General features: G+C 38.8%; 2 protein-coding genes and 1 non-coding gene across 11 annotated transcripts in view; 2 read left to right on the forward strand and 1 right to left on the reverse strand.

The window, feature by feature from the left end:
• Positions 1 to 392: 392 nt before the first annotated feature.
• Positions 393 to 71,642, reverse strand: ECT2 (epithelial cell transforming 2). 8 transcript variants are annotated; one of them, XM_066347509.1, is made up of 27 exons: positions 71,498 to 71,642; positions 70,681 to 70,801; positions 67,873 to 68,024; positions 66,935 to 67,014; positions 66,737 to 66,829; positions 65,201 to 65,383; positions 64,116 to 64,205; positions 62,891 to 62,998; positions 59,514 to 59,587; positions 58,694 to 58,824; positions 58,437 to 58,552; positions 58,275 to 58,337; positions 56,305 to 56,527; positions 52,335 to 52,471; positions 45,682 to 45,801; positions 40,591 to 40,659; positions 37,672 to 37,782; positions 36,690 to 36,786; positions 35,108 to 35,189; positions 21,843 to 21,921; positions 21,564 to 21,683; positions 18,188 to 18,326; positions 15,866 to 16,020; positions 6,905 to 7,012; positions 5,221 to 5,367; positions 2,972 to 3,239; positions 393 to 1,674 (listed from the first exon to the last, which is right to left on the reverse strand). In XM_066347509.1, the coding sequence occupies exons 3-26, from the start codon at positions 68,000 to 68,002 to the stop codon at positions 2,973 to 2,975; spliced, it is 2,922 nt and encodes a 973-aa protein (XP_066203606.1). In that variant the 5' UTR covers positions 68,003 to 68,024; positions 70,681 to 70,801; positions 71,498 to 71,642; the 3' UTR covers positions 393 to 1,674; position 2,972. The 8 variants fall into 8 exon arrangements, with proteins under 8 accessions (XP_066203606.1, XP_066203607.1, XP_066203609.1 ...); XM_066347510.1 differs by having other exon boundaries at positions 71,559 to 71,607; XM_066347512.1 differs by lacking the exon at positions 66,737 to 66,829.
• Positions 22,754 to 22,888, forward strand: LOC136380251 (small nucleolar RNA SNORA52). Its single transcript, XR_010746923.1, has one exon. It is a non-coding gene; the product is annotated as a small nucleolar RNA SNORA52 (small nucleolar RNA).
• A 25,065-nt stretch (positions 71,643 to 96,707) lies between the features above and the next one.
• The window catches only part of NCEH1 (neutral cholesterol ester hydrolase 1), a 71,959-nt gene continuing 24,487 nt past the window's right edge, over positions 96,708 to 144,179 (forward strand). Inside the window, exon 1 of one of the 2 annotated variants that reach the window (XM_066347033.1) lies at positions 96,708 to 96,941. In XM_066347033.1, coding sequence (XP_066203130.1) covers positions 96,804 to 96,941 — 138 coding nt within the window. In that variant the 5' untranslated portion in view covers positions 96,708 to 96,803. The remainder of the gene's footprint in view (positions 96,942 to 144,179) is intronic. The other variant, XM_066347034.1, reaches the window with a different exon arrangement.

Raw genomic sequence — 144,179 nt, forward strand, 5'->3', positions numbered from 1 at the left:
CGTGTATGTCCAATACATTTCTAACGTCATGCCTATGTCATTCCCTCTCCCTTAAAACCCCACACTTTGGGAGAGAATCACAGCTCCATTCTTACTAAATTGATAAAAACACTGTAATTTCTCCCAGAAAAAATGCATATGTGTACATAATCACAATTTTATATAACTATCATAATATCCACTATCTCCATTCAGCAAAGTAGATTTCAGATTAAAAAATCCTATCTTACACATAGCTCAGTATAATAATGCTCAATTAATGGAGTACAGAAGAAGCAAATTTGCAAACAAATATGCAACAGAGCAGAGCCTGATGCAGGCATTCATACTGGCCTACAATAATTTGTAAAGGAACTGTTTAAAATAAAACCATAAAACACACTTGGGTTTTAGGTATTTATTTACAAAGTTCTTACTAATACAACTGCTTTTAAAATATAGCAACAAAGGGTCATTTACTATTTAAAAGCGGCACATAGGTGGTATAAAAAAATCTATATAGTCAGTTAAAGATAACGGAGAATTGTTAAATGACAATTAAATGTTTGTAGTACTCCCTAAACAGGTAGGAAATAAAATGATTATTCTGTATTACTATTAAAAAAAATTATTGTGAGAAATAGCTTCAAGGTTTTAAAAATATTGTACAACAGCAAATAAATGTATTTCAATTTTACATTTAATTATGGGATCACAAAAAGTTGACCATACAAATATCTATGCATTTTACAGCAGATTAGTAAAACTGATGCCAACTTTAGAGTTATTTCATAAAGAGTATAAACAGTCTTTACCACAATTTCCCCATGGTCATCCTTCAGAATAAAATTCCACACACTATCAAACTAAATCAACATTAGCTACTGCCTAAAAATCACCATAAATACACATTTCTGAAACAGCTACAATTATACACCAATACCATGTTTGTGCAAAATATACATTATTCTGTAATCTTTCTGTCCTTATCTCAATTTGCAAAAGTATTTGAAACAATCGCCTTTAACTGTTATTCTTTTTAATAAGGGCTCTTTTTAAATTGACACACTAGATCTTGAAAACTACTTGAGAATAAAACAAACTGCAAAAGGAGCAGGTAAATAACCAAACAGCACATGTGAAACAAGACTCCACTGTTTAATCAGGTATCTTTGCAGGTTTTTATCTAGTTAAGTACTGTGATTTACTTAATTTCAGCACAAATTGAGATACACAAATATGTATTTCCAAGATTCATTCATGGACACTATACAAAAAAATCCGCAGCAGTACCTGGCATTCACCAATAAAATTTATTTAATATATGTATAGGTTGCAAAGCTACCAATTTCATGAATAACATATTGGTCTTCAAATGAAGACTCTGAGCAGAGAAAAATTACACAAAAATCAATATAAATTCTTAATAAATTAATTTGAAAAATGTAAGAGGTTAATTTTGCTCTTTCAAGAAGAAAGTCAAATGCCACCGTTGAGTGTTACCCATCTTCTTTCCAGCTTCCCCCAAGGGCCAATGACAAGTACCATGATGTCAGAGTCTTATGTCTGAGGTGCGAGTTTCCATAAATTAAGATTTTTTAAGCCTCATATCAAATGAGTTGTAGATCTACTTAAAGTATGACTTCTCCTTTCAAAGAAGGAAGGAAGGCTGACAAGGGAGGGAGATGGGACACCCTGTAAAAACAAGACAAATATTTTATATTAAAATTTTTCTTTTAAAAAATTGTAACACAGTTTAGCATCATGTATATTATTTTTACATTCTACAAAAGACAATAACAATTCATTAAACAGCATCTGAAAATCCTAAACTCTTTAAATAAACAGAAGAATTTAAAAGTGGAAGGGGAAAGAAAGCATACTCAAAGTCACTAAAAGACACTGGCTTACTGCTAATGGTGATTCTATGAGATATTAATGATTCAATATTTCATGTCATAAAATTTTTTTTAATTAGTAAATACGTTTTGAGGTAAGAAGACAAACCCTAGTGGTTTCTTCTTAACTTAATCACATAGCAGAATTAAATTACTTCATCAGAAATAATTTTCTAAAATTAAAGGTCACACACTCCTAAAGAGGTTTTGTATTCTCTATGCAACCTATATGTATGTATTTGTGCACAATTTTGCTCCATATAAAAACTGGATAAAACAGCAGCACTTCTGATAAGAGATTATTACATCACTGAGCTGTCTAAACTTGCTGTTTCAGATGTCCTAGTTAAATATCAGAATTTTTAACAATAATAAAGTAGTATACATAATACCAAAATTCCAAAAGGTGTAAATCAAAATGAATTATAAAGAAAATTAGTTTTAGGCTCTGGCCGGTTGGCCCAATGTGTAGAAGTCCCAGGTTCAATTCCCAGCCAGGGCACACAGGAGAAGTGCCCATCTGCCTCTCCACCCTTCCCCCTCTCCTTCCTCTCTATCTCTCTCTTCTCTGGAAGCCAAGGCTCCATTGGAGCAAAGCTGGCCCAGGCGCTGAGGATGGCTCCATGGCCTCTGCCTCAGGCTCTAGGATGGCTCTGGTTGCGACAGAGCAACGCCCCAGATGGGCAGAGCATCACCCCCTGGTGGGCATGTCGGGTGGATCCTGATCGGGAGCATGTGGGAGTCTGTCTGACTGCCTCCCCCCCCCACTTCTCACTTCAGAAAAATACAATTAAAAAAATTAGTTTTACTTCCACTTTACATGTCAATTATTGTTATTCTTTAAAATAATCACTTTTATAAATAAGAAAATTTCTAATAGCATTCATTTTTTTCTGGACTTAAGCATAAATTACATTGCAAAAATATTTTTATGTGCCAGTATGCAAAGAAACTCTATTAATCCTAGTTGTTGTGAAGGCAAAGCAGTTATAAAGTGGTAGATTCAAGTCCCCACCCACCTAATAAGTAATTCAGTGGTGAAAGTATACTTTCTTTTTTCACAGATACAAATTTCAAACATCTAATACGCTCACATTAAACTTCTTGAGGCTTGTTTCCATTACTAGTTGGCATATCTCCTAATTCTTCACAAATATCAAAGATGACTTGGATAGAACTTTTTTTGAAATTTGAAAAACCAGTATTTCCTTTAAGTGTCTCGGAAAACCTAGCTTGTGAGGCAGAGTGACGTATAGATGGAAACCAGGAGCTCTGAGAGCGCCCACCGGTAGAGTTTGAGCGCTGAGCATAAACATGCTCAGTAAATCCAATTATACTGCGTGTGGAAACGGAATGGATAATCTGTTAGAACAGAAATAAGCAATGAAGAGGACATGAATGTCTAAAGGATATTTTAGGTACTTCTTATATAATAGTTTACATAAAAGTGGCAAAACCATTAATAATACAAATTAATTTTCTAAGAAAACTTCTATAAAATCCAATTACCTTCATTTGAAAAGCAATCTTTATAACAGTTACTATAGATGCAGGAAATACACAAGGGATAGTTCTTTGGCCTTCAGAAAGTATATAATCTGATTTTAATAAAGAAATGCTTACTGTATTTTATCAATTTTAAAACATTCTTCATTAATCAAATTTCTTTGCATAATATTTATATTATCAGCTAAGTACAACTTTTCTCCCACTGAAAGGTTAACCTTGATCAAACACCTGTATAAGCATGTTTAGATTAAGCTATAAGTCTTTGATGTGTTAAAGACTTAACTAGCTTAAAAAAATGTTATTAAACCTGATGTGCCTTGTGTGTATAAATGTTACATAATAAAAGGTAACCAATTATAAAACACTAGAGCAGCCTGGAAGGGTAGCTACGTACCATGGCCTGCCCAGTCAGAAATTTATAAATTATAGCACCCCTTTCGTCCACAAGATTCAATATGAAGAGTTCAAGAAGGGCATTACTGGTGCAGGGAAGAGCACGTGCGAAAGCCTCTAGGTGGGGTGTGCTTTTAGTGTTTTTAAGAAGAGCAAGAACGCGCGAGGGGCTGGAAGAGGATGCGGAGGGGACGTGAGGGAAAGGAAATGGGAGAGGTGGGGCTGGGGACCCAGAGCACTGCTATGGAGGCCCGAATAAGGGTTCAGCTGGTAACAACAGGGGTTCTCTCTGGCAGTCTTGGGGAGTGTGAACAGGAGGCTGAAAGAGGATGGGGGAGTGGACGGGGAAAAACCCACTAGAGCCCACTGTGTGCTGGGGACTGCTCAAAGCATTTCATGTAAATTAACTTATTTAATCCTGACAACTACTACTTTAGCTTCATTTTATAGATGGTGAAATCCAAACATCTTTAATAACTTGCCAAAAGCCATACAGCTAGTAAAATGAAGAGCTAGGATTTGAACACGTATGTTCTAGAGTTCATACTGCCTCTCACATATAATTGCATCATATAAGTGTGTGTGTGTGTGTGTGTGTGTGTGTGTGTGTGTACTTAATCCTTACAATAACACCACAAGGTAAGTCCTATTAATCTCTTTTCCTCATCTGCAAAAATGGGGATAAGAGAACAAGAAACTTGCTAAAGGACACATAGCTAAGTGATAATCAATTGCTTTTCTTAACCTTAGTAGGTTAGGTTAATAATTTTATAAAGATACACCACTCATATACTTGGTGGCAGTAGTAAGTGTAAGAAATGTCCTTAATATTAACTGTTAAATAATTCTGACACCACTGGGAAACTGGGTTTTTCAGAAAACATTTAAAAACATACATATAAATCTAGAATCCATATCACCCTTTAAAGTCCACAGTTTCAGATAGTCTACTCACCACAGAAATAGTAAAAGAAATAAAACTAACTCTGTTATACAGGGTGGGCAAAATTAGGTTTCCAGTTGTTTGTATGGAAAATAATATAATAATTAATAAAAAACACAAGAATAAACTTTGTGCTTCATGTACTCTCAACTGTAAACATATTTTTGTCCACCTCTGTATTACTGGAACCAATTTGTATTAACAGAGACATCGCTATTTGTGTTAGTAAAGTAATAAACCAGATTAAAATGTTCTTTTTCTTTAGAGATATTAGAACACATCTCAATGCAAATAAGATATATCAAATAAAGTATGTCTCTATCTCTAGGTTCATTAAGTGTGGTTTTCTCAGTTATCTTTACCTAATAAAAAATGTCAGAAAAGATATATAAAAAATGATGCAGATTATTAAGTTTCTATCTTTAAAAGTAAGAAAATTCTATAACAACTCCATAAATGTGAATAAGTCATTTAGCCCGTTAAATCAAAGTCGCTTACTGCTAATGAGGATGTGCTAGACAGACGACTCACTGCATGCTTGTCACCGCTGAGGGGACTCCTTCCCTCCACTGAACTTTGAGACGTCGTCAGAGCCCTGCGTAAAGCTCTTTTTGGAGTTTTGGAGAAAGAGAATGCTCTTGTAACCTAGAGTTAAAGAAAGTTATAAGGTATATAAATTTAATTTAACTGATAAGAACAATTATACATAAACAAAGCCAAATACACATCAAACAGTTTTGTACAAATTGTATATAACTCAATTAGATTCTCTTTTGACAACACACTGAGAAAATGTGGTACAGTAATTCCTCATTCAGAGTTGTGGTCATCAATAGATTTTGTGACTTCAAGTGAAACTACACATAATAAAACCAATTTTACTGCAAGCTAATTGACATAAACAAGAGTTAAGTTCCTATAGCATCTCATCAGCATTATAATGAAATGACATTGAACATTACTCAAAAACCTGCTGTACACTTGCGTTCATGGAGCACTACAGTCAAATGAGAGAAAATGCAAGGATAAACCTGGCATGGGAGAGAAAAAATGTGGATTTTTTTGTCTGATTACACTAAAATTTAGGTGTGAGGTCGTTTAAAGCCATTTGAACCCTGACTTCATTATTGAAAAGTGAATGAGTCCATTTGACTCACCATTTAACATGTTTATCTACTATATATCATACATGTTAATTGCTCAGAAATGCAAAGATAATTAAATAAGTGCAAGGCCTTCCCTCAAAAGCGAAACAACAACTAAAGCCTGTAAATCTAAATCTAGCAGTAGACTATGGCAAGAAATTTTACCTGGACTATTAAATTTCTAGTCCTACTCTTTATTTTATTTTATTTTTTTGGTATTTTTCCAAAGTGAGAAGCGGGGAGGCAGTCAGACAGACTCTCCAGCATGTGCCCGACCGGGATCCACCCGGCACGCCCACCAGGGGGCGATGCTCTGCCCATCTGGGGCGTTGCTTCGTTGCAACTGGAACCATTCCAGCATCTGAGATGGAAGCTATGGAGCCATCCTCAGCGCTCGGGCCACCTTTGCTCCAGTGGAGCCTTGGCTGCGGGAGGGGAAGAGAGAGATAGAGAAAAAGGAGGGAAGAAGGGCAGAGAAGCAGATGAGCACTTCTGGGTGCCCTGACTGGGAATTGAACCTGGGACTTCTACACCCTGGGCCGATGCTCTACCGCTGAGCCTATCTGCCAGGGCTCATACTCCTACTTTTAAAAAGCCCTATTACCAACACTCTTATACAGCCCTCAACTTCCCTGAAGGAAAGTTATCTTCATCAACATAAGACTGAAACATACTATAGTCAGGAACAGATCCTAAGCCTTTGGCCTGTCATGTACCCTTTGCTGACCAACAGCTGAGGCAATAGTTCCGATGAATTCATACATATCTATATCTAAAACACTGTCAGTACATTTTACTGAAGTAGAGTTCCTAGAAGTATCACTATAACAAGAATTGGAAGGATACAGGTTGTTGTATTTACTGTGCGAAGAATTCACTAAACTAAACCTACTATCTCTGTGGGCTAGTTCCTAGCCCCAAAACCATCTGTGTTTTATAAACTATCTTTACAGTGGTGTTTAGGGCATTATTATTTAATAAACTCTGAAATATACGTTTTTGGAGCTATGTTAAATAATAATGTCACTAAGACTCACCTTTTTTGAAGTCTTTTTTATTGCTCTAGATGCTCTACTCAATGTACTGTCCATATCTTTTGTATTTACTTCTAAGGTATCTGGATCAGCAGTGTAAATAAGATTTTCCTGTTGAAAAGTAAACATTTTTATTATTTTAAAATGAAAATGAAAAAAGAAAAACAACATTTTCCAAATATTAAACTTTTACTTTTTTTCCTTTTAAAAAATTTTTATTTATTCATTTTAGAGAGGAGACAGACAGACAGAGCTGGAAGCATCAACTCTCATATGTGCCTTGACCAGGCAAGCCCAGGGTTTTGAACCGGTGACCTCAGCATTTCCAGGTCGACGCTTTATCCACTACGCCACCACAGGTCAGGCCCAAATATTAAACTTTTAAAAAGCACTTATGTACATATGGGAGCATATATAGCTGAAGCTACTTAAGATTTCTGATATGTTTGACATAATTTCTAATCTAAAATGTACTACTTTAAGGGTAGTGGTACACACTCAGTAAAAAAAAAAAAAAAAAAAAAAAAAAAAAAAAATCACTACAAGTACAATGGACACCAAAGCAATTGGAAAAAGAATTTGATATAAAATCTTACTAACAACCCTAAAACAAGTTAGAAATTTAGCATAATTTATATACTTAAAAAACATTACTACAGAACCAGTATCACAAACACTTTACTTGAGAAAACCTCAAATTTAAACTTACACTTTCTCTTAACTTTCCTTTTCATCCTCAACTAACATGTAGAAAAATTCTAAATCAGAGGTTCTGAACCTGTGATCAAGAGGTCCTGGAAGTGGCAATGCAGGGAATTATTTACCTCCATTACAGCTTATTTTAAACTACAAGGTAATTTATTAAATCTCACTCTGAATTGGTCAACTTATGACATTTCTTAAAAACTAAGAACTGAAAAATCCAATAGAATTGTTGGAAGGCAATTAGAAGTAGTAAGAGAATTTAACAAAAATAATAGGTTACAAAATTAACATCCATATATCAAAGATTCACCTACATAGAAAACTAAATAGCTAAATGATCTCATTTATGATAGCATCTAATGTCACTGAGTCCCTACCTTTAGCCTGTGCTACCGTGATTTGCTCCAACTCTGTAATCATGATTATAGCTTAGAATTTCTGATTTGCTCAAATTAACCAAGAATAAGGGTACCCAGAATCTAATGTTAGCTTTATGCTTCTGGCCTTCATTTCACATGTAAGATAATGATATTAGATTTAGTGTTCTTTTAGCCTGAAAATTTTAATTCTTAACTCATTTACAAATGGGCATAACAAGTAAAATTTGTCTAGAATAAAACAGTTGTACTTATTTTACTCTTAATTACTTAAGCTCTAATTATTTAGGGCACCAAAATATATATATAATAGGAAAACAAAAACTACTGATTTAAAGAATCAGAGATTTTCATCTTTTATATATTTTGTGTATATATAGTTTAAAATACTTTCTCTTCAACATGGAAATGTTCTCAAATGTTAAGACTCAGGGCTTTTGAAAAATTTACTATGTGCAGTATTTTAAATTGAGAAAGAGCTCAACTGAAGTCAAGGAATATGTGAATTTACACACACATTTCTTAGTAACAAAATTTCACTACTTGAAAAAATTCTGTTTGAGACAGTATAAATCAGAACATAGTTAAACGTTTGCTGCCATCTTGTGGCTAATTTTACTTAATGAAATTTGTTTCATTATTTATATTTGAGTTCTAGATCCACTGACAGTTTACGCTTCAGTTTTACAGTTATAAATACGGAAAGGACTGCATAAGCATCCAGTCCAACATCATGATAGATGCAGAGTGATTTCTGAAATAGGCAAACATTATACTGCAAGGATCCATTTTATATATGGATACCTAGAACTAGGAAAAATAATTCTTTCTTATAATGAATAGTTTTGTGAGCTCTATAACAAAAATTTGTCTCCATCATCTTTCTAGTCAGCATTCTGTTTTATGCACTAACACTGTATTCCTTCTATAAACTTTTTGTGCAACAAACAATCCTTTATTATAACAACATATTTTGGGTTCCTAGACATTTTTAAAAACAAAGTCTATTAATTGTCCTAAACATTTTAGGTAGGGGGTTTTAATCAAGTATTTTATCTACTTTATAAATCACAATAATTATATCTCAATGTCTTTCAAAAGAAGACTTAATGATGATAAAATAAACATTTTACTGTCACCAGAACACCCAAGGCAACCTCAGCTATAGCACTACTGCACTACTAGAGAGGGCCACCAGCAGTATGTCCTCCTCTTATCATGTGCATCTGTCTTATCATTTGAGAACTGCCATGCTGAAGAAAATATTTTTAAATATATATGTATAAAAGATTGAAAAAAATAAAATCTCTGACTCTGAATTAGTTTTTATCTTCCTCTTATGAATTGTTTTGTGCCCTAAATAATTGAAGCCTAAATAATTAAGAGTAAACTAAGTATAACTATTTTATTCTAGACTAATTTCATTTGTCATGCCCATTTGTAAATGAGTTAAAAATTAACATTTTCAGGCTGAAAGAACACTTAATCTAATATCATTATCTTACATGTATAATTAAGGCCAAAAACATAAAGCTAACATTAGATTCTGGGTACCCTTATTCTTGGTTTAAATTCTCTTGAGTTTTTTTCCTCATGGATATAATGCCCCATATTCTGTTATTTCAAATTTAAAGGTTAAAGTTATAGTCTGTTGAAACTGTTTTTCTAAGACTGCCCAGGTATGCATTTTCTGTCTCTTGTCAACAGGGAGCTTTTCATTTCGTTGTCCATACTCTTAGGATCATTTATCACCTGAGGTTAAATGGTAGCTTTGCTGAAGTCATTACAGATTTCTAACCACTAATATAATAAGTATATTTTATTAACAAATAAATTTTGTTTAAATTTATGTCATTTGTGCAAAGATGATGTTTCTATATCTATCATGTTTCCCCATATATGATGAAGAAATTAAACTATCTTTTAAGGGACCTATATTTTATCTGAGAGCTACTATAGACTACCTAATTTCTAGTAAATCATTTAACTTTGGCAACTTGAATTTCTCATATATCTTCACTTTAATCTGTATAGGATAAAGATAATTATATATCCTATATGTATATATTCATAATGACATTTGATTTTAAGAGATGGGACTGAGAAAAATGGATTGGCCACTTGCCAGGAAAAGCAACTTACTTCAACTCATCTATTGCCTGCAGTTAGATAAAAGAACAGCAGAACAAAATACCCTCTATTTTACAAACAGCCAGGTCGAAGAGCATCAGTAAAAATCACAGGGTACATTACAAGTCCCCAAAGCCTCACTAAATCAGAGGCAAAGGAGCTATAAGGTTATGAGGGCTTCTGAAACTAGTGACTCAAAGAAATGTTTCATGCGCCTCTACCTTTAAAAAATCTTTTCCAAAACAACTTATTAAACCAGATTTTCTCAATACACACAAAACCAAAACTCTCCTGTGTTCATAATGAACAAGTCCTTAGAAATGTACAGATTTAGGAGAGACCTGAAGGTGGCAGCGGAGTAGGCAGACACACGGACTCCCAGCTCACACCACCGAACTGGATTATAAACTAATTTATGAACAATCAGCATGAAAAACCAAATCTGGACTACAAGAACAGCTTTCAAAAACCAAGGAGCAAAGAAGAAACCACAACAAACCTGGTAGAGAGTGCCTGAATCTCCCCTGCTTACAGGAACAGAGGCGGGGGGTTGGGGGGGGAGGAGGAGGCTGGGCTCTCACTCCAAGGAAAAGAGCAGTAAATACTGCTCACAGCCACTTGCCTGGCGACCAGGGAACGAGGTGTGTTGAAAGGGCCTGCTTGTCTTCCAAAAAGAAAGGAGAGAAAGAGAGACGGATGGTGAGGGGGAGAGGAATATAGGTGATGACATAAAAAGCTGACTCATTCAGGGCTGGAGGCGGTCATAACTGGGGGAGGGGCTGATTCTTCCACAAAGCAAAATACAAAAGTACTTCCAGGTCACAGAGATACAGACATCTCTCCAGCTCCAATCAGCACAACAAGACACAGCTGAAAACAAGAAGTAGGGAGGAGGGGCAGAAACTCAGGTCTCCATGGACATTTGAGATACACCTCCCCCTACTGAAGCTGAGAAAACACCCTGCCATAAAGAGAGTAACTAGCAGAAGGGGATTTCAGAGTCTCAGGTCATACCCACCGCATTCCTGGATACAGTTTGAAATAAGCCCCCTGCTGAGATCAGCAAACAAGACTATCACCTGTTAAGAAAACAAACAAATCAAGACTTCAAAGTGGCCCAAATCCTAAAGTGGATTACAAATAATAGCTGATGCCAACCCAAGAAGACCTAGAATCAACACAAGTAAAAACTGGAGGCAGACAACACCAAGCCTAGACTCAACCAGTTCTACAAAGAAAACACCCAGACACCCAGACACAATGAGAAGACAAAGAGGTGCAATCCAAATGAAACCACAAGAGAGACATTCAGGATATGAACTGAGTGATATGGAAATAAACTTCCGGATGCGGAGTTTAAAATAATGATTGTAAGGATGCTTAGGGATCTTAGAACAACAATGGATGGTCATCACGAACACCTAAATAAAGAAATAGCAAGTATAAAAAAGGATATCGAAATATTAAAAAAGAATCAGTCGGAAATGACAAATACAATATCAGAAATGAAGACCAAAATGGAAGGAATTAAAAACAGGATGGATACAGCTGAGGATCGAATCAGCGAGTTGAAGGACAACTGGAAGGAAGGCATGAAAGCAGAGAAGAAAAAAGAGACTCAAAAAGTCTGAGGAAACTCTTAGAGATCTCTGTGACAACATAAAGAGAAATAACATCTGCATCATAGGGGTTCCTGAAGAAGAAGAAAAAGAACAAGGGATAGAGACTTTATTCAATCATATCATAGCTGAAAACTTCCCTAAATTAATGCAAGAGAAACTCTCACAAATTCAAGAAGCACAGAGAACTCCACTAAAAAGAAACCCAAAGAAACCTACACCAAGACACATCATAATTAAAACACCAAAGCTAAGTGAAAGAGAAAATATTAAAAGCTGCTAGAGAGGCCCTGGCCGGTTGGCTCAGTGGTAGAGCGTCAGCCTGGCGTGCAAGGGGTCCCGGGTTCGATTCCCGGCAAGGGGACAAAGGAGAAGCGCCCATCTGCTTCTCCACCCCTCCCCCTCTCCTTCCTCTCTGTCTCTTCGCCTCCCGCAGCGAGGCTCCACTGGAGCAAAGATGGCCCAGGCACTGTGGATGGCTCCTTGGCCTCTGCCCCAGGCGCGAGAGTGGCTCTGGTCGCAATAGAGTGATGCCCCGGAGGGGCAGAGCATCGCCCCCTGGTGGGCAGAGCTTCACTCCCTGGTGGGCGTGCCGGGTGGATCCCGGTCGGGTGCATGCAGGAGTCTGTCTGACTGTCTCCCCATTTCCAGCTTCGGAAATAAAAAAAGCTGCTAGAGAAAAAAAGGCTATCACCTACAAAGGAGCCCCCATAAGGATGACATCAGACTTCTCAACAGAAACACTTGAAACCAGAAGGGAATGGCAAGAAATATTCAAAGTAATGCAGAACAAGAACCTACAACCAAGACTACTTTATCCAGCAAGGCTATCATTTAAAATTGGAGAAATAAATAAGTTTCCCAGACAAAAAAAACCTCAAGGAATTCATTACAACCAAACCAATGCTGCAGGAAATGTTAAGGGGCATGGTATAAACAGATCAAAGTGGGAAAAGAATATAGCAAAGAGGATTACAGCTTTAAAGAATAAAATGGCAATAAACTACATATCAATAATAACCTTAAATGTAAATGGATTAAATGATCCAATCAAAAGACATAGGGTAGCTGCATGGATAACAGGACCCGTACATATGCTGTCTACAAAAGACACACCTTAAAACAAAAGATGCACACAGGTTGAAGGTAAAAGGATGGAAAAAACATTTCATGCAAATGGAAATGAAAAAAAGCTGGGGTAGCATTACTTATATCAGACAAAATAGACTTTAAAACAAAGAATATAGTAAGAGATAAAGAAGGCCACTACATAATAATAAAGGGAGCAATCCAACAGGAAGATATAACTATTACAAATATCTATGCACCTAACATAGGAGAACCTAAATATATAAAGCAGACTTTGATGGATTTAAAGGGCGAGATCAACAGCAATACTATAATAGTAGGGGATTTCAATACCCCACTAACATCACTAGATAGATCCTCAAGAAAGAAAATTAACAAAGAAACAGCAGACTTAAAAAACACACTAGATCAACTCAATTTAATAGATATCTACAGAACCTTTCACCCTAAAGCAGCAGAATATACATTCTTTTCAAGTGCTCATGGTACATTCTCTAGGATAGACCACATGTTAGGGCACAAAAGTGGTCTCAACAAATTTAAGAAGACTGAAATCATATCAAACACTTTCTCTGATCACAATGGCATGAAACTAGAAATTAACCACAACAGAAAAGCTCAAAAATTCTCAAACACATGGAAACTAAATAGCAGGTTGTTAAATAACGAATGGATTAAGAATGAGATCAAAGAAGAAATAAAAAAATTCCTAAAAACAAATGATAATGAGCATACAACTCAAAATTTATGGGACACAGCGAAAGCAGTGCTGAGAGGGAAGTTCATAGCACTACAGGCACACTTTAAGAAGCTAGAAAAAGCTCAAATAAACAACTTAACCCTGCATCTAAAACAGGGGTCTCAAACTCAACTCAGCGTGTGGGCCGCAGAACAAGATCACAGCCGTTCGGCGGGCCGCACTAGGTCTACAAAAGGCAACTGTTACGCAACACTTTTCTCACTGCAGTTGAAAACAAAAAAAAATCAGTACAACAAGCACAATCGTACATGCAGTTTACTCAGTGTCACAAAACGACCAGAAACTGTAGTTCGCATCACAACTGCTGTTAACTAAGCTAATATCTAGCTAGGATGCTAGAGAAATGAAAAATACAAGTAGGCCCCTAGGCTTACTTAATTTTATCCAAAATATTTTGAACTTCGTGGATTAGTCTGCGGGCTGCACAAAATTGTTCGGCGGGCCGCATGCGGCCCACGAGTTTGAGACCCCTGATCTAAAAGAACTAGAAAAAGTACAGCAAGTAAAGCCTAAATGTAGTAGAAGGAAGGAAATAATAAAGATCAGAGCAGAAATAAATGACATAGACTAAAGAAACAATAAAGAGGATCAATGAAATTAGGAGCTGGTTTTTTGAAAAGGTAAACAAGATTGATGAACCTTTAACTAGACTTACCAAGAAAAAGAGAGAGAGGACTCAAATAAATAAAATTAGAAATGAGAGGGAAGAAATAACCACTGACACAACAGAAATACAAAGGATTGTAAGAAAATAGTATGAAGAACTGTATGCCAGAAAACTAGACAACCTATGGACAAATTCCTTAAAACATACAATCTTCCACAAATCAATCTGGAAGAATAAGAAAACCTAAACAGACTGATTACACCAAATGAGGAAATACAATGGAGTAAAGACAGCCTCTTCAACAAATGGTGTTGGGAAAATTGGACAGCAACCTGCAAAAAAAAGAAACTAGACCACCAACTTATACCATTCACAAAAATAAACTCAAAATGGATAAAAGACTTAAATGTAAGGCGTGAAACCATAAGCATCTTAGAAGAAAACATAGGCAGTAAGCTCTCCAACATCTCTCGCAGCGATATATTTGCTGATTTATCCCCATGGGCAAGGGAAATAAAAGACAGGATAAACAAATGGGACTATATCAAACTAAAAAGCTTTTGCACAGCCAAAGACAATAAGAACAGAATAAAAAGACAAACGACACAATGGGAGAACATATTTGATAGTACGTCTGATAAAGGGTTAATAACCAAAATTTATAAAGAACTTGTAAATCTCAACACCAGAAAGATAAACAATCCAATCAAAAAATGGGCAAAAGAAATGAATAGACACTTCTCCAAAGAGGATATACAGATGGCCAATAGGCATATGAAAAAATGTTCAACATCACTAATCATTAGAGAAATGCAAATTAAAACCACAATGAGGTATCACCTCACACTGGTCTGAATGGCGCTCATCAACAAAACAACACAGAATAAGTTCTAGTGAGGATGTGGAGAAAAGGGAACCCTCCTGCACTGCTGGTGGGAATGCAGACTGGTGCAGCCTCTTGGAAAACAGTATGGAGATTCCTCAAAAAATTGAAAATCAAACTGCCTTTTGACCCAGCCATCCCACTTTTAGGAATATACCCCAAGGACACCATAGAATGGTTCCAGAAGGAGAAATACACCCCCATGTTTATGGCAGCATTGTTCACAATAGCGAAGATCTGGAAACAGCCCAAATGTCTGTCAGAGGATGAGTGGATTAAAAAGCTTTGGTACATATATACTATGGAATACTACTCAGCCATAAGAAATGATGACATCGGATCATTTACAATAACATGGACGGACCTTGATAACATTATATGGAGTTAAATAAGTAAGTAAATCAGAAAAAACTAAGAACTATATGAACCCATGTATAGATGGGACATATAAATGAGACTCAGAGACATGAACAAGAATGTGATGGTAACAGGGAGTGGGGTGGAGGGGTGGGGAGGGGGCGAGGAAGTAGAGGGAGGGGGTGGGGGGGAGGGTAGGGGCACAAAGAAAACCAGAAAGAAGGCGATGGAGGACGATTTGACTTTGAGTGAGGGGTATGCAGCATAATCAAAGGTCAAAATAATCTGGAGATGTTTTCTCGGAACATATGTACCCTGATTTATCAATGTCACTGCATTAAAATTAATATAAATAAGATTAAAAAAAAAAAGAAATGTACAGGTTTAGCTTGAATGCACTGCCATGAGTTTTATATAATAGTAGATTAAGAACTTACAGCATCTGCTTTACAAATGGTGTTGGCCACGTGTCGACATAGCATCTTTAGCCACTTTTCTTTTGGAAGTTCCTCTGATGTCATCTGGAAACTGAGCAGCACATTTGCCTGCTCTGTTGGTGGCCTCACAAGCAAGGCAAAAGCATTATGGCAATCTAGGGTTCCAGAACCATTAAGTGTTAGAAAGTGATAGGTTTATACAAATTTAGTTGTTTATACCAACAGTGTTCCAATGAAATGATCTCTTCTCTACCCTTTCCATCCCGTCTATGGACAAAAGGTATCACCATACTACATTGTAACATTAGAAAAAATTGTAACAGTAAGTAGTGTATGAGGAACATAATTTGACATTACAAAATCAGTATTCCTCCATGACATTTAGTACACTGCTCACAAAAATTAGGGGATCAAGGGACGTGCAAATACTCCAGTACTTTCAGCCTTTTGTATAGTGTATTTTCACCAATGAAATAAAAGTTGGTTTTGCATCTCATTTGCATAATCGAACAACTTTCTTTGACTTTTCGTTTAATTTCTGATTTTCTTGTTTAATAAAAAAAATCAGCCTGACCAGGCGATGGCACAGTGGATAGAGCACTGAACTGGGATGCGGAGGACCCAGGTTCAAGACCCCGAGGTCACCAGTTTGAGCGCGCGCTCATCTCGTCTGGTTTGAGCACCAGCTCAACCAGCTCACCAGCTTGGACCCAAAGTCGCTGGCTCGAGCAAGGAGTCACTCGGTCGGCTGAAGGCCCAGGGTCAAGGCACATATGAGAAAGCAATAAATGAACTAAGGTGTTTTTGCAACGAAAAACTGATGATTGATGCTTCTCATTCTCTCCATTCCTGTCTGTCTGTCCCTATCTGTCCCTCTCTGACTCTCTCTCTGTAAAAAAAAAAAAAAAAAAATCAAATGTTTCTTATTTTATCACTTCATATTCATTTTGAAATGATCAGTATATTTTGCATGATAGAGTTTTTAAACAATTAGAATGTATTATTACTTAAAATTCTAGAATTTGAGCCCTGGCCAGTTGGCTCAGAGCTAGAGCATTGGCCCAGCATGTGGAAGTTGCAGGTTCGATTCCCGGCCAGGGCACACAGGAGAAACGCCCATCTGCTTCTCCACCCCTCCCCTTCGCCTTCCTTTCTTTCTCTCTCTTCCCCTCCAGCAGCCAAGGCTCCATTAGAGCAAAGTTGGCCCAGGCGCTGAGGACAGCTCCATGGCCTCCACCTCAGGTGCTAGAATGGCTCCAGCGGCAACAAAGCAGCACCCCAGATGGGCAGAGCAGCGCCCCCTGGTGGGCATGCTGGGTGGATACCGGTCGGGCGCATGCGGGAGTCTGTCTGACTGCCTCGCCATTTCTAACTTTGGAAAAACACACACACACAATTTAAGTTTAAAACTCTAGAATTTGAATTTTAAAATAAAATGGTACTATAAGAACAATTTAAAAACTCAACCTACTTAAGTTCAAAGAAATAAAATGCCCAAATATTAAAATTGTTACAAAATGTTTTGTGACCAAGTTATAGAATCTATTTTAAATAATGAAGTCTTTTCATTATTATAATCCAAAAATATGAAATTTAAAATAACTATACTACATAACACTTATTAATTCAGAATCTGACAACTGAATAAAGACAGCAATATAAGTTACTGTTTATATTTTCTTTGATTCTACTAACTCAAAGCCTTCCATCATTAGAGGCTATGTTTTACTCTGTAAAAGCATGTCTAACATCCAAAATATGGCCATGCAGACATATCATAGGTACCAGTTAAACAGCTACTGTTTTGGTTAGGTATAAACTTTTGGCAATTTTAGGCCTTCAGAGAACCCTCCCTAACAATACCAAGGTTGGGAGTAAAAGCTTCCCTTCATATACATTTAATTCCATGTCAAGACTACTATACTTACTTCGGGTATATTTACTCAAGCACATCTATTCCTGGTCATATCCTAACTGCATCCTTAACAATGTAGTCACTGACAAGAGGGAAGGTATAAGATGCAGGCTACAGCCTATAGACTGGTGATTTCTTTTAGATTCTAAAGAAATGAAGTTTTGGTGTGGGAATATTTAAGAGATGAAGATATTCCTTAAATGGTTACATGTCAAAGTGAGATAGGACTTTCTTTGAAAAAAATCAAATCAATTCCTAGAGATGGAGCTTGGGTAGAAATATAAGAACAATTACTTTATCAGAACTAATCAACTATACATAAAGATAACTTAGCAATTTTAAGTAAAACATAAAAGAATGAATATGAACTATTTTTATTTAGCCAATAGTTTATCTTATTAGCATACCTTCTGTCTCTCTTATGTCCAGCACCTTCTTAATCTGAGAAAGAGGCATTAGATGAATATGCTTCAGAGAAGCTGGGGGTCTGGTATGGCCGTGAGGACTCCTAAAAGTGCCAATAACTTTGTGGCGTTTCCTTGCTATCTGATTATAGGGGGGAAAAGGTCATTTTAACTAATATGAATAAAAACAAAGGCCAAATACTTAAAAACCAAATGTCATTAATCACATAAATCTATATGCAGCTCATGTGACTATCAGTCATTCTAGAATTACTATGTGATAAGAAGCTACATAAAAAATTCATACATTTAATTGTGTAACAGAAATGCATGTGTTTATATGACAAGAATTCAAAAGTCAGGAAACCACAGAGGTATGAAAAAATTTAGAAGCATTGTGAGAACTATTAAGATAAAAAAACTGAGGAATCTTCTTGAGTTGAGAAAGAATAGTTGCCTTGGGATCTCTGTGTTGGGTTTTAAAGATAATTGGTTATCAGTTTAACAGAATGCACAATTATCTCAGATTCTGCGAATAAAGGAGTAAAATAACAAAGAGTTCTGCTTCTCATATTTTCATACTATTGAGAAAGAGGACAATTAAACAGCAACTAAACAATACATTAAACAAATGATACAAATTATATACTCAAGGTGCTGTGTTAAGATACAACTTTATCTAAACTGGGATTCACTCAAGAGGAAGAGATAGGTAAAGTAATGCTGGAAAAACCAAGAGCAAATCAGAAAGGACCCTGTGATTCACGATGTACTTCAGTTCTGTAAATTTTATAAGGTCTAAATGAAAATATTTTTGGTTTCATCACCATGAAAGCCTGCTTTGTTACTTAGCCTTTTTAAAAGCCTTTTTGAGGCTATAATCATCAACTGAAAGACATTCAAACAAAATTATTTTGATTAGTTACTTAATGACTTGAGATTAACTGGTCACCCTATGAGAATGTATGGCTGAGAAGTGTATCTACCTTCACTGGCTCATTAGAAAAGATCAAAAGGCAGTCAATATCATATACTACAGCAGAAATATGATACAAATCTGTTACATACTAAATATTAAAAGTTCATTTACATTAATATATTAAAAATAAGCAATAAAGACTTTCAATATTTTCACCAATATTTTAATTAAGCCAAATAATCTTAAGGTTCTTTGTTAAAAAGAAAAAACAATAAAAAGTGTTAATATTAATGAAAGATGCTAGTACATCAAGGTAAAAAAACTTAAAACACAAAATATAAAAAACATATTCTTAAATACTAAATGAGTTTAGTTTCAGTAAAATATCACCTGTCATATTTAAGAGAAAACAATATATATTTTATCTATTTTAAATGTTTGATTTGTTTGTTTAGACAAACAAGCAAATTTTAAGTCCAAATTTAATGTTAGAAATAGAGCTGTTTCAGTTATTAAGATTCTGAGACAAAAAAGATAAGAGATTAGAACAAAAAGTTACTGGTAAATGAAATGAGAGGCCAGGGTATCACATTATCAACTATAAGCTACAGGGAATGACAAATGGCAGGAGTTACAGTGGAAGGTAAGTCAATGAGCCAATTATAGAATACTTCACTGAATTTGAAAGAGATGTAAGATCAGAAACTTAAAGTTAGTCACAACAGTCTCAGGATTAAGAGGATAAAAACCAGAATGGGTTAGCAGGGAAGTACAGATAACCTAACCAATTAGACCAGGGGTAGTCAACCTTTTTATACCTACCGCCCACTTTTGTATCTCTGTTAGCAATAAACAGTAATGGTGATTTATAAAGTAGGGAAGTAAATTTACTTTATAAAATTTATAAAGCAGAGCTACAGCAAGTTAAAGCATATAATAATAATTACTTACCAAGTACTTTATGTTAGATTTTCGCTAAGTTTGGCAGAATATATCTTTATAAAAAAACTTACTATAGTTAAATCTATCTTTTTATTTATACTTTGGTTGCTCCACTACCGCCCACCATGAAAGCTGGAACGCCCACTAGTGGGCGCTAGGGACTAGGTTGACTACCACTGGATTAGATAAATAGAGCCAGTTGACCTAGGGACTTCAACAGGAAAAAAAAACTATAAAAGCTTTAATAGAAGCTAACAGATATACTGAGCAACTATGGACAGAGCATAAAACTCCATGATAATGCAAACTGAGGTAAAATATGATTGATACATGACTCCACCTAGTTCCTATCTCAAAAGCAAGTCAGCGTAAATTTCTTATTTTGGGATACACAAGTACGTAGTTCCGAAGTATCTGACTCTTGACTAAAACTTTTTCAGTTCTGAGTATCCGTGTACACTATTTTTACTGTCTTTACTTTTGTGTTCCTGAACAAATGGAATATCATTTTTCACTAACCTCAAAACAACATAACTATGCATTTGACACAAGTGAACTTCTGGTAACTGGGCATGACTTACGAAGATTCCCCTGTGTTTTATAATAATATACATGATAAAAGAGCACAACACTAGAAGATAAGTAGAAAAAGAAAACAGGTATTGACTTTTTTTTAAAAAAAAAAAAAAAAAAAAAAAAAAAGGAAACCCATCAAATTACTTTAGTGAAAGCAAAAGAAAGTTACCAGTAACAGATATTAGTCAAATTAGTCTTCTGGTTAATATCCGTTTTATCAAAATGAAAAGTTTGATCTTCTGAAATGAAGAAAAATATACTCCTTTATATTCCCCATTAGGCAATTTAACTGTTTAAAATGCACTACTAACAAAATGAAAGAAAAAAGTTGAAAAAGCACACAAAAAATGCAGTTTGTCTGTGAAAATAATATGGGGGGAAAATTTAACTTAGATAAAAATTTTTGAATTAGAAACATTGCACGCCATCTGATATGTGGACCACTTACCCTAAACCCTGCTGACTTAAGGAATCAGGGAATCATAATTCATGATATTAAATAATCAAGTTATCTATCTTTTAAAAAAAAGCTGACTTCTTCTTTGTTGAAAAAATCTATGTAAATTTCAAAATGAACTCATAATTATTTTTTACTTTTTAATGAATACTTTTTATAAATTTTTTTTATAAATACTTTTTTATACACAGAAATAAATTCTTAATATTCTTTTCTTAAGCATTTATTTGCTTAAAAATAAATTAAAATTTCATTCTCACTTAAATTTGAAGTCATGAAAATTCATCATACTTCTTAATATTAGGTGTTCTTTTAAAAGAATTTTATTAATAAATACTATTTAATCAACAATTGGTATCAATCAAATGTGACTTTAAATTCACTCACTTTAAACTTATGTACAATACTTAATCAAAACTTGCTTTTAAATGGTCACAGAAGTCACACGAATCAGCAGTGTTACACTATATTAAGCACGACTTTACCTCCAGGCAGTCATTGAAGAGAAAGAGGGTTACTTGTTCTCCTCTGTCACAGGGTTGCTCACCTAGAGAAACTGTTTCAACTCGTTGGACTAAGCTTCGGTGAGAAGATAAAAGATTAGCCTGTAGAGATTGAAAATATTAATAGATCATGTAGGAGCAAGGAATGTTTTTTAAAGTTTTAATTTCAAAGAAATTGGTACCAAGATTCTGTTTTAAAACTGTAGAATCTAAATAACAAGAAAGAAAATAAACTGAAAATCATCAAAAATGAATACTTACTGGGCATCCATCTACTTCATAAACTACATCAAAAATTTGCTTTTGAGCTTCGGTTTTTCTCTTATCCTCATTAATATGCCTGAAAAATTAATAAGGTTATTTGTAAAACTTTAACTTCTAAAACAACAGATTATTAGGACTGCATACAAATACATCTCATGTCATAATAAAAGTCTTTCTAGTGAGTTTATCTTAATTCTGATAACTGAATTAGTTAAAAATATTCCCTAAAAGTATCCCACTAAATTAAAAAAAAATTCCATAGATCTTTCAGAAAAGTATGGTTAACTATACTCCCTACTATATTCTTAATTTTAACTTCACACAGTATACACTTTCTAAAATACATTAAATCTGTGTAATCTTCAGATCAACAGTTCAGTAAAGGTTTTATTAAAATCATTCCCAAGCTATATGTTAATCATTTCATTGAAACAAAAACTAAGACTATAGCTTCCAAATGAAATAAGGATAGAAACTGCCTGAAACAACAAAAAAATAAATAAATAAATAAAGGTTCTCTTAGACACTGGAAGTCAATTCCTATGACACAAGGAAACAAACATGGCAAGCCACCCAACTACATATTGTCTAAAAGAGACACATTTAAATTAAAAGACAAATAAAATGATGGCTATACAATACCCAACAATAGCAAATATACTTTCTTCTCAAGTATGCATGGCACAATCTCCAGGTTAGGTCATAAAATAAGCCTCAAAAAATTTGAAAGAACTGAAATAAAACAAACTGTGTTCTCTGACAAAAATGGAATGAAATTAAAGATTAATAACAAAAGGACACTTTGGAAATTCACAAATATGTGGAAAGTAAACAACAGATTCCTAAATAATCGATGTGTCAAATCTCAAATCAATAACCTAACCTTTTACTTTAAGAAACTAAGGGGGTGGTCCATCCTAATCCCTACTGGTCAGCCTGTGGCCTGCAAGATTTCGCTTGTGGACCAGAGCACCTTAGAAGATTCACCCGGAGGAGTGAGCACAGCTTCAGTGGGCTCATGCCATGGGCACTTCTAGACACTCTGAAGGATGGGCATGGGGGGGGGGGGGGGAGAAACTAAGGGGGAAAAAGAACAAACTAAATCTAAAGCAAGCGGAAAAAAGGAAACCATAAAAATTAGAGTGAAAAGTAATCAAACAGAGACTACAATAATAATAGAGAAAAATTAAGAAAACTGCAAATTGGTCTTTGAAAAGATCAACAAAATTGACAAATCTTTAGCTAATTTTACCAAGAAAAAAGTAAAGACAACTCAAATTAATAAAACCAGAGATAAAATGCTGGGCATCACTACCAACTTTATACCAATTAAAAGGATTATAAGAAAATACTAGAAACAACTAATGGTATATCAACAAATTAGATAGTTAAAATATAACGAACAAATTTCTAGAAAGATAGAAACTATAGAAACTGACTCAAGAAGAAACAGAAACTCTCAATAGACCTATAAAAATAAACTCAATAAGTAATTTTAAAAGTTCTTACAATAAAATGTCTACATCCAGATGACTTCATTTATAAATTCTACCAAAGACCTAAAGAATTTATACTAATTCCTCCAAAAATTAGAAGAAATGCCAAGTTCTTTTATAAAAAGAATTAGCCTGATACCAAAGCCAGACAAAAACATTACAAGAAAACTATATACCAATATCCTTTATAAATATAGACACCAAAATTCTCAACAGAATACTAGCAAACCAAATCTAGCAACATATAAAAATGATTAAATACCATGATTAAGTGAGATTTTGTCACAGAAATACTTGCTTATCAATCAAAAATCAAAAAATTATTATAATATGCCATACCAATAAAATATAAGACAAAATCCACATGACCATTTCAATTCATGCAGAAAAAGCATTTGACAAAATACAACGCCCTTTCATTGTAAAAAAAAATAAATAAAAAATTAATAAACTAGAAATGACAACTTTCCTTAACCTAACAAAGGGAATCTACAAAAATCTGAGCTAGTATCATACTTAGTAGTGAAAGACTGAATGCTACCCCTCCCACCCCAAAACCAGTAATTGTTGGTGGTTTCTCTCACAACTTCTGTTTAACATTATACTGGACCCTTAAGCCAGGAGAATTAGGCAAGAAAATGAAATTAAAAAAACATTCAGATTGGAAAGAAAGAAGTAAAACTATCTCTATTTGCACATGACATAATCATGTTTACACAAATTCCTAAGTACTCCCCCCCAAAAAAAAATAGAAACTAAAACAAGTTCAGTGAGGTTACAGAGTACAAGAACAATATATAAAATTCTATTGTCTTTCTATACAATAGCAATAAGTACTACAAAAAATGAAATTAAGAAAATACTTCCACTTACTATAGTATCAAAAAGAATAAACTACTATGAATAAGTTTAACAAAAGAAGTACAAAAACTTATACTCTGAAAACTGTAAAACATAGTTAAAAAAATGAAGAACTAAACATAGAAAAATAAATGTTCATAGATCAGAAAATTTACTATCGATGATAATACTCCTCAAATTGAAATACAAATTTAACAAAAATCCTTATCAAATTCCCCACTCTTCTTCCCAGCCCCAGAAACTGACAGGCTGATTCTAAAAGCAACATGCAAACTCAGGGAATCCAGAATAGTCAAAACAATCTCGAAAGAGGAACAAATTTGGAGGATTCACAGTTCTAAATTTTAAAACAATTTAAAAAGTACAGTAATAAAAACTGTGTAGTACTAGCAGAATCACAGACAAATAAAAACATGAACTAGAATTAAGAGTCTAGAAATAAACCCTCATATTTATGGTTAGCTGATTTTCAATAAAGGTGTTAAAAGTAATTCAATTGAGGAAAGTTGGTCTCTTCGACAAACAGTGATAAAAAAGATTTCCATTAAAAAAATAAATAATGATCTAGGCCTTAGCCTTATATCAAAAAGCAAAACAGCCTGATCTGTGGTGGCGCAGTAGATAAAGTATCCACCTGGAGTGCTGAGGTCATTAGTTTAAAACCCTGGGCTTCTGTGGTCAGAGTACATGCAAGAAGCCACCACAAGTTGTGCTTCCTTCTCTTCCTCCCCCACCTCCCACCTTTTTCCCTCCACTCTCTAAAATCAATAAAATCAATACATAAAATCTTTTTTAAAAAAACCCTAAAATTGGAGGGGCGGCAAGATGGTGATGGAGTAGGCGGACGTTACAATTTCCAACTCCCAGAACCAAAGTGGATTACAACTTAATTTTAAAAACAATCATCTGGAAAAACCACTTCAGGCTAAACCAAGAGGAATCTATAACCAAAGATCACCAAAGAAGCCACACTGAGACTGGTAGGAAAAGCGGAAACGCAGAGAGGGCTGTCCAGCTCCCAGGAGCAAGAAGCAGCCCAGAAGGACTTGCGTGACGGGAGGGGAGTTTCCCAGAGAGGAGAGGGCTCTAGGGCAAAAGCCCCAGCCTGCAGCCCCAGAGCCTAGAAGAGGCATATGGACAGTATTTAGCTGCGAAACAAGACAGGATACTGTTTGCGAGAAAGAGACAGACTTCTCAGACCCAGGATTCGTCTTAAACAGACTACGCAGAAAACCTCTTTCACAACCACTCACCTGGGCCTCCAGGTAACAGGGTGAGCAGAGAGGACTGGAGTAGCAGGAAGAGTAGAGTGCCTCTAGGAGACACAGGGAGAAACGCTTTGAGAGACAGCCACCCAAACCCCTGGGCTGAGTCACTCCCCAAATCTAAAGTGAATATTTTTCCTGGAACCAGCTATACCAGCAAAGGGAAGCAAGTCATCAGCCAAACAAAAGCTCTTGTGCTGCAGTCAGAGCAAAGAATTGCTTAGAAGCAGGGAGCCATCAGGGATACAGTAGTGAGTGCTGAAGTCTGAACTAAATCGCCACCCGACACTGCTGAGTGCTCACCAGACAATAGGCAGCGTCAGGATGTGGGAGCGCAATCCCAAGGGCAGGGGCGAAAGCCAAAGGCTGGCCATGGGCCCGGGCACAGGGACAGTCCCGCCCAGTGGGGCAGAAGCTAGGGGCCAGCCATGGCTGCAGCCCAGGTGCCAGTGCAGTTCCACCTGTGGGAGCAGAAGCTGGAGGCTGGCCCCGGCTGTGAAAGGGTCATGACAGCACAGCCCCGCCCATGGGGCCAAAGCTTACAGCCCCGCCCGGTGCACTGAGCACAGTCCTGTCCATTGGGGTGGGGCAGAGGCCGGGAGCCGGCCAAGGCTTGCAGCCCAAATGCACGAACACAGTCCCGCCTGCAAAAGAGAGGCAAAAGCCGCAGCGACCACAGTGGAGAGCTGGCGCTGGTAACACCAGAGCCTGAAAGCCCAAAGAGGCGGCAGAGGGGGTGACTGGCCTGCAGAGAGACCACACCTAGGGAACACAGAGGCCAAACCCATTGGTCTCCTGTGGCCACACCCTTCTTATATACAGACAAAATGGGAAGGCAGAGAAATGCAACCCAATAAATCAACAAGAGAAATGTCCAGAAAAAGATCTGAATGAGATGGAAATAACCAAATTATCGAAAGCAGAGTTTAAAATAATGATTGTTAGGATGCTCAAAGATCTTAGAGCAACAATGGATGGATATAACAAGCACCTAAATAAAAAGATAGCAAGTATCAAAAAGGACATTGAAATAATAAAAAAGAACCAGTCAGAAATGGCAAATACAATATCAGAAATGCAGACCACACTAGAAGGAATTAAAAGCAGGCTGGATGAAGCTAAGTATCAAATCAGTGATTTAGAGCACAAGATAAACATAAGCACGGAAGCAGAGCAGCAAAGAAAAGAAACTCAAAATGTCTGAGGAAACTCTAAGAGAGCTCTGTGACAACATGAACAGAAATAACATCCGCATCATAGAGGTTCCTAAAGGAGAAGAGAAAGATTAAGGAATAAACAATCTGGTTGGGTAGAAATCATAGATGAAAACTTCCCTAAACTGATGAAGGAAAAAGTCACACAAGTTCAAGAAACACAGAGAGTCCCATTAAGGCCAAACCCAAAGAAGCCCACAACAAGACACATCATAATTAAAATACAAAAATTAAGAGATAAAGAAAAAATACTAAAAGTTGTAAGAGAAAAGTAGTCAATTACCTACAGAGGAGCTCCCATGAAGATGATATCTGACTTCTCAACAGAAACACTTGAGGCCAGAAGGAAATGGCAAGAAATATTCAAAGTAATGCAAAACAAGAGCCTACAACCAAGACTTCTTTATCCAGCAAGGCTATCATTTAAAATTGAAGGAAAAATAAAAAGCTTCCCAGACAAAAAAACTCAAGGAATTCATTACAACCAAACCAATGCTACAAGAAATGTTAAGGAGCCTGCTGTAAACAGGCAAAGGGGAAAAATATCTAGTAAAAGAGGAATGTAGATTAAAAGAATAAAATGGCAATAAACAACTACATATCAATAATAACCTTAAATGTAAATAGATTAAATGCTCCATTCAAAAGACATACAGTAGTTGCAGGGATAAGAAAACAGGACCTGTATATATGCTGTCTAAAAGAGACCCACTTCAAAACAAAAGATACACATAAACTGAAAGCAAAGAGATGGAAAAAAATATTTCATGCAAATGGAAATAAAAAAAAGCTGGGATAGCAATACTTATATCTGAAAAAATAGACTTTAAAACAAAGGCTATATAGTAAGGGATAAAGGTCAACATGTAATGATAAAGGGAACAATCCAACAGGAAGATATAACCATTATAAATATCTATGCACCTAATATAGGAGCACCTAATATATAAAGCAGATTTTGGTGGACATAAAGGGCGAGATCAATAGCAATACTATAATAATAGAAGATTTTAATATCCCACTAACATCAGTGGATAGATCTTCAAGGAAAAAAAATTAAAAAACAAAACAAAACGGCAGACTTGAAGGACACGCTAGATTGACTGGATTTTATAGATATCTTCAGAACCTTTCACCCTAAAGCAGCAGAATATACATTCTTTTCAAGTATTCCCAGTACATTCTTTAAGACCACATGTTAGGACAGAAAACGAGTCTCAATAAATTTAAGAAAACTGAAATCATATCAAGCATCTTCTAGGATCACAAAGGCATAAAACTAGAAATCAACTACAATAGAAAAACTGAAAAACACTCAAATACTTGGAAACTAAATAGCATGTTATTAAATAACAACTAGGTTAACAATGAGATCAAGGAAGAAATCAAAAATTTCCTTGAAACAAAAGAAAATGAGCATACAACTCATAATTTATGGGACACAGCAAAAGCAGACCTGAGTGGGAAGTTCATAGCACTACAGGCATATCTTAAGAAGCTAGAAAAAGCTCAAATAAACTATTTAACCATGTATCTAAAAGAACTAGAAAAAGAACAGCAAGTAAAACCCAGAGGAAGTAGAAGGAAGAAAATAATAAAGATCAGAACAGAAATAAATGACAGAGGCTAAAAAAACAATACAGAGGATCAATGAAACCAAGAGCTGGTTCTTTGAAAAGGTAAACAAGATAGATAAACCTTTAACCAAACTCACCAAGAAAAAAAGAGGGGACTCAAATAAATAAAATTAGAAATGAGAGGGAAGTAACAACTGACGCAGCAGAAATACAAAGGATTGTATGAAAATGCTATGAAGAACTGTATGTCATAAAATTAAACAACCTAGGAGAAATGAACAAAATCTTCAAAACATATATATAATATATATCCTTTCAAAAATCAATCTGGAAGAATCAGAAAACATAAACTGACCGATTTCATCAAATTAGATTGAAACAGTTATCAAAAAACTCCCAACAAACAAAAGGCCTGGGCCAGATGGCTTCAAAGGTGAATTTTACCAAATGTTCAAAGAACAACTATTTCAAAAAATTCAAGAGAAGGGAAGACTTCCAAACTCCTTTTATGAGGCAAGCATAATACTGTTCCAAAACCAGGTAAAGACACTACAAAGAAAGAAAACTATAGATCAATATAACTGATGAATGTATTGATAGATGCTAAAATTCTCAACAAAATATTAGCAAACCAGATCCAACAATACATTAAAAAAATCATACATCGTGATCAGATGGGATTAATTCTGGGGAGACAAGGCTGGTATAATATTTGCAAATCAATCAATGTGATTCAACACACAAACAAAAGAAAGGATAAAAATCACATGATAATATATATTAATAGATGCAGAAAAAGCATTTGATAAAATCCGGTACCCATTTGTGATCAAAACTCTCAGCAAAGTGGGGATACAGGGATCATACCTCAACATGATAAAAGCCATCTATGACAAACCGAAAGCCAACATCATAATCAATGGGCAAAAATGAAAAGAAATCCCCTTAAGATCAAGAACAAGACAAGGGTGCCCCCTTTCACCACTCTTACTCAACATAGTTCTAGAAGTCATAGCCAGAGCAATCAGACAAGAAGAGATAAAAGATACCCAAATTGGAAAAAAAGAAGTAAAACTATCATTATTTGCTGATGATATGATACTGTACCATAGAAAACCCTAAAGTCTCAGTCAAAAAACTACTGGACCTGATAAAATGAATTAAGCAAGGTGGCAGGATATAAAATCAATATTCAGAAATCAGTGGCATTTTTATACACCAACAGTAAACTGTAAGAAATAGAAATTAAGAACACAATCCCCTTCACTATTGCGTAAAAAAAAAAAAAAAAATTACCTAGGAGTAAATTTAACCAAAGAGGTTAAAGACTTGCACTTGGAAAATTATAAAACATTGATAAATCAAGGATGAAATAAACAAGTGGAAGCATATACTGTGTTCATGGATAGGAAGAATAAACCTCATTAAAATGTCTATATTACCCAAAGCAATCTATGAATTTAATGCAATACCTATTAAAATACCTATGACATACTTAAAAGATATAGGACAAATATTCCAAAAATTAATATGGAACCAAAAAAGAACACGAATAGCCTAAACAATCCTGAAAAAGAATAAAGTGGGGGGGTATCACACTTCCTGATATCAAGTTATCCTACAAGGCCATCATACTCAAATCAGCCTGGTACTGGCATAAGAACAGGCATACAGATCAATGGAACAGAACAGAGAACCCAGAAATAAACCCACACCTTTATGGTCAATTGATATTTGACAAAGGAGGTAAGGGCATACAATGGAGTAAAGACAGTCTCTTTAACAAATGGTTTTGGGAAAATTGGACAGGTACTTGCAAAAACATGAAACTGAACACCAACTTACACCATTCACAAAAATAAACTCAAAATGGATAAGAGAATTAAATGTAAGTCGTGAAACCATAAATATCTTGGAAGAAAACATAGGCAGTAAACTCTCCGATATCTCTCATAGCAATATTTTTGCTGATTTATCTCTAGCAGCAAGTGAAATAAAGGGCAGGATGAACAAATGGAAATATATGAAACTAAAAAGCTTTTGCACAGCAAAAGATACCATTAACGCCTGACCAGGAGGTGGTGCAGTGGATAGAGCATCGGACTGGAACGTGGAGGACCCAGGTTCGAGATCCCGAGGTCACCAACTTGAGCGCGAGTTCATCTGGTTTGAGCAAAGCTCAACAGCTTGGACCCAAGGTCTCTGGCTTGAGCAAGGGGTTACTCGGTCTGCTGTAGCCCCACGGTCAAGGCACATATGAGAAAGCAATCAATGAACAACTGAAGTCCTAAATGAAAAACTGATGACTGATGCTTCTCATCTCTCTCCGTTCCTGTCTCTCCCTATCTATCCTTCTCTCTGACTCTGTCTCTGTAAAAAGAAAAAAAAAAAAAGACACCTTTAACAAAATAAAAAGACAACCCACAAAATGGGAGAGTATATTCACCAATACATCTGATAAGGTGTTAATAACCAAAATTTATAAAGAATCTGTAAACCTCAACACCAGGAAGGTAAACAACCCAATCAAAAAATGGGCAAAAGAAATGAATAGACACTTCTCCAAAGAGGACACACAGATGGCCAATAGGCATATGAAAAAATGCTCAACATCACTAATCATTAGAGAAATGTAAATTAAAACCACAATGAGATACCACCTCACACCTGTCAGAATGTCGCTCATTAACAAAACAACACACAGTAAGTGTTGGTGAGGATGTGGAGAAAGGAGAACCCTCCTGCACTGCTGGTGGGAATGCAGACTGGTGCAGCCGCTGTGGAGAACTGTATGGAGATTCCTCAAAAAATTAAAAATAGACCTGACCAGGCGGTGGCACAGTGGATAGAGCGTCGAACTGGGATGCGGAGGACCCAGGTTCGAAACCCCACGGTCGCCAGCTTGAGCGCGGGCTCATCTGGTTTAAGCAAAAGCTCACCAGTATCCAGGGTTGCTGGCTTGAGCAAGGTGTTACTCGGTCTGCTGAAGGCCCATGGTCAAGGCACATATGAGAAAGCAATCAATGAACAACTAAGGTGTCGCAACAAAAAACTAATGATTGATGCTTCTCATCTCTCTCCATTCCTGTATGTCCCTATCTATCCCTCTCTCTGACTCTGTAAAAAAAAAGAAAAAAAAGAAAAAATTAAAAACGGAACTTTTTGACCCAGATATCCCACTTTTAGGAATATATCGTAAGAGTACCAAATCACAGCCCTGGCCGGTTGGCTCAGTGGTAGAGGGTCAGCCTGGTGTTCAGAGGTCCCGGATTCGATTCCCTGCCAGGACACACAGGAGAAGCGCCCATCTGCTTCTCCACCCCTCCCCCTCTCCTTCCTCTCTGTCTCTCTCTTCCCCTCCCGCAGCCGAGGTTCCACAGGAGCAAAGATGGCCCGGGCGCTGGGGATGGCTCCTCGGCCTCTGCCCCAGGCGCTGGAGTGGCTCTGGTCACAGCGGAGCGACGCCCCGGAGGGGCAGAGCATCGCCCCCTGGTGGGCAGAGCTCGCCCCTGGTGGGCGTGCCGGGTGGATCCCGGTCGGGCGCATGCAGGAGTCTGTCTGACTGTCTCTCCCCGTTTCCGGCTTCAGAGAAATACAGAAAAAAAAAAAAGAGTACCAAATCACTGATTCAAAAGAAGTGCACCCCTATGTTTATTGCAGCACTGTTTACAATAGCCAAGATCTGTAAACAGCCCAAGTGTCTGTCAGTGGACGAGTGGATTAGAAAGCAGTGATGTATATACACAATGGAGTACTATGCAGCCATGAGGAAGAAGGAAATCTTACTCTTTGTGACAACATGGATGGACATGGAAACTATTATGCTAAGTGAAATAAGCCAGGCAGAGAAAGAAAAATACCATATGACCTTACTCATTTGAGGAATCCAATGAACAATGTGAACTGAGCAAAGGATCACAGGCAGAGGAGGAATCAAAGAGACCAGAAAGAAAGCAGTCAGAGGGAAACTGGACGAGAAGATGGGATCAGAGAAGGGAAAGAGATTAATGAAATTATATATACATAACACAGCATTATAGAGAATAGGACAGCAAATCCTGGAGGGAAGGGGGAAGGCATTGGGAGGAGGAGGTAAAGTGGGGGGCCGAGGGGAACACGGGAGTGGGGGAGATATATTCAGTGGGACACTTGAATTGATGTAAACACAATAAATTGCAACACTTGTAGTTGTTCATTGCTTGCTTCTCATACATGCTTTGACAAGGCAGGGATGGGAAGCTTGAGCCAAGCTAGTGACCCCTTTCTAAGCCAGCGACCTTGGGCTTCAAGCCAGCAACTATGGGGTCATGTCTGTGATACTACGCTCAAGTCAGCAACCCTGCGTTTTAGCTGGTGAGCCTGTGCTCAAGCCTGTGACCTGATTTCAAACCTGGGTCTTCAGTATCCCAGGGTGATGCTCTATCTACTGTGCCACCATCATCTGGTCAGACTCAGCACCTCCAATGTTTATTCATAGACTTTGGTAATCCTTTTTCCTGCCTCTTCCTCTCCACCCCATCCCAAGGCAACAACTGCACTTCCTTTTATCGATGTAATTTGCATTTTCTGGGATTTTATCTATATAGATTTAAGCAGTAATTATCTTTTGTCAGGCTTGTTTTACTCAGCATAATTATTTCGAGATTAGTCCTTATTGTTGCTTATATCAATTGTTCATTACCTTTTATTGTTTTCCAATGTATTTAATATACCATTTTATCATTCATCTGTTGGTGAACATGTTGATGGTTTTTAGTATTTGGCTTTTACAAATAAAGCTGCTATGAACATTTGTGAATAAGACTTTGTATGAACTTATACTTTCATTTCTCCTGGATACACATGTAGGAGTAGGAATGGCTAGATCATATAAGTTTTTAAAATTCCAACTTTTGATGTTTCCCATCTCTCTCACTTTCTGTCTATCTTTCTCGCTAAAAAAAACAAAACAAAACAAAACAAACTTCTGGAGATGACGAAAATGTTCCTTATCTTGATAGTGGTGATGGTTCTGTGGGAGCATATGTATGCCAAAATTAATCAAACTATTTTAAACATGTATATTTTGTTAAAAAAATAATATTGAAACTACTAAAACAGATCTGTAACAAATTAATGTTTATCAATTAAGTATATGTAATTAATGATGTTAGAATCCATTTTTAGGTTTTTGTTCTGCTTAAATGGCAAGGACTGTTAATCCCTATGCTAAATGTTCAAGAATCTCAAGAATTCAGATGTGGTCAAATTCTGTAAGGTTTATACATAAATCAGTATCACAATTCAACATTAAAATAGCAACTTCTATAACTAAACATCTATTGAAGATCTAGTATGAGCAAGAAATTTAGGGTAGGAATATATTAAAAAGATTTGTAAGTTCCAGGAAGCTTAAATAATTTTGAAAAGGAAAGAAATCTTTAATCACCAATCTTATCAATTGGGCTCATTATTCCTAGAGCAACACTACTCTAAAGGAGGCAACACGTTAAATGACTAGCTTATTCCCTAAATTAGGGTACCTTATAATCTTTATCAAAATACATTACATATAATTAACAAGCAGCATACGCTATCATCAAAAAAATAGTGGTAGAATATGCTACACACTGAACAGGTACACTGGGCAAGTAACACCCTCTCAGCTTTGCTCTGTAAAATTAACACTACCACCTACTTTAAAGAGTTTGTTGAAAGAGTTAAGATAGTGTCTGAGTTTGTTAAACCATGAAGTGTTGAAAAAACTACTATCTTGGCCTCAAAATTAATCAAAAGCAAGAAGGCTGGCTGATGAACATATAAAATGTAAATGTAGGCAAAAAACAAAACATGCATATAACTGTCAGTAGCAACAGAAACTGGTATTCACTAACGAGCATTGTTTTACTGCCAGACCCTCAGTCTTAAAGTGGTAAAGTTCCTGGCTAAAAGCTCCTTTGCAAGTATTTCAAAAAACTCTTCCATATTAAAGCACTTCATGGAATCTCAGAACTCAATATTTAATTAATCTATTAAATAAGTTGATAGGTAAAATCCAGAGCTGAAGTGCCCTCTCCTTCCATGAGATTCATTACCAACATAGTTTTCAATTCTGCTCATAATAGTCAGAAAAAAATTATTACTGACCAAAACTATGTCTACAATCTCAATAATCAAGGCCCTAAGTCAATGTCATTGAGTTTATGCTTTTCATACATCTCCAACCAACTCCAACAGTTTAATTCCTTAAAATTCAAGGTAAGAAACAAAAAGCCAAAAGTAAACTGAAAAAAGTATTATAAACCTATTATCTTTATTTCACCATGGTGACATTCCCAAGTTACATTTGGGCAGTTTATATAAATATGAAGGCAAAAACAAGCTATCAATAAGTGAAGTCTAACATTTTCAAAATTGTAAACCATTAATAGTTTAACACCTTAAGAAATAAATGCTTTTGAGTGATCAATGTATACTTACAAAACTCTTTATTTTGATGTGTAACTACACTATTAGAAAAATAATAAATATTTTGTAAATATTTTTGATAATTTTCTCTCCATTTATGATTCTAATTGTTCTATCAATTCCATTCTAACTCCAAAGGACAACAAAATATCGAAATAATGTGCCCTGTCCAGGTGGCTCAGTGATTAAAAGCATCATCCTGCATGCCAAGGTCACAGGTTTGATCCCTGATCAGGGCATGTATGAGAAGCAAGCAGTGAGTACACAAATAAATGGAAGAACAAAGTGGAAGGACAAGTTGACGCCTCTCTCTCTACCTTCCCCTCTCTGCCACCCTCTCTCTCAAATCAATGGAAAAAAGTTTTTTAATTTTTTTAAAGAAAATTTAAATAATGCACTTACGTCATTACTTCCTTTAGTGATTCAATAGCTTTTTCTAGAGTGCTTTTGTCAGGATTTTCTTCAGCTGTATGCTTCTTAAGATCTGTAATGACAAAACATTTTTCCACGATCAACAAAAATTCAGTGGTTTTCTTATCTAAAACTTAAAAATACTATCCATCTTAATAGAAAATTTTCAGACAGTATCCAACCTTTACTTTAAAAAAAAGTTTTTACATAGTGTTCCCTTCAGAGCTCTCTTCCTACACATTTGTATGTTTCCATTTACTTATTTATTTATTTTGTGAGAGAAACAGAGAGACAGAGACAGTGAAAGACAGAGAGAGAAATGAGAAGCATCAAATCTTCGTTGCGGCACCTTCGTTGTTCATTGATTGCTTTTTTATCTGTGCCTTGACCAGGGGGTTCTAGCTGAGTCAGGACCATGTCTCTGACCCCACGCTCAAGCTGGTAAGCCAAGCTCAAGCCGGCGACCTCATGGTTTTGAACCTGGGCCCTCTGCATCCCAGGCTGATGCTCTATCCACTGTACCACTGACTGGTGAGGTGTTTCCCACAATTTTTATTGACTAAACTTGCAGAATAATGTAACACATATTTCATTACCATTTCAATTTCTTTCTAGTAAAGCTTGGGGACTTCTGCGTTCCTTAAACTCTCTATGAATGAAAACACATGGTCTTCAATTAGCTAAGCAATCATTACACACGAGTGGGCAAAAGTAGCTTTACAACTGTGAGTATATGAAACACAGCTTATTCTTGCATTATTGTTTATTAACTATCATATTATTTATTGCATTACAACTGTAACCCTACTTTTGCCCACCCCTGTATATGTTATTTTTTATATAGGAGTCTAAAGACTCCATCACTGAAAGCAGGTTTTGTTTTAGTTTATGGGTTCATGGGATGCTTACACTTGATTTTTTTTTTTTAAGTGAGAGAGACGGAGAGAGGGACAGACAGGAACAGAAAGGCAGGAAGGGAAAGAGATGAGAAGCATCAATTCTTTGTTGTAGCATCTTAAGTATTCATTGATTGCTTTCTCATATGTGCCTTGCTGGGAGGCAGGCGGTGGCTACAGCAGAGCGAGTAACCCCTTGCTCAAGTAATGACCTTGGGCTTCAAGCCAGCGACCATGGGTCACGTCTGTGATCCCACGCTCAAATCAGTAACCTCTGCACTCAAGCTGTTGAGCCCATGTTCAAGCCAGATGAGCCCTTGCTCAAGCCAGCAACCTCAGGGTTTTGAACCATGGTGCAGTGGATAGAGTGTCAGCCTCTACGTCCCAGGCTGACACTCTATCCACTGCACCATGCCTGGTCAGGCTGATTTCAGATGGATTTCTACAAGTACTTAATGAAACATAATGAACATACGTAAGAAAGAAAATTAAATACACTGTTGTAAAGTTAAAAGTTTGCTTACTCATGTTCTCTTTATTATCTGTAAAATACGATGGCTTTCAATGACTAGGAAATCATTTTAAAGCTAGTAATTCTAAAGTACATTAGATAAGCTTAAAGAGAACAATTCCATAAAAGTATCCAAAAGTGGTCTGAAAGAGGATCAGACAAGTACCATTCAAAAGTAATGCAACACTGGGTAACCTCTGTACTGGTCGGATGAGAAGTTCAACAAGGCTTTGCCGTCCACATTCTGGTTTAGCTTGGTTTATCTGAAAGAAATTAATTTATTCAACAATTTGAAGAAGAAAAAAAGGTTTTCTGCAAACATCAGACACCCAACATTGATCAGATTCCAGCTGATGATTAGTGTCCTGACGACTGACAGGCGAGAAGTGGCAGTTGTTCTGCAGCAGACTGCTGGGGTCGAACAGTCCAAGGCCTGGAATACCCTCCTGGCCAGCTAAGGGTTAATATCCTAACCAGACAGAAGTTCCTCTCCACACTACTGTATATTACATCTTAAGCTGCTCTTAAATCTACATCATTCACAAGAAAAAAACTTTTAAAATAGTATAATGATACCACTGGAAAGGGGAAAAAAAATAATTAAAGGCAAACAAAATCACCCTGGAAATTTCTAAGGTATTTAAGAACTAAAACATGCATGACTGAAAAAAAAAAAGAAAAATATAAGAATAACCATATACAGCATTTTCTTTCATTTAGCTGCCTCTTGGACTCTGTTATGTCAAATTTTCAGAAGCTATATATCACTGCCACTCTCAAGCACAGCTCAAGTTACCAGGTAACATTAAGGTGGTCGTACATGAATACATGTCTTACTAAAAGCATTATTTTAATGAATTCTTTTAGAAATTAATCTCAGATTTAAAAATACTTTTTCCATCGATTTGAGAGAGAAAAAGAGAGAGGAAGAACGAGAGAGAGAGAGAAAGGGAGGGAAGAAGCATCAATTCGTTTCACTTAGTTGTTCCTTTAGTTGGTCACTTAGTTGTGCACTCCTTGATTGCCTCTCATACATGCCCTGACTGAAGATCAACCCCGTGACTCTGGTACGCCAGGCCCACACTTGATCCGCTAAGCTATCCAGGCAGGGCTATTCTCTGACTTTCATTTGAAAGAATGTATATTACCTTCAGAAAAGCATGAAATCTTGGTTTCTGTTTTTCACACTTAATAATTGTTTCCTTGCTCATTTCAAAAAAGTTTACAAAGGGAGGGTAGGTTTTCAACAAATCTTTTGACTAAAAAGAAGAAAAAAAACAATCTGTAATGCATTTCACCCTTAGACAATGAAAATTATAGTTGAAAAATCAATAGTCACAATCTGACACATTGAATGCAAAAGTTTGTTTCTTTACATGTTAAATACAAAATTTTATTTTATAAACTTCTCACTAATGAGTGACTAAACTGCTAAACAATATTCATCAATTAGCACACACAGCCTAGAACCTGAAATTTAAATAAAGACTAGAAAGAAAAAAAGTGTATTAAAGTTTATTGTACTGATATAAACATTACAAGTTTAAAAAACTTCTATAAATTTAATTTACAATAAAGAAACCAAGAACATACAATGAAGAAAGAAGTCTCTACAATAAATGGTGTTGGAAAAAATTTGACAGCCACATGCAAAAGAATGAAACCAGAGCACTATTTTACACAATACACCAAAATTAACTCAAAATGGATTAAAGACTTGAATGAAAGACCTACAACTATAGAATTCCTAGAAGAAAACACAGGAGGTCGAGCTCCTTGACATGGGTCTTAGTGATGTTTTTAAGGATCTAATTCCAAAAGCAAGGTAAACAAAAGCAAATATAAACAAATGGGACTATCCCAAACTAAAAACCTTCTGCCGTGACCCTGGCCGGTTGGCTCAGTGGCTCAGGCGTTCAGGGGTCCCAGGTTCGATTCCCAGCCAGGGCACACAGGAGAAGCGCCCATCTGCTTCTCTACCCCTCCCCCTCTCCTTCCTCTCTGTCTCTCTCTTCCATTCCCGCAACGAGGCTCCATTGGAGCAAGGATGGCCTGGGCGCTGGGGATGGCTCCTTGGCCTCTGCCCCAGGCGCTAGAGTGGCTCTGGTCGTGACAGAGCGACGCCCCGGAGGGGCAGAGCATCGCCCCCTGGTGGGCAGAGCTCGCCCCTGGTAGGCGTGCCGGGTGGATCCTGGTCGGGCGCATGCGGGAGTCTGTCTGACTGTCTCTCCCCGTTTCCAGCTTCAGAAAAATGCAAAAAAAACCCCAAAACAAACAAACAACAACAAAAAAAACCTTCTGCCGTGAAGAAAACTATCATCAAAATGAAAAGGCAACTACTGAATGAAAAAATATATTTGCCAATCACACATCTGATAAGAGGTTAATATACAAAATATATGAAGAAATTATATAACCCAATAACAGAAAAACAACCTGATTAAAAAAGGGCAGGAGGATTTGAATACACATTTTCCCAAAGAAGACATACAGATGGCCAATAGGCACATGAAAAGATGCTAACATCACTAAATATTAAGAAAATGCAAACCAAAGCCACAATAAGGTAATACCTCACCCTGTTAGAATAACTACTACCAAAATAGCAAGAAATAACAGATGTTCGAGACAAGCGGGGTAAAGGGGAACCTGTACACTCCTGGTGAGATTAAGTGATATAACTACTACAGAAAACAATACTGAGATGCCTCAAAAAATTAAGATTAGAACTACCATATGATCCAGCAATTCTACTTCTGGGCACTTAGACAAAATATGAATTCTAAAGGATATGTGCACCCCTATGTTCACTGCAGTTTTATTTACAATAGTTAAGATACAGAAACATCCTAAGTGTCCATCATTGGATGAATGGATAAAGATGTGGTTATATAATATAATATAATACACACACACACACACACACACACACACACACACACACACACACACAATGGACTATTACTCAGCCATAAAAAATTAAACATTACCATTTGTAACAACATGGATGAAACTTAAGGATATAATGTTAAGTGAAATAAGTCAGAAAATACCGTATGATTTCACTCACATGTAGAATCTTTAAAAAAAATATAAAAAAACAACAAAATCATAGATACAGAGAACAAATCAGCAGTTATCAAGATGGAAGGGAGTTGGAAGGGTGAGTGAAAGAGGGGGAGGGGTCAATTGCAAGGTAATGGATAATAACTAGACTTTTGGTCATCACTTTGTAAAAGTATACAGATGCTGAATTATAATGCTATACACCTGAAACATAATTTTAAAAAGTCCATAAATTCATAATATAATATTTAGAACTGATTTAGAACTAATCTATGTAGAATCTAAGAATATGCTGTTATTTATTGAAGAGTCTAAACCACCACTGAAAGATTAATTATACTACCCAAAAATGCAAACAAGAAAATGAAAAACATCTTGGCTAATTTAGGAGACTAACAGGTATCAAAAAGATTATGTGAGAATAATTTGCATAGTTGCAATTCTCAACCAACAAAAAAATATCTAAGAGACTAGGTATGTGGTAAAGATGGAAGTTAGAAGGCCTCAGAAAACAAGTTAGCCACAACCCAAGGCACCGAAAGGTATAAATCATATTAAAAAAAAAAAACAAAGAAATTTTTGAATCCTATTCACAGCACCCCGTTCAAAATGAATTTTCTTTATTTGAGAAACTTAAGCTATGCTGTTCTTATCCTAAAGAGAAGCAAATCATTAGAAGTTTTTATGCAGAGTAGAAACAATAACAGTAAAAAGTAACCTCAACTAAAAAAAAAATTCTTTAAAAACTATAGAAAATTTTTAAAAAATTAACCTATAGCCATTTGTGAAAGACAAATAACTTCACATATAGTAAAACGATGATGGCACAGAACAATTAGTGTTCCTAACGATGGCCTGGAGCTATCAGAAGTGTTCAATTTTATATTTTACAAATACAATGATGTAAAAATTTTAAAAAGCTCTCACATTTAAACAAGTAACTTTCATTTCCTGCCAGTCCTTTTTGATAGAATACTTTTCTGAAAACTTAAAATACTTACATATTTAAGAAAGATGTCACCAATGCTTTTGCTCTCATCCCAATTAACAATAAGATCTTCAAGATCATCCTAAAAGAGCAGGTTAAAATTTAAGATTAAACTTGACAATTCCTAAATATCTTTTAACATTGTCAAAATATTCATTTTTAAGGTACTTTTACAAAGTGTTTTAATTTAATGTGTAAAACAGACAGCTCCATTGGTTAGAGCAGTGCTGGTCAACCTGGTCCCTAGCGTCCACTAGTGGGCGTTCCAGCTTTCACGGTGGGCGGTAGCAGAGCAACCCAAGTATAAATAAAAAGATAAATTTAACTATAGTAAGTTGTTTTATAAAGATTTATTCTGCCAAATTTAGCAAAAATCTGACATAAAGTACTTGGTAAGTAATTATTATTATATGCTTTAATTTGCTGTAACTCTGCTTTATAAATTTTATAAAGTTACCTCCCTACTTTATAAATCACCATTACTGTGGAACCAGTGGGTGGTTAAAAAATTTTACTACTAACAGAGATACAGAACTGGGTGGTAGGTATAAAAAGACTGACTATCTCTGGGTTAGAGCATCAACCCAAAGTGCAGAGGTTGCCCGTTTGATCCCCCGTCAGGTCATGTACAGGAACAGATCAATGTTCCTCTCTCTCTCTCTCCTTTCCTCTAAAATCAATAAATAAAACATATTTTTTAAAAAAAACAATTAGTAACACATTCTTAATAAAGAATAACTTTTTTAACTTGAGAAAAACATCCTTTGAAAAATCATTAATAATATAAAGATCAAGTCAATAAAACTAAGCCTAATTTTTCATTATGACAGTTCAATATACTTTCTTATTAACTATATAAAGCTGATTGGCATTATTCAGTATAGAATCTACTTTCAGCACAGTTGTTAAGCATCTTATTTAACACCAGCCATTAGAAACGGATCTATTATAGGGTCAAACCAACCTGACATAAAGGGCTAGCGGGTGAATATTTAAGGTTTGAGGCCGTATGATTCTGTCACAACACTGAACTCCACCCTCTTAGAGCAGGAGCAGCTATAGGCAATATATAAGCAATCAAATATGGCTGTGTTTCAATAAAACTTTGTTTACCAAAAGCAAAACTTGCCCAAAATCCACAAATGGCTGGATTTGTTCCATCAACCATAGTTTGCTAAACCTTGGTCTAAAAAACTTTTCAGTGGTAATATTAAAATGGTACATATTTGGGAAAATGTAGAAGACCTTTAAGAGCTTTATAAGATAATAAAATACAAATGAGATGATAAAATGAGATGCCAAGAAATGACATGCCATAACTACAACTCTAAAAGTGACTTTAAATTATAGTAATACCAGAGATTCTCAAAGTATTATCTGCAAACCCACAGCACACCTTTTTTGTTGGGATCCATGAGATTAAAACTATTTCCAATTACAATACTAAGGCATTTTAATTTGCTCACAAGTATACAAGGTTTTCTAGAGGCTACATAGTGTGTGATACTGCAACTGAATTAGGAAATAGATTTGAGAAACAATCTCCTATTAAGCTGGAAAAAAAAATATAACACCACTCTTTCACTATTTCTATTTTGGAAATGAGTTTATTTCTCATAAAGAATATATTGATTATGCTACCATGTAAGGACTTACTACTTAAATATATGAATGTATTTTAAATTGGATTTCCATGCATAAAAACAAAAACCCTCACCTCACCCAAAACTTAGCTCAAAATGGGTTATAAACCTAACTATAAAAGCTAAAACAAAACATTTAAAAAGAAACATAGGAGAAAAAATAAGCAAAAATTTCTCATATATGATCCCAAAGGACAGCACATGAAAGAAAAATATGAATAAACTAGACCTCATCAAAATGAAAAAAAAAATTTATATTTCACAGTCACTATTTAAAAGTGAAAAGACAAGCAACAAATAATTGGGAGAAAAGATTTGCAAAACATATGGCTAATAAAGGATTTGGATCTAGAATTTATAGAGACCCCTTACAAATCAGTAAGACGATAAATAACCCAATCAAAAACCAGACAACAGGCCCTGGCCGGTTGGCTCAGCGGTAGAGCGTCGGCCTAGCGTGCGGAGGACCCGGGTTCGATTCCCGGCCAGGGCACACAGGAGAAGCGCCCATTTGCTTCTCCACCCCTCCCCCTCTCCTTCCTCTCTGTCTCTCTCTTCCCCTCCCGCAGCCAAGGCTCCATTGGAGCAAAGATGGCCCGGGCGCTGGGGATGGCTCTGTGGCCTCTGCCCCAGGCGCTAGAGTGGCTCTGGTCGCAACATGGCGACGCCCAGGATGGGCAGAGCATCGCCCCCTGGTGGGCAGAGCGTCGCCCCTGGTGGGCGTGCCGGGTGGATCCCGGTCGGGCGCATGCGGGAGTCTGACTATCTCTCCCTGTTTCCAGCTTCAGAAAAATGCAAAAAAAAAAAGAAAAAAAAAAAAAGAAAAAAACCAGACAACAGATCTAAGCACACATTTCACAAGGGCTTGCTTACAAAGCACATAAAAAGATGCTCAACTCATTAAATATTAGGGAAAAGCACATCAAACTATAATGAGATAACTCACATCCTAGAATGACTATTAAAAAACAGATAGGTATAGCCTGACCAGGTGTGTCACAGTGGATAGAACATCAAACTGGGACTCAGAAGACCGAGGTTCAAAACCCCGAGGTCACCAGCTTGAGCACGGAGTCGCAGGCTTGAAGCCCAAGGTCGCTAGCTTGAGCAAGGGGTCATTCACTCTGCTGTAGCCCCCTGGTCAAGGCACATATGAGAAAGCAATCACTGAACTGAGGAGACTAAGGAGCCGCAACAAAGAATTGATGCTTATCTCTCTCCCTTCCTCCCTGTCTGTCCCTATCTGTCCCTCTCTCTGTCTCTTTCTCTGGCTCTGTCAAAAAAGCAAACAAACAGGTAAGTATTAGCAAGAATGTGGATAAATTTGAACCTCATACATTACTGGTGAGAATGTAACATGATATAAAATAAGCCTGTGGTTTCTCACCAATGACTTAAATATTCTACTCCTAAGTATCTACTGTACAGATGTAAAAGCATGTGTACATAAAATTTGCATAGTGTTCACAGCAGTGTTATCCATAATAGCCAAACACCGGAAGCAACCTAAATTTTCATCAGCTGGTGAATGAGTGAAGAAATGTAGCATAGCCATATAATGAAATATTATCTGGCCAAAGGAACAGACTACTAACATGCTAACATAGATGAAATTCAAAAATATGCTATGTAAAAGAAGCCAGACATAAGGTATCACATACCGTAGTTTTACATTTATTTATATGAAAATTCATAGAAAGTAGATTAGAGGTTGCATGGAGCTAGGCCTATCAATGAAAGTTAACTATAAATTGAAAATGGAGGATCTTACTGGGGAAGGTAAAACTGTGTAAAAATAGAATTATGGTGATGACTGCATCACTTGGCAAAATTATTAAAATCACTGAATCATATTTGAAATATGTGAATTAAAAGACATAAAATGTATCTCAGTTAAGCTGTTTAAGATATGATGCAGTCCCTGACCAGCTGCCTCAGTGGTAGAGCACTGGTCCGGATGTGGAAGTCCCGGGTTCGATTCCCAACCAGGGCACACAGGAGAAGCACCCATCTGCTTCTCCACCCTCCCCCTCTCCTTCCTCTCTGTCTCTTCCCCTCCTGCAGCCAAGGTTCCATTGGAGTAATGTTGGCCTGGGCAATGAGGATGGCTCCATGGCCTCCGCCTCAGGTGCTAGAATGGCTCCAGTGGCAGCAGAGCAATGCCCAAGATGAGCAGAGATTCGCCGCCTAGTGGGCATTGCCTGGTGGATCCCAGTCTGGTGCATGTTGGAGTCTGTCTCTCTGTCTCCCCGCTTCTCCATAAAAATACAACAACAACAAAAAGACATGATGCATCTTAAAAAATATTTTTAATGTTACATTTTCATTTCAAACACAGTTAAGCACAAATAATTTAAGAATCATCCTCGCCCTGGCCAGTTAGCTCAGCGGTAGAGCATCGGCCTAGCGTGCGGAGGACCCGGGTTCGATTCCCGGCCAGGGCACACAGGAGAAGCGCCCATTTGCTTCTCCACCCCTCCGCCGCGCTTTCCTCTCTGTCTCTCTCTTCCCCTCCCGCAGCCAAGGCTCCATTGGAGCAAAGATAGCCCGGGCACTGGGGATGGCTCTATGGCCTCTGCCTCAGGCGCTAGAGTGGCTCTGGTCGCAACATGGCGACGCCCAGGATGGGCAGAGCATCGCCCCCTGGTGCGCGTGCCGGGTGGATCCCACTCGCCACATGCGGGAGTCTGTCTGTCTCTCCCTGTTTCCAGCTTCAGAAAAATGAAAAAAAAAAAAAAAGAATCATTCTTCTAACTAGGAGACTCAGAAAAGTTCAAAAAGAAAAAAATTCCTTCAAAACAAGAATACTTCTCTCCGTTCCTGTCTATCTGTCCCTGTCTATCCCTCTCTCTGACTCACTCTCTGTCTCTGTAAAAAATAAATAAATAAAATTAAAAAAAAAAAAAAAAAAAAAAAACAAGAATACTTAACAACCCACAAGTCAAAATCTAATACTTAACTATTTAAAATTATACTTAAAAGAAGCAAACAACAATATTAGCAATGCACTGGAGCAAGGAAAATAATCATTTAAAGTAATAAATGAGAAGTTTTATTTAGCTCATCATAAGTACCTGAAAAATCATAATAAATAAACGTAATCAAAAAAGAATCACTATGACCCTAACACAGGGGTCGGGAACCTTTTGGGCTGAGAGAGTCATGAACGCCACATATTTTAAAATGTAATTTCATGAGAGCCATACAACAACCCGTGTACGTTATGCATTATCCAATAAAAATTTGGTGTTGTCCCAGAGGACAGCTGTGATTGGCTCCAGCCACTCGCAACCATGAACATGAGCAGTAGGAAATGAATGGATTGTAATACATCAGAATGTTTTATATTTTTAACATCATTATTTTTGATGGCTGCGAGCCAGGTGCAGCCATCAAAAGAGCCACATATGGTTCGCGAGCCAAAAGTTTCCAACCCCTGCCCTAACATATAACAAATTTACCTTTATCTTAGTGTGCACATCAAAGATATCTGGGATACTACCAAAAATAGTCTTAATCTCTTCTGGTGCAAGGATAGGCCCACCACGTTGTCCTTCTTCTTCCAATGGTCCCTGAAATAACTAAAAAGTAAAAACCAAAGGCTAGTTTAGGTTCGTTGTGTGGGTGGAGAGAAGCTAACACAGAGACAGTGATAAAGAGGATATAAAATGTTGAAGAAAAAGATCTTAAAAAATAATTATCTCTATATTTGAGACGTTTTAAAATTTTCTTTAAACATCTGTGTATATGTGTATATATACTCTTGTAATAAAATATTATGTTAGAATCTAATAAAAGTTTATACACAGTTCTACAAATCATTAAAACTGTTAGTATGATACAAGAGTAATTTCTATTTTTAGTCAAGGTACTAAGGAAGAACGCAATAAGCAATCAGTTATTTTCAGGCATGTACTTGCAATAAGTACTAAATGTTTTAATGTTTTAAAATGGTAGCACAGAACCTTGGTCTAGGGCCCTGGTTGGCAAACTGCGGCCACGAGCCCCCTTGAGTGTGGCTCTTCCACAAAACACCACATGCAGGCGCTCCCTCAATAAGGAATGTGCCTACCTATATAGTTTAAGTTCAAAAACTTGGGTTCTCAAAAGAAATCTCTATCGTTGTACTGTTGATATTTGGCTCTGTTGACTAATGAGTTTGCCGACCACTGGTTTAGGGGAAAGAAACTAAATTTAAAGCAAAAGACCTGTTTGTATGCATGTTGTTGCTTGTATCAATCTAAAAAAATAAAAAATAAATAGCTCCTAGAACTAATATGTAAACAGAGTAAAGTCAGAGGATACAAGGTCCACAGCACATGTGCATTCACATAAAGAACAAAGACACATTAATTGTATTTCTATATACCAGTAATATACAAAGAAAACCAAAATTTAAAATGTATCATATACAATAAAAAGTTAAAATACTTAAGTATAAGTATAAAGCAGGTCTTCGAATAACACTGCTTCATTATAATGTTATTAGAAAGCCCGGCGGTCATACGAAATGACCGCTGTTCTAGATATTATAAATTGTAATTAAAATGATTTGTGCAAAGGTGTCTGCTAATTCAAACTGAATTACCCAGGGCAGGTGGCGAGGACGCCCCTTTGCTTAGTGCCCCACGGGGTTTCCCCCTTCTACTTGCTTAATTGCTTAAAGTATAGTGCAATGAAGGAAACCACTGGCAGTACATTTCTTAAGAGCCACCACTAGCTCAATAAATAATGGTGATTTAAATAATAAAATGTTAATTCACATGTCAAAGATCTCTTTGTACACAACATTTCTTGTGTAGATCTTTCCATCATTTTTAAGCTCGCCTGCCTTTATTCAAGGGACTCATTTTGTAGAGACAGGCTTTTTTTGTCTTGCATCTGAGGCAAGCCTTGTTTCTCTATGCTCATCAGTCTCATTTTGCCGAGAAAGACGCATTTGCTCTGCGACTGAAGCAAGCCTTGTCTTTCTCTGCTCAGTGGTTTCTTTTTGTCGAGAAAGCCGTTTTTGTGCAACTTTAGCTCCTTTTCTCTCCTCTTCAGTGCTGTATTTTCTAGGAGGCATTCTTAAAAGAAATTATGTTAAGACGTTTTTATGTAAAACAGATGATTGCCAATGCAAACAAATGTTCACCTTCCCCCTGACCAGCTCAATTTGCGTTCAGCCTTAAATTGTTTCAAAAGCAGATGATTGCCAAGGCAAACAAATGTTCACCTTCCCCCTGACCAGCTCAATTTGCGTTCAGCCGTGGCAACTTCACCCCATTGGCTAGTACAGTTACGCAAGCAACCAATAAGCTATCGGCGACAAACAGACACTTAAGCCGCATATAATAAAGAAGATAGCATAAGAACTTAACGTTAGTTTATATAATTATTCTATGGCAAAATTGCTTTTATTATACATCATTTCACTTAAAGTCAAGAACCTATCAACTATGTTAAGTGAGGACTGACTATAATAAAACACGTACGTGATACCAAAAAATAAAGATGCTGATCAAAGATATCAAACACCTAAGTAAATGAAGACATATGGTCATGGATTAAAAGACCCAACACAGTAAGAACATCAATTTTCCCCAAAGTTGATGTATGGATTTAACCCAATACCTATCAAAATACCAGAACATTTTGTATATAAAGAAAATAAGATTCTAAAAATGTATATGGAAAGGCAAAGGAGCCTCTTAGTATAAAGCTGCAATATTCAAGACTGTGTGGTATTGGCAAAGGGAAAAACATATAAGGTCAATAACAGAGAATAAAGTTCATGGAAAAACCCACACAAATATGAAGTAATTTTTGACAAAAGTACAAAAGCAATTTATTGGAGGAAGGCTAGTTGTTCAACAAATGGTTGAACACCATTTGTCATGGGCAAAAAAATAAACCTCAGCTTAAGTATAACTAGAGCATAATCTATATAAAAAAATCTGATAAACTGGACTTCATCAAAATCAAAAACTTTTCAGCAAAGGACTTAGAATGAGAAGACATGCTACAGACTAGAAAATAAATTACAAATCATATATCTGACAAAGGAATAGTATCTAAAATATATAGAGAAAGAATTTTGAAACTCAAAAGAAACAACCCAATTAAAAATAATAGTGTGGCCTGACCTGTGGTGGCGCAGTGGATAAAGCGTCGACCTGGAAATGCGGAGGTCGCCAGTTTGAAACCCTGGGCTTGCCTGGTCAAGGCACATATGGGAGTTGATGCTTCCAGCTCCTCCCCACCTTCTCTCTGTGTCTTTCTCTCCTCTCTCTCTCCCTCTCTGTCTCTCTCTCTCTCTCCCTTTCTCTCTCCTCTCTAAAATGAATAAAATTTAAAAAAAAAAAATAATAATAGTGTGTTGTTGGGTCCTTAAAATATGTAGAAATAAAATGAATCACAATAGGAAGGGAAGGAGGGAAAAAAAGGAAGGGAAAGGAAAAGGAAAGGGGAAGGGGAAGGGGAAGGGAAAGGAAAGGGAAGTATGGGAAGGGAAAGGAAAGGAAATAAGAAAAGGAAAAGAAGGGAAGGAAGGAAGGAAGGAAGGAAGGAAGGAAGGAAGGAAGGAAGGAAGGAAGGAAGGAAGGAAGGAAGGAAGGAAGGAAGGAAGGAAAAGGGAGGAAGGGAGGAAAGGAGGAAGGAAGGAAGGAAGGAAGGAAAGAAGGAAGGGAAAGGGAGGAAGGGAGGAAGGGGGAAGGGGGAAGGAAGGAAGGAAGGAAGGAAGGAAGGAAGGAAGGAAGGAAGGAAGGAAGGAAGGAGGGAAGGAAGGAAGGAGGGAAGAAAGGAAGGAATAAAAAGAAAGTATACTATAAATGATAATGTAAAAAAAGTGAAGGACCTTTAGAGGCCAAAATCTAAGTGAAAGTAGAGAGTTGACTACTAAAACCAGCTTTTGCCCAAGGTCATCTGCCTATACTGATGCAAGTTAAGCTTCACCTATGAAAACCTCAGTGGACAACAGAGACTAACAAAACCTAGTTTCCAACCTACTATCAAGTTTTAGTCAAGATAAAAATGTGTATAACCTATTACTCAGAAATTCCAAGTTTTTACCCAGAGTATGTTCTCTGGGAGACATAAATAAGAATATTCACAGCAGACTACTAGGAAGAGTAAAAAATAAAAACAAAACAAAACACTAAAACTTAACTTCAATGTTCATTAAAAATAAAAGGTAAATAAGTTGATTTATTCATACAAAAAAAGAATGCAAAACAGATATAAAAACAGACATCTTAAGATCATTAGTCTCAAGTGAAAAACCAAATCTTTAACATATATAATATGATTATATATACTATATAGTTTCTTTTCCTATACATATGTGATAGATCTACAAAGGAAATAAGCACAAAATTCCAGATGATGATTATCTCTCTGGGAGGTAAAGAAACACAATAGGTGTTTCAAAGATATTTGTAATCATTCCTTTATCCAATCAATATTTAATTAAAAAATCCTAAACAAAAATATTCAGACAACCAAAATGCACTGTTTCATTTAAAAAAATCTCAAAAAAAGTTATGTTAAAATTAGAGAGCCAAAAACTATTGATTCTACTTTTCCAATATTTCTTTAAATCTATACCCTTTTCACTTTCACTGATATTATCCTAAGAAGTTCGGGTCCTCAAAATTCTAACCAAGACTACTGGAATAACCTACAAATTGATCTCCTGGCCTCCATAAATTCTCCTTTCCTTCAAAGTGAACCAAGCTATCTTTTTAAAATGCAAGTCAGATAATATCATCTTCTATAAGCTCAGAGATTATATAGCACACTATACAAGGGCCCTCTCTGGAATTGCATATGCAGTCTTAGTTCTATACACCAATCCCTAACCTGGTTCCTTATACCACCCTAAACTCTAATGCCCCTAGACTACTCTCTACACCTTGAATAACAGACATCTTCAATCATCTGTATTGTTTGAAAAATCCCAAATACACTTTCCACTCACATTCTATGCATGTACCAATCACACACATACTTAAAAATCACGTTCAATTTTTTTCTTAAGATGCTTTTTCCAGCCTGACCAGGTGGTGGTGCAGTGGATAGAGCGTCGGTCTGTGATGCAGAGGACCCAGGTTCGAGACCCCGAGGTCACCAGCTTGAGCACGGGCTCATCTGGCTTAAGCAAAAAGCTCACCAGCTTGGACCCAAGGTCGCTGGCTCAAGAAAGGGGTTACTTGGTCTGCTGAAGGCCCACGGTCAAGGCACATATGAAAAAGCAATCAATGAACAACTAAGGTGTCGCAACGCGCAACGAAAAACTAATGATTGATGCTTCTCATCTCTCCGTTCCTGTCTGTCCCTATCTATCCCTCTCTCTGACTCTCTCTGTCCCTGAAAAAAACAAAAAAAGATGCTTTTTCCAGTGTTCAACCTATCAAAAATTGCAATCCAATACCTTTCCTAAACTGGACGAAGAGTAAAACCTCACAAAGCTCCAAATATCTTAACTCAGTGGTCAGCAAACCGTGGCTCGTGAGCCACATGCGGCTCTTTGGCCCCTTCAGTGTGGCTCTGCCACAAAATACCACTTGCAGGCGCTCCCTCCATAAGGAATGTTAACTACTTATATAGTTTAAGTATAAAAAGTTTGGCTCTCAAAAGAAATTTCAATTGCACTGTTGATATTTGGCTCTGTTGACTAATGAGTTTGCCGACCACTGTACCTCCCTCATGATGCTTATAATCTTCCACTTGGTATTACGATTTGGTGTGTATACCCTATTTCCTCTTCCAGCCTAAGCTCTTTTAAAACAAAAATCTTCTTGAACTCCTGCCACAATATTAATTTATAATTTTATTATAAATTTCCATGATATTCTGGAATTTTTATTATTCCCTGTTATAATATATGATATTATGGTTATTCATTTAATTTGGGCTCTAAGTTAAAATTGTTATTCCAAATTCATAAGCCCTAAAATATAGCTGCAAGAAAACACTGTCATGAATCTAGACCACAAGCTTTTAAATAAAACCTTAGGTGAGTTTATGCTATAGTTGAATAATTACTAGGGCTTTTTTAAAAGGAGTTCTGATTAATTTAATTGATATGCAAATCAGAATACTGAAACTCCGTGCATTTCCCATGGTCTGAAAGGATTTACATTTGTAGGTAATACGTAACTGCTACCAAAGTACATGAATAGCACATGCCAAAAGGATAATCTGCTACTCAACTACATTTTGGCTGACTATAAAAACTTAAAGAAAGTCAACAAGGATAATACATCTCCCTTGAGAAAGAAGAGAAAAGCTGGCCTAAAACAAGTTTAATACAGCTGAGGGCCACATCATTTCCTGATTACTACTAAGCAAATTCACCGTGAAGAATCACCAATCTCTCCATTAGCACCAAGAAAGAAGTCTTTCTGTTCATTATTTTTCTACTCAAAGACAAATTTGATGGTATTAACTTTATTTTCCTGACAACCTCCTTCATTACATAAAACAAATTTATTCCTTCTTTCTACAGATTCCAAAATGTCCTATTATTGTCTTTTAGAACTTTGAATTTCGATTTATTCCTTAAAATATCTTCTTCAACCTCATATTACAGATTCATTAGAATTGTTTTTCTTTAGAAATAACTTCATAGTGCATTTTAATAGTGGTAAGCAATGATAGAACATTTATTTATGACTAATCACTGTTAAAAAGAAAACATGACATATGAAAGGGTTTTTTAAAAATTACTGACATCGATGTTACTAGACTTCATTGCTATTGCTTTTTCATATATGTACAGTACTATCTAAAGCAATGATTCTAGAACACACACTTTCAGAAATATAAATATAAATGCAGTATCTTGACAAGGAACTTGCAAAGTTCTGAATTAAACTTGGTCCCCTATATGATCATTTAATTAGGATCCTTCGCTCTTTAAAGTCACCCTAAAAAAACAGTGCTATTACTGCATGAATAAAAGCTACTATTAAAGCTATGGCATTTCCATAATAGCAGTTTTTGTCACTCATTTTCATTTTTAATATCTATGTTCAAATTCTATACTTATGCAATTTTCCTGTAAGAAAAAATACCTCTTATATTTTTTACTTAGAAACACCAAAACAGAAATCATTTGCAACCAAACTCTTACCTGAATAATTGTGGCCAATATATTTACATAATTACTTTCAGTCTGATAGAGCTCTTTTGCTACTTGCCACCTGGCTGACTGCTTTGAAGGAATAGGAGTGGAATTTTTAGAAGACTTAGTACAAGACTTTGGTGTTTCTAAAAGGTAAAAAGGAGGAATGATTTAAAATGCAGGCCAGATATAAGTACCAAACATTACAGATTTCACAAAAAAAAGGAAAGGATACCGACTCTTATAAATATAACACCATATACATTTTCATTAAAGTGAAATTTCTTTATAAGATGAGGCCAGAAGAAATCTGTCAAAAATATAAATGACTCCAAATGGACATTTAAAAAAATATTCTGTACTCTTCAAAAATGTCAAGGTCATTAAAAAACAGATTGAGGAACTGTTCCAGATTAGAAGAGACTACAGAGAGATAACATAACCTGTGGTCCTGGGCTGGATACTAGACCAGAAAAAAAGAAGATTTTCTTTTGCTAGAAAGGATATTAGGACATTAATGGAACAAATGATAAAATTTGAAGGTCTATAGAGTAGATCATAGTATTAATGTTAATTTCCTAATTACAATACAAGAAATGTCCATATTTTGTAAAATACTAATTTAAGTCTCCCAGGCGTCCCCAAACTTTTTACATAGGGGGCTAGTTCACTGTCCCTCAGACCATTGGAGGGCTGCCACATACAGTGCTCCTCTCACTGACCACCAATGAAAGAGGTGCCCCTTCCGGAAGTGCGGCGGGGGCCAGATAAATGGCCTCAGGGGCCGCATGTGGCCCGCAGGGCTCTAGTTTGGGGACGCCTGACATAGGTAAAGGCATGACATCTCTGCAATACATTGCAGATATCAAAACTACGTGTGTGGAGAAAGAGTGAGAATATGAATAAATGAATATTAAAGCAAATGTAGCAGAATATTTCCATTTGGGAAATTATTGAATAGAATACAGGACTCTATAATTTTGCAGTTTTTTTGAAATCTGAAATTATTTCAAAATAAAAAACTTAAATAAGAAAGTGAAAAGCAACATATAAACATTTAAGTTAAAAAAGGAGAAAAAGGTGGTTGTGAAAGCCTCCCTCAAAAAAAAAAATCCAACATCAACTGCAAATTCTTTGCTAGTTCAAAATATCCAGTCCAACCCAAAGTGCAGGGAGGATGCATTCGTATATTTTATATGTATCATTTAATTTAAACAAAATTTTTCAAAGAAATTTTATAAAAGCTTGAAATAATTTTCTTACTATCAATATGGGTAGACTATTTCAACATTATTCACAGACTCTCCTAACAGAAAGTTCCACGATAGGAAAAGGAGACTATAACATAGAGTAGAATGATATAGAAAAGATACTATGTAGTCCAGTACAGCAATTTTACTCACTCAATCATTTTTAGCATTATTAAAATAACCATGTGTACTATGGAATTTTGAATGCTTTTTAAAGATAACAAACTTCAAAGAATTCCCCACTGGCCATGTTATTTCAGGGTACTGACACCAGGCTGAGAAGCCTCTGCCATTCAACGTTACTTTTGGAGGAAGGTATTGGTGTACACTGATCTAATTTAAGTAGTATGTCTAGACCGTGATCTACAAACAGGAGTTCTATTACAAAGTATCAAATATATTAGATTGTCATGTCTGTTTTTTAGGGGTTCATTTACCTCTCCTGTACTCTATGTTGCATAATCAAGCTCCAGTCTTTATGAGCAGTACTTACCACCCCATGACCATTCATTATGTACCTAATTAGGGAACCAGTAAGTTCTCTGAACTACATAGCTAATTGTAAGCCCTTGGACAAGCACCTGGTTGAAGTTTTCCAAATGCCGAATGGACATTACTACAATTTAACCTAGATTTTCTCTAAACTCGCACTATGTTCCTTCAAAATATAAACTACCTATTTTTGCAAGGTAACATTTCTTCCATTTAATACTTTGCCATCTTCTCCTCTTACTCCCCTCCTATTACTCCATTAGACCAATTATTTCCCCAAAGCTTCGTCTTTTCTTTCCCTCCTGAAAGAAGGTTCAGGGCCTTATCACCTTGTGGCCCAAGCCACTATAGATTTCTTCATGGTCTGGCTACCTCTAAACTGCCTTCCTCCTAATCATTCTTCAGAATAATCCACTACAAATTTCCTACTCAATTACTCTGCTGCTCAAGAGTTTTTAAAGTCCCTCGCTGATGACAGTATACAGTTCAGACATGCCAGTTTGATTTCAAAATCCTCTAATAGTAGGCCCTAATTAATCTTTCTAGTCAACTGTTTCTCCCCCATACTCCAAGCAAACCAACCTATTCATTATTCCCTAAAAACTTAATTTGTGGTTTTCTTGCTCCTCTTATATTCTGAAATCCATCTCAGTTTTCCGGGCCTACCTTAAAATAACTTTCAATTCATTTCACGACTATTTAGTGAAAACCTACTTTATGCTAGGCACTGGGAATAAAGCAAAGAGTAAGATGGACAAGGTTCTTTTTCTCTTAAAACTTACATTCTGGTGAAGCAAATAAAACAAGTAAACAAAAAACATAACCTCCAACCGTGACAGCTACTACTGGCGATGGGTTGGTAGGAAGGAGTGGCGGAGCAGGGGCTGAGCTTCACAGGGAACCCAGCAGAATTTCCTTAAGGCAAAGAGAGCAAGTACAATGTTCCTGAGTTGTGAATGTAGTAGAAATATTCAAAGAACAAAGAGAGTGTGACTAAAGCTTCCAGTATCACTGGAGAACATGAAACCACATGATGTCAGAGGTAAATGAGGAAGAATTACAGAGAAACTACGGTAATACAAAGCTACAAAATGACTTTAAACAGAGTGGCATGATATAATTTATATAGTTTTAGAGACCACTGTAATATCTACATGTAGAAAGACAAAAATGGATTTAGAGAGACCACTGCAGTTGCCTCAGAGCTTTTTTCCAAAAAAGGTTGATAAAGGATGGTAAAGGAATGGCGCTGAGAGTGGTAGAATCAAAAGTTCTGAGTTGATTATGCTAAGTTTAAGATGTGGAAAAGGAGGCATGAAGCAGGGAGTTGGAGAGGGAAGATGACAAATTTTGGAGTCATCAGCATATAAATGTTGTTAAAGTTATGGAATTAAATGAGATAATAAAGGGAAAATTAAAATAGAGAAGAAACAACACAGAAATAGCAATCAACATTCAGAGTTGGAGAGAGAAGCTAGGCAAAGGAGATAAAGAAATGAGTAAAGCCAAGAGAAAAAAATGTGTCCAGGAATAAGTAGCTTTTCATGTGTTGAATGCTGTTGACTGCATTAAAACTGTCCCCCAAAGCTGCAGGGGGGCGAAATCAACTGGAATGCGTTGAAAAGACAATGATAAGCAAGTAAATGAGACAACAAATCAAGGTAGTTCTTTGAAAAGTACTCTTGTGAAAGGGAAGAAAGAAATGAGAGAAGTGGAGAGTACCATGAGATCAAGGGGAGGTTTTGTTTTTTAAATCTAGAAAACACATCATACTAGGGTGCTGAATGGAAAAAAACATGAACAGAGAAGAGTTAATTGTAGCTTTCTTGTATCAGTTGAGAACAAAGTGAACTCACCCTCCCCTGACTTCAGTGTACCTGTTTTCCCCATAATACATCTGTGATCTCTGTTAACGTGCTAAGAACTTGCTCTTGGAACAAATCCCTCACTGTCTAGCTGTGTGACCTTAAAGAAGTTATCGGTATTTCTCTAACCTCAGTTTAGTAATCTGGAAAATGGAACAAATAAAACCCATCTTATAAACACATAGAATATAAAGAACACTTAGCTACAGCAAGCAGTCAGTAAAGGGAAGCATTTTCATGTGCCTTTTCTCCCCAGCTGGAACAAAATTAAAGGCAGAGCCTTTGATATTCCCTCTAGCAGAGATTTGTCTATACTTGAAGAATCATTCCATTCCACTAAATTTTAAAGACAAATTTTTTAATCTGCATTACCTCCACAGTTAATGCTGGACTCTGGTGTGTTGGAGATATCCAGGAGTGATCCTATGGAAAGGGAATGTTCGGCAGATGGCCGCTTACGAGGAGGAAAAGGTGACAGGTCCGTCTCTCTTGAGAGCTGAGCAAGTGTCTCTTTTAAACGACGTCTTTTGCGATTACTGTTTGGAGTATTTAGAGAAAGCAGTGACACTGATTTCTTAAGCTCAGGTGTAGTAGCCTACAATCAAGAATACAAAAACTCAGTTTCAGTTCCATGGTTCTATAAAAAGACAGGAAAAAAATATATATTTACAAGACTAACAAAACCTAGATTTTGCAAAATAATTTTACAACTTCATGAAATATAAGTCAAGGGACCACTATAATTGTCAAACCCCTAGCACCTAATTCTTGTTCTTCATAACACTATCAGTGCTACATATTCATCTGTAAGCTTGTTCACTGTATTCGCCCATCAGGCCATAAGTAAACCCCAGAGAGCAGGAACCATTCATATTTTGTTCGCTGAATCTCTAGCCTTTAGACAGGGCTGGACACAGTGCTCTCCAATATTTGTCAAATAACACTTGATTTTAAGAACTCTCTCTTAATATCTAAAGCAACTTTTTAAACTTTATGTTAAGAACCTAACACTGAGAAGAGTCTGAAGAGACTAGTACCTGTTTAGATTTTTATAGAAACACAACGAATCCACATCTCATCTTCAATATTCTATTCAAAATTATTAAATCCCAAACTGCAGTAAATCTTCCCTTAAAACCTGCTTCTAGAGCTTTACGCCACAGTTTGGTGAATAATACTACTCTTCACCAAGATCCAGAAGGAAGGCAGGATTTTCCTTGCCTACATTCTACTATTGCAGTCATTTTTTTAAATGCTATCTTTCTCTTTACTTATAAATGGCTACCGATACTTATAGGACAAAATCTAAACTTCAACATATTACTTCTACCCACCTAGCAAGCCTGCTTTATTTATTTTTAATTTTTTTTTAAATTTTATTTCAAAACTTAAATTTAATGGGGTGACATTGATCAATGAGTACACAGATTTCAGGCAAATCACCTAGGAAGCTTTATCTGTTGGCCTCCCCCCCCCCCATTCTTTTCTAAAGCCATGCTAAACTGTTTGCTATTTTAACATACTTCCAAGCTTTCATACCCACTCCCACCTGCTATCTAACTAGCATGTCCTTATCAGAATAGCCTAGTAAGTTGGCTCAATATTTATTTGCTCTTTTCTTTTTTTTTTTTCTTACAGAGACAAGAGAGAATCAGAGAGAGGGATAGACAGGGACAGACAGACAGGAACGAAGAGATGAGAAGCATCAATCATCAGTTTTGCGCCGCGCACAGCAACACCCTAGTTGTTCTTTGATTGCCCTCTCACATGTGCCTTGACCGCAGGTCCTCAGCAGACCGAGTAATCCCTTGCTCAAGCCAGCGACTCTAGGTTGAAGCTAATGAGCTTTTTGCTCAAACCAGATAAGCCCGCGCTCAAGCTGGCGACCTCGGGGTCCCGAACCTGGGTCCTTCCGCATCCCAGTCCGACGCTCTATCCACTGCGCCACCGCCTGGTCAGGCTATTTGCTCTTTTCAATCCTCACTGACTCTCTCAGAAAGAGGCTGGTTAAAATACATTACTCAATTACAGCATATATAATTCCGCACTGTAACTATTTTCATATCTATCTTTCCCTTAAGTTTCTAAAAATAAAGATATTATTGTTCATAATATCACCAAGCATTTGACAGAAAGACAAATAAGAAATTCAAATAATATCCATCACAAGCAGTGCTTTCACTTAAATAGACATTGACTACTACTCAATATCTAATTGTTCTCAAACTCCTAAGCATAATGAAAAAGATGACCTGTGTTCTAACTATATATCTTCTGGATAAAAAAAAAATGTTATCTTCACACAAATTCACAGAATAACTAAAGAACAAAAAAAAGCATACCTTTTCATATAAATACATAGTTTCTCCAGCTCGAGCATCCATCTGAATACTCCCCCAGAACCACTAGGTGAAAAAAAGAACATTTTAATTAAGAATTTCAACTTATCAGGAAAGCCAATAGTAATATTTTTAGAAAACCAATTTCATTTTAAAATTACTTACCTCTTGCTTCACAACATACAGTTTCTTTGAAGGTTCAAATGGAAGTTCTTTCACTACATTCTCTTCAACTATAAGATGAGTGCACCTTTCATCTCCAACTGGTAAATGGCTGCCTCCTAAAGAATGCAGACAGACATAAATAAGGCAAACAACCTTCAAACCCAAATTTTTAGAGGCATATTCACCAGGAAGTCATTAGGTACGAGTGCAGGATAAAATATATTTATATAAAACTTTTAAATTATGCTAAATTCTACCTTGCATTTCAGTCATTTCTTCCATATTAGTTTTTTCTTCATCTGAAAATCCCAGGAAACTTAAAATGCAATCTTGAAATGGAGGAACTTTAAATTCATTTCTAAAGTCATCAGCTGATGCACAGAAATCCCTAAAAACAAAATACATTCTTCTAGCACCAGGTTAACTTAAATTCAACAAATTAGTACATCAAGTTATAATTTTCAAGGTTTTAGTATAATACATTTATTCAAAATACTTTACATCTAGTCTTGAAATGTTAACAAAAACTTTAACATGTTAACAACTAAAAAATGTTTAAAAAAACTGATGTGTCCTCAGTCATCCTGAATTTGACAAAATCTGATCGCAAGATTCAAATTCCTGCTCTGTACATGAAATTTTATGTGTATTCCAGGGTCGGTTCTAGTTTTATGAAATCTTTAGTAATGAAGAAGTATTACAACAGCAAGATTGGAAAGCTTAAAAAAGTTATGAATTGCAATCACCATTTAAAATGCAACCAGAAACACCAAAAATAAGAAAATAACAGAACAAAATCCAAATATCCAGATGCATTACGCTATTACCTAATAATTTTAGAGTATTTATGAAAGTTATTTCACAAGATCAAGTCCAAAGATAACCATAGATGTTTTCCAATTTTCAGTAATTCATAATGTTTTGTATAACTTCATTCTTTCTTCCCTTTATTCCCTAAGCTACCAAAACTCTGAGTTCATTTTTCTATACTATCTACAAATTTGGGCACATGGGTTTACCTTTATAAGATAACATGTTTAATTCACAAAATAAACTACTGAATTTTTAAACACTTACTGTTCATTCCTCCTTTCCCAAGATCTATAAACCCATTCTGGCTTCATAATAGGAGTACCCAGGCTCACGGCAATCTAAAAATATAAACATGAATTACTATTAATTTTTACTTTAAATAACTGCATTCATGAAAGTTCTAAACAATTATATACATACTTCTTTGCAGTTTTAGTTGTAGATCATTGTTCATCTGCTTTGTAACATAATATAAAGGAAAACTAACAGAAAACTCTTTCAATCATACAACTTACATTTAAATAACTTTAAACCAAGTCCTATGATGTCCAAATGACTTCTTCCTTTTTTTGACAGAGACAGAGAGAGAGTCAGAGAGAGGGACAGGAAGGGAAAGAGATGAGAAGCATCAATTCCTCGTTGCTGCACCTTAGTTGTTCATTGATTGTTTTCTCATGTGCCTTGACTGGGGGGCTACAGCAGAGCGAGTGACCCCTTGCTCAAGCCAGCAACCATAAGATCAGCAACCCCGGCCTGACTAGGAGGTGGTGCAGTGGATAGAGCATCGGACTGGGATGCGGAGGACCCAGGTTCAAGAGCCCAAGGTCGCCAGCTTGAGCGTGGGCTTATCTGGTTTGAGCAAAGCTCACCAGCTTGGACCCAAGGTTGCTGGCTCGAGCAAGGGGTTACTCAGTCTGCTGAAATCCCACGGTCAAGGCACATATGAGAAAGCAATCAATGAACAACTAAGTTGTCGCAACGAAAAACTGATGATTGATGCTTCTCATCTCTCTCCCTTCCTGTCTGTCTGTCCCTATCTATCCTTCTATCTGATTCTCTATCTCTGTAAAAAAAGATCAGCAACCCCGTGCTCAAGCTGGTGAGCCCAAGATCAAGCTGGCAATCTCAGGGTTTCGAACCTGGGTCCTCCATGTCCCAGTCCGACATTCATCCACTGCATCTCCGCCTAGTCAGGCTAAATCACTTCTTTATTTTACTTTAAATAAATATATCTCTGAAGTTGATTATTGTCTTTCCCCATGTATAAGACGATCCCATGTTTAAGACACACCTTAATTTGGGGGCCCAAAATTTGAAAAATAAAAATGTATTACATAAAATTATTGAACTCGTTTTATTTATCATAAAATTCATAAAACTCCTCATCACTATTAAAACTCCCACTCATTAGCTTGTCATCTGTGTCTGATGACAAATCATTGTTTCAAATATTGCCTTGTCCTCAGTTCCATTTATGGCATTTGAAATGCCACATTTCTTAAATGACTTGACAACATTCTCAATCTTGATATTATCCCAGGATCTTTTCACCCAGGTACAAACTTCTCCTATAGTTAGTTTCTTCACTCTTCCTGCTGATGTCAAATTGTCCCCAGAAGACTTCATCCATTGGTTGCATTCATTTCTCATGGCAGCTTTGAAAGGTTTGTTCATGCTGACATCAAGTGATTGGTGCTGGGATGTCACCTCCAGGTGTGATGGCAAGTTTTGTTTTTTGCTCTGCAGCAATTGTCTCTGTGTTTTTTGTTCTGTGTGCCCTGACATGATCAAGCACCAATAGGACAGGTTTGCATAAGAGACCACCTGGTCCCCTTCTCCAAACTTTCTCAAACCAGATCTTCATCCCATCCTGATCCATCCAACCCTTGTCGTGAACGTGGACAATCACTCCTTGAGGAATGTCATCTTTTGGCATTGTTTTGCGTTTGAAAATCAGCATAGGAGGCAACTTGTTTCTGTCAGCACAACAAGGTAGAACAGCTGTATAATGGCTCTTTTCATGTCCACTTGTCTTCACAGTTACAGCTTTCACCCCCTTCTTATCAACAGTTCTGTTACTTGGGATATCAAATTGAAGGGGGACTTCATTCATATTTGCAATCTGTCCCAACTCAAACTGATGTGTCTTACGACACTGAATGACAAAACAAAATTCCAGGACCTTCTGCTCATAGCTTTCAGGCATCTTTTGAGCAAGTCTGGTGCGTGTATGCATGCTTAGTCCATTCCATTTCACGAACCTGAAGCACCAATTTTGTTTTCCTTTGAAATCAGTAACTTCCTTTTCATCAGCAATTCTTGCCTCATGCTGAACCATCTTTGTGGACACAGAAATTCCAACTGTCCTTTGCTCTTCGATCCATATCCTCAATTCCCTCTCTAAATCAGGCCATTTCGCTGACTTGCCTCTCATGGCCTTCTTCTGCCATAGTGTTTTCAGTAAGGTTTCTTCTTCCCGTAGCCAGTCTCGGATTGATTTCTCAGTTGGAGGACCAAACTTATGTTCAACAGCACGATTTCCATTCACTTTTGCAAACTAGATCACTTTTAACTTGAATTCAGCACTGTACAAAAATCTTTTCTGAGCCATTTCAGGGAAGAACATGGTAAAATGTAATCTACTGTAATATACCAGTAACAAGTGCAAAACAATGAGCACAAAGACAACAAGCGCGAAAAAGCGAGATGCAAGTAAAAAAATCTACAACCACTGTATATGACACACACAGTTTATAGACCTCAATTTTTTTTAAAAGGGTATGTCTTATACATGGGGAAATAGAGTAAATTCACCTTTACTGTATTTTATTTCTCCTTTCTCCATGTTTACTTCCTTGAAAAAACTGACCCCCCCCCCAAAAAAAAAACAGAAGAAAAACATCTGATTAAGTAAATAAAAACTTTGGTATGAATTAGAAAGTATGAATTCCCAGGAATTCAATATTACACTGAAATGATCATTTGCTACATAAACAATAAGTATACTCATGGAGAGTGGGAACAGACAGATGTACTCTACCTAAGATATATATGCAAGTATAACCTTAAACCAAGATTTTAATCCTAAAAAATACTTAGACAAGAGTGAACTACTTAGACAAGAGTGAACTATCTATTCATCACTTGCAAACCCCCTCACTCACCAATGCTCCTAATAACCTTCGCTAATATTAGTCATCTGCCTAAAATGCCACCCATCTGCCAATCTCCAGAATCCTACTCGTTTTTGAAGACCACCTTAAAACTTAGACCATAAAACTTTTACTAAAAGTACATAAAGCAAAAATTTTCTGACTTGTTTTCCTTTAAACTTTTATTTATTCATTTTAGAGAGGAGAGAGATGAGAAAAGAGAGAGAGAGAGAGAGAGAGAGAGAAGGGGGGAGGAGGAGGAAACATCAACTCTCATATGTTCCTTGACCAGGCAAGCCCAGGGCTTCGAACTGGCGACCTCAGTGTTCCAGGTCGATGCTTTATCCACTGCACTACCATAGGCCAGGCACAAAGCAAAAAATTCCTGATCTTCAGTAAATTGTAGGAAAAAGAGATGCGAGTGCTATTATAAATCCATTCCCAAATGATGCTACATTGAAATATACAAAAATACCCACGTTTACATACCCTGAATTTTTCTCCTTGTGTACAATTTGCCACCAAATGTGTAACTTTTGAATTAATGTCTTTTCGAATAACTCCACCCATGTGATGGACTAATGTCACCAATCTGACCTCAAAAGAAAATTAAGCAAGATTAACTTTATAATTAAAATTTTAAACTATGTTTACCATTCATTTAGCATTTACTGAATACTTTTTATTTATAAGGCACACATTAGGGATTTTCACAAAGATATCAATTTTATGTCAATAAAATATTCATTTGCTTTTATTGGCTCATGCAAAATTATATATAGTGATAAGCCAGTAAAGACGAGCACACAAAACCTAGTTATTTAAACTGACTTTCATATAGCCTAAATATATTATTTTTTTCTTCTTCTTTTCCAAGTTAAGAGGAGGGGAGATAGAGAGACAGACTCCCATATGTGCCCTGACCGGAATCCATTCAGCACCCCCCTCTGGGGCAGATGCTCTGCCCATATGGAGCCATGCTTGCAACTCAGCTATTTTTATTTTTAGCACCTGGGGCAGAGGCTCCATGGAACTATCCTCAGTGCCCAGGGCCAATGCACTCAAACCAATTGAGCTATGGCTGTGGGAGGAGAAGAGAGAGAGAGAAGGGGAGTGTTGGGGTGGGATGGGAGGGTTGGGAAATAAGATGGTCGCTTCTCCTGTGTGCCCTGACCAAGAACTGACCCTGGGACATCCACACGCCGGGCCGACGCTCTACTACTGAGCCAACCGGCCAGGGCCACTTTTTTTTAACAATGAGATTACATCACACCAAGATTCTTCCCACAAAATTAGAGCAATTCTTCATTAGCCCCAACACAGAAAATTTTACAAATCAAAGAAAAAGGTTCCTATGAAATCTCTAGGTGATAATACTTTAAAGCTAAACTTATATAGCAACAAATTCTAATGTATAAACTAAAACTTCATATAATGTGGCTGATAGGATACCAAATAAAAAGAGTTCAAACAGAATAAATAGTTATGAAATTTCTGTTAATTTATATGCTAGGCATCCTAGATATAATATTCGTTTCTATATAAGGCTCTTTAGAATGTTTCTTCACAAAATTTGAAATCTGGTAGTCACAGTAATTTCTCCTTCAAAACTTTTAAAATAAAACCATGACACAATTATCAAAAAAAAATGCCAATTTCCATTTATTTTGCTGGAAAAAAATATTTTTTTAATAGAGTGTTTGAAAATACTTACTAGCTCTTCTTTCTTCCTGAACCCAGTAAAGCACAGCACCAGATTCATCATGCTGGTACAATAGAGGGGACGACATGAAAATGGCAGAGGCTGAAAAATAAAAAACAACTTTAAATCTATGTTAAAAATGTATTTTAAAATAAAATACATCTTTCTCAAGTTAAACATATTTTCCTTCTTGCCAAACTGTTCCAATCCAAAAATTTCCTTGCATTTTTTAATATGCAAAAAACGGATTAAGTTTTACAATAAAAAACTTCCCACAACTCCCAAATCATATTTGATACACATAATCTAAGCACACTTTACAATTTGGAAATTAAACATAAACATACTCACACCCTTAGCTCCAAAACTTATTTTATCACATATGGTTATTAATAAGGAAAGATTTCTGACTCCATAAATTATTATAAATGCTTCCAATTCAAGTTAAAATGTCAGCTATTTATAAATACTAGGTATATAACACAGTTAAAAGAAATAAGCCTTCAATTTTTGAGCTCAAATAATCAAGGTAATCAGTAAATCATTTAACCAATTTAACACACACACACACACACACACACACACACACACACATACCAGAATGAGAATATATATATTGAATTATTTAATATACGTATATTTAATTACGACCATTATGCAAGAAGATTCTTTTTCTTAATTGTAGTCTTTAAAAATTCTATTCTATTTCTGAAAGCAGCATTTCTCAATCAAAGGCGAGAATTAAAGACTATCATGTGCTTATTACTGGTATCTAAGACAAAAATACAATGACAAAAGCGATTTTAAATAAGGCAAACTTAAGAATGACAAGACAGCAATAAAACCAAATAGGGACTAACTCTGCTACAACTTTTATATATAACATATAGTTTTTATTACTGTCAAAGGTCTTAGGTTTTCACAACTAAAAGTTACAATAGGAAGAATTAAAGAACTACAATAGATACCACTATTCCTATCCTAAATATTTCATACTCTTTAACAATTAATGGAATTTTTCTGCTTATGAATACTCAGAACATTCATTAGTAAAAATTTAACCTTGAAAATTCATAATAAAAGTATATTCTTCTTACCTCTCCTTTTTGTGCACAGTTTAATACAACTGGTGGTCCAATAACTCTACAATCAGTCTTATATAATTCATTAAAGACAGGGTCCTGGAAGTCCATGACTATGAATACATTTTCAAATTCTGGAGAATCAAAACTTTCATATTCTTCCACTGATTCCATCTTTACAAAGGGCACTTTAATTTCCTTGATTTTTTTACGGAATTAAAGAAATAAAATTTATATAAAATTAATTCATATCTCTTTAAATAAGACCTAAATATCAATTCAATATTAACATTTTAAATTTTTTATATATAGAAAACTTAAGTTTTAAATCATATAGTAAGTAGTGAGCATTATACTTAATAGTGAGAAGCCATTTTAGTTGCTGATTTGTATTTTTATGTATACAGATCTCCATCTACATTAAGATCTTAAAAATTTGATTATTATAAAGACATAAGCTTCTGACTTGACCTAGTAGTCATTATAAATCATGAGGTATGTGTGTAATAAAAAATGATGAATTTAAGTATACACATATTGATAGAAGGATGCATTAGAAAGATATCCACTATTGCTTTTTCCTCTGGCCAAGAAAATGATACCATACATATGGTTCCTTCATGGACAAAGTAAGTGTCTTCAGAAAAACAGAAAAACAGAAAAATACTATGGCCTTTACTATCCACAAAAAGGATGCAGAGTCACATAATTATTTCAGTATATGTGAGGAAAATAAGAGAGAGGTGTGAAATACGTAGGTAGTTGCAGCATAGTAAACGTAGTATATAAAAAGGCAAGTTATTGTTTATACTATACCACTTTATACGGTACAGCTGTGAAAGAGAATAGATATTAAAGTACCTGTATGACTTACATGTAACAAAAAAGAACCATCTAAAAGAAAATTCTGAACAGGTAAATTATTTAGGCTTTATTTGCTAGGCTGATATGATGGGCTGAATTATGTACCCCCAAGATTCATTTTGAAACTCTAATTCCCTTTACCTTAGAATGTGTTTTTGACAATGGGGCTGTTCAGAGGGACCTTAGACTTCTAGCCCTAGGAACTGTAAGAAAATACATTTCTGTTGTTTAGGCCACCTAATGTATTGGTATTTTGTTACAGCAGCCCTCACAAACTATTACAGCTGGTATGGGGAACTATATATATTTCATATGTCCTTGCAAATTGCCGAATGATTGTCAAGAGCGATTTATAATTCTGGAAATAAAGCAAGAGTTTAGAATAAATATAAAGTTAATGAGAAAAGATAAAAGAAAAGTCTCAGATCTTTGTAAAAATTTAACATGTCATTTAAATTCAACATTGCCAAATTATTTTATAAGGATTTCATTATTTGCAACATATGCTATAGCATGGGGTTTCAGAAACACTCAAATTTTAAAAATAAAATTGTCCCTGCTCATCTAGCTTCAGAGTGCACAATCTACCCTGTGCCTAATTCAAGTCCAGTCACCACAAGTGGAATATCAGAAACAAGCAAGGGTGATGCAGCATGCCACATGCAACGAAATGCTTGACCTACCTACCATATTAACAACACTTTTAATTAATCTTTCATCCGACTTCCCAGCACAACTTTCTTTTATCTTTACAACAGGGACATCCATTATTTTAATAGTCTGTGGAAAAGAGACTGAAGTATGAGATTAAGAAAACTATAAAATTATTTATACACTGATGGAAGAAAAATAGCCTTTAAAAAAACCTAGACTAAAACTTCATACCTTTAAGGCTTTTATAAGTTCTTCATGTTTTCCAGCATCTTGAACCAATATCACTCTTGTCTCAACCTGAGGCATTTCTTCTATTAAAATTAAAATTATTTAAATATGTTTATCAGGGGTTAACATCAAAATCACTAGTTCCTAATTCTTTTTTGGGGTTGGGGGGCTATATCTGTTTTCCATCTTTGAGAACATTAACAGTCTCTGAAATTAAAATTACTTAATTCCCAGTGTATTTTTAAAAGTTTTGGCCCTGGCTGGGTGGCTCAGTAAATAAAGTGTCCACCTAGTTCATTCCCAGGTCAGAACACATATAAGAACATATAAGAAGCAATCAATGAGTGAACAATTAAATGAAACAACTAAGTGGAACAAGTCGAAGCCTCTCTCTCTCTCCCACTCTTTCTCTCCCTCCCTCCCTCCCCCTCTCTTTCTTTCTCTCCTTTGTCTCCCTCCCTCTCTCAATGAAAAAAAAATTTTTTAAGTTTAGGACACATCTTTTTAAGGAAAATATATTGTACAAAAGAATACAAAAATCAGCACTCCTCCTAACCAAAGAAAGCATTCACTGTCTTATACTGTCATCCTTTTCAACAGCGCATGTAAATTTAGAAAAGATCCAGTTACATAGTGGGGTAAGAGAAGTATCTTTTCACCTAACCAGATATAACGAATACAGTCTAGCTAATAATGTTGCAGCTGGATTGCCCTCACATACAGAAAAAGCAATATCCAACAAGATAACTTCCCCTTCAAACTTGGAAAACATTAATCCAAACAAAAATAAAAAATCTTCATAGTGTAAGGAGATTATGCTAACAAATATTTACTGAATACCTATACTCTAGCTTAACAGTGTTACAGTTAATTCATAAAAGAGTCCCTAGTCAGTAAGTTTAGGATTAACATACTGATTTGGTATATCAAAGCACATTTACCTTCAACATAGGAAGTAGGTCCAATAAATAAGTTTTCCTTAGATGTTTCAGTAATTTTAGAATCAAAAATGGAAGAGTCTGCCAAGCTTGTACTCCCCGTAATGGATGTTAATACACTATTGTCAGCCATTGTTTGTACTCGTTTAAGTTGGCTAAAAAAATAAATAAATTTGAATAGAAATACATGAAACAAACACGACTGTGGGGCAAAACAGGTATTAGAGGCTCTACCTTTAAGCTAGAATTTATAAAAAGCATCATTACCCATTTTTTTAATATTGAGCTAAAGAAAAGTAACTCAATTTCACTGAACCTGTTTCCTCTTCAATAAGATAAAGATAGATACTAATACCCAGCTTATTGGAATATAGTAAAAATAACAATCAAAAGTACTCAGCACATTACCTGACATAATGAACACTTGAAAGTATTCTTAAATATTATTCTACTTCCCTCTCAGACATCTTGCCCTCAACCAACCTATTTCTCTTAATATATTTATTTATAATACTATCATCCCCAAAATAATCCCAATCAAAAACTGAATCCATTCTTATTCTTTTCTCTACCTCAGTCACCCTCCCCAAAATCCTTATTAATCCCATCTCAAGTATCTCTAGGACCCGTCCGTCTTCCTGATACCCAATGCCACAGTGGGCACCTGTTCAAAGAGAACAGCTTCTAACCAGTTTCTGCAGACATGGCTCTTTACAAGGATTTCAGGGCTATGATCCTAAAAACAAATGTGACCGTATCACTTCCCTACTTAGAATTTCCATAAGCACCCCTCCCTTTATGACCAAGTCTAACTTCACCATCCAGGATGCAGTTTGACCCTGGCCTAGTTGACCAGATTATTCAGCCTCATCTCCTTTCATTATAACCCCAGTCCACATATGCTCCAGCCACAACGCATTTCTCAGCATCCTTCCAACACATCACAATTGACTCCACACCCACTTGCATTTAACAATGCTCAATTCTCCACCTATCATGTCTGTCAACTTCCAAACCACCACTCGACTCCTTCTCAGATGAATTCTTTGAACTTCTCATGTATAACTGAACTGTAATTTCTTATTAATTACCTTAACTGTATTTTCATATTAATTACCTTATAAATGTCTCTCCTCTAAAAGAATTAACAAGACAGTTATGCATGGATTAGAGTCAATATGACTCTAGACTATGAAATTTTTTTCTTTTTTTTCAGATTTCTAGGACTTACAAGTTGAAAAGTTGGACAGAGAAAAAAGAAAAAGTTAAATTTTCATCAGTTCAAATGGGAGTTTTATTTAAGTTTATTATCTTGAATCTCTAGATGATTACCTGGAGGTACATGTCTTATCTATTTTATCCTTTCCTACTTTTTCAGATTAATAAAATATACAAGTACCATCCACCAGATTCTTAACAAAGTAATAGTTTCAGTAAACTATGCTACTGGAGAAACGGTAAGGTGTCATTAGCATCATTTCTGGATGGTGACACTAAGTAGTGTGAAGATGTGTACACTAAAATAATAGTCTTAAGCCTGACCAGGCGGTGGCGCAGTGGATAGAGCGTCAGACTGGGATGCGGAAGACCCAGGTTCGAGACCCCGAGGTCTCCAACTTGAGCACAGGCTCATCTGGTTGGAGCAAAAAAGCTCACTGGCTTGAGCCCAAGGTCGCTGGCTCGAACAAGGGGTTACTCGTCTGCTGAAGGCCCGCGGTCAAGGCATATATGAGAAGGCAATCAATGAACAGCTAAGGTGTTGCAACACGCAACGAAAAACTAATGATTGATGCTTCTCATCTCTCCGTTCCTGTCTCTCCCTGTCTATCCCTCTCTCTGACTTTCTGTCTCTGTAAAAAAAAAAAAATAATAGTCTTAAGCACAACTGTGAGGTGCACACTTCCAAGACAGACAACTCAACTTCCAGTCTAAGCTCTGCACTTAAAAGGTTAAGCATCAGTAAAAAATATAACAGGACTCAAATCCAGTTGAATACATGATGTCCTAAAATGAGTAACAATAATTAATTCTCAGGTAATATTCACAATGTGGACATTTCTTATAGTATTCTTACCAAATATCCATGTCAGTTGCTATTCTAAGGCTCTCCAAAGAAGTAGTTCAATAGTTGTTAATAAGTCTTAAATTAGAACTCATGATGCATTCTATCTAGACCTTAATTCTTTTTTAAGTCTCTGAACATGACTCCACTCACTCAACTTAAAAGAATGTTTTTAAAAAATCAAGAGATGAACTAACCTGCTTTAAGAAATGGAGGGAGATTTTAATAAATCAAAAACACCAGAAGTTTAGTTTTCTCATTTCTTCTTCAAGACCACCAAAACAGATGATTAAAAAAATTGACTTTGGTTATACTGTATAGGATCAATTTATTGCCAAAACAGCTTTAAAATTTAGGAAGAAAAGTTTCATGACAAACTGATGATAGAACATATAAGTCTGGATATAAACTGAAATACATTAACTACTTTTTTATTCCTGTATGCTATTAAGTTTCTATAAAACAAACACAAGAGAATCATTGTTCATAAACCTATATAGCTTATTTCTCATCCAAAAACATTCCGAAAGAACTAAATATACTAACTATAACACGTCTCTTTTCACACAAAGATAAACTTGTCATTTAAACAAGTATTTACTTTTGGTTTCTTTCTAGTTTTTTTTTAGGCAATCCACTTTCAGGATGGAGGAGCTAAATGCCATACTGGATCTGCTGGTGGTATTAACGACAACAGCAACAATATTGATAACATTCTATAATATATAACATCATGATTAACAACTTACATTTATTTTAACACGTAATATGTGGCAGACGTTGTTCCAAACCTTTTGCTTGTATTTATTTAATCTCTTGCAACAATCCTAAGAGGCAGGTACTATTATCATCCCCAAGTGATAGAGAAATCTAGAACAGAAAAGTTAAGTAACTTCCCCAAGTCACACTGTGAGTTATAAAACCGAGATTTAAACCCCGCCTGATTCCAGAGGCTACGCTTTTAACCACTGACAAACATATCCGTACGGAAGAGGCTGGCGCAGGGGCGTGGGGAGCCGGAGAGGCCTAGCGTTTCAAACAACGAAGCTGCCCGCAGAGGAGACCCCAAGAATCCCGGAGTGAAACCACTACGTCCTCCGAGATAAGCCCACAAAGGGTGCAGCTGCCGGCCCCCAGAGAACCCCTTCCCGGCTCCCTCCCTTCACCCACTCTTCCAGAGGACATAACTAACCAAGTGAGCGGCGAAGATTCACGGCTGTTGTAGTAATATAGTGTTATAGTAATTAAATATATAGAAATATATATTTAATCAAAAATGAAAGTCTGCCAACTCTTTCATATATATATATAAATATATATACATATATACACTCTCTCCATATATATAGAAATATATTTAATTACTATAACAACAGCCACCTGGCGGCCTTCGGGCGCCCACTGGACGGACATCCCGGCCCAGGTGCCGGGAGCGCGGCGGCCGGGGCGCCCCGGAATTCGCGGTCCCCGGGGCGGGGCTGTCGGACACAAGCAAAGGAGCCCACTGCCGCCGGGACGCTAGCCCTCTGCCACCTCCCCACTCACACCCACACCCAGAGTCCTCACCACTCTCAAAACACGCCCGGAACGCCACCTCCTCAGGTTCCTACTCCTCTCCTCCTCTCACCGTTACCACCATTCCTCGCTGGGGGCAGCCACAGCCGATTCAAAAAGGGAGCCTCTCTCTCTAAAAGCCATGCGGATTGGCGCGTGAAGTCAACCTCCTTCCCATAGGCTGGAGTCTCCAGAGGGGCGGCGATAGGTCACTGCTCTCCGCCCACTGATTGGTTGTGCGTGTGTTTCAAATAAACCAACGGTTCCGACGTCAGTTTGGAGAGAAGTGCCCGGATGTGGCCAGAAGGTGGCGGTGGTGGTGGCTCCTAGGCTTCCCCTGGGGGAGTAGCAGGTGTGTCTCTGGCAACCGCTTGTTTGCTCAGTAAACATCCTCTTTCCTGAGGAAAGTTTGAGCGGATTCTCCTCTCCTCCCACTTTTTTTTTTAAGCGCCACCAAATCCTCTAACGAAATCAGTGCCTCCATAGATGATTCTTCCCCAGTGATTGCTGTGATCTGTTAAGATCTTTCTGCCGGAATTCTTTCTGCTTTAGCAATTGGGTTAAAGGTGTTGGCATAGCCAGGCCAGGGACGAGGTAACTCCGGGGCTGTGCAGATGGCCCTTAAATCAGTAGCCCGTGTATTTAAATCCTGATATATACTTTAAGCACTGGACTCAGGTCTAGGGAATTTCGTGGATGATTAGAATAAGTTCTTAGTATTTCTCGGACTTTTTAAAAATATAAGCTTGCATTTGAACAAATGTAAAAATATCAGGAGATTCTAGAATCTCCTGCAGTGAAAGTAAATTGCTTCCTGATGTCCTGCTCACCAGCGCCACTACCACCACCTTGGGATCTTTTGTTACTATTTTGTTTTGTTTTACTAAGGTGACCAATCGTCCTCCTTTAGGGAGGACAGTCCTTCTTTTGTAAGTTCCGTCCTCCTCGAAAAGTGTCCTCCTACATGTTCTCCTTTTTGATATTGAAAGATTAATCTGTAAATGTACATATTCAATTGATGCAGTCCATCCATTGCGTGTGATGTAACATATTTGTATCTAAATGAGTACTTTTTTCTTACAATTATTACTAAAAATTAATAGGCATGTAAGCATGATTACAATATAAAATATTACAAATGTTCTTATGCATTTATCATTATAATATATTATTGTTGCAATGAATAAAATGTTTCTTTTATTTACGATAGTGTTTTCTTCCATTTATTTTTCTCCTCCTTTTCATTGTAAAACAGTTGGTCACCTTAGTTTTACTGTTTTTCCTGAAATAATTTATTATAAAACAACCATATTTTCTTCATTCTTTTTTTATCCCTTTTTTTTTTCTTTTTTATTAAGTGAGAGGCAGGGAGGCAGAGAGATGGACTCCCTCATGCGTTCAAACGGAATGACGGGCAAGCCCTCTATGAAGCTGGGGCAATGCTTTGCCCATCTGAGGCCACTGCTGGGTCGTTGGGCAACCCCAGCTATTTTAGCGAGGGAGGCGGGCCATAGAGCCATCTTCCGGCTGGGAGCCAGATAGCTTGAACCATCTGCGCCATGGCTGTGGAAGAAAGAGACAGAGAAGGGGAAAGGTGGAGCCCAGATGGTCGCTTCTCCTGTGCGCCCTCATGGGAGAGGGAACCTGGGACTTCCACATGCCGGGCCCTTGCTCTGCTGCTGAGCCCACAGGCCAGGGCCTATTTTCTTTATTCTTTAAATATAATACCCTATACATACATTCTCTTAAGAAAAAGATGCTGTTGGGCAGATAAAATATATTATGCTCACTTTGCTAAAGATGGCACTGCCCACATGGAGGCCGTCACCCAGGTGATATTAATGTGTGTTGGGAGCGGGCTGTGGGCAGGCAGAATCCTTGTAGCCTGGGGCTTGGTTTTGGGATTAAGCCTTTTTCACCCTTTTTGATGTGGGGTGGTACAATCCCATCATGTCCCAGATAAGTGACTTTGTATTAGAGACTTCCCTATTTTGTATATTGGATTAAAGGTTATGGATCTACACTATAAAATGGGGGGAGGGGCAGAACAGGAGCTTGCTCTCTTGGCTCTTGAGATTAACATTAGAACAGAGAGCAGAGAGGAGAGCAGAGAAAGGCCATGTGGAAGAGGCCAGGAGAGGCAGCCAAGATGGCAGAGTGTTGAGTGAGAAGCCAGTTTGTGCAGAGTTTGCGTAGGGAGAAGGAAGGAGATGGGGAACAGAGGTGAATAAGGCTGGTGAGCTAGAAACCTTTGATTCTAGGTGTAAAGCCAGCAGTCAGGGCCGGGGCCATTATCACAGCAGCCCGGCCCATGCAGGTTCGCATTGGATTCGGACAGTCGGTAAAGAAACAATGGAGCCAAAAACTGATAGGCCATTTTCTTTAATTCTAGCTTGTACCTGGCGGGCAAGTAAAAATACACACTGGGCTCCAAAACCCACTCACATTCAGTGCTCACAAAGCTACTGACTTATCCGAGTTTCCTAGAATCAAAGGTTTCTAGCTCACTGTTGGGCAGATAAAATGTATTATGCTCACTTTGTTAAAGATAACATGAGGAAGCCATCGCCCAGGTGATATTATTGTGTGTTGGGGTGGGCTAAAGGCAGGCAGAATCCTTGTAGCCTGAGGCTTGGTTTGGGGATTAAGCCTTTCCCACCCTTTTTGCTGTGGGGCGGTACAATCCTATCATGCCTCAGAGGGTGACTTTGTATTAGAGACTTCCCTGTTTTGTATATTGGATTAAGGGTTTGGATTTCTACACTATAAAATGGGGACGGAATGAGAGTTTGGACTCTTGGTTCCTGAGATTATCATTAGAGGAGAGAGCAGAGCAGAAAGCAGAAGGAGGCCACGTGGAGTAGGCCAGGAGAAGCAGCCAAGATGGCGGAGTGCTGAGTGAGATGCCAGTTTGTGTAGAGTTTGTATCTGGGATAAGGAAGGAGATGGGGAACTGAGGAGAATAAGTCTGGTGAGCTAGAAACCTTTGATTCTAGGAAACTCGGATAAGTCAGTGGCTTTGTGAGCACTGAGTGTGACTGGGTTTTGGAGCCCAGTGTATGTTTTTACTTGCCCGCCGGGTGCAAGGTAGGATTAAAGGCTATGGCCCAACAGTTTTTGGCTCCATGGTTTCTTTACCGACTGTCCGAATCCAATGCGAACCTGCATGGGCCGGGCTGCTCTGATGGTGGCTCTGGCCCTGGCTGCTGGCTTTACACTCACCAGCCTTATTCTCCTCAGTTCCCCATCTCCTTCCTTATCCCAGATACAAACTCTGCACAAACTGGCATCTCACTCAGCACTCCGCCATCTTGGCTGCTTCTCCTGGCCTACTCCACGTGGCCTCCTTCTGCTCTCTGCTCTGCTCTCTCCTCTAATGATAATCTCAGGAACCAAGAGCACAAGCCTCCGCTCCGTCCCCATTTTATAGTGTAGAAACCCAAACCCTTAATCCAATATACAAAATAGGGAAGTCTCTAATACAAAGTCACTTCTCTGAGTCATGATTGGATTGTACCACCCCACATCAAAACAGGTGGGAGAGGCTTAATCCCAAAACCAAGCCCCAGGCTACAATAATCCTGCCTGCCCCCAACACACATTAATATCACCTGGGCGATGGCATCTTTAACAAAGTGAGCATAATACATTTTATCCACCCAACACTAGGAAACTCGGATAAGTCAGTAGCTTTGTGAACACTGAATGTGAGTGGGTTTTGGAGCCCAGTGTGTGTTTTTACTTGCCCGCCGGGTGCAAGCTAGGATTAAAGATGATGGCCCACCAGTTTGTGGCTCCGTTGTTTCCAATGCGAACCTGCATGGGCCAGGCTGCTGTGATAGTAGTAGTGGCCGTGGCTTTACAGATGCCTTCTCCAAGTGGATTTTGCAGTGTTCTGCTGCAATTGCTGATTTACATGGAGGAAGACAGGGGAATCCTAGCCAGAACTTTAAATTCCATGAAGTAGAAGAAGACTTTAACTTTGAAATGTAACACTTCTGACCATCTCAAACAGCTCACGAGGATTTACAATTATTTTCTAATTTTGTCAGGCCACCTTACAATGCCTGAAAAGTCTGTAATACAATACATGAGATGAATGAAGCAGTCTGGTAGTTACTGATTTCCCTGTTACTAACTGAAAAATATTTGTGGTCTGCCCTTCATTATAATGCTAGGACAAAAGAAAACAAAAGCAGTAACTGAAATTTTACTTTGGAATGTACTTGCATACTTAAACTAGGGTGTGCCCAACATTCCAGAACTTCTCCTCACTGAACCTGTATTACACTAGTGAGGAGAGCAGCCCACATCTCCTATTCCACAGGCTTTGCGCCCAAATTGAACCGCTGACTCTATGGTATCACTGCACAAATTGTATGCTAGCCCTACAAAAGTTATATTTGATTCCTCTAGGGATGTGTGGCAGTTTACTACCAAATAAACAGGTAATACAATCTTATAACATTTCCAAACAATTTAACCTCAAGCTAGTTATTTAACTTCTCAGTGCCTCAGTCTGTCTTTTTTATAAAACGGCATGCTTATACTTAGCTCATAGCGTTATTGTGAGGGTTAAAAGGGTTGTGTGTAATTAAAACATTCTGGCATATAATGAACATTCAAAAGATGTTAGCTATCAATATTACTACTATGATTATCCCAGCTGAGGCCTTTTCACCTCTTAATGCGACTGATGGTTCTCTACACTGCCTTTGTCTCACCTTAGCCCAGCCACACATCCCACCCCCTACTAGACCAAACTTGATTCTGAGAAGACCTCCATTGCATTCTTTTCCTACCAAAAAGAGGACAGTCTTTCTACACAAAATCAGGTCTCCTTTTGCTCTTTGAAGGGAAAGCCTGCTGTACCCAAGCCATCCTGTTTACAAGACATGGCTCTCTTTTTATTTTTTTTTATTTTTTACAGAGACAGAGAGTGAGTCAGAGAGAGGGATAGACAGGGACAGACAGACAGGAACGGAGAGAGATGAGAAGCATCAATCATTAGTTCTTCACTGAGTGCTGCAACACCTTAGTTGTTCATTGATTGCTTTCTCATATGTGCCCCGACTGCGGGCCTTCAGCAAACCGAGTAATCCCCTGCTGGAGCCAACAACCTTGGGTTCAAGCTGGTGGGCTTTTTGCTCAAACCAGATGAGCCCACACTCAAGCTGGCGACTTCGGGGACTCGAACCTGGGTCCTCTGCATCCCAGTCCGACGCTCTATCCACTGCACCACCACCTGGTCAGGCAAGACATGGCTCTCTTGCTGTTGCCCTTTACCAGGCTTCTTCTGTCCCTTTCCAAGGCAGGTACTAAGATTCCTTTTGTTAAGGCAACCAATCGTCCTCCTTTAGGGAGGACAGTCCTTCTTTTGTAAGTTCCATCTTCCTTGAAAAGTGTCCTCCTACACGTCCTCCTTTTTGATATTAGATTAATCTGTAAGTGTCTATATTCAATTGATGCAGAGTCAATCCATTGTGTGTGATGTGACGTATTTGTATCTAAATGAGTACTTTTTTCTTACAATTATTAAAAACTAATAGGCATGTAAACATAATTACAATATAAAATATTACAAATGTTCTTACTATGCATTTATCATATGATAGTATATTATTGTTGCAATGAATAAAATGTTTCTTTTATTTACAATATTGTTTTCTTCTATTTATTTTTGTCCTGCTTTTCATTGTAAAAAAGTTAGTCACCTTATTTTTGTTAAATGCTACCCTCTTCTTCCAGAACCCATCACTCACTAGAAAAACAGTCATTGAATTCATATGTCAAGAGAACAAAACCCTTTAAAAGTATAAGCTAGCTAGGTAGATAAAACAAAAAATTTCTTGAAAGAATAAACCATTAAAAAAAAATCTTGTGTTTTATCCAAAACTCCTAAGATGCTGAATGAACAAGTTTCACATGAAAACATACTAAAGAAATTGAACTGAATTATGGTAAGTACCAGTATATTAAAGTATGTGACGTATTTTAATCAGCCAATAAAATAACTTTCGAGGTGAAGAAGGTGAAACTTGGATGACTGGATGACTGGATTATTACTTAGAGGGTCAACTTGCCCACCTGCACCTCCAAACTGAGTGATAGCCCCGACTTCTGAGGACCCCGCAAAACCCCAACTTCACATTTTTTTTCTAATGACACCAGTTTGGTTTCACATGTGCAATTTTAACATTAATAGTACATAATATTTTTTATTTATTTAAAAATATGGTTAACATGTATTTTTATTTTCCCTGTCTCTCTCTCTTTTCTTTTTAAAGGACTCGATGTTTTTCTTCTGGGCCCGGGGCCTCAATTGACCTTAATCTGCCTCTGGTAACACTGGACCATCTTTCCTGACTTCCTCCTCACACTAGCTCCTCTTCCAATTTATTCCTTCCTTTTCATTCATTTCTTTCATTCCCTCCCCCACTCCCAACCCACATCTTGATCTTTTTTTCTTCATCTACACTCCGTCAGGGCAGCAGAAAGTAGGAAGTTGGAAAAGTTGGTTTTGGGTTAGGGACTATTTTCTCTACCCACCCTCATTCACAAGTGTGCACACTGTCCCTGCAATCGCTCTGCAAATGACAGTGAACAAGATTTCTCACTCTTTTCTAGTTTGTTCAAATCTAAAAGGAACTAGAATATCTGAAAAATTATTATATTTGTTGCAATTAATGGACATTAGTTATAATGGACTTTGTTTTTATTACCTAAAGTTGTGATGAAATATATTACAATTATCTGATATTATTTCTAAGTATGAAACAATATATTATGAACCTATAATATCTACTTTATAATAAATGTAAATGTTTCATCATAGGACTAAATGTTTTACTGTAACTAAATATTAACACTGTAATGTTACATAGATGTCACCTAATTATTTTTCTCCCCTATCACCATCCTTAACCCCTTAAGCAAGGCATTTATAAAGTACACAGCTATACATACTAATGCCACATTAGGGACAGTTACAAAGATTCAGTCCCTCTAAGAACTTATCACTTAAGATTCTTATATCAAAATGCTTAATGAATAGCTGTGGAATTCTTTTCTATGTTGTAATTATTAACATTTTCCAATTAATATGTCATATTTCCTAATCATCTCTGCCTGCAAAATAAACTTTAGAAGTTATAATCACTTTGAGCCATGAGAAGCTATTTTATACACTTCAACAATCAGTAATTAGGATATAAATCATTGCTTTATCCATATGAATCAATAAGCTATAAATCACTAGACATAGATTTACAAGACTGTATAAGTTTAGCACTTAAAGTTTCACAAATAGAATTAGCTTTCTCTGAAGGAGCAAGAGGTTTCTAAATATGATGAGGCCATTATTTCAAATTATGTCATTTGATTAGTAAAATTTTAGATGTGGAAAAAAAAAATCTAAGCTCATTAGTTACAGATGAATTTTACTAAGGCTAGCAATTAAGAGGTTATATTCCTTTACCAAGTGCTAAATCTATACAGTCTTGCAAATCTATGTCAAATGATTTATAGCCTATTGATTCATATGAATAAAGCAATGATTTCTTTACCAAGGTTACATAACTAGTTAGTGGCAAAACTAAGATCAAAAGTTTTATTTCGCCTGACCTGTGGTGGTGTAGTGGATAAAGTGTCGACCTGGAATACTGAGGTCGCCGGTTCAAAACCCTGGGCTTGCCTGGTCAAGGCACATATGGGAGTTGAAGCTTCCAGCTCCTCCCCCTGTTCTCTCTCTCTCTCTCTCTAATAAAAAAAATGAATAAATAAAAAATTTTAAAAAAGTTTTATTTACCAGTTGGCTCAGTGGTAGTGTGTCGGCCCTGTGTATGGATGTCCCAGGTTCAAATCCCAGTCAAAGCACACAGGAGAAGCGGCCATCTGCTTCTCCACCCCTCCACCCCCATCTCTCACTTATTTTTCTCCTCCTGCAGCCATGGCTCGAGTGATTCAAGCAAAGTTAGCCCTGGGTGCTGAGGACAGCTACAAGGCCTTGCCTAAGGCACTAAAGTAGCTCAGTTGCCAAGCAATGGAGCAGCAGCCCAGGTGGGCAGAGCATTGCCTGGTAGGGGACTTGCCAGGTGGATCCCAGTAGGGGTGCATATGTGAGTCGGTCTCTGCCTCCCTGCCTCTCATTTAATAAAAAAAAAAAGTTTTATTTCCATTAATCTGTCTTTTTTCATTATACTTATAAAAGTAGCAATATATTTATTTAGAATACTTATTTCTTTTTACCTTTGAAATTATTAAGATGCTTTCAGTTCCATAAGAGCCTTGTTGTAGATCTTGTTCACCAATATGTCTCCAGCACCTAGCAGCAGTTCCTGGTACATAGTACCTTCTTAAAAGTTGCATGAATAACATACTAATTGATCTCCAAGAATCCATGTCTCCTTCTAATCCATTCTCCAGCCTGTATTCAGAGCAACATTATGTGAATCCGAACTCATTATATCACCACTTGTTTAAATACACTTCAATCTTTCTGGAACTGCATGGTCTGACCTCTACCAGCATTTCCAACTTCATCTTATACCATGGTCATTCTCTTTCTCTTAAGGTCTCTACCTGCCTTCCTTGTCAAAGACTTTTGCACCCGCTCTTCTCTCTACCAATCCCTCTGATCCCCATTCCTTTAACCTAGAGTAGATAACTTCTATTCATCCTTTAGCATTTGTTCATTTATCATTCCTAGGAAGTCTTTCCTAGCTACCCACACTATCAGAACTCCCATTACACAATCTGCAGCACCATGAGTGTTTCTTTGTGGTACTTACCAAAGATGTGATTATTGGATTAATATTTGTCTCCTCCACTACCTAAGCTACTTGAAAGTGGGGAAAACATCTTTTACCCACCATGTCATCCAGAGTGCTTAGCACATAGAAGGTACTCAAGTATTTGTTGGAATACAAGTGAATAAACTGATGAATGAATGAACTTATTTTTATTATAATATCAGTGTGCTTTTCCCAAAGATACTAAAGAAAATTTCTATTATTTGTACTGCTTTATAACCCATTATTTATCACTTAAAAAATAAGTGGCATACTTCCAAAATTAATAAATTGACAAGGATAAAATAATTTATATCTTTGACATTTACATAAATTACCCAAGAATTGAATGGTTCTTATACCCCAGCTAGCCCAGCTATGAGTGGAAGACAGTTTATGCTAATGGTACGAAACAGATTCAGTTAAGACTTGCCACTGTTTATGAACATAGGCAATTATCCATATCAAAAATTCAGTTTTTTTACAGTCTACACTTTCATATATTATTCGCTGACACTCATATATTGCTTCTCCACACTTTCAACTGACTTGCAAACATCTGGGATATCCCAATTTTAGCCAGTTCAGTTTTAACAGCAACTCCATCTTTGTTGAGTAGCATTTGCTATGATAACATTTTGAACACTTCGATTGTTATTAGCCATATTTATGTTGCTGCTGTTTAAATGAATGGGAAAATGTAATTTTTAGTAGAGTTGATATAAAAATTATAATTAGTTAAGTTGATATAAAAGAAAGGCCCTGACCAGTGGTTCAGTGGATAGAAAACCCTCTCCCTATGCCAAGGTCATGGGTTCAATCCCTGATCAAGGCACATATGAGAAACAATCAATGAGTGCACAACTAAATGAAAAAACTTAAAACAATGAATTGATGCCTCTCTTCCTCTCCACTTCTCCCCTTTCCTCTCTCTCTCTTTCTCTCTTCCTTCCTCTCTTTCTCTCTCTCAAATCAATGAAAAAAATTTTTTAAATGTACCCCAGATCATTAAAAAAGTGTGAATAGGCCCTGGCAGGTTGGCTCAGCGGTAGAGCGTCGGCCTGGCGTGCAGAAGTCCCGGGTTCGATTCCCGGCCAGGGCACATAGGAGAAGCACCCATTTGCTTCTCCACCCCCCCCCCCTTCCTCTCTGTCTCTCTCTTCCCCTCCCGCAGCCAAGGCTCCATTGGAGCAAAGATGGCCCGGGCGCTGGGGATGGCTCCTTGGCCTCTGCCCCAGGCGCTAGAGTGGCTCTGGTTGCGGCAGAGCGACGTCCCGGAGGGGCAGAGCATCGCCCCCTGGTGGGCAGAGCGTTGCCCCAGGTGGGCGTGCCGGGTGGATCCCAGTCGGGCGCATGCGGGAGTCTAACTGTCTCTCCCCGTTTCCAGCTTCAGAAAAATACAAAAAAAAAAAAGTGTGTGGATAGTTGACCTCAATTGTGTGGCCATTTGTCAAAAGCAGACTGTAGGTTTAAAAATAAAGGGAAAACCACATGTAAAAAGTAATAGAAAAGGACTGGGCAAGCCTCACCAGGCGGTGGCACAGTGGGTAGAGCGTCAGACTGGGATGCGTAAAGACCCAGGTTCAAGACCCCAAGGTCGCCAGTTTGAGTGCGGGATCATCTGGTTTGAGCAAAAGCTCACCAGCTTGGACCCAAAGTCGCTGGCTTGAGCAAGGGGTCACTCAGTCTGCTGAAGGCCCACGGTCAAGGCACATATGAGAAAGCAATCAATGAACAACTAAGGTGTCGCAATGAAAAACTGATGATTGATGCTTCTTATCTCTCTCCGTTCCTGTCTGTCTGTCCCTATCTATCCCTCTCTCTGACTCTCTGTCTCTGTAAAAAAAAAAAAAAAAAAAGAACTGGGCAAGATATTTAAATGTGAAACATAGTGGCGCAAATGATATTCAATTGTATAATGAAACTATATAAACATACACATAGAAAACAGTTATCTGTAAAGAAATACACAAAATGTTTTTAATGTACAGTAAAATCTGGGCAGGTCATCTCTCCCTCTCCTTTCCATTTGTGGGTTACTTTTGAAATTTTCTATCATGAGTGTTTTGGCGGACAATTGTTTTCCTGGCTGTAGAACTTTTAACCCTTCCTTCCTAATAATGGTCTGATTTCTCTTTGGAGGAATCCCTCACTGAATACGGTTTTAGTGAGAGGTAATGCTTTCTTGCTACCATAGATCTCAATGGGGTCACATCTTCCTCCTCTAGTTAAAGCTCAGCTAATCAGATACTCTCTCATAGGACTTTGAATTTTTAGCATGTGCTAAAGCTATGGTAAGGGGTAAGGGTTATATACATTCCAATAGCAACAACAATGTGAAAAACATATTCTTTGGGCCCAATAATTTTTGCCGGTCTTTCCAGTGCCTCTGCCTCTGGAGCTCTTACCTCCGCCCATTTCCTAAGGCTGGTCCTCAAACTGATTCTGTGAATTTGTAAAATAAATCATTCTCCGTAAAGATAGTTAGAATTGGTTTTTATTGCTTGTGACCAAGATTCCAAGACGTGGCACATTTACAAATCCAGATCTTTCTTGAGACGGTGCACACGCAGTGCAGTGTCCAGATGAAGTCTATATGGAACGGCGCACCTGAAACCTCTGTGACGTTATTAACTAATGTCACCCAATAAATAAATTTTACAAATCCAAATCCTATTGGCTCTACCTTCAAATATATCCAGAATTAGACTAATTCTTATCCCCTCTTTAACCATTTTCTAGGTAACCATTATCTCTCACCTGAATTATTGTAATAGCCTCCTAACTCATTTTCCCAATTTTACCCTAAATCTTCATCATCTGTTCTTAATAAAGCAATTTTAATATTCCTGTTAAAGCATAAGTCGGATCATGTAACTCTGCTCAAAACCTTTTATTGGCTTCCCATTTGTTTCATACTAAAGCCAGTGTTCTCACAAGAGCTGTTGTTTTTTGCATCATTCACGTGGTTGATCTTATGGGCTTCCCAAGGCTCCTTCTTTTTCCATGGTTGTGGTATCTTGACCCTGAATATAACACCTTTCCTACATCCTGAAACAGAAATGAAGCAAAGGAGTGACTGTTAGTGCAGGCATTCACAACTTATAGGATACTAGTTCAAGGGACTGGGACCCAAGAGAAGTTTTAAACCCATGAAGCCTGCAATACTAAAATTCTTGCAAGCAGAAGGGACGAGGTATACAGTGTGTGAGACAAAAAAGACCAGACAGGCACAGGCAGGCAAAGAAATCCCAGAATTTGGACAACAAAGGAAAATCAGAGGAAACCTAAAATTCAGGCAATTGTAAAATTCCAAAAGTTCTTAATTTCTGCCCTACAGTGAATAAACGAATAGGTACCCTATGAACTATTCTGTGAGTTTTGATGAGGATTATATGAAATAATGTTAGTGCTTAAGATAGTGACATATAGGGAACACTCAATAGTCTTAGCTAGTGGCACAGTGGACAGAGTGTCCTCCTGGAGTGCTGAGGTTGCCAGCTTAACCACAGGTTGCTGGTTTGAACCCCAGTAAAGGTATGGATGAGAAGCAATCAATGAGTGCACAAGGAAGTGAAGCAACAAGTTGATGTTTCTCTCTCTCTAAAATCAATAGGGAAAAAATATTTTAATACTCAATTATGCTAGCTATTATTATTATTATTTCTTTGGCACATTTATTAGGTACTTATTATATTCCAAGCACTGTGCTAGGCATTGGAAATAAAACTATGAAACAAATTGATGTGGCCTTTGCCCTCACAGAGCTCAGAGTTTCACGAGCTCTGTTTAGAAAATCTCAAACTCTCCCATTTCCCCATGCTTTCCTTTTGTACAGCTGGAGTTCATAAAGCCACATTGCACACTAACCATCCATAATAAATAGGTAATTTTATCTTAGTATATAAAATAGAAAAATGTTTTCCTCATGCATACTAATATAAACATTGTGATGCTTGATATAGTCACAGTTGTGAGGGGAAAATTAATGCTTTATTGCATTATTTTTACCTTCCTTTACACACTCAGTGAACTATTTTATAGAGACTATTAAAATATTAGGCTATTTTCTTCTTCATTAAGCATAATTTCCTTTAATTTTTCATTAACATTTTACATGCTTCTCTTTTTAAAGATTAAATGGAGTTATTATGGGTAATATCATAGCGTTGAGATGTTTATCAATATTTTCAAATTACATTGTTTTAATTTCCTAATTAAAATACTTTTCTTATTTTTTTCTTTTTCTACATGAATATGACTTACCAAGGAATTGATACATATTAAATCACTGCCATTGAGAACACAAATGTGAAATTAAAAGCAAAGAATATGTTATCATCTAGTAGATACCTCCAGTAAGAACTTCTATATTGTTTGATTTTTTTAAATTGTGAACAAGGATCATTTTTATAATTTCAAGCTGTGAAATAGAATAGCCATACTTGTGTCATTTTCCCTGTCAAACTTTCACTTCCTGTTATTTACTAATGATATATTCAAGAACTTTTCCATGAATATTCAAGTGTTTTATACACTTCTCATGTGTGCCTTGACCAGGGATAGAACCCAGGATATTCACATGCTGGGCCGACACTCTATCTACTGAGCCAACCGGCCAGGACCACACTAATTATTTAAACTTGAAATATTATGAGATACTAAATCAAACAAATTAAGTTTCAAAATTAATTATTTACTTAATGAAACATTGAAACATTGTTGAGAAAACAATTGTGTTAGGCTTGCTCGCTGGTTTACAAGCTGATGGTAAGCATACTATTAAACCGGCTTTTGTAATAGTTCAGGAATTGTGAATGATAGAAATAAAAAAGAAAGCAAATGTGAGAGCCAGGTTGAACAAAATTGAAGACTTGCTAGTGACTGGTTAGATGTAGGAGAATAATGTAGAAGTGCAAGCTTCTATAATCCACAACATGCTATAGGAAGTTGATTTTATAGCAAAGTATAGATTATTACCAGTAGAGCTTACCTGTTTCTCAGGGCAATGAAATTAGTAGAGGCAATGAATGGAGGGATGCCTTTGAGCAATGCTATCTAATATCTCCAACAGGGGATAAATTTATTTTTCGCCATACTGGGCAACAATTTTAGGTGTATTTTTCTCTGAATCTATTATTTCTTTTTTTTTTCCTTTTTTTTCTGCTTTTACTTTTTTTTAATTGTTTTTTTAGATAGAGGAAGGGAGAGAGACACACACTGAATCCTTTGGTTCACCTAATTACATGGATAGACCCGCAAACTTATCCCATCTAGGCCACACTGCAAGTTATCCTTGGCTTTTAGTTTTATTACTATTAATATTTATGTTAAATTTACTCCCGGGCCATAAGTTTTTGTTTCTTCAGTTTCTTCTGGGATATCTTTTTCTTCTGTGCAGCTTCCTCTTCTGGTTTAGGAACAATCTGCTCCTTTTCAGTAAGGATCATCTCAATGTGGCAGGGAGAGCTCATGTAAGGGTTAATCCGCCATGAGCTCTGTAAGTTCTCCTTCACATTTTGGGGGCCTTGTTCACCTGGATGTGCTCAATGACCAGAGAATCTACGTCTAACCCCTTAAGTTCAGCATTACTCTCTGCATTTTTAAGCATGTGGAGCAAAAATTCAGCACTCTTTTTAGGCCAGCGACCCTGTGTCCAGCTCCACTGTTTGGCCTGGGCACACCTACCAACTCCACCATTGTAACGACGGAATGGCACACACTGCTTCTGTAAAGTGACATCCTTCAGGTACTTGGTGGCTTTTTGAATATGCATACCCTTGATGGCCTGGGCAGTTTCACGCGTGTTCTTAACGTGAACTCGAAGGTTTGAGCCTCTTGACTTGCATGATTTTGTGGGGTTTTCTGGGTCAAGTGAGTAGCGAACCATTTTGAGAGGTCACCTAGGCCCGTTTTCGGGAAGAGGAAGAGCGGAGGCTCCTCTATTATTTCTTTAAATATATTTATCAATAATGTGTATAAATGACCATTTTCATTAAATTTGAAAAAAGTATTGAGTGAATTTACCAATGCTTTATAATATTCACTCATTAAAAATATTTGTTAAGCACCTACCCAACTATGTGCCAGGAACAGTTCTAGGCACTAGGGGTATAGCAGTGAATAAAACAGACAAAAATCTCTTTTTTTTTAGTAAGTATAATTAATTAGAATTTTAAATTACTTAAAGATCTTACAAAAAGTAATCACCAAAGTAGGATCAAGTTCAATATGAGAAGTGCAAAATTACAGCATTTAATTCAATTTTCAACAACAATAAAGCTCCAAAATAAGGACTTTCCAGACGTATTTTAAGACAAAATGAAACAACTGGCAGCTGTTTTCTAAATATCACTTATGTTATATATATTTTTGAAATAATTATGATATGGGAATATATTAGCAGAGATCATTGAATGATCTGACCAGAGAGTGGACAGGGAAGCACCAAACCCTGAGCAGCAGTTAGTTCCTAAGTACGGCAAATACTTTAGTCTTACAGATAGCTTTAATGTTGAGTCTCTTCCTTTTGCTACAAATTCTGGCAGTTAGGGTAATCTATGACCTGGCTAAAATAAAGATTAGCCTAAAATGTCAGGAGGCATTTTGCTCAACATGGGATGTTAAGGAAATGTGTCTTCTTTCGGAATGCCAAGAATCCCCATAGGAAAATTTAATTAGAGAGTTAGCTTGGTTCCTATGAACTCTGTTTAGTTCTTGAGGGGAACAAAACACATGAACTTAGAAAGACTGGCAAAGGATAGTGTTTTATAACAATGACAATGAAAAAGTTAGCATAAAATAGAATGGAAAAAATTCTAGAGAGATGCAGTCATTGTGAGGTCTGATCAAATAATTCCTAAAGTCAATGACACCTTCATTTAATTAAAATAAGCCTTTGGATACAATTAAATATATATATATAACATATATAATATGTATAACATATACATTATATATATCAATATATATGTTTTTCAGACTAGCCTGTAACGTCTCTTTTTTACTTCATTAGTAAGGGTACAAAGAATACAACTTCATTTTTTTGGATGCTGTGATCTCCATCACTGATTATAGAATTGTTCTTGTAAATCTATTCATTAAGTAAAGCTCTATTTATAAAGCAATTTGTAATGAGTTAGTCATGAATATTGCAAAAGTTGAATGATTCATTTTACCTAAGGAAAGAAAAAATAGCTTAAGTCCAATAAGTCTAGAAAAGTTTAATCATGATCCAGGTTTCTTCCCAATGATACAATTTCTTGCCAAGTATACATTTCTATGATGTGATTATGATCACCTATTAAGCTAATACTATAAATCATTGCCTGTTTTTCTCAACATAAATTTTTTAGTGCTCTTGAATTTTTCTTATAAAAGTACATTTTTAGGACTTTATTAAAAGTGCCTTTTAAATTATGTTTAACCTGTATTTGCATCCTCATGTAACTGGTAGCTCTTGGGGCTGGAAAGAATCTTAGAGATCCTGGACCTATTTTACAGATAAAGAAACTAAGAGTCAAGAATAATGAATAACTTCCACAAGGTCATATAGCTAGTTGATAATGAAAGAACTCCGTCAGCTTTTCTGTTAAGATAAGATGTTTAAGGCAAATAATTTGAAGAGGCTTGTTTTATAAATACAATTTTAAAATTAGATAAATAGACATAACTTTCCATGAAAATTCAGGTGTATCTGACATAAGTTGATTCTAGTACCAATTTTCTTGGTGCCTGTGTAACCTTCTATTTCTAAGTTATTTCAAAAGTATTATTATAGAAGCATTACATAAAGAAATAGCTACATATTCTATCTTTATAATTTTTTGGAGGAAAACAAGACCCTGAAATTTTACACGTTGGCACATTGTTTGACACTTGGTAATGTTAAACATTTTCCTGTCTGTCTCTTTACTAGCTGTATTTTCTGCTATATGAATATAAATTGATTGTTAAAATATACTTTTTTATTTTGAGAGTATGTTTATTAAAGCTAAGGACAGTAAAACAAGGGAGGGCTTTTGATGGAAGAAGCAACAAGACAGAGCTTAGCTTTGGTTCTCTCTTGTGCTTCGGCTCTCCAGAAACGTTTAGGAAAAAGTGAGCCTAAGCAGGTGCATTGGCTCACTGAGAAATAAAAGTCACGGTTACAGCAGTGAGCCAAGGGGAGGGTGCTAGTGACTCGCTGAAAGGTCAGGAAAAGGGGGTCTTGAAGACAGGTTCAGGGGGTTATCCCAGGGTGAGCTGCCACTGCCCACTGCTCTCCTGGTTGCGAGTCTCCGGGGACTCTGAGCATTTAGGAGATGCACACCTGAGAGGGAAGAAAGGTGTTGCTATGGTCCCAGGACTTATTTTTATCAATGAATTTTATATTGATAAAAACCGTAAATAATAGAAAATTTAAATGTTTAAACAAATGTTATACCAGTTTTTACTATATGTAGCAAGTTATCAAACCTCTAGGGAAAAAAACATTCTAAAACAGTGCTGAAGAGATTTCATGCTGCAATAGTTGACTCACTTCCAGGAGCCTTTAAACAAAAAAGTGCTAAATAAACTGTAAAACACTTCCTCTCATAATACACATTCACCTGAAAAAAATAAAATCCTACACATTAAAAAAAATTTTTTCCTGCCATTTAGTTCCTAGTACCTTTAAAGGATTAAAAAATGGGGAAGGGGGTGGCATCAGCATCATAGCAGCATAAGATGAGCCTTGTTTTTGTTACTCCCACCAACAATAAAAATTCAGCATTCATCCACAGACAACAGTGCCTTTGTCAGAGCTGTGGATTCCAGCACCATAGGTCAAGGGACCAGGATGGAGTGCTGTCCACTCCCATGCCAGATAATAGGCAGCCAGACCTTGGTCCTGGTTCTGCATCCTTCAGTGACCCATGAACTATCTTCAGCCTTTTTTGGCCACAGTCCAGGCACTTCTAAGGAACACTACCTAGACAATTACTCATGAACCAGAGAACCTTTGTAGAAGTCCAGGTTTCCAGGAAAGAAATTCCAGTACTCTGTTGGACCAAGAAAAATATGTGAGTTTAGGGATATTGGAGTGGGCTTAGTAAGGACTGGATGAGATGACTGTTACTTCAAATGTGATAAAAGCAATGCAAAACTCTAAGGCATAAAAAAGAAAAAAAAACAACAACAACAAGGAAACATGGTGTCACCAAATAATCACAATAATCTTCTAGTGACCAAACACAAAGACAGAGATTTCCAATTTACCAGGTAAAGAATTCAAAATAGCTGTTTTAGGGAAACTCAACAAACTATAAGAAAATATGGAAATACAAATTCAACAAAACCAGGAAAACAATGCACAAACATAATGAGATGTTTAACAAAAAGATAGAAATCATAAAAAAAGAACCAACAAAAAACTCTGGAGTTGAAGAATGGAATAAAACAAAACAAAACACAATAGAGAGCCTGACCGAGCGGTGGCGCAGTGGATAGAGTGTCGAAATGGGATGCGGAAGACCCAGGTTCGAGACCCCGAGGTCACCAGCTTGAGCGAGGGCTCATCTAGTTTGAGCAAAAGCTCACCAGCTTGAGCCCAAGGTTGCTGGCTCAAGCAAGGGGTTACTCGGTCTGCTGAAGGCCCACGGTCAAGGCACGTATGAGAAGGCAATCAATGAACAATTAAGGTGTTGCAATGCACAACGAAAAACTAATGATTGATGCTTCTCATCTCTCCGTTCCTATCTGTCTGTCTCTGTCTATCCCTCTCTCTGACTCTCTCTCTGTCTCTGTTAAAAAAAAAAAACACAACAAACAAACACAATAGAGCAGTATTTTTCAACCAGTGTGCCGCGGCACACTTGTATGCCGTGAGACATGGTCAGGTGTGAGTATAAATACATTTAGAAACTATATTATTAACTATATGTATAATATGTACCGTGTTAGAGTGTCATTTTGTGTCATTTTGGTAGGTGGTGTGCCCCAGGATTTTGTAAATGTAAAAAATGTGCCACAGCTCAAAAAGGTTGAAAATCACTGCAATAGAGAGTATCAACAGACTTGATTAAGTAGAAGATAGAATCAATGATATTGAAGATAGGATCTTCAAAATTACAAGGTGTGAGAAAACTCATATACATCCCCTAACCTCATCTCTCCCCTTTCCCTATTAGCCTGAATTAGTTATTAGATTAAGTGTCAATCTAAAGACAAAAGCTAGAGCTTCAGAAGATGAGTAAGGGGAATAATATCACCTGTAGAGGAGTCATGCAAACTACTATCTCAGGAGGCCTGGAAACCACATGCAGAGCTACAATAATGGAAGGGGTGGGATGCTCAGCTAAAGTGTTTCCAATACTCATGTAATATGTGGGTATATACTGAATTGAATAGTGCCACACACTCCTTCCAAATTTACTTCCTTCCCAGTACCTCTGAATATGACCTTTTTTAGTAATAGGGTCTTGCACATATAGTTAGTTAAGATAAAGTTATAACCTAACTAACCAATATAAAATAAGCTGGGACCTTAATCCAACATGACTACTATCCTTATAAGAAGAGAAGAGACACAAAGACTGATACACAGAAGAGATGGCCAGTGAAGCTAGAGCCAGAGTTTGGGTGCATCTACAATCCAAGGAATACCAAGGATTTCCAGTAGCCACAGAAGCCAGCAAGAGGCAAGGAAGGATCCTTCCCTACAGCTTTCAGAGAAAGCATGGCCCTGCTGACACCTTGATTTCAGACTTTTAGCTTCCAGAACTGTGAGAATATAAATATCTGTTGTTTGTGGTAGTACTTTTCTGCAACAGCAATAGGAAATTAGTACAATTTTGAGGGCAAGACCCAGGAAACTGGGAGATGAGGCATTGAAGTGGTCCCTGAGTTGTGTTTATGATTGGAAGAGGAAGCAATATGACACTCCAATTAGGAAACAATATTGTCATTTTCTTGGGGCTGCCATAGGCTAGTCCATGCTGAATTTTTTTTTTTTTTTCTGAAGTTGGAAACGGGGAGGCAGTCAGACAGACTCCTGCATGCACCCGACCGGGATCCACCCGGAATGCCCAACAGGGGGCGATGCTCTGCCCATCTGGGGTGTTGCTCTGTTGCAACCAGAGCCATTCTAGCGCCTGAGGCAGGGGCCATGGAGCCATCCTCAGTGCCCGGGCCAACTTTGCTCCAATGGAGCCTTGGCTGCAGGAGGGGAAGAGAGAGACAGAGAGGAAGGGTGAGAAAGCAGATGGGCGCTTCTCCTGTGTGCCCTGGCCGGGAATCAAACCCAGAACTCCTGCACGCCAGGCCGACGCTCTACCATGAAATTTTTTTATATATATAAACTCAGATCTTTTAGATGATGATATAAAAGGATGGTTGCAAGGAAAAGAAAAACTTCTTTTTATTCTCTGAACACAAGCCAGGGCTTTCTGTCTTAAGTGAGTATAATGCTGTTATAATTGGCAAAATCAGAGATGAGCTTCAAACCATTGTCAGTAGAGGGTGTTATGCAAATTAAGCACACACATTATAAATATAGTAATTCCCAAACTAATTTTCTTCTATATATTATGTAGTGACTTAGATTTTTTTTTTTTTTTTTTTAGTGACTTAGACTTTGATAAAAACCTTAATATTGTATTTAGATCATATTGCTAAGAGTGTTATGGAATATAATTCTGGGTACATGACAGGATTGAACTCACCACCTTACCCCCAAACCTGCTTTACATCCAGTATTTCTGTCAGTTGATGACATTATGCAAACCAGAAACTTTGAAGTCATTATTGACTCTACCCTACCTCTCCCACTTCTAGAATCCAGTTAAGAAAGTCCACCAATTTAATTTCTAAATGATTTCTCTCACTTTCACTATTCATCACCACCAAGTTTCTCTAAATCAAACAGTACTCCTCTGATTACTTCTTCTCAGCCTCTTTGGTCAACTAGTCCCTCTCTTTTTCTTAAATAGTAAATGCCAAGGCCCTCAGGCCCACTTTTCTTCCAACTGCCCACCCTCTCAGCTTCTCTCTCATCCACTCTCATGGCTTCAGTGATGAAAATTCCCATGCTTATATCTCCAGCTCGGACCTCTCCAGGAGCTCCTGTCTCGGATGCATAGGTGCCTGCTCAGTATCTCTACTTGGGTGTTCCAGAGACACCTCAAACCTAAATACTCCAGACTACATTTGTCATTTTCCCTCACATCTTTTACTCTCCATAACTTTTTATCCACTTGCTTCAATAATTCATCTTTCCCTCCCTCCCCAAGTCCTTAGATACTCCCCTTTCTTAGATACTTTTTGACTCCTCAACTCCGTTACCATTCTTTAATGCACACCCAAAGTAATGTATCTCTTTGTTGAACACCTTAGAGTCAAGACCACCCCAGCGGCTTCCCCTGCTCTCCCCCCACCAATACACCATCTATGTTGCCACTTGATCTAATGCAAACCCTTCAATGCCTCTCCTTGCTTACAGGATAAGGTTCAAACACCTTGGCATAATAAACAAGGCCCTGTATCATGTGACATTCAGGTTAAACTCTCAACATTCTTCACCTCCTTGCCTTTGATGCTCCAGAAATATCAGACTACTTGGGATTTTGTGCTCACACCGTATTTCAGGACTTTGTGTGTGTTCTTCTCTGATTGGGATGTTCTTACCTATTGTCCACCTGCACACCCCTCTTCATCCTGAAGAATCTGCTCAGCCCTCACCTTCCTTGTGGATCTTCTTACTCCTCACTCTCCCAGAACAGAACTAATCATGACTTCCTCGGCACTGCCTCTGAACTTAGTGCGTATTTGCAATAATCTGTTTATTTGATTCTCTCTCTCACTAGAGTGGACATTTTTTGTGGGAAAGGGGCCATTTTCATCATGATAGTGCCTACTACAGTGCCTGCAGATAGCAGGACTCAGTGTTTGTTGAACTAAAGTTCTGCTTATTTTTGGATGAAGAAGCCTTCTTCATATGGCATTTCAGGTAACGTATTTAAAGTAATAAAGATTTTGTTAAGCAATGACATTGCTATGTCATATAATTAGGAGATTTTAATAAAAACTAATTCTATATAAATAGAAATGTTAATTGCTTAACTAAAATTACACCTTATTTCCTTGAAACATTTTATTGATTTCTCTTTTTATCACCCTTTACAATCTGAGTATGTCCTATCGCTCCTATTTCTAAAATAGAAGCTAAGTCTGCCCCTTCCCCGCATTTTACTCTTGTACTACCACTCCAGGACCCCATCATTTCTCATCTGAATTACTGCAGGTGCCTTCTGACTGCCTTGTTTTCTATACAGCAACTGAAGTGCTTCTTTTCAAATACAGATCAGATCCTGTTTCTACCTATAAAGCCTCTAATTGCTTTTCATTGCACCAAGATGTCAAACTCCTTATCTGGCCTACACAGTCCTAAGTGATCTGCCCTCCCACACCGTGCTACCTCTCTGATTGTGCCTAGACCACTATCCTTGCACACTACTCCTGTCTCACTAGCACCTTTTCTGTTCCTTGAACTCCTTAGCAACTTAGAGATTCCACACTTTTTCCTTGACCTATAGATTCCTATATGGCTGTCTTCTTTGTCGTTCAGGTCTCAGTTCCAATGGCATTTCCTCAAGAGGTCCCCTTCATCATCCAGTTTAAAGCAGCAACCAGCCACAGGATGTCACACCACCCTGTTCTATTTTCTTCATAGTCCTAATTACTTAACAGCAGAGTAAAACTCGGAATTATTTTACAGATTACCTGAAAGCTAGTTATGATAACCAATCCAAGAGTCAGCTTAGTTTTTATCTTTCATCACCCACAAATTCACGCACCTTAATTTGTTTAGAGTTATATGCTTAACTAGTAACTACAAAAAAACCCCAACAACTAAATAAAACAATGATCCCAAACTTGAACACTTTGAAAACCACTGAAGTGTGTCCCTCTTACACATGTTTTCCTATCACTTTAAATGGGAAACAAACTTTCTTATTTGTCAGTTTCCAATTTATGATTACTTCACTTCTTTGGATCAGATTAAATTTAGATTACTATATTAGTGTGCAAATCTATATGTACCAGGTGTTTTAAGGCCTTGCTCGGTAAGTTTGGAGTTCTTCTCTTACCACCTCCTTGAAACAAGTTCTTGCAAATGTTTTCCTTTTATATCCCTGGTGTGGTTTTGCTACTGAAGTTCTCTTTCTCCTTTGGTATTCACTTCCCATCCCCAATCCTTAACAAGAAATCTAGGTTCAAGAGCTCTTTTGGTTTCACTGACATCCTGAAAAATTTTTTTACATGCATATCCCCATTTATTCATTTATAAATCATTATTGGTATTCCTTTTGATGCTGAAATTATCCCATATTTAACAACTGAGAGATCCTTTAAGCAGCTACCTGTGTCCTTTTGACCATTCCCTTCATTTTTAAGCACATCTCTATCTTCTAGCACAAAGGGCTAATCCGTTCTGTATCTGCCCCAGCCCTGGAATCAGCCTTTTTTCCCCAAGGAACTGTGACAGAGTCATGATTCCTTTTACTGGAGTCTGGGATTTAGAAACCAACACTTGGGTGCGAGATATACTACTGGCTTGTCATTGCTTGAACTATAAGACTTTGTAATTATCTTCCTGTACCATATTATCAGCTCGAATTTTGTTCCATTCCAAGTCTGGTTCTAGAAGACAGTGGCTTATCTTTCTCAGTATCTTCATTTTGAGCCAGCAAGGCCCCGTGCTTCAAACAGACAGAAACTATTTCATGTTTCCATTTAAGAACCTTCAGGGGGAGCCCTGGCTGTGGTGGGATTCAGCCAGTTTGCACCAGTTCTGCAGAACCAATACCCACTTTTTTGTTGAGTTCAGAGAACTGGTTGTTAAAATGGCACTTGTAATCAGGGTTCTCTCTAAGGTGGGTGCCTGGGCAGCTGCCCAATGTGGAAATCACAAATTTACATTCCTTACACTTTTTTTTTTTTTTTGTATTTTTCTGAAGCTGGAAACGAGGAGAGACAGTCAGACAGACTCCCGCATGCGCCCAACCGGGATCCACCCGGCACGCCCACCAGGGGGCGATGCTCTGCCCCTCTGGGGGGTCGCTCTGCCGCGACCAGAGCCACTCTAGCGCCTGGGGCAGAGGCCAAGGAGCCATCCCCAGCGCCCGGGCCATCTTTGCTCCAATGGAGCCTTGGCTGCGGGAGGGGAAGAGAGAGACAGAGAGGAAGGAGGGGGGGTGGAGAAGCAAATGGGCGCTTCTCCTATGTGCCCTGGCCGGGAATTGAACCCAGGTCCCCTGCACGCCAGGCTGACGCTCTACAGCTGAGCCAACCGGCCAGGGCCTCCTTACACTTTTTTAACGTTCATCGTGCAACCGCATATTCTAAGCACCTGTAGTAATGTTCAGTCCGCCCATAAGTGAAAAAAATTGCAAGCGAGGATGCCAATCAAGAAGCAATATGCACCTGACCAGGCGGTGGCGCAGTGGATAGAGCATCGGACTGGGATGCTGAGGACCCAGGTTCGAGACCCTGAGGTCGCCAGCTTGAGCACAGGCTCATCTGGCTTGAGCAAAAAAGCTCATTAGCTTGGACCCAAGGTCACTGGCTCGAGCAAGGGGTCACTCAGTCTGCTGAAGGTCCACGCGGTCAAGGCACATATGAGAAAACAATCAATGAACAACTAAGGTGTTGCCACAAAAAACTGATGATTGATGCTTTTCATCTCTCTCTGTTCCCGTCTGTCCCTGTTTATCCCTCTTTCTGACTCTTTCTCTGTCCCTGTAAAAAAAAAAAAAAAAAAAAAAAAAAAAAGGCAATATACAAATATCTTAAATAACAGTTTTATTTTTTTTTGTCAGGTATTATTTAATATTTTTACATTAATATTTTAAAACGCTTGTAATCTAGTTTTGTATACCTCTTTTATTGTTCTTATTTAAATATTAAATGCTTGAAATAATAAACTACCTTTCGGTGTATCTTTTTTTATACTTAAAACAGTTATTAGGGCAGACAACCTGTTGTTAAATAACTTGAATCCCATCACTGGACCTTCGCTTGGTTGCTCAGTTGGTTGGAGAGTAATTTGGACAGGCCAAGGTGGCCAGCTGGCAACCCTGGTCAGGGCACATACAAGAATCAGCCAATAAATACATAAATAAGTGGAACAACAAATCATTTTTCCCCTTTTTCTCTTTTCTTTCCTCTTTCTCTAAAATCAATTTAAAACAACAAAAAAACCCTTCAGCGAGGAGCCCTTGGGCACAGGCATGCACTACAGACCTGTGTCCTCCAGAGTCCGCTGTGCTGCGCCCCACAGCAACCTCAAAGCCCTCTCTAACCTGGAGTGTCTGCAACACTTCGCAAGGACACCGAAGAGGGGGCACGTCAGCGCTCCGACTTCCTCCCGACGCCGCCGCTGATTGGCTCCCGGGCCCTATAAGAGACCAGTGAATTAGCAGCCGGCCCTAGCAGAAACTTGTGGGAGGTTGTGGGGTGGCATCGCTCTTTCGTCCTCGTCAACCCGCTGCCGAGCCGACGGGGGGAGCATGAGGTCGTCCTGTGTCGTGCTCACCGCCCTGGTGGCGCTGGCCGCCTATTACGTCTACATCCCCCTGCCCGGCTCCGTGTCCGATCCCGGGAAGCTGATGCTGCTGGACGCGACTTTCCGGGGCGCACAGCAAGTGGTGAGACGCAGCCCAGCGCTGACCCTCTCTTTCTCCTCTTAAGCACAATTTAAAGGGGGAAGCAAATTTTCCGGACCGTGTCCCACGAGAATGCATTTTGCTAAAACAGTGAGGCAGTTGCTTTTTAAGGTGGTTCAGTCGAGCATTTTCAGGGTGTCGCATTAGCCTCCTTGCTAGCAGTGGGCAACGTCTGTGCCTCCTCGTCTGCGCTGGCGATGGAGAAGTGAAGTTCTTGAATAGAATTTGACAACCGTTTAACCCTTCGTCTGACCTAACTAGCCCCCTCTGTCTTGGTTTGCAACGTCAGAAAAGACGACCTTTAAGCGTTTTATAAGCCACCTTTCCCCCATTATTGTTCTCCGATAGGCGCCAGCAGAGAGCGAGTTAAATGTTTTTAGGACAGCTCTGGGAAAAACAGGCTCTCATTTCGGGTAATGCAACCACCTTAAAAGCAGAAGCGGGCACAGGCAGTGGCACCACATCCCCTGATGTGGAGCTTTCGGTTCCTGGGGGCCAGCAGTCAGGGCTCCTCCAGGCACTTGAGGAACCGCTCAGATCTCCCTTGTCACGCGTGGCATTTATTAGCTTAGCCCAAGAAAGAAGGCCAGGAGGCCTGGCTGGCTAGAGGAGCGCTGGAGGCTGCAGAGTTTGCATGATATATCTATTTTCGGCCTGCCCTGCAGCATTTATTTGATGTCCTTGGCTGTCAAGACATAACCTTTGCCTGAACCAGGATACCCTGGCTTACCCAGACAGGTTAACATTGCTCTCTACTGTATCATGGGTGTAAATTTCTTTTCCCCATAAACAGGAAGATATTACTCTCTGCTTTATTCTATGGTAAGAGGCCTTATTTTCAATGCCAAAAACTAATATTTAAACTACAATCTGCAGCCAAGGCTGAGCCCTACAATTGAACAGTATTTCGGAACAGTTTGCTCTATCTAAACTCCTAACCCTCCTCCAAAATCAAGTTTTCTCTCTCCAACCTTATATTTCAGGTTATTTTATAAACTCCTTTTCTCAAGAGTGACTGGAGAGAGAGAGGAGAAATAAACATGACTTTTCCTAGAGGGCTGGGGTATTGTAGCATAATCATAGTAGGGATTTGCTTCTCTTGAGTCCAACCACCTTCTCCACCTCCCAAGCCCCCTGTTGACTCCTAGGAAATACCCATGAAACTATAGATCCTTCTCCTTTCCTCCCGTTCACTGTAATGTTAACACAGTAAAAGCATGGCCACCCCTTCTCTAGCAATGATTTCATGCAAGGCAATCTTCATGTCGGGACCCCTGCAATCCCTTTTTTTTGTTCACAAATTATGTAATTTGGGAATAACATCCTTCAAGGATTCTGGGGTACAATGGTATTTACCTGGGATGAGTTAAATGGCCTTTAGTAAACAGTAGATAGTAGGTAAGAAAAATAGTGACAAAGAAGAAGAAAAACAGGGTGGGGGGAGTAAAATGTCTGTGTTGGCCGCAGAGATAATTTTTAATTTTCAGGTCACCAAGGAAGTCTTCCACATCCTAAGTAATCTGGGAAATGCCAGGTTGGAAGAACAGTGTTTCTTCCCCATCTAGGCTATCAACCCATTTAAGGCAAGTCCTTGGTGGGTAACTCAGTTGGTTAGAGCATTGTCCCCATTCACCAAGGTTGTGGGTTTGATCCCCGGTCAGGACACATACAAGGATCAGCGAAAGAATGCATAGATAAGTGAAATAACAAATTGATGCCTTTCTCTCCCTCTCTCCCTCCCTCATTCCCTCATTTCCTCTCTCTAAAAATCAATAATAATAATTTTAAAAAGGCAAAACTTTTGGACCCTACAGTCCTTCACAGAATGTACCTCCAGCTAGAGTACATTACATTTATGTAATATGATAATGTAATTCCGGTGATAATGTGAGTAATGCCAAGTCCCAGAGATAGATGAAGTAGCAAAGCATCCTCACCTGGCACGTAGCTTTACACAGAAGTGGCTCTCATCACTTGTCTTCACAATGATGAAATATTAGAAAAATCATTCAGACCACATGGAAGCCTGTTTTGCCTATAAAGCAATTCACCAATGTTGCTTCAAATTGTCCTGGGGAAAAGACAGTGTGGCTTGACACAATGTAAGTAGATAAGAGGGTGACTCTTAGAGTCATGCCTTCCTGAATCACATTTCAGCCAGGATGCTTACTGATTGGGAGGCCAGGCAATTTACTAACCTACTCCAATCCCCAGTTTTCCTTATAAAATAGGGCCAACCTTGTAGGGTTGGTGTGAGGTTTAGTAATGTATTTAAATGCCTATAAATATTCTTTTAAGAGTTGTCCCACAGGTCCGCTATGAATTGTGGAGGTTCCCAAATCTGTGGGATTGCCCAACTTTGTTGAAACAATGAAACAAATGTAAACCAGAAACAACAGAATTCTGAAGAGCTACCACTAAATTTCATGGCATAAAGTCTGTTACCCAAATAATTTCAGAGTTGACTGGTTCAATTACAAAAGCAACTGAAGCTATTTCAGAAATGAACGTGGTCTACCTCCTAACACAGCAGACTCATGCCTGGCATCAAGAAATATGAATGCTAATTTTATTCTGTTGTCATTGGCAAGTGCTCCATCCCTCAAACCACTCTTATTACCTTTATCTTGAGCAGAAGAATTGTTTATTGTACTTATCTCCCTTGGAGTCCTGCAGTATTACCTAAGAAGAAGCTACTTGGTATCTTTCCCTAATTCATCTCAAACACATGCTACATTAGAATCAATCATTTAGGGAGCTTTAAAAATCCTGATGCCCAAGTCACACCCTATACCAGTACTTTATTTAGAATTTGTGGGAGGTAAGTCCCAGGCATCAATGTTTTTAAAGCTCTTGAAGTGATTTCAATATACAGCAAAATTTGAGAAGCACTGTGTTTTAAGATAAATAAAATGCATTGCAGATGTAGATAATATATTTTCCTTAAACTGTTCAAGTTATGTTGCACATATGTTACTGTGAATGAGCCCCTTAATATTAGCATGGATTAGTTTATCAGATTAGTTGGTTGATACTTTGGCTCTAAGAGTCTAAGGGGATAAAATACTAGCTAGGCAAATTTCAGGGTTATAGCAGAGTCGTCATAAGATTTGAGCCATGGAAAAGCACAAACAAAAGTAGTCGGGGAAGGCAGTGGAGACAGAGGGTATATCAAGATTGGGCAGTTGAAAACTAGAGGGACAAATGAATGGAATTTTGGGAGATTCTGATACTGATTTCAAACGGTTACATGAGTAGAATTTAAAAATTGGTAATTCCAGTACAGGTGAAGATACTGAGATATGTACATGCCTCAGATTGGCAATATCCATTGAAAACCATAGAAGCATATTTATTCTTTGACTTCGTAATCTTTTTAGAGAATTTAAGTGATCATGGATATAGGCAAAACTGTAGCTATGAAAATGGAGACAATTTACAGGATCAAAAACCTTGTTTAATTAGTCCTAAAGCATTGCTATTTATGAGAAATATGGGGGACCGCTCAGAACCTTGTTTATCTTTTATTTCTTTTCATATAGCATTATTGAAAAGAATAAAAACTTAAGCACATTTAGAGATCAAGTAAACTGTGGTAAATCTACATTTTGGAATACTGTGCAGTCAAAAAAAATTGGCTTGTAAAATAATGTTTAGTGGCCTATGAAAAATATGTACTGTACATTTTGTGGGAAAATGCTACAAAACAACATATATGTCCATTATCCCATTTAAAATATCTTTTAGGCCCTGGCCGGTTGGCTCAGCGGTAGAGTGTTGGCCTGGCGTGCGGGGACCCAGGTTCGATTCCCGGCCAGGGCACATAGGAGAAGCTCCCATTTGCTTTTCCACCTCCCCCCCTCCTTCCTCTCTGTCTCTCTCTTCCCCTCCCGCAGCCAAGGCTCCATTGGAGCAAAGATGGCCCGGGCGCTGGGGATGGCTCCTTGGCCTCTGTCCCAGGCGCTAGAGTGGCTCTGGTTGCGGCAGAGCGACGCCCCGGAGGGGCAGAGCATCGCCCCCTGGTGGGCAGAGCGTCGCCCCTGGTGGGCGTGCCGGGTGGATCCCGGTCGGGCGCATGTGGGAGTCTGTCTGACTGTCTCTCCCCGTTTCCGGCTTCAGAAAAATATGGAAAAAAATAAATAAATAAATAAAATATCTTTTAAAACATACAATTATGTATATCTATATATAGGTATAGAAAAAGCAGAAGTATATAATTTAAAATATAGGGATGGGGGTGTAAAGTTATATCTTCAATTTTCACGTCTGTATTTGGTAGTTTTTCTACAATGATCATGTCATAATAAGAAACAACCTTAGGCCCTGGCAGATTGACTCAGCGAAAGAGCGTTGGCCAAGCATGTGGAAGTCCTGGGTTTGATTCCTGGCCAGGACACACAGGAGAAACGCCCATCTGCTTCTCCACCCTTCCCCCTCTCCTTTCTCTCTATCTCTCTCTTCCCCTCCTGCAGCTAAGGTTCCATTGGAGCAAAGTTGGCGGTTTGGGGGGGGTTTAAGGATGGGTTCATGGCCTCCTCCTCAGGCACTAGAATGGCTCTGGCAGCAGCAGAGCAATGCCCCAGATGGGCAGAGCATCACCCCCTAGTGGGCATGCCGGGTGGATCCCTGTCGGGCATGAGCGGGAGTCTGTTTGCCTTCCCGCTAATAACTTTGGAAAAATACAAAAAATAAATAAGTTAATTAATTAAAATAAATAAATAATAAAAAGAAACGACCTTAAAACGTTTTGTAATAAGTTTTTTAGTAGGTTCTTCTAAAGTGAAATTGATGTGCTGATGCTTATCATTGTGATTAATCTCTTGGTAATTGTCTTATGAAGAAAATCAGATTTCTTTAAAGGCATCTTGGATCCCCTGATACTGCTATCACTGCGTCATACTTCACGCTCAGTCACTTCATTGTAACACAGCCTGAAAGCCTACTGTGTGAGGTTTTAGGGAGATGCTAAAATGACCTGAAAGAAACTACAGCTTAGCAGACTGGAGAAGTCATGTTAATATATAGCTATTAAAAAGATAGGAGCTGACAGGTATTACAGAAGAGACATAGTTACAGAAATTCCTAGAAGAAAAAGGTTGCATACAGTTTGGAGAGGTGATAAGTTGGTGAATAAAGTTAATAATGGTGTCTAAAGGGAGTTCAGAGCTTGATTTGTCTTACCTTGATCATCTCCCAACATAATAGTTCTTACACTATGTATTTCTTTGATGAAATAATGTAAAAGAGGCCCTGGATGGTTGGCTTAGCAGTAGAGCATCGGCCTGACGTGTGGAAGTCCTGGGTTCGATTCCCTGTCAGAGCACACAGGAGAAGTGCCCATCTGCTTCTCCACGCTTCCCCTTCTCCCTTCTCTCTCTTTCTCTTCCCCTCCTGCATCCATGGCTCTAATAGTTTGCGCAAGTTGGCACCAGGTGCTGAGGATGGCTCCATGGCCTTCCCTCAGGAGCTAAAATAGCCAAGGGAGTAGCAGCCCCAGATGGGCAGAGCATCACCTCCTAGGGGGCTTGCTGGGTGGATCCCAGTAGGAACACATTGGGAAGTCTGTCTGTCTGTCTCCCTGCCTCTCACCTCTCACTTGATAACAACAACAAGTTAAAAAAATGTTAGAAAAAATGTAAAAGAGAGGTTGTTGAAATTGGTATTTTTACTGACTCTTCCCCCTATTCCTTATTGATGACAGTGCTTTTGGACTAGTTGAGCAAGGTTTTTTTGGTTGTTTTGTTTTGTTTTTTATCCTGTAAGAGTCCCCAAACTTGTTGAAATCTAAAGTGACCTTACTGGAATTTTCTGTGCATGACGTGCCTGTGGGCTCTGTGGGTGCGGTGACAGCTCCACTGGACGCCGGGCATGACTCCAGCTTGCTAACCTTTTTCATAGCCATTCCTGCATGAACTGGGGCATTTGCTAATGTCAGGTAGATTAAATTGAAAACATTAGTAAATGAGTTTTGTCTACCACCTTCTAAACTTGTCGTGATACATATTTCTTCATGTAAGTAAGAGATTTCACCACCAACAAAAATTTTTAGCTGGTTTGATGGGGTTTTTTCTTTAAATACCGGCTGCCAAGAGGCTTTGGGAGCAGCTTCAAGGCAATATTTACTCAGTTATCTGAGTTGGTCTTTATAGATAGCACCTCTTGGTGGATTCAATCAAACATTAAGGTCAGATTGATTCGGTTACCAGGTGTGTTGTTAAACCATGCCTAATTTATAGTTTTACTTTTTCTTTTTTCCGGAACTCTGCAAATATAGCACTGAGCACAGAAATGCTATCATTATTACTTTATTTTAACGGCACATTCTGTTTCGAACATATGGCTTGAGCTTATCTGTGACATTTCTGCGAGATGTGAAAGTGCAGTAATCATCATTAAATGTTCTATTAATGCACAATTACTTTTTATTTTTTATTTTATTATTTTCTAAAGATTTTGGTACTTTGTCTTTGTCAGTGCCCTACCTCCTTTTTTTAATAATTAATTTATTGATTTTAGGGAGAGAGAGATAGAGAAACATCAATTTGTTGTTCCACTTATTTACACATTCATTAGTTGAATCTTGGCATGTTGGGATGATGCTGTAATGCTAACCAACTGAGCTACCCAGCCAGGACCACAATTACTTCTTTTAGAATAGTGAGCAATATTTAACTTTTACTGCCTAATGAAACTATATGAAAACTGTTTACCACTTATTTTCTGTGTCATTTTATCTTTCAATTTTTCTGAAATAAAATTCTACCATTTAGAAGTCATCACTTAAAAGAGACTAACATCAACAAAATGAAAAAAGAAAAGATAATACAAAATAAAAGTCATCACTTATTCAATAAATATTACCTGAACACCAATGCTAGAAGTAGCAAAACAAAAACAAAAAAGACATATACTTAATCTTGAGAACTTTACAGTTGAGTGAAAGGGAGAAAAATCTCTAGACAGTTAAAGGGTGAGATTTGAATGACAGAATAATTACGATATAGGTATTTATGGGTTGCTACAAGAGCCTTTAAAAGGACATCTAATGTAGAACTGGGCATCGGGGACTGTTTCCTTTTCACAATAACATCTAACTTGACTTATCAAAGTTAGTGTTTATAGCAAAAGTAACAAACATTTACTAAGCATATCGTGAACACTCACAGTGCAGTGTGCCAGATACTGTGCTCTGTGCTTTGCATGCAGTTCCTTTGATCCATGCTCTAATTCTATGAGGCAGGGTTTTTTTTTCTTGGATCATTTTCTGGTCTATTGGAACATCAAAATGAAATACATGCCCTTGGGAAAGACCTGTAGAAACAGGAAGTGAATGGTGTCTCCGTCAAGCAGCTGTTAGAATCTCTGGGTCAGAAAGGAGTTTAGGTATCACTTAAACCAGCCCATTTACTGGGTTTTCACCTGACCTTCTTGTCTGCCCTTAGAACTCCCAGCTCAGAGGACTGATGCCTCTAGTGAGGGTTACAATGAAGTGGGTGCTCTTTTTCTTTCTCTTATAAAGGATGAAACTGAAATGCAAAGAACTGGCTCAAGTTGACCATTTATAAGAGATAAAATTGTAGTTCACCTCCAGCCTGTCTTCCTCTGACCTCAGGAACCTGATCACTGTCCTGGAATGCCTTTCCTCCGGAGCTGGCTGAGTGAAGGAGGTGGGGGAAGAGAAGAGGGAGAAATAATGGTGAAGGGGCACTCCAGCCAGAAGGGACTTTCCACTGAGAGAGGGTGATACCGAGGAACTAAAAGACTGGCTGGAGCGTGAAGCCCCGAAGTCAGAGGTGGAGCAGGAAGGAAGCACAGATCAGATCATGAAGGGCTCTGTGGGCTGAGAAAGGAGCCACTGAAAGATTTTTGGCAGGGAAATCACATGGTCAAATCTGTGTCTTTCTCGGGGGCAGTGTGGAGACTGGCGTTTAAGAAAGCAAGTGAAGGGGAGAGACCCCTTAGGAAGCAATCCAGGTGAGCGGTGAGAGTGTGAACTACTAAAGTGGGACTGGTTTGGTGTGAAGGTTGCTGATGGCGGGGATAGTTTGTGTGAAGGAAGAAAGGCATCAGAGATGACTCTGGAGTAAATGGGTGAATGGTGATGAGGACCCTGGTGTAGGAAAAGGAGCAGAGCTGAGGGTGAAGGTAATGAGTTTTGGATCTTGTTTTGAAGTATCTGTAGGACTAGTCCAAGGATAGCTGTTCATAAATTGCTTGCTTGTACAAGACCAGAAGTAAGAAGAGAGAGAAAGAGAGAGAAAGAGCACACACTGGGAGGAGACAGGAGATACAGACTTGGGTGTGGTCAGTGAGTGGGTGGTGGTGCAAGTAGTGGCAGTAAATGTGTATGGGTGAGAGTAGATCAGGGGACCCTACCAGGTACCCCAAGGGGACGGCAGGGCTAGAGGAGGAAGAGGCCAGTCCTAAGAGAAATGAGACCCTAAAAAACCTAATTTTTTAATGTACCGTACATTTATATAGAACTTTTTACAAAGGATTATACTAATATCATCTGATTTTATCTTTACAATAAAGAACTGACTGGCAGGCCCTGGTCAGCTGGCTCAGTGGTAGAGTGTTGGCCCAGCGTGTGGAAGTCCCAGGTTCCCAGCCAGGGAAGAAAGGAGAAGCACCCATCTGCTTCTCTACTCTTCCCCCTCTCCTTTCTCTCTCTCTCTCTCTCTCTCTCTCTCTCTCTCTCTCTCTCTCTTCCCCTCCTGCAGCCAAGGCTCCATGGGAGCAAAGTTGGCCTGGGTGCTGAGGATGGCTCCATGACCTCTGCCTCAGTTGCTAGAATGGCTCTGGTTGCAACAGAGCAACGCCCCAGATGAGCAGACCATCGCCCCCTGGTGGGCATGTTGGGTGGATCCTGGTTGAGCGCATGCTGGAGTCTCTTTGCCTCCCCACTTTGCACTTCAGAAAAATACCAAAAAAAAAAAAAAAAAAAATCCCAAACAAAACCTGACTGGCATTAGTTATTTCCATGTGATAAGTGAGAAACTGAGGTTCAGAAAGGGTCAATGACATACATCACTGAGATTATGCGATTAGTTATACTAGAAAATAGGGACTGGAATAAAAGTTCCTGGACTCCTGGTTTCGCATCTCACTGCTGGACCAGGCTGACTTGAAAACGAAGTCCTCTGTGGTGGATTTGCTCCCTTTGTCCCTGGTGCTGTCTCTCTGACAGCCCCTCACAGCCATGGCCATGCATGCAGCCATGCTCATGATCACTTTGTCACTAGTACACTGTAATCCTGACCTTTTTTTGAGCCCCACAGCACATACTGAAATTAATCTACACTAGTGTTTCCCAATAATTTTTTCACACTATAGGCTTGATTACGTTTTTCAAGTGTGCTGGGGGAAACGGGAGGAAATATGGGGCGGGGTGGGGGGATTTATATGGGCTGGAGTGACAGAGTTCACAGAATTTATAAAGAGAATTATACAATGCTTCTCCTATAGAATGGCAACCATGATAAATTTTAAATAGTTCTAAAATGTGGTTTTAAGTTTTTACTTCTATAAAACAACTCAGCCAATGTCTTGTGGTCCACCTGTAAACCATTTGTAACATACCTGGTAGGAATCTTTGTTCTCTATAGTTTGTTATTATTGCTATTAAATGTTGATAGTCCTCAAGTTACATATACCTAGGTATCCATATAATTCATTGTCCAAACCAGGATATTTTTGAGAGTGATAGGGACTGCTATTAATAATCATATCAATACAACTGTTTTAAACCAGAATTATACCTTGACAAATCTGGACAGATGTTTGGCCTACATTTGAATTGCAAACATCAGCATAATGAAGAAGTCTAAGTTATAGAATGACCCTGTGCTACCTGTTCTGCTAAAATCTGACAGGCCTCCAGTGGACCCCTACATATGCCCTTACCCCCAACGTCCTGTCCCTAGGACAGTGGCAGAATAAAAGTACTGAATCCCTTGGGTGGCATCGAGGGCCTGCTGCAGTGCAGTAGTGCACTCTGCTGAGTCTCACCTCACAGGGTTCCCGTGACCGTCTGCACACTTGTGTCTGACACCTTTCCCCCACTGTCACCTCTGCCTCACATGCCCTCCCGCTCTCTAACTTTGGCCAACATCCCCCACATCTTTCAACACCTCCTCAAAAATCATCTCTTTTGGAATTGGAAACTTCCCCCTTTTTCTCCTGTCAGCTTTAATTTCTCTCTCCTTTAAACTCTGCTAGCATTTGGTTTTTCTTTTAGGGCCTTTTTATGTTTCTTCCCTTCTACTGATATGTAAAAATTTCCCACCAAATCATAACCTTTCTCGCCTATGGACATAATTTTCCTCTTACTGTTTTAGGTGGTTTTTGTTTGTTTCTCATTTGGTTTGGTTTGGTTTAAAGATCATTCACCGTAGAGAATATAGTTCATGGCTCTGCTTTTCCTCAGTCTCTGGTTCCACTGCCCTGAGGGGCAGACCTAGTGTTTCATGTACTTCTGACTCTGAACTTACCAAAAATGGCTTTTTCTTGTCTTTTGCCACTTTTTTTGGCAAGCCTTGCTCTTTTCTGGGTTTTTTACTTCCTCATAATATTTTTTTTAGATTATGCTTTTTAAAAAAAATTTTAATGAATTATGTGCCTGTTCTAGGTAAATGTTACTTATAATTACAAATTAAAGATTGCTGGTGAATTCCCACATTCATTTGCTATCATTCTACTTTTCCCTTTGCCTCTTGAATGGATAATTGATGAATGCCCCATAAGAAGTTTATTTGACCCGACCCTCTTATGTGCTGCCTATCCCAAATATTGTCCCTGCCCTTGGGTTCAAATGACCTTTTCTCTGACTGTTCTGAGGTCTATTTTTCTAAAGTGCAAGTTGTTTATATCACTCTTCCCAGCTTATGCATCAGATAACGATTAGGTGCTCTGTCCCAGGGTTTCAATCATTTCTGTTTCGTGACACCGCTCTTCCCTGTTAGTGAGGGCAGCAATCATACCTGCTTCTTCTACTTTCTTAGCAAGGCAAGTCAATTCTTCTGCTTTTAGGAGATCATTTGCTTTTAATAGAATAAGATTCCTGGAAGATAATAATGGATCCATTTACTGAATAATAAATATAACCACCTTGTGAAATAGTAGTTAATGTCCTCATTGAACAGGAAAGGAAATAGAAGCTCAGCAAGGTTGGGTAACTGGCTCACAGACACATGACCGCCTCTGAGGCTGGCTGTGAACCAGGGCTGCTGGCCTCCAAAGTCTTTTCAACTCTATTCCACAGCTTGCTTTTAGGATTGTTCAGATCCTCTCCTCCCCTTCCTACTCCACCCCCTCCCCTCTGAAATCATTTGTACTAGTTGTATGATCCACATTAAGAAAGCATCACACAGGAAAAGAGTATATTATATATTTACGAATTTTTTAGTTCTGGAGGATTTTAATATATTACACATTAAAAAGGATCCCATGTTTGAATAATACTACAAAATGCTGAGTAAAACAGAGTTAATCAAGATTTCTTTTAAACTGTAAAATGTTTCAGAATTTCTGCTATTCTAACATATATTTTGAATCTTATTTTTTTTTGACAGAGAGAGTCAGAGAGAGGGACAGACAGACAGGAAGGGAGAGAGATGAGAAGCATCAATTCTTTGTTGTGGCTCCTTAGTTGTTCATTGACTGCTTTTTCATATGTGCCTTGACCGGGGGGGGGGGGGAGGGGGCTACAGCAGACCGAATGACCCCTTGCTCCCTTGCTCAAGCCAGAGAATTTGGGCTCAAGCCAGCGACCTTTAGGCTGAAGCCAGTGACCATGGAGTCATGTCTATGATCACACACTCAAGCCGGCGACCCTGCACTCAAGCTGGTGGGCCCATGCACAAGCTGGTGATCATGGGGTCTTGAACCTGGGTCCTCTGTAGCCCAGTCCAATGCTCTATTCACTGTGCCACTGCCTGGTCAGGCCGTATTTTGAGTCTTAAAGAGAGAATATATAGAGTCCTAAATTTAATTGACTATAAACCTTTATTTTACAAAAAAAATTAATGAAACTGATGGTATATTTACCAAATTTGGGGGCCATTTTTATAGTGTTTAAGAGCGTGGATTTTGGGATCAGGCATACTTGTGTTCAAATTCAGCTCTGAGCTATGCTAGCTGTATGACCTTGAAGAGTATTTTACCTATGAGTTGGTTTCCTGATCTAATAAGTGGTCAACATATTTGGCTCATAAAGTTATTTGAAGATTGTATGAGTAATATATACAAAGCTTTATTGTTTGTCATCATTATCATACATTAGTTAATAAGTAAAGCACTAGGAATGGTATCTGGCACATAAGACATATTTAATTTAGATCTGGTTTTTTATGCTACACTGCAATAGTAATATGCTGTCTTTTTTTTTAAAGACTTTATTTATCCGTTTTAGAGGGTGGGGGGAGGAGCAGAAATCATCAACTCCCATATGTGCCTTGACCAAGCAAGCCCGGGGTTTTGAATCGGTGACCTCAGCATTCCAGATCGACGCTTATCCACTGTGCCACCACAGGTCATGCTATGCTGTCTTTTATTCTTTCATTTCCATTATTCTTGTCAATCTGCTGCCACTGTCAGGTTGATGGATTTCTGTACAGGTATAGACCTTAACCTTGACAGCTGTTGGCTAGGCTACTACATTTAAATCCTGCCTTTACCCCGTATTTACTAGTTGTGAGACAAGTTGGACAAGTTATTTAAACTCTAAACTTTAGCTTAGTTTCCTTACCTATAAAAGTGAGATAATGACAGTGCCTTTTTCAAAGCTTATTATATGGATTAAATGTGATTATGTACATGAAGTGCTTTGCATATAGCAAGAGCTGAAAGCCTCTTCCTGTGGTTCAAGTTTTGGAGTCAATGAGCTGATGTTCTAACTGGTGTATGAATCAGCAGCAATGGCAGCATCACTAATTCATCACTGATTTATTCTAATCATTTTACATGCATATTACCTCAATCTTTATAACAACCCTGTGAGGTAAGTACAATTACTGTTCCAATATTATAAATGAAGAAATTCTAGCACAAAGAGGTTAACTAACTTGCCAAGGCCCCATACCCAGAGCCAGAGTTCTAATTTAGTTCTCTAAAAGCTGGAGAAATTGTATGTCTCTTAGACTGTCATTGTCTTATTTATCATAGATCTCTGCTGGGCTTTGCCAAGGTATTAATTTGTTTTAGAAAATTATGTGTCAGCCTGACCAGGCAGTGGCGCAGTGGATAGAGTGTCGGACCGGAATGCTGAGGACCCAGGTTCAAGATCCCGAGGTCGCCAGCTTGAGCTCGGGCTCGTCTGGTTTGAGCAAAGCTCACCAGCTTGGACCCAAGGTTGGTGGCTCAAGCAAGGGAACACTCGGTCTGCTGTAGCCCCACGGTCAAGGCACATATGAGAAAGCAATCAATGCACAACTAGGTGTTGCAACGAAAAACTGATGATTGATGCTTCTCATCTCTCTCCATTCCTGTCTGTCTGTCCCTTTCTATCCCTTTATCTGACTCTCTCTCTGTCTCTGTAAAAAAAAAAGAAAAAAGAAAATTATGTGTCACCTGAAACAGAGTTCCTTACACTTTCAGTACCCTAAGATAGAGTTGGTGATGTGACATTTTGTGATATAAAGTGCTTTATTTCACTTCTATCCCAGTGGTGGCCATTTTGCCACAATGTGAAGGTAGTGAGGAAGTACTTGAAAAGCAGGATTATTTTTCTCAACAAATGGTGCAGGATTTGCTCAAATCGTCGCTTCTTGGGCCGAGATCTGGTCTGTAACTATGGAAAACGTGACCCTGACTTCTAAGTTATTAAAGGCAGGCATCTTTAGGTGACACTGTAATAGATCAAATTCACCATGACCTTTGTCATTAATTAATTGAGCAATTATTGCATGCCAGGGACTAAAGGTATAGCAGTTCACAGGCAGACACACACAAAACCCAGCACCTAGCCTTTCTGGAACTGTAGTCTATGCCAAAAATATATGACAAGTAATCATATAAAGGAAACTATATGAAATACAGAGAAATTTGTTGGCAGGTCAGTAGTATTTGAAATCCTATAAAGACATGAAATCCCCTAAGGAAACAATGTTGAGTGAAAAAAAAAAGTTTTAGAGTTGTGAGCCAACAAAGAAGAGAGAACAGTCAGGGACCAAAGAGGAAAACTAGGAAAATACAGTGTTAAAGAAACCAACGAAGAGCACACCTGGAGGGGAGTCAGTTCTCCCGAGAGTGAGGGACAGGCGATGCACAAGGGACTGTGAGCTCTGCGTGCCGGTGGGCCTCAATGGCAGACAGAAATGGACTCACAGGCAACTGACCCTTTTATATTTCAGCATCTCAACTTACAATCTGTCTGTTGGAACAATTTCAAGGAATCCTGATGAAACTAATGTTTTGACTTAAGCAATATGAATATTGAGCTCTCATTTCTCACAAGAAAGAGCCAACATATACTTTATAGCTTGTGAATAAAACCAGAGATGGCAGTTATTGATACATTACTGACATATGGAATAGTTTTATATGTATAACTATATAGTTATTTAGTACATTAAAAAATAATATTTTTTAAAAAAATAAAAAAAAAAAGAATGAAAAAGTAAAGAAAATCTTTTCCCCCAAATAACTAAATTTATATTGGTTGGTTCATTTTAAAATCTGGACTCTTAATAGGCTAAGTAGCTTTTTCTATATGCTTCAAAATGAGGTTCACATCAGATGAATGTTAAATTTGCTCCATTATAGACTGATGCCTTTTAATTTTATAGTTAGCAGTATACCATGTAAATGCATAGCTATACCTTTGTCAAGAACAATGGGCTAGTATTTTATAAGACACACCATGTGCCAGATTTGAGTCTTATTTCTCACAGGAAATAGCCACAGCAACTCCTAATGACCAAAACCAATTACTTGTCAGTTTTGTTCACTCATATAGCCAATTAAAATTGCATAATTCTACAACCTGAATGAAGATGTGTCTTAGATGAAAATAAAAAACATTGTTACTGGCCCTGGCTGGTTGGCTCAGCAGTAGAGTGTTGGCCTGGAGTGTAGATATCCCAGTTTCAATTCCTGGTCAGGGCACACAGGAGAAGCACCCATCTGCTTCTCCACCCCAGCCCTGCTTCTCTCTCTCTCTCTTTCTTTCCTGCAGCCATGGCTCAATTGGAGTGAGTTGGCCCCAGGGCAGTAATGATGGCTCCATGGCCTCCACCTCAGATGCTAAGAAGAGTTCGGTTGCTGAGCAACAGAGCAATGCCCCACATGGGCAGAGCATCGCCCCCTCATGGGCTTGTCAGGTGGATCCTGGTCAGGGCACATGTGGGAGTCTGTCTCTGCCTCCACTCCTCTCACTAAATGAAAAAAACAAAACAAAACATTGTTATTGGTTTATTGGTTATGTCTACATGAGGAACCTGTTTGGAAGTGATTTTCAATTACTCTAAAAACATTAACATGATTTCTTTATTCCATAAAAGCATATTCTTTAAAAAGTCATAGAATTTTAACTGCTTAAAAAGGTACACTTTTATTTGTGTGTTGTCGCGGTTAAATGTCTTTCTACCGTTCTCTCCTCCAGCCTACCCAGCCCTATCTCCTCCTACCTCATTTTCAGGTTTCAGAGAGTGGCAAGCAACTTTGGGTAGCAATTTTAAGTTTTACCTATACACCTATAATCCTTAAAGTTATTGAAATAAAGATGGGGTCCTGTGGTTTTATTGTGCATACAGGAAAGCCAGGTTTACTTAGAGTCATTTTGTAAATATTGAAGTTATGCTAAAATACACAGTATTGCACTCTGTTACAGCTCTTCCAGTTTCTGTTCATGGAGGAAAATCATGCGCTATTCATTCTCTAAAATACTGAAGTATTTTTAACAGACATTGTTACTTACTGATCATCTGGAATGTGCCAGACCCTGCAGAGACTTTGAGGTGCTCTTATTCTAGTTGGAAAATCCAAGTATACAATTTCAACAAAACTTGGGTGTGCTGCAGTTTGTGGTCCATAGTGGGCGCTGTGGGAGCCCAGCCAAGGAAGCCTCTGTAAGTCTGGGGAACTGAGCTGTGAGCCCCAGAGGACATCCTGGCTGAGCTGACTCTGAACGGATGAGAAGAAGCACATCAGACAGACAGGGAAGGAAGGCCATTCCAGGAAGAGAACACGTCAGGTGCACGACTGTGAGGTGGAAGAACATGGCCCATCGTGTTGAGTTTCTGAAAGAAAATAAAAGTTTGAAGGAGATCTTTACCTAACTGATCCATGGGCGGAGCTAGTCCCAGTCTTGTGTTGTTAAGGTATATTTTACCATTTTAATTATGGTAAGTTTAAGCTAATAGTAGGATTATAATACAACTTGGCAAATTAATCTTTAAACTTCTTATTTAAAATATTCTTTGTTACAGACCCATAGAGTGGTATTTACATTTTGGTGGCCAAATATATTATTTGATTGGAAACAACTTGTTTTTCTACTGTTGTTTGGTTTTAGTAACTTTTGGTCTTAAAAACTTAAGTGAATCTTTCCTTGCTGTGCTCCAAATGCTCTGCTTCAGAAAAGTATCCCTTGTTGAAAGCTTGAAACAAAACAGTGCACCTGTTGGCAGTGCTGGTGCCGTATTTGAGTCTAAAGCTTCTTGCGTGTTTGTCAGAGTGGCTGAGTCTGTGGTTAGGGAACTTGACCTCTTATTGTAACCACCCAGCCTGGTTTCCCTCTCACCTCTCTTTTCCTCTTTCACTCTACCCTGTTCTTTCCCTCTGTAGAACACACTGCCATTCGTAATTGTCTGTTTGTTTAGCTACTCCTAAGTAATTTTTCTCCCTAAGTAATTGTGTCTCCGCTGCCAGACTGGAAGCTCTGTGAGGGGAGGGAGCATGTCTGTGGGCTTCACCACTATGGACACAGCTCCTGAAAGTACCAGGCACAAAATAAAACACACATATATTTGCTGAGTGAATAAATGGTGAATGACTCAACGGCCGTGGACAGCTTCTAGGGTAAAGAGGGTGGTGATAACATCCCGACTGGAAGTTTTCCTTGCACATCCCACTTCTCCAACAGAGCGTTATCAATGAGATCAACCAGCAGAATATGCTTGCTTTTGCCCTAGATTCCCCTGCCCTCTCCATAAAAAGCTCAAGTAGGAAAAATGATAAAGAGTAAGCTTTATCATCTGGGTGTTGTCATGGATTAATGACAACATGGTAAGCTGCCTAATTTTTCAGAAAGAATGCACTTAGAAGCCACAACAAAAAAACATAACCAGTAATATATTCACTTATTGAACAATTATATTAAACAGTAATTATGCACAAGGCAATTAAACAAAGTATTGATTTAAAATATTAAATGAACAAGTTTTTAAAAAATTAGTTACAATAGTTCATGCTGAAAAGGAGCTAAATCTTAACTGATAGTGGCAGTACAGCAAGTAGAAGTACAGCTTCTACTGTAGAGTAGAAGCTTGAACCAGAGAGCACTGAGGCAGGAGTGGCTGCTCAAGGGCTGGCGGGCAGGGCCCCACCGAGGAGGGCTGTTTGGGGCGGACCCTGAATGGTGAACTACGATGTGGCCGTGAGAGCAAGCAGGAGAAATTCCAGTAACAGATGGCACACTGCCATTCAGCCTCTGTGTCTTTGAGGACAGTATATAACGTATAGGCAAGACAAAGTGTGCAGACCAGTGGGTGTACATTAGGGTGTGCAGCACGCTGCCTGCTGTGAAGAAAGCTAATATTTATGAGACAAGTGCTGGTGAAAGGGAAAGAGGTTTATTCAAGAGACAGCAGCCTGAGAAGGTGGGCGGGGGAACCTGTCCTCAAAAACCCATCTTACATTTCATTGTAGGCAGAGGTTTCTATAGGGAGGTGGTAGAAGTTCAGGAGAGGGAAGAGTCTGGGGGGGGGGGGTGCAGTTTCTCTTGAGAAAGGAATTGTCTTATCTTCAGGGCTGGCTGGTCTTTCGTGGTCATTGTGGTCTTGTAATTGTAACTGAGGCTAGTAAGTCATGTAGAATGCTTTATCCACTGCACCACCACAGGTCAGGAGGCTAGTAAGTCATAAACTAGAATTATTGTTCTCTGAAACAGGTGCTTATACCTTCCTGTAGTCAGGTTGTCCTCTGGGCCTTGTCTAAGAATCAAAACTGCAAGCCTCAGCCTGGTGGGAGTGAGGGAAAGGGGGCCGAGTGGGGTCATGTGAGTCCTGTTGACTTCCATTCTTCTCACTTTGAAGTTGACTTTCCATGTGCATCACCCCAGGGACAATAAGCTGTTCACGTGTAATGTGAGCTTGGCCAGACTTGAAAGTATAGGGTATATATACTTTTGATTTGTTACAGAATACATAACTTTGATTACTAAGTTGGTAATATTGAATTATGGTTATAAGAGTAACAAACTGGATTTAACATTTTACAAAAATTCTTTTTAAGCTTACTTTATTCATTCTTTTTTTTTTTTTTTTACAGAAACAGAGAGAGTCAGAGAGAGGGGTAGATAGGGACAGACAGGAACGGAGAGAGATGAGAAGCATCAATCATCAGTTTTTTGTTGCGACACCTTAGTTGTTCATTGATTGCTTTCTCATATGTGCCTTGACCGCAGGCCTTCAGCAGATGGAGTAACCCTTTGCTCCAGCCAGCGACTTAGGGTCCAAGCTGGTGAGCTTTTGCTCAAACCAGATAAACCCACAATCAAGCTGCTGACCTCGGGGTCTTGAACCTGGGTCCTCCGCATCCCAGTCTGATGCTCTATCCACTGCGCCACCGCCTGGTCAGGCTGTATTTTTTTTTTTTTTTTTTGTATTTTTCTGAAGTTAGAAGTGGAGAGGCAGTCAGACAGACTCCCACATACACCTGACCAGGATCCACCTGGCACGCCCACCAGGGGGCAATGCTCGGCCCCTCTGGGCCATTGCTCCATAACCACCAGAGCCATTCTAGTGCCTGAGGCAGAGGCCATGGAGCCTCTGTCCTCAGTGCTCAGGCCAACTCTGCTCCAGTGGAGCCTTGGCTGTGGGAGGGAAAGAGAGAGATAGAGAAAAAGGAGAGGGGGAGGGGTGGAGAAGCAGATGGGCGCTTCTCCTGTGTGCCCTGGTCGGGAACCAAACCCGGGACTTCCACATGCCCAGCGGACGCTCTACCGCTGAGCCAATTGGCCAGGACCTAGTTCATTCTTATTTAGCTCTATTTTATGGTTAGTCAAACTAATATAAGTAATAGAGCATATTCATTTCCTGTTTCATTATCACTGTACCAGAAGGATGTACCACACTACTTCTGCTTAGTGTTCCCTTCTCTCTGCGATGGAGCATGAACCAGTTTAAATGTAACTATTCCCCTATTACCAGAAACTGAGACAATCTATTTATTTGCTATTATAAGTAATGTTACAGTGAACATATTCATTTGTATATGTACTTTTTTTGTATGTGTGTTTAGGATTTTTCCTCAAAAGATTCCCCATAACTAGAGCTACCAGATCAGAGTATAAATATCTTTTCAGGTTCTTATTTCCAAGATATTCTCCTGTTTATATTGTTGATAACAATGTGAGAGAATGCCAATTTTGCTATCGTCTTTCCAGCATAAAATATTGTAGTTGATTTTTAAAAACTTGTTAATTTAATAACTTAAATTGATACATTAACTGTAATTGCTTTGAAAACAGTTGACATTAGAATTCTTGTTCATTACTTCAATGAAGTTATTGCACATCTACTGTGTGTCATCTCTATTCTAAGGAAAAGTAGTAAACAAGTGTAGTAATTCCTGTGCTCACTCTCTATCTTACATTTAGAGAAAGTTTCATTAAAAAAATACATCAGGGGTTCAGTATTTTTGTAAAACTTAGCTGATAAGCAGCTCAGAAGAGGTTCCAACCTGGTCTTTTATTGCAACCCCATGGTCTCGCCTATCTGCTACCCTCCCCAAGGAGGGAAATAAAGCGGCTTTTTAGCAGAGTGCCTGTTCCTTCAACTATCTTCCTCCAAACTTAAATCTAATTATGACACTATTGCGAGTACTCAGAACATGTGTAAAACCATCTTTAGAAACTTCTTTCCAAGCCATTTCATGAGGTCCACACGGACATGTTTCACTTTGTTTATGAACAAAGTACAGTCCTCAGTTTCATCATAAATTTCTTTATCTAAGGGAACTTTGGCTTTTCCAGAAATCAAATTCAACCTCAGGGAAAGAGGATTTGTCCCATTCCGGGTACACAATGGAGGGAACCAAATCTCTGAAATCAGTTGGATTACACATATGAATTCCCTTACTTCTTCGCAATAGTTAGTGCTCTGGATTCCACCCCAATGGTCATAAGGATCCTTGACAAGAAGACTAAACTCAAATCAGTGTTTTGAAGGAAAAGGAATTTTTAAAGGAACAAGTTCATGCAGTCCTTGGTGGACCCGTAAACACCATTCAGATTCTCCATGATCCCCATGTCCAATGTCACTGCTGTCTAAACTGTTTCTGTGTATCATCATCATTCAAAACCAAGGCAAATATTCTGACTTTATGTCTTGGTTCTATTTATTATTGTCCAGGTTTGGGGGTAGAGCACAGTCAATCATACATATTGTCTGTATGAAAAAATGTGATAACTTTCACAGAACCAACTTGAGAGCTAAAGACTGACCTGAATGTGTTATTTTTGGCCCACAATGTATATTAAACATTTTATTTATTTTATTTTATTGATTGATTGATATTTTTTAGAGAGAAACACCAACCTGCTGCCCTACCCATTCAAGCATTCGTTGTTTGACTCTCATGTGTGCCCCTACCCGGGATCCCTCCAGCAGCCAGCAGCCATGGTCTTCCATCAGGATGACTCTCTAATCAGCTGAGCCACCGGCCAGGGCTGGATACTACATCTTTTCAAATTCACCGCCAACACTTAAAATTGAGGATACTTTACATAATAATCTGGGCTTTCTGCTTCTGCTTCTCTTTTAAAAAGTCAGATCATCTGGGAACATGGGGCCAGAATTTTGACTTCATGTAATCACCTGGGAGAGCAGCAGTGTCTTCCTTCTTCGGGACATTGTTTCTCAGGTTGCCACTGCCTCCCGCCCCTGAGTATCATGCCTGTTTTATTCATTTGCCCTGGCCTCTGAGGACACGAGTTAATGACCTGTGTTCTATAGCTATCCTCATTTAATGTTTCACCTAATTATTGATCCGGCAACCTCTGCACTTTGGGATGAAGCTCCAACCAATCAAGCCATTCAGCCAGGGCAAATTAACAAAAATTTATCAAACAACTTTTATTTTGCACAAGAGTTTCAAATGATTCCTATGCTTGAGGTGTTCAGATTCTATTTGGAGAGACAGGACATAATTGCACAGTAAGTAAAGTAATACAGGAGCATAAGCTTAAAGATGTCAGGAAGCAGCAAGTACCTTACCTGGGTGATTTGAAAAAGGCAGTATAGTTAGCAATGGCTGGGAATTCAGGGAAGGGTGAAAGCTGAGCTGTGAAACCTTGGGAGGGTTCAGGTCCGAGCTATACCTTGAAGAGTGAGTCAGACAGCCTTGCAGGGAGGCTGGGAGATGGAGAGATGTGTGGTAGGAGAGAAGGAAGTAATATGAAATATGAGCAAAAGCAGACTGGTAGGAATGAACAGTCCTGTGCTGTTGGATCAAGGAGTTGTTTAGATAAGTATGGGCTGCCACTCACCAGTGAAACTATCTGACATTCATCCTTTCATTCGCACCACTGTTTTCCATTCACTTCACAGTTGTTCCAGAAATGCCCATCAGGAAGACAGCAAGCAGTTTGTACAAACACTGGCCCACCATTCTTTAGGCAAACCCTGTTTTCCATTGCCTTAAAGTTCGTTTGTGTTACCTCTTCCCAGCTCTTCCTCCCCCAGGAAAAACATGAGAAAAAAGACTGATTCTTGGCATAGTCGAGTTTCTAGAATCATCTGGCACCACTTGGAGAACATGGAGAGGAAGCCTGGAGAGGATGGAAGGGCAGTTGTTCAGCATGTACTGTCATATTTTTGGAGGGGCCCACTGTGGCCCTCGTCGGAACAGTCTCACCCCCAAGTCACCTCCAGGGTGTTGCTCTGGGCTTGTTCCTCTAGGTCCCTGGCACTCCTGAGAATGATCCTTAGGATGGCTTTGCATGCCCGTGCCCAATGGTTAGTGTTACGCAGAGGCTGCATAACAGAGAAAACCCAACACAGTCCTGTGCCCTGGTTGGATGTAAGAACAAGCAGAAGTAATAAAACCAAGCATGTCCTCGTCTCACCTTTCCCACAGGCATACGCTATGTGAACCTTTGTAGTCCATCCTGGGGCAGAGGGTTGGATATTGGGTGCACTGAAGACCAGAAAGAGTTGGATCTAACAGAGGAGAAGGCCCTGGCCGGGGAGTCAGGGCCCCACAAAGAGCAGGACCTTAGTCAGTCAGTCCAATGCAGACTCAGTTTTGATTTGTAAGAGAAGGGGGCTGGACTAGGCACAATCTTGCCAAACCAGTTTTAAGGGAATTTAATAGGTGTGAAAAGATTAAAGACTAAGCAGAGTGAAATAAAATTTTGTTTCACTGCTGGGACTTGTCAGTGTCTTTCAGAAGCTGATGTGCCTTGTGAATCTCTGAGAGAAGAATTGACATGCAGCATTTCCCAAACTTAATCACAGGACCACAGAGCCTTTCACTCTGTCCTCTGTGCAAAAATAGCTCCTCACATTGCTGTTCTGTAGAACAGAGTTTGGGAAAATCTGCTTTGTAGTTTTCCATCCAACTCTAACATTCTAATATATATACATACATATATATATATATATATATATATATATATATATATATATATTATTTATTTATTTATTTTTTACAGAGACAAAGAGAGAGAGGGATAGACAGGGACAGACAGGAATGGAGAGATGAGAAGCATCAATCATTAGTTTTTTGTTGGGTGTTGCAACACCTTAGCTGTTCATTGATTGCTTTCTCATATATGCCTTGACCGCGGGCCTTCAGCAAACCGAGTAACCCCTTGCTCTAGCCAGCCACCTTGGGCTCAAGCCAGTGAGCTTTTGCTCCAACCAGATGAGCCTGCGCTCAAGTTCGAGACCTCGGGGTCTCGAACTTGGGTCTTCCACATCCCAGTCCGACGCTCTATCCACTGCGCCACCGCCTGGTCAGGCTAACATTCTAATATTTTAAGTATGTAAAAGGGCAATAAAAGCCTGGAAAGCCAGAGATGTCAACGAGTTCAGGGCTCAGGTCAGCAGGCGGTGAGAATTTAGAACAATGCTGTTGAGACATAGATGTTCTAGCTGTAGGTCTGGGAGGCAGAAGGCAATAGTGAAATGAAGTGTCACTGAATGACTGAATGGGGATGGAGTCGGTAGTGTATGGGTTCTTGACTTCGTGCAAGAAAGACTTCAGTGCACGAGTCCAAGTGATTTTGACTGTATGTTTTTAAAGCTTGGGCCAATGAAACAAAGGAAGGGCTTAAGGTAGAAGAAATTATAGGTGAGAGCCTAGGCAGGGCTGCTTTCACTCTCTGGAAATGTTATAGGGAAGAAGTGAGCCATGCTGGTCTGTGTGAATTCACTGAGAAGTAGGAGTCACAGTGATTGAAGTGAGCAAGGGCGACGCTGCATTGGCTCACTGCAAAGTCTGAGAAAAGGGCGGCTTTGAAGATGAGTTCAGGGAGTAAGCCTGGGAGGAGCTTCTGCTGCCCACTACTTCCCTGGTTGCAAGTCTCATGGAGACACTTAGAGTTTAGGAGATAGAAATAAATTGCTCATTCCCCAGAAAAGGTGTGGCATGCTCCAGAGAGAGCCCACACTGGGTCCTTTGTCTTGGGGCTTTTATTTCTATATTGCGGGGGGAGGGGGGAGTCCTAGGGGAGGTCTTAGGTGAGGTTAACAGAATATTTATTAGTTTTCCAGGTGTGTCATTCGATATGTTGATTATCAAAATGATAATCAACATACTGGTGTGGACCATTCTCAGGAGTTCCAGGTGTGACATCAATGACTAGAGGGGTCAGGGTCATTCTCTGGTCAGTTTCATCTTTAAAGAATGTCACTGAAGAGGGACCAGAACAAGGTAGATCTACCCTGGCAGGGTCTGGAATGTGTAAATCATGTGTTCCTAAGTGTCCTTGGTTAGGAATGATAAGACCTCGTGCTTCACTAGTTGGTTGTAAATTGCTCAAATTGTTTGACCTTGTTTAAATATTTTTGGTCCCAGTTTCCTTCATTCCACTTGCCAAGGAATTTTCCTAGCTTCTTACTATCCTGCCTCAGAAGGGTAGAATTAAAATAACCAAAATAAGTGTAGAGTTAAGCAATTTTTCTGTGAAGGGGAAGAGAAGAAAAGGTTGGGGTCCCAGAAACTTTCTGAGATCAACTGAGACTTTTCCGTAGAAATGTAGTGAAGAACCTGGAACTGGGACCCGTCTGCTGACTTGCAGTCTAGTCCACACGTCAGTCACTGGATGATGTGGGCTTGTCACCTTACCTCTCAGGGTGTCAGCTTTCTCATTTGTGAAGGAAAGAGTCTATATGCCTGTGGGCCCTGTAGGTTTTAAAACTGTACAACTTATATTTGCTCCCATTCTAAGTTAGTAAGGATTGGATTCTTCAGACAGGGATTTGAGAAGGAACGGTGTGTGAAGAAACGAGGGATGAGCCCTACATTAGGGAGAATTGGGTCAGGGAGGCTCCTTTACAAGCCCCGTGAGACCGGATCCTTGCTGGTATCCTGTGAAACTGAGTTCCAGCTACCGCTTTTCTCCGGAATTGCACATGACAGATGATATCTGCTCAGTTGGCTTCCTATGTTAATATGGCTTAAATTCCCACGTAAACGCACCAGACATCTGAACTCGATTGAGTGATCATTAACTCTCTTAAGAAATTGATTTACTTGATTGACTTTCACCAAGATTTATGCTTGTTTGTCTTGTTTTGATGGTTTTTTTTTTATAATGAAGTGACTACATAATTGGACTTCAGTGAGCCATTTTCATTTTTTTTTTTTTTTTTTTTCTGAACTCGAAACTGGGAGAGACAGTCAGACAGACTCCCGCATGCACCCGACCGGGATCCATCCCGCACGCCCACCAGAGGCAACGCTCTGCCCACCAGGGGGCGATGCTCTGCCCCTCCGGGGCGTCGCTCTGTCGTGACCAGAGCCACTCTAGCACCTGGGCAGAGGCCAAGGAGCCATCCCCAGCGCCCGGGCCATCCTTGCTCCAGTGGAGCCTCGGCCGCAGGAGGGGAAGAGAGAGACAGAGAGGAAGGAGAGGGGGAGGGGTGGAGAAGCAGATGGGCGCTTCTCCTGTGTGCCCTGGCTGGGAATCAAACCCGGGACCCCTGCATGCCAGGCCGATGCTCTACCACTGAGCCAACCAGCCAGGGCCGCCATTTTCAATTTTTGATTATCTGTAGTCTTTAGACTACAAATTTGTATTTGCTAAGGTAAAATTAGCTTTAGTAGTCTTGTAATTATGAGACACAGTATGTATATCTTGGTAAATAGTTTCAGATGCCAGGCAACGTGCTCAGTGGTAAGGATGAAGCCATGAAAAAATACATTATTATTATCCTTTGACCTGTGTGAATGGGTACTTATTTTTCTACAAAGAATTGGTTTTGTAAACATTCACTCCCTCATTCATTTTTATTTAACAATTTTATTCATTTTAAGTTATAAAAGAATGGTAAAGTAGCAACTTTCAGTAAAGGTTTAACTGAAAGAAAATATGCTTTGTTACCTTTTTTTACCTGCTGACCTAAAAATATAAGGTCAAAGTGAGAGGCAACAAACATTTATTTGAGATCAAAAAGAATTTCTATTTAAGAGGCTCTGATTCAGGCAGAAACCCAAATAGTGTTTGGATCAGGAGGCAAAGGCAAGGGGTGTTTAGGACAACGGCAAGGGGGACAATTCCGTCAGAGAAGGAAGGCGTTTCTGTAGGTGCAGATGCACTAACGCAGTGAGATTAATTCTAAAGAGGCTTTTTAAATTTCAGTCCAGTAGTCATAGAACCTGCTTTCTTATTACCTTTGCAAATAGTTTTTCAGGGCACAATGTTGCTTTAGCCTCAGTCTAAATGTTACTTTGCATTGTTTTAACATTTCAAAAGCATGAGGCATAAATTCATCCAGGATGGCAGCTCAGACTTCCTTTTCAAGTGGCTCCGTTTATATTATTTTTTATATATCCAATACATGGTATAAGAGGAGAAAAATGTTTAATAATAGGAAGTTTTATTGATACCACAGTGGTAAATAACCTTATGCTTATGTTTCTTTGGAAATGGCTGGGTCACACACAATTCAAAACTCACAAAGAAACTGAGTCTTCACGTTGAATGCTTTCTTTCTGAAAATTCTTAACTGCTATGCTTAAGCAATAAAATTTAATTATGCACCATTTTATATTTGTATAGCAAAATAACATAGGCAAGCTACTACAAGCAAACTTAACAATGAAAGGTTTTCTACTTCTGAGCTGTGGGCGGGGCACACACTTGCCTGGGTGTTTCCCTGGAGTCCTCAACAATAGTGTCTGGATTGCCAGCACAGGCTCCCTGGAGCCCATCACTGTGAAGTGTGCTGGTGATCTCTGGGTCATAGAAGATAGCACTTTTCTTGGGTTCTGCCTTCTCTGCACCAGGGAATTTCAGGGCTGAGGGAACTGAGAAATTAAGGATTGAAGTATGTTCAGTTTGGGCTTTAGGTGTAGCATGACAGTATGATGAATGGGTTCCAAAATGGAAATCTTTACTTCGTACATTCTTGATACTCACTTTGAGCCTCAATTTCCAATCCTCACAGAAGAGATCATGAAAAAAAAATAGTCTCAAATTTAACTCTTCTTCAACACCTTTGGGTATACTTGATGTGTTTAAAATGGAAAGCAAATTCAAACCTAAGGGGCTGGCTAGAATCTGTTTGCTTCCATTTAATATATTTTGGGGATGTCAGAATATGAAAGTTCCCATTGTATTTTAATAAAAACCTGGCCCTGTTTAAAGTTTGTCAATATTTTAAAATGTGTTAGTGTATTTTCCTCCTTTGTGTTCGTTCTCTTCAGTTTCTGCTCCCTCGTGTTTCTCCATATCACCAGATACATGAGCGGGGTCCTCATCATTAGACTCCATCTCAGCTTCCTTTTCTTATTTCTCTTTTTAGTTTTTATTTATTTTTAAAAAAACAGGGAAAAAGAGAAAGAGAGAGAGAGAGAGAGATCAATCTGTTGCTCCACCCACTTATGCATTCACTGGTTGATTCCTATATGTGCCCTGACCTGGCGTCGAACCCACAACCTTGGCATCTCAGGACAATGCTCTGACCAACTGAGCTCTGGGCCAGGGATAGCTTCCTTTTGCATCTCCTGTTTCTCCTACCACCTCTGTGTCCTTTTTGAGTCCTCAGCTTCTAAGGTCCATGCATATCCCTCCCTTTGCCAGTGAGTTCATAGATCTTGGCACAAAGGCCTTACAGATGCCATTATACTTCTCCCCAGAGACTGAAATTTCTTATTAATTTTCTATCTGATCCTGTCATTTCTGCAGTTTTCTAAAAGATTTTTTAAATTTATACAATATTATATAATATTTATACAATATTAGTTATATTAGTTTCAGATGTATAATATAATGAATCAAAATTTTTTACCTTACAATGAGATTATCCCACTAATTCTAGTAATCACCTGTCACTGTGTAAATTTAACATACTATTATCGATGCTAGTCCCCTTCACCTTTCACCCACCCTCCAGCACCCCCTTCCCGCTGGCAGCTATCCCGTAGCTCTCCGTATCTATGAGCCTGTTTTTGTTTTGTTTTAGATTCCACATATAAGTGAAAACATATGGTATTTGTCTTTGTCTGACTTATTTCACTTAGCATGATACCTTCCAAGTCTATCCATCTTGTCACAAATGATAGGATTTCATTCTTTTTTGTGGTGCATAATATTCCATTGTATATATGTATACAACATCTTCTTTATCCGTTCATCTATCAATGGACACCTAAGTTGCTTCCATATCTTGATAATTGTAAATGATGCTGCTGTGAACATATGGGTGCATATATCTTTTTGAATTAGTGTTTTCATTTTCTTTGGATAAATACCCAGAAGTGGAATTACTGGGTCCTATGTTAGGTCTATTTTTAGTATTTAAAACAATTTTTTGTTCCATTGATTTGAGAGAGAGAGAGAGGAAAGGGGACAGGGAGAGAGAGAGAGAGAGAGAGAGAGAGAAGCATCAGCTTGTTGCTCTACTTAGTTGTTCCATTTAGTTGTGCACTCATTGTTTGCTTCTCGTATGTGCCCTCGCCAGGGATCAAACCTGTGACCTTGATGCCCTGGGAAAAAACCATCTACTAAGCCATCCAGCTGTGCCTATTTTTAGTATTTTGAGCAATTTCTATATTATTTCCAAAGTGGCTATACCAAATTGCAGTCCTACCAACAGTACACAAGGATACAATTTCTCCACATCCTTGCCAGCAAATGCTATTTGCTGACTTTTTGAAAATAGCAGTTCTGACTGGTGTAAGGTTATCTCTTTGTGATTTGGGTTTGCATTTTCTTGATGATTTGTGATTATTTTGTCATGTGTCTGTTGGTCATCTGTGTCTTCTTTAAAGAAAAGTTTTTTTATGTCCTCTGCCCATTTTTCAATTGGATCATTTTGTTGTTATTGAGTTGTATGAGCTCCTTACATATTTGAGCTATCAATAGCTTATTAAATATATCATTTGTGAATATATTCCTCCATTCAGTAAATTATCTTTTTGTTTTGTTGTCAGTTTCTTTCTTTTTTTTTTTTTTAAATATTTTATTTATTGATTTTTTAGAGAGAGAGGAGTGAGAGACAGAGAGAGAGAGAGAAGGGGGAGGAGCAGGAAGCATCAACTCCCATATGTGCCTTGATCAGGCAAGCCCAAGGTTTCGAACCAGCGACCTCAGTGTTCCAGGTCGACGCTTTATCCCACTGCGCCACCACAGGTCAGGCCTGTTGTCGGTTTCTTTCACTGTGCAGAAGCTTTTTGGTTCAACGAAATCCTCTATGTTTATTTTTGCTTTTGTTCCCCTTTCTCAAGGGGACATAGCCAAAATGATATTCCCCAAACTGATGTCAAGTAGTTTACTTTCTATGTTTTCTTCTAGGAGTTTTATGGTTGCAGGCCTTACATTTAAGTTTTTAATCAATTTGAATTAATTTTATGTGGTGTAAGAGAGTTGTCCAGTTTCATTGTTTGATATGTCTCTGTTCAGTGTTCCCAACACGACCTGTTGAAGAGACTACTGTTTCTCCACTTTACAGCCCTGCTTCTCTTGTCATAGATTAGTTGACCATATGAACAAGGACTTACTTTTGTGTTTGCTATTCTATTCCACTGATCTATATGTCTGTTTTTGTGCCAGTGCCATACTCTTTTGATTACTATAACTTTCTAGTGTAATTTAAAATCAGGGAGCATGATACCTTCAATTATGTTCTTCTTTCTCGAGATTGATTTGGCTATTTATGGTCTTTTGTGATTCCATATAAGTTTTAGGATTTTTTGTTCTAGTTCTGAGAAGAATGTCATTGGTATTTTGACTACTTTACTGAATTCTTTTATTAATTCTATTAATTTTTGGTGGGTCCTTCAGTGTTTTCTATATATAATATTATGTCTTCTGCAAATAATGACAGTTTTACTTTTTCCTTTTTAATTTGGATGCCTTTTGCTTCCACAGCTTTTCGAAGGCCAAGAATTCCTCATTTCACAGAGCCAGGTGTTTTGAGTGGTCTTGAAGTGGCCAATCTGTTTGATTGTGTAATGGTGATAATAGAAATAAGGCATAAAAAGAACAAGTTCTCAGTAACCTTGTTTTAAAAACATGTAGATAGTAAAAACTAATAATTAATAACTTACTTATTGTGCCAAACTCTATTTGTCTTTATAGTTGGGATTTATCTCTTTTAGTGGAACTAGACTTCTGCTTCCCTGGGTATAGTACTGGGGATGAGGTGGTGGGTGGTGGGAAGAAAGAATAGATATTTTTGGAAAGTACCATTAAGACCAGATTCAGAATCATCAAATTAAGGCTATTTTAACACATTGAAATACAGTGCCAATCCTATTTTTCTCAGGGCCACAGGACAGTAGTTTGTCCCAACATCCCAACAAGTCTTGTTCTTCTATACTTTCGTAAGTTACCATACTTTTTTGCCCTATTTAGAATGTGCTCCCCTATTTTCTTCTGCAAATTATTATTTGTTCTTAGAGACCCAGCTCAAATATCACCACTGTGTGAATGTTGGGCAGATAAAATATATTATGTTCACTTTGTTCAAGATGGTGCTGCCCACGTGGATGCCTGTCACCCAGGTGATAATATTAGTTGCCCTTCTTGTTTGGGATGGGTGTGATTATACTAATATGTGTTGGGGGAGAGCTTTCTCACCAAAAGGTTTTAGAAGGAGGAGAGATCACATTGTTCTGGGGAAGAATGATTATGTTCTAGGAAGAGCCCATGGAGGCAGGGCAGGGAAGCCACGTGGAGGAGGCAGCCAGAATGGCAGATTAGGAGAAGGAATGGGAGCAGAGGTGAATAAGACTGCTGAGGTAGAAACCTTTGATTCTAGGAAACTTGGATGAGACAGTGGCTTTGGGAGCCCTGAATGGAAAGGGAACTATTTCCCACTGTGCGTATTTTCTTGCCCACCAGGTGCAAGCTAGGATTAAAAGTAATGGCCCACCAGTTTTTGGCTCCACTGTTTCATTACCGTCTGTCTGAATCTAATGCGAACCTGTATGGGCCAGGCAGCTGTGATGATGGTGGCCCGGGCTACTGGTTTAACAGTAAACATGTTGCAAACTCCTCTGAGTAAAAATTGTTACTTTTTTCTCTGTGTAAAGCAAGTATTCACGGCCACCATCACAGCAGCCTGGCCCATGCATGTTCACATTAGATTTGGACAAACGGTAATGAAACAATGGAGCCAAGAGCTGGTGGGCCATTACCTTTAATCCTAGCTTGCACCCGGCGAGCAAGAAATACACACAGTGGGCTCTAAAACCCACCCATTCAGTGCTCACAAAGCTACTGACTTATCCGAATTTCCTAGAGGTTTCTAGCTTACCAGCCTTATTCACCTCTGTTCCCCATCTCCTTCTCTCTACACAAACTGGCTTCTTTTTCAGCACTCCACCATCTTGGCTGCTTCTGCTGGCTACCTCCACGTGGCCTTTCTCTGCTCTCCTTTCTCTGCTCTCTCCTCTAATGCTAATCTCAGGAACCGAGAGAGAGAGCAAGCTCCCGGTCTGTCCCATTTTATAGTGTAGATTCCAAAACCTTTAATCCAATATACAAACAAGAAGTCTCTGATACAAAGTCACTTATCTGAGGCATAATGGGATTCCTCATGAGAGTGCACCACCTCACATCAAAAAGGGTGGGAAAGGCTTAGTCCTAAAACCAAGCCCCAGGCTACAAGGATCCTGCCTGCCCACAGCCCACCCCCAATACACATTAATATAATCATGCCCATTCCAAGCATAAGGGCAACTAATATCACCTGGGCGACAGGCTTCCACGTGGGCAGCACCATATATAGTGAGCATAATATATTTTATCGCCCAACACTCTGTGTATGTACTTTTATACTATTGCCTTACAGAGTATATATATCCACCTTATATCCTATCAGCTTTTTAAGGATGGAGCCCATCTTTTTATTCCGTCTGTCTCTGGGCCAGTTTTCGTGTCTAGTACACAGTAAATACTCAAATGTTTACTGAACAAATGGATGGAACATAAATATAGACCCTTTTCTTTGTGATGGGATAGCTAATTCACAACAGATACCATTATTGAACTGTATCTATAACAAATAGTTATCTGTTGTGTAAGTGCTTTGATTTAGACTTAGTGCTAAACATTAAACACATTAGATTATTTGTTACAGTTATGGATCTACAACTAAACATTTAAATGATTGTGAGGCATAAATTGTTTCAGTTTCCTGAATCAGTTAATGGAGAAAACTCTCCTGGGGTAGGTTTAAAAACCTCCATTTTAAGGGACCCCCAGATACTATCACAACATCCTGCCTTGGGCCTTTCTTTCTCCTAATGCCTCAGGCCAAGGAGTGACTGAAACTTCTAGCTGTAGAATTTCTAATTGCTATAAAGCCACTGGCTTTTATTCTGATACCAGTCATCTAAGGCACTGTTGACATAAGCAACCAGGTCCTGCTGACCAGCCCAGCCGATCTGCTAGCAAATATGCTGTTGCTAGGGAAAGTTTGGGATACATTTCATGACCTACTTCTCCTCTCCACCCTGATATCAAACCTTTTATTCTGAAGTGCTCAAAACCTGCGTGATGGGAGAGGCTCAGGGTTAAATAATGGTTTGGTTAGTGATTTGATTCTAAGCTCTGAGCAATAACATTCAGAGTGATGGGCACAGGTGCTCACTTTGTTATTTGGAGCTTTATGACCCTGGGCAAGGCATTTAGCTTTAGATGAGCATACAATGAGTGTACCTATTTTTCCTATTTCACAGGTCCCTTTGTGATTCAGATAAGTGAAAGTTCAAATGGTCATAAACTGTAAAGCCTTGTACAAAAGAGTAATTATTATGCTTCTGAAAATTGATCATGTATTTTATATAATAGTATGCACTAATTTATTATCATTACATTCTGAAGGTATGCAATGGGGTCTTAAGTTGTTATAATCACCTGGCTCTGACTCCTCAGACATCTGTAGATACCTATAAATATCATTTTCCTCAGTCTTTTGAGTTCACATGCCACTTAAGACACCATTTTCAAAAGTCGTGTCTAATTTGCTGCTTTTCCTGCACTTCACGTAAAGCACTTCACTTCCAGAAGATCCTGTGCATCACATTTGTGAGGTCATGTGGAGGGAGTGAGTGGGCAAGCTCTGAGTCCCCATCTAGCAGAAGGAAGCGTGGGAGATACTGGTGCGAAGCGAAATTCCTTTGTGCGGCCTCTGGTCAGCTGCTATTTGGAACACTCAAATGAAAACAAATGCTGCTTGTCCCCACCGTCAAGGAAGCCTTTAACAGCTTCAGGGCCCTCATGAAGAACATTTGTTTATGACCAGCTATGTATGAGTCACTGGGAAAAAAAATTAATCCCCAAGATTCAGACCTTATTCCAAGGAGCTCACAATCTAGTTATTGCTATTATAGGAGACAGAGGTATGACTGAAAAAGAACTCGAATTAATTTTTTAAAGTCTTAATCCAGCTATCATGTGCATGTGTGTGGAAGGCAAAGGACAGTGAGGCGGAACCGAACTGAGAAAGGGGTGAGAGAGAAAAGGACGGAGAAGGCTGGAGAGAGAGATGGGCTCAGGAAGAAGAGTTGGGGGAAGGGGAAGACGGGGTGCTGCCTGGGCTCCGGAGGTCAAGGCTGGAGCTGCTTGGCGCAGCTGCTGACTCTGGGCGAGGCACGCATCTTTCCTGAGCCTCAGTGTCCCGTGGTACAAATATAAGAAGCTAAGGATTCATTCCAGATGTAAAATCTTACCGTTTTACAATAGAGCAGGGGTCGGGAAACTTTTTGGCTGAGAGAGCCATGAACGCCACATATTTTAAAATGTAATTCCATGAGAGCCATACAACGACCCATGTACGTTACGCATTATCCAATAAAAATTTGGTGTTGTCCCGGAGGACAGCTGTGATTGGCTCCAGCCACCCGCAACCATGAACATGAGCGGTAGGAAATGAATGGATTGTAATACATGAGAATGTTTTCTATTTTTAATGTTATTATTTTTTAAAGATTTGTCTGCAAACCAGAGTCAGCCATCAAAAGAGCCACACCTGGCTCGCGAGCCCTCGGTTCCCGACCCCTGCTCTGGAGGGCTGAGAATAAATGGCTTGTGAGTGTCAGTAGAGGGTGCTGGTTAAGCATTCAGAGTCAGAATGCTTCTGTTCAAATGCCACCCACTGCTTTCTGCCTGTGTGACCTTGGGCAATTCACTGGGCCATTACTGGTCTGAGATACCTCCCCCCTGAGGACAGGGACAAGCAGACAGCACATGTCAGTATGTTTGAGGTATTCTCCTTCTGGACATCTACTGACAGAATAGAGGAGGCTTTTGGAGCGAAGCAAGTAGTTCAGCAATACAGAAATTCTTTGTCTTCTCTGTGATAGTGAGAAACAAACAAACAGGTTTAGGAACTGGAAAGAGAAAAGTTTATCCTTTTTGTGCTCCCCCTATTGAACTGTAGTCCTTGGAGCAGGCGTCCGCCGGCTGCATGCAGTCCCCTGGGGCCATTTATCTGCCCCCGCTGCACTTCCAGAAGGGGCACCTCTTTCATTGGTGGTCAGTGAGAGGAGCACTGTATGTGGCGGCCCTCCAACGGTCTGAGGGACAGTGAACTGGCCCCCTTTGTAAAAAGTGTGAGGACCCCTGCGTGAGAGAGCAGACTGAAGGCGGCAGGGTGAGGGGTGAGGGCTTGGACCCTCTGTGGGCTCTTCCCTCCTCTGTTCTGGGTTACCTGGCTACTAAGGGGGATAAGGCTTTCCTCAGGTTTGCTTTGTAGCTTAAAATAAAATCCTTGAAAAGAAAACTAAACAAATTTGAAATTCTGTAGTAGATTAATCACATCTGAGAACCCTCCCGTTACATAATTATATTTGTGCTTTGCAAGTTGGCTTAATAATTCTCTCCAAGGCTTGGCTCTGTGGAGAAGGGTGCCACTGTGCTCCACACAAGTCTTTTGGTCCATGCCTACTCTCAGAGTGTGAGAAAGAAAGTTTACTTAACAAAAATAGTGTTGAGTAAAGGAAGAAAAGAAGGAAAAAGAAGTATAGGAAGGCTACCTAACTGGATGGGGCCCTGCCAGTTCAGGGCCTCCACAGAGAGGAGACAATAGGTAATGCAGATTATCTTCTCCCGTGGGCTCTCTCCTCCCTCTTCCATCTGGGGAGCAGGGCCCAGAGAACTCGGGAAGTGTGCCCAGGTCCCGCAGCCAGTAACCGTAGAGCTGGGACTGGGCCCTGGTCTCTGTCCAAGGTCTGGGCTCTTTCCTCTCCATACTTCCTTTTCCTCTTCAAACCTTATTCAGAGAATTGCAAGGCAGGATAATGAAAAGTGATTCTTCACAACCTTTTCTTCTGAGGAAGCCTGCAAGATGGGGGCTTACTTCACTTAAAGGGCTCTGCTCCCCTGAAGTCCTCCTATCCGTCCCAGCTGAGGAGCAGGCACTGGGGATTCTGCTGGCTGCGTGCTCAAAGCAGGGTTTCTCTTCCAGTCACCACAGCTCCGCAAGGTGGTGAGACTTCATTATCAACAGTCTGGAATGCTACAAAGGCTTGGCTTAAACAAGCAGAAAGAGCATTGTGAGCACTGATATACTAAGTTCTTTAAAATGGCATCCTTTGAAAAGCACTTTAAGTATTTACTGTGATCACTTCAGTTTTACATGTCAAGAAACGGGTAGAAAGAAGTTTAGTGACTTGTCTGGAATCACCCAGTTAGTCAGTGTCAGAGCCTGGATTGGACATTGGCTGATGGACTTCCTAGTCTGCACCTAAAACAGTGTGCAGTGCTCTGGATGAGTAGGGAGGAGGGCTGTGCAGTAGAGGCAGTGGCGTACTCTCCGGGGGAGGAAGGGTGTGGGGAAATCTGATCTGTTATTGCTAATTTCCATGATGTAAGTACTCCCACCATGGCCGATTTCAGCCTGCTGACCTAGTGTCAACTGACTTGTAAATTTGAACAGTTGATTTTTTTTTTTGACCTGGCAAGAGCTAGTTCCAGCACACCACTGAGGGCCATTGCCATAGAAAACAGCAGGTACAGGATAAAAGAAAGTTATGCAAGTTAGACTTGAGTATACTTGACTCGAGGGAACTAGAACGTACAGGAGCTTGGGGTGGTGAGAAGTAGGTTGGAACACACAGTGGGATCAGACTGCACTATCAAGTTCCGTTTTCTGTTGTTGCTGTTGTTTTGCTTTTGTGTAAGAAGTTTTTAAGCAGCCAGGCAATGTGATCAGCCTTTTAAGGTAAGAACTCTGATCAGCAGGATACATCAGGTTATAGAGAAAGAAAGTGCCTAGAATTAAACTTAATAGGCAAATACAGGAAATAATAAACATATCATCAAGGCAGCAGTATGAGTAGGGGTGGAGGCTGCGGGTAGAACAAGATTTAGAAATTGACGGCAGGTGACATTGACATAAACTGATGATTGGTTGGATATCACCTGAAGGAAAGAAGGAGCTGCTATGTGACCCTGCTGTGCCACTTTGCTGTCATGAAAGACTACATACCTACATACCTGTTTTTGCTAACTCAAAAGAAATTTGAAGAGGGGTTTGTTTTTATGAAAAATGGTGAAAAGCAAAAACTAGCATTCAGCCTTTGTTTTACAGTGAGCCCTCATGGAGGTAACACACACCTGGGCCAGTGAGCATGGCACCCCTCGGTCCTTCCCCGGGACTCCTCTCGGCATCTGAGCATCCAGCTGCCATGGCTTTGAACTGTGTCTGTGAAAAACTGGGCTTTATCTTGATTCATTCTGTGTATCCGTTATCAAGGTGTGTCCTAAGGTATCAAAAAGCCTAAGGGCGTTCGCAAGGATGTTACACATAACCTAAAATTGGATGTGATTAAGCGTGTTTGTTATGATTTGGTAGGTTATTTGGGGGTCTGGGAATACTAAAAGAATGTTACCATATAAATTAACTGTAATTGCTTCTGCTTCATGTCATTTTAGTTTATGAAAGCTTTCATAGGAATGCTCTACTTTCAGATAGCAAGAGAAACCTGTATCAAGGTTTGGTTCAAGCTTGAAAACTAAAATTTGGTCAGAGCATTAATAAAGAATTTACTGTACTGGAGTGAGTTGCGGAGTGACGGTAGAGAAGGGAGGATAGAGCATGGTCATTTCAAAGAGCTTTCAGGTTATGTCCTGGAGATGCCTGGAAATATGTACCTGCAGCTTAAGAATGACTGATCAGGGGCTAGTAGAAATCTGGAAGTCATCAGCACATGGACAGAGGTCCTAGTCATTCAATTTAATAGGCTGCTATTAAGTGTGTGTTGGTCAAATAAGTTTGTAAATATGATATATATGTTTGCTCCCTTAGAGTTTGCATTGGATGTGGGGGACAGGCTGTAAGCAGGCAGGGTCTTTATAGCATGAGGCTTAGTTTTAAGACTAAGCTTTTCCCCACACCCTTGACTGTAGCATGATAGGGGGTGGTGCAATCTCATGAGGAATCCCATTATGCCTCAGATAAGTGACTTTGTATCAGAGACTTCCTTGTTTGTATATTAGATTAAAGGTTTGGATTTTTACACTATAAAGTGGGGCAGACTGGGAGCTTGCTCTCTCAGTTCCTGAGATTAGCATTAGAGGAGAGAGCGGAGAAAGGAGAGCAGAGTAAGGCCACGTGGAGGAGAGGAGAGGCAACCAAGATGGCAGATTGCTAAAGGAGAAGCCAGTTTGTGCAGAGTTTGTGTAGAGAGAAGGAGATGGGGAACAGAGGTGAATAAGGCTAGTGAGCTAGAAACCTTTGATTCTAGGAAACTCGGATAAGTCAGTAGCTTTGTGAGCACCTAGTGAGTGAGTTTTGGGGCTCAGTGTGTGTTTTTACTTGCCCGCCGGGTGCAAGCTAGGATTAAAGATGATGGCCCACCAATTCTTGACTCCATTGTTTCATTACCGTCTGTCCAAATCTAATGTGAACCTGCACAGGCCGGGCGGCTGTGATGGTGGCCATGGCTACTGGCTTTACAGTGAGCACTTCCTATTTGCTCGGCTTTGTGCCATAGTAATACACTGGCTTACTCAGGGAAAGCAGGAGTTGTACAGTTGAATGCAATAAAAAATGGAACCTTGGGTGTAAAGCCAGTATCCATGGCCACTATCACAGCCGCCCGACCCATGCAGGTCTGCATTGGATTTGGACAGTTAGTAATGAAACAACAGAGCCAAGAACTGGTGGGCCATCATCTTTAATCCTAGCTTGCACCCGGCGGGCAAGTAAAAACACACACTGGGCTCCAAAACCCACTCATTCAGTGCTCACAAAGCTACTGACTTATCCGAGTTTCTTAGAATCAAAGGTATCTAGCTCACCAGCCTTATTCACCTCTGTTCCCCATCTCCTTCTCTCTGCACAAACTCTGCACAAACTGGCTTCTCCTTCAGCACTCTGCCATCCTGGCTGCTTCTCCTGGCCTCCTCCACGTGGCCTCTCTCTGCTCTTCTTTCTCTGCTTTCTCCTCTAATGCTAATCTCAGGAACCAAGAGAGAACAAATTCCCGGTCTGCCCCCATTTTATAGTGTAGAAATCAAAACCTTTAATCTAATATACAAATAAGGAAGTCTCTGATACAAAGTCACTTATCTGAGGTATGATGGGATTCCTCATGAGAGTGCACCACCCCACATCATGCAACAGTCAAGCGTGTGGAAAAAGCTTAGTCTTAAAACTAAGCCTTAGGGTATAACCACCCTGCCTGTCCCCCACACCCAGTGCAAACTCTAAGGGAGCAAACATATATATCATATTTACAAACTTATTTAACCAACATTGGGGAACACCATTATTTAAAGGGCCCAGTCGGCAGGAGAAGAAGAATCAATGACAGACAAAAGAAGAAAAAGGAAGTAACTAATTATTAGTATGGCAAAAGAAACAAGATTGAGAAGTTAAGGGGAAGAAAGTTTCAAGAAGGAGCCAATTGTCGTTAGAGGCCGCAGTGAGGCCAGGCAGGTCATTGGTGTTGGCAGTGGGGTGACGGGGGCAATGGTGGACCTCGTAAGCACAGTTTAGTCGGAGATATCTGGCTGGAAGCCAAATTGTAATGGGCTGCCTTCCTAAAGGGGGTCTTTGAAAAGCCGCTGTCTTCTTTAGGGTAAATAAAGAGCTGATCTCAACAGAAATCATGTTCCCTTTAGAGGTGAATCCTCTTGGCTTCTCTGCCCACCTCCAGCAAGCTGCCTGTCATGGCCCCAAGGTCCGCTCGCTGGTTTCCTAGGGCCTTTCTCCTCCTCCTTCCTCCAGGGTCTCATTTCACTCTTCTTTTCTCTACTGAAACCTTTGTCTCTCCTGTTTATGGGCTTTTCCCCTACGAGCATGTTCAAGTTTCATCTTAAAAAGGGGGAGGGATTTTCTTTACTTTTTCCTCTCAGCCTGTTGTTCTACTGCCTTCCTTAGCCCTACGAACAGTGAAAGTACTCCTCTCTGTTCGCTATCTCAGAGTCTTCACTCCCACTCATTTCTGCAACCCATTACAGCCTGGCTTCTGGCCAGATCGCTCTGACTCAGCTGTGCTTACTGGGTTCACCAATAATCTCATAACCTCATTGTCAACACCAGTGACTTACTTGGCCTCTGCAGACGTTGAACAACTTGCTCTTTTTTGAAACTCTTTCCCCTTAACTTCTCCAGCCTCTTGTTTCTCTTGCCATGCTAATGATTAGTTCCTCCTCTTTTGGGGAGGATGGGGAAGATCTTTTTTTTTTTAATAAATAAATTTTTATTAATTTTAATGGGGTGACATCAATAAATCAGGGTACATATATTCAAAGAAAACATGTCCAGGTTATCCTGTCATTCAATTATGTTGCATACCTATCACCCAAAGTCAGATTGTCCTCTGTCACCTTTTATCTAGTTTTCTTTGTGCCCCTCCCCCTCCCCCTCCCCCCTCCCTCCTTTCCTCCCCCTGCACCCCATAACCACCACACTCTTGTCCATGTCTCTTAATCTCGTTTTTATGTCCCACCAATGTATGGAATCATGCAGTTCTTGTTTTTTTTCTGATTTACTTATTTCACTCCGTATAATGTTATCAAGATCCCACCATTTTGTTGTAAATGATCTGATGTCATCATTTCTTATGGCTGAATAGTATACTATGGTGTATATGTGCCACATCTTCTTTATCCAGATATATATATACATATATATATATATTATTTTTTTTTACAGTGATTAAAGCCTTTAAGCAAACTCTTGGCCACTACAGCAAGAATCTATAAAAGAGTGCTGTCCTTAACATGTTCACCAAGTCCAAGTTGGCATCATCACCATGCCAAATCCCTGAAAAATGCAACCCAACCACAGTTCAGTCTGTTAGGAGCTGTCACAGGGAGCAGGAGTCCAGGAAAAGTCCACATCCAGGAAAGGTCCGCATGGCACTGGAATTGTTGTCATAATTCTATACTTTGCAGCTTACGTCCAAGTCCCAATGACCGCTGCTTCTAGCTGGTAATGATTCAGGTAGACTGGAAAAGCCATCTGCAGCATGCGTGGAGATGGAGCTTCTGTTCTCCTCTGCCTGGAGAGATGAGACCAGGTTGCTTTTCCTTGGAGCTCTATGACTGTGGCGTGGTAAAGAGAACCTTGGGATACACTAAGCTGGGTGGCAAAGGTAGATTCATAATAGAAGTTGGAAAAAGGGGGAAAGAGAGCTCTAAATTAGGAGTAGGTCCCAGCCTGAAATATGAGTGGGGCATTGAGGTAGGAGGAATAAAGGAAACACTATATATTAGACAAAGCAGCAGAAAATAGGACTATCAACACCCACAACAGAGATCTTTGAGGGAAGAATAAAAAACCTGACTATTCAGGCAAGACATAGTTAAGTGGCCCTTGTGCAAATGAGATCAGTTTACCTGCTTCTTGGAATAAATACCCTAAGCTCATCCACAGTGTCATAGATGGGGCCAACGGCCCTGGGCACCTTCAGCCTTCAGTGGCAAACCCAGCATTCTGGACAGGGTTAGGTCATAGGTGGCTGGAGCAGGGCTGGAAGAGACTGAACCCTCCCTTAGAGGAGCGAGGGGGAAGCCCACCTTCCAGTGTCCTTGTTTCCTCACAGCAGAGGCATGTAAGTCTGTCAGGCTTTAGCTCAATGACCTTCCTTTCCACTTTTGAAGCAGGACCCAGATGACATCCTATGAGACCCCTTTGGGGCATTGGAGCCTTTAAGGGCGTATCCTAAAAGCTGGTAGTTCACCTGATTTCTAATGGGTTTTTTCTGCCTCTTGGTATCTTACAAGCCATGCTCAGAGATCTCGCTGAGGGGTTTGAGGATCCCCATCCGCCTATATAAACCTTTTCCATATATCTGGAGCAGTCTCAGTGTGGCTTCTTCAGTGTTCCTTGGTTGAAGAGTCCTCTTAGTTTAGTCCAAAGCTGGTTTTTCCAGATGATGGTTCTTAAAATTAGTTTGTAGTCCACATTGGTTCTGGGAGATGGATGTTGGTACGTCCACCTACTCCAGTGCCATCTTGTCTTCCACCGGGAAGATCTTTTAATGATTGGTTCTTTCTCTTAGGTCCACTGTCCTTTTAAATGATGGTATTCTCAGAGTTTCTTTTTTTATCTTATTCAACTTTACAATTCTTGCTTTTCCTGAGCAAATTAACTTCCCCTTTCTGGTGGAATTTGCCATATTGTTAAAATCCTTCAGAAATGTTGATCAGATAGCCAAGTGAGGTTGGATTAGAGATCAGCCCCCAGCAAGTGAAGGAGTCATCAGGGTGGGAAAAGCAAAGAGGAATTGATGTCTTCCAATTCTTACCGGAGGAAAGTGATGCTGAACACTTGTAAAGCAAAGCGTGGGTGGTGGGCAGAAGATTGAAGTATGGAGCACCTGTCCCCACACAAACATCTGTGTGCCTTTCCCCTCTCTTCCCCCTTCTCCAGCCTATGGAACCTGAGTTCAACTCAGCTAATAATACTGCCTCCAGGCAGCCTCTTCAGATAGCCCCTGTCTCTTCTCTCCTAGGTGGGGTCACATACTTTTGTACTTCAGGGTACATATCTCTATTTCCTGCATCATATCATAATCATCTATTGTGTCTAGGATGCTCCCACTTTCAGGGCCTGTGAAACTTTCCCCTTCATCCCTTTAGTTCTTCTGGCTAATTGAATAATTCAAATGACATACAGCAGACTAACAGGAGAGAATAAAATTTTAATACATGTGCATGTGGAATTCACAGAAGCGTGAACATACCAAAGATGGGCAAAATGATGTCATATGTCATTTTGGACTAAAAAAGGGGAGGTAGCAACCCACAAGGACATGAGAAAGAGCAGATTTTTGGAAAACAAATTCTTATAGGGCCAGAAACAATGAGACATAAAGAGGAATTTAAGGAACAGATTTTTGCGTGGATCCTACCTATCTGCTGCACTTAATTCATGTGTGCTAAGGTGAACATGTTAACTTTCCCTTCCTGAAGTAGGTGTTCCTATCTGCATCCCTTAAGCAGGAAAAGAGCAAGTAAAACAAAACAAACAAACTGACAAAACAAAAACCTCTTCTTGAGTTTGTTGGGCTTTAATTATTTTAAACTTGAGAGACTTTTCCTGACCTCCTCATATTTGTATATTTTTTGAAAATAGGCTCTTGTGCTTTAAAATTTCATTCAGTACCCCCAGTCATTAGACCAGTCACGACCAACTGGGTCCTTAACCCTTTGAGTAGTATGAACGTTCATGTATGTCCTCACTCAAAGGGTTAACAAAAAACTCATTACTTAAAGGGTTAATAAAGAGTGGTTGAAGGAGTTAGTCGACTTGCTTTACCTAGTGATTCTCAGCCTTGCTATGTCCTGAAATCACTCAGAGAGCTGAAAGCATACTCCAGCCTTAGGTCACACTCTCAGAGGTGACTGTTTAATACAGGGGTCCCCAAACTACGGCCCGCAGGCCACATGAAGCCCACTGAGGCCATTTATCCGCCCATGCTGCACTTCCGGAAGGGGCACCTCTTTCAATGGTGGTCAGTGAGAGGAGCACATTGACCATCTCATTAGCCAAAAGCAGGTCCATAGTTCCCATTGAAATACTGGTCAGTTTGTTGATTTAAATTTACTTGTTTTTTATTTTAAATATTGTATTTGTTCCCGTTTTGTTTTTTTACTTTAAAATAAGATATGTGCAGTGTGCATAGGGATTTGTTCATAGTTTTTTTTTTATAGTCCGGCCCTCCAATGGTCTGAGGGACAGGGACTGGCCCCCTGTGTAAAAAGTTTGGGGACCCCTGGTAGTAGGTGTGGGATGGGACTCAGGCATTGGTGATTTTAGAACTTCCAGATGATACTAATGTGCTGCCAGTTTTGAGAACCATCAGATTAAATAACTAAAGTAACATGCCAGTGCCGGCATGTATGTCAGATGTTTTAATAAAATTTTCACATTGAATAACTTAATGTAAGGAGATGAGATTTGTTTTTGTTAACACATGGAAAAAGCAGAGGCTTAGAATGATGTCATAGCTTTGCATAAACCAGAGCTGGTGAGAGACAGGGCCAGCTCTGTCCCCTTGCATTGCTCCCCCCCCCAGGTGGGGGAGGGGAATCCATTGAGTCTCATCCATTCTCTCAGAGGCGGTGCATTAACCAACCAACTGGCTGAATTGTGTGACATTTGGAGAAATGTCACATTAGCTCTATTCTACTTCCAGGAGTTAGCCCTGCAAGAGCGTGTCTGTGTCACAACCACCCTGTCTTTATATTTGTGGGACAATTATGCCTTTTTTTCTGGGCTGGTAACCCTATCTTACCTCCAGGTCTTTGTATCTGGAGCATAGTCATTCCAGTAACTTTTTGTTCAGCTCTTTCCACTTCCCCTCCTCACAAATCTCTGAAATGAGCCTATAAATCTAATATTTCTTTCCAAGTTACCTGTAATTTCTTTAAGATTCCAATGCTAATCTTTGATATTTGTAACACTGTTCTTTTGCAAGTCCTAAATAATGTACACTTATTACAGAGAGAACCAAAAAAAAAATTAGAGGTTTTTTTGTATTTTTCTGAAGCTGGAAACAGGGAGGCAGTCAGATAAACTCCCGCATGCGCCCGACCGGGATCCACCCGGCACGCCCACCAGGGGGTGATGTTCTGCCCATTTTGGGTGTCGCTCTGTTGCGACCAGAGCCATTCAAGCGCCTGAGGCAGAGGCCACAGAGCCATCCTCAGTGCCCGGGCAAACTTTGCTCCAATGGAGCCTTGGCTGTGGGAGGGGAAGAGAGAGACAGAGAGGAAAGCGCGGAGGAGGGGTGGAGAAGCAGATGGGCGCTTCTCCTGTGTGCCCTGGCTGGGAATCGAACCCGGGACTTCTGCACGCCAGGCCGACGCTCTACCACTGAGCCAACTGGCCAGGGCCAAAAATTAGAGTTTTTGAAGAACTTTATAGTATCTCAGAGGATATACTGGGATCTTCAAGTTAATTTAAGCATAAATTACAAGTTAGCTTAAAAGTTACTATGGCCAAAACCAAGTCAAATTGTTCTAAACATTTAATTTCTAAATTTTAATAAATTGAGCAAACGTTCTCTAAATACTATAGATAGTCTTATTTAACTTACTAGACATAAATATTGTCACAGTTGTTCTATGGGATAAAAACTGAAGCGACACTTTTATTATATCAATTATTAGTTGGTAATCATAATAATAAACGGTTATATGGTATTTAATACGTGTCAAATGCTGTTCTAAGTACTTTCCATATATTAACTCATTTAATCTTCAGAACAACTCTGAGTTAGGTATTTTCATTTTTACAGATGAGGAAATTAAGGCATACGAGCATTAATTAGACACACAACCAGTAAGTAATAGAAATGAGATTCAAATCCAGGCTATTGCACAGTGATAGAGCAAGATTGATACAGTACTATATATAATTCCTGAGTATTACTTAGCCTAGACTAATGCTTTTTAGCACTTGACCTGAGCAACCATAGACATGGGCATGAATTCTCAGCAGGTTAGACGGGGAGGCATGGGAAAATCTTGACATAGGTGCTAAATCTCTTAAAGGAACAGCGGTCCAAGTACAGAGCTGGGCTCCTGGGCACATAGTAAAGCAGTGAGGATGGAGATACTGAAATAATTAGATTATGCCTCCATCATGCACCTAAAACTTTTTTTGGCAATTAGTGATGATATCCTAGTTATGCTAATGGTCATTTTTCAGTCCTGAGCTTCCTTTAATTGCCAAATTGTCCGCTTAAAAATTTTTTTTTTCAAATTTGACTTCTGTACTATGATTCACTCTTAGTTTTCCTTTTGCCACTCTCTACATTTTTTCTTCTAGATTCTTCTTTCTATCCTGTCGAAGAATGTTACCCCCATGCCCTATTTTGTTGATGCTCTGCTTTGACTCTTTGCTACCTCTTCTGAAATTCAGTTATTTGAGCTCTGAGCTCTTCCTCCAGGCCTAACCTCCTTGAATCTCTGACACTGTATTTGTGATCTGCCTTTTGAACCTATCTACCCAGATGTTCTAAAGGCTGTGCCTGGATTAATTCTAAAATGAAATTTATCTTACCTTCCCTGACTCCTCCTCTGCCTCTGTTCTCTGTTTCTCACACCCTAGGTGAAAACCCAGGGTATCTTTGAGCCCTTTCTCTGTGTCCCTCTAGCCTGCCTACCTGATCCCAGTCCCTCCATTTGTGACTAGTTGCCAAGGCCTAGCAACTCTGTCTCAGGGACCCTGCTGATGTCGCTCCCCTGCGTTCTCCTGGGCACACCTTCATTTTCTCTCCTGCAAACTGCCAAGTTCTTATAGCTGCTGCCCTTGCCTCCAAACTCCTCTTTTACCAATCTATTGTATACACCTCAGCGGCATAATTCTTCCTAAAGTACAGTCTCATAATAATAATAAATAAAAAGTGTCCCAAAACCTTTGTAGTTTTATCATGGACAACTAACTCAGGTCACCACTTAAGAGCATTTAATCTGCCCCCAGCTTTCCGGCCGCACTTCCAGGCAGACCAGGTCGTCCTCTGCATTAGAAGTTGCACCTGGTGGCCCTTGGTCCATGTTTGGCCTGCAGACACGTTTTGTTTGGTTTGCAACATTAAAGAAAATTTATCTAATCAGAGCTTTAAAATGAAAGGAATGCCCTTCAAAGTTAAAGTCTCAGAGAAAGTACAGAGAACTATGACAGCATCAGAAGAGATGGGAATTTGGGGAAAGGGAGGGACTCAGACAAGACTTAAATCCTTACTTACTTAAGTTCTTGGTTCATCTTCTACCTACCTTTGTAGTGGTCTTTACCTATGTACAGGAACTGATTAATACTTGATGAATTACATGATATGACCTTCGGTAATTTCTTGTCACAAACATTGAATTTTTCCTGTTTCACAAGAACTCTGCATTGGGGGATCTCAGGTGCTTTTTATAGTGCAGGTCATATAATTTGCATGCCACTAAAGAAATTTAAATCTGCATTGAAAAGTACACTCAAAGTTTATGATGTTTTAAAAATATGGCCATAAATTTTCATGCAATTAATAGTTTGTAAGAATGTGTTTTTATATAGTAGGCAGCCATAAAGTAGGATTTAGAGAGGAGAATTTTGAAGAAACTGTTTGAGAGGATGAAATGACCATCAGTGGAAAAGGTGGAGAACCACAGTTGGAGAACACACACCTTTGGATGTAGGAAATGAAGCAGGTAGTGGGTTGCAATAGCTGCCCTAAGAGTTTAAGGTGGTGGGCTTCTGCTGGAAGCTGACGGAGTCATTTATGTGTGTAGGTATCTGTGTACTATGGCTTTTCCATAGCCTCCCCTACCCCTTTCGACATAAGCAAACAAACAAACTTTTTTGAGGTAATTGTTTTACATCTGTTTAACTGGAAATCATTTTAGAACTTGACCATATTTCCCCATGTATAAGATGCACCTTTTTTTCAATAAATTTGGGGTCTAAAAACTGGGTGCATTTTATACAGTGGTTATGGCATTTCAAATGCCATAGACCAGGGGTAGTCAACCTTTTTATATCTACCGCCCACTTTTGTATCTCTGTTAGTAGTAAAATTTTCTAACCGCCCACCAGTTCCACAGTAATGGTGATTTATAAAGTAGGGGAGTAACTTTACTTTATAAAATTTATAAAGCAGAGCTACAGCAAGTTAAAGCATATAATAATAATTACTTACCAAGTACGTTATGTCGGATTTTCGCTGTTTGGCAGAATAAATCTTTATAAAACAACTTACTATAGTTAAATCTATCTTTTTATTTATACTTTGATTGCTCCGCTACCGCCCACCATGAAAGCTGGAACGCCCACTAGTGGGCGGTAGGGACCAGGTTGACCACCACTGCCATAGATGGAACTGAGGAGAAGGCAATATATGAAGACAGTGATTCATCATCAGACACAGATGAGG

This window comes from Saccopteryx leptura, chromosome 8 (assembly GCF_036850995.1).
Source record: "Saccopteryx leptura isolate mSacLep1 chromosome 8, mSacLep1_pri_phased_curated, whole genome shotgun sequence".
NCBI classification, from domain to species: Eukaryota; Metazoa; Chordata; class Mammalia; order Chiroptera; family Emballonuridae; genus Saccopteryx; species Saccopteryx leptura.

Coding starts and splice junctions, on each gene's coding strand:
- ECT2 (XM_066347509.1), bottom strand. CDS start 68,002: ATGGCTGACAATAGTGTATTAACATCCATTACGGGGAGTACAAGCTTG. Junction 35,190..36,689: donor TGTTGCATTACTTTTGAATG/GTACTTGTCTGA, acceptor TTGTCATTACAG/ATCTTAAGAAGCATACAGCT. Junction 21,684..21,842: donor ATGAAGTAGATGGATGCCCA/GTAAGTATTCAT, acceptor CAATCTCTACAG/GCTAATCTTTTATCTTCTCA.